This window comes from Thamnophis elegans, chromosome 2, assembly GCF_009769535.1.
Source record: "Thamnophis elegans isolate rThaEle1 chromosome 2, rThaEle1.pri, whole genome shotgun sequence".
NCBI lineage: Eukaryota > Metazoa > Chordata > Lepidosauria > Squamata > Colubridae > Thamnophis > Thamnophis elegans.
The window spans coordinates 80,352,112-80,460,465 of NC_045542.1; the positions used below are offsets into that span (position 1 = coordinate 80,352,112).

General features: G+C 39.0%; 2 protein-coding genes across 3 annotated transcripts; one reads left to right on the forward strand and one right to left on the reverse strand.

Annotated features, from left to right (window-relative positions):
* Positions 1–733: 733 nt before the first annotated feature.
* Positions 734–82,927, reverse strand: SH3RF2 (SH3 domain containing ring finger 2). 2 transcript variants are annotated; one of them, XM_032211898.1, is made up of 11 exons: positions 82,736–82,927; positions 81,943–82,033; positions 81,148–81,669; positions 47,472–47,741; positions 42,365–42,460; positions 40,085–40,411; positions 14,720–14,814; positions 13,578–13,748; positions 5,574–5,791; positions 2,895–3,247; positions 734–1,683 (listed from the first exon to the last, which is right to left on the reverse strand). In XM_032211898.1, the coding sequence occupies exons 3-11, from the start codon at positions 81,526–81,528 to the stop codon at positions 1,381–1,383; spliced, it is 2,214 nt and encodes a 737-aa protein (XP_032067789.1). In that variant the 5' UTR covers positions 81,529–81,669; positions 81,943–82,033; positions 82,736–82,927; the 3' UTR covers positions 734–1,380. The 2 variants fall into 2 exon arrangements, with proteins under 2 accessions (XP_032067789.1, XP_032067788.1); XM_032211897.1 differs by lacking the exon at positions 81,943–82,033.
* A 10,142-nt stretch (positions 82,928–93,069) lies between these two features.
* On the forward strand, positions 93,070–99,309 carry GRXCR2 (glutaredoxin and cysteine rich domain containing 2). Its single transcript, XM_032208987.1, has 3 exons — positions 93,070–93,408; positions 96,021–96,248; positions 99,098–99,309. The coding sequence occupies exons 1-3, from the start codon at positions 93,070–93,072 to the stop codon at positions 99,272–99,274; spliced, it is 744 nt and encodes a 247-aa protein (XP_032064878.1). The 3' UTR covers positions 99,275–99,309.
* Positions 99,310–108,354: the final 9,045 nt, after the last annotated feature.

Below are 108,354 nucleotides of genomic sequence, written 5' to 3' on the forward strand. Positions count from 1 at the left end.
GCTTGTCTCAAGCCACATTAGAGGTCATCAGGCAGCAAAATAACTCCTCGTCCCCAAATCATGCTGATAATATGCCCTCTTTTTTTTCTAACTGCGGTGCAGCTTTTGAGGGTTTTTAGCTCTTTTAGAATGCAAACTAAAGTGGCTTTTTCCAAAAATGAATTGGTCTGGAATCAAATATTTATCTGTTGATTTACCATTTACCATTTGTGGAGTACCGGGACATTTTCTTCCTTCCCATACATTTAGAGGCAGTTAGTGTATGGTTCTGAAAGAATACATTGTTTTGCTGTTGGCAAGACATCAAGATGAAAACATACTTGTTCTTGAAAACTTTCCTTATGCTGTTCGCTAGTTACAGACATTCGGCGTTGCATTAGTTTCGTTGGTTCAATGCATTCATGCAAGACAGTTAGTGCCAACATTTATTGAAACGACACTGCAGGAGCAATGACAAAACTTGCTGGTTTACTTCAGGCTAGAATGCACCACCTTTGAACTAATAAAAGGGAACAAAGTCAAACTGCGTATATGGCACTACTCTAAACATCAGTCACAGCTAGTTTATTTGATAAAATTGTGATTCTTTTTATTGCTGAGGCTAGGCAGCCAGGGAGAATCTGGGAGGCTGGTCTCCATCAATCATTTTGTAGGGGAGAGCTGGGTGCAGGGAAAAGGAAAAAACTCATAGCTCCTTCTATTAAGTGAGAATTGCTCAGTGAGTTTATTCCATTACCTCCCTTGGAGATAATGTTTCTGAAGCTGAGGATGATTTTTAATTTCTAAAAAAATAAGCATTCTGAATTCTGACATAAATGGAAAGTGCAAATGGAAACGTTAAGGTATAAGAAAGATGTGATAGCTCAGTTTCAAAAGTAGCAAGGAAAGGATGGTGGCTAAACCATGCTTAAAACTGGTTAGAATATGAAACAAAATGAAGCAAAGTGAAACAAAACTCTCTTTGTTCTTGTTTACAAATGAATTGTAGAGGTTTTGAACTTAGAGCAATATGGATTTTGAATCGGCTCCATGCTCCTAGTCCTTTATTATTATTATTATTTTTAGAACTAACAGTGATAATAGAATTGACACTACAGTTGGGATAGGTTTTTTCATCTGAAGAACATTGCAGGCTCATGCAGCATGAGGTTTACTTCTGAGCCACAGAAAACAAGAACTTCCCATATTGTTAGTGAAATCTTGTAATCATCGGTGAGATTCTAGATTTCTAAAGAGGCTGAGTCCGTTAGTAAAATTTAAACATTTTAAAAGGTAGCAGGTTGGACCTAGAACCAATCTCCCATCTGGTTGCTGATCCTTACAAACAATGAGTAAATAACGCAAGTCCAAAACAAAGCCAATTAAATAAGGTTAAATTTCTCAATTCTCAGAGATGCCACTATAATTCTTTTTTGTAGGAAAAGTTGGGTGACCAGTTGGGCTAGAAAGGTCCAATGGCGAGGTCTTGTGATGTGACATTCTCTTCTGATGAAGTGAACTAGAGATAATGCGATGGGAATACAAAGATGATATTTCAGGGCTCTTGATGTTTGATTCTGGTTGTATTGCTTCTGTAATCACTCCTTGTTCAGGCTTGCCATTGGAGAGGTTCAATGAAGATACAGAATTATGTCTCTTGGATGGTGGTGGGCTGTAGTTCTGAAATCGCACTGTTTTCACTTGCTGAAAATAGAATGAAGAAATCTGGAGTTAATTTATTCTCAGAAGGCTTCCAGAAACATTGCTATGCCACTGTATAAACATATTCACAAACAAGCAAAGTAAATTCCATTCTGCAATTTCCCTAGAAAAATGTGAAAAGACAAGTTACCTTACCTCTCTCATAAAATATTATCTGTAATACTTTAGCATATTGGACAGAAATTTGAAATGCAATTTAATGGTTGTATCTACAGAACTAGCTTTGTTTTGGCATGTTTTTGTAAAGAAGCAAACATTTCTTAGAGGTACATTATGTGAGTCTTCTACACAATTACTGAGCCATTTATAGCTGAATTATAATAAGAGAGATCAGTAGCTGAGAGAAACCCTTGTTTGCTTGGAATAGAAACTATGCTGTGGATTAGAAAGTACATATTACTAACTCTTAAGTAGATTTATGTAAGATCATTCTTTTGATGTAATATGGAAGTAAAACCAGTACAATGTTCTTCTGAAGAACATGAAATAGTTGTGAAATTAACAGTATTTTAAATAATACTATGCATATTATCAGCATTATAGTACTAGGTTAGTAATAAATAAATGTTTATGAACTAGAGTTAATTTCAGTCTTGAACATATTTAACTCCAAAGTATAATCTTCAGGAATAAGGACAATTTCATGTGTGTTAGGAAAACAGACTGTGTATTGTGTACTTGGTGCTATTACTGAAAAAATAAGGTAGTCTACCTGATTGAAAACTGCTTCCTGAGAAACCATGAATGATGATTAATTCTTAATGTGATTAGAAGAGGAGAAATCATTAGATATGAGGGAAACATGCCAACTATGTTTAATTTAAATTTAGACTTTTTTCAGTGAAGAGCTCTGGTGGTGCAGTAGTTAGAATGCAGTCTTGCAAGCTAATTCTGTCCACTGCAAGGAGTTTGATTCTGACCAGATCAAGGTTGACTCAGTCTTCTATCCTTCCGAGGTTGATAAAATCAGGAGCCAGCAATATGATCTGTAAACCACTTAGAGAGTGCTATAAAGCACTATGAAGCAGTATATAAGTCTAAGTGCTATTTGCTAATAGGCCAAATATGGCTCTTGGTCCCAAAATCATAACACATATCACTAAATTCTCACAAAAGGAATTGCCAATAGTTTGTATTCTCTTAATATTTGACAACTATAATTCTATGATTGCAGGGACAGACCCTATTATTACCTTCTCAGTGGTGTTTTTCAAAGTGTCTGGTTTCACCAGAATGGAAGGTGGAGCAGATGCAGGTGGTTTCCCAGCTAGTTCGTTCTTTGAGACTTCACTGGTATCCAAAATGACCGAGCTACACACAGAAGGAGCTCTGCTGCTTCCGCTTCGGGGCAATAGCACTAAGGAAGAATTATGACAGGCGCTCAGTTTGATTCCTGTGTCACCCAGGCCAACTCCTCGGGGCAAAGAGGAAATAGATTGATATATTGGAGTTTGCTGAGATCGTGCTGGAGTTGGAGGATGTCGCTGGAGAGAGTTGGTTAAAGGAATAAGGGCTCCTGGTTGCAAAGGTTTCTGTAAAGATCCACCTGAGAGGACAAATAATTAAAGAGAGGAGGGTTAAGAAAACAATAAGCTCTTCCAAACCACATGATTGAGAATTCATAATATGAGGATTCATATTTAAAATCGGTGGGAGAAATTCATTGAATTGCAGGATTTAACTGAATTCTAAAATTTGGGCTGATCCTCATTATGTGGCGTGCTACTGGAATGCGGAGAGCTGTTAGGAAGTTACAAGGGTGAACTAACACAGTAGTGGAGCACATGGTTTGCATGTAGCATGTTTGAAGCTCATTCTCTCCAAAACTAATGAACCCCAGGAGGCAGCTTAATCTGTGTTCCTCTTGTTCCATCAGATACTAGGAAAATGATATGCCACATTGGTTCATTTTACCTTTTGCCTTAGTGCTTAGTATTTTATCCTAGAAACACAAGTTCAGTAGTCTAGACCAGGGGTCTCCAACCCCTAGTTCATGGCTCGGTACCAATCCACAGCCTGTTGGGAACCGGAATGTGCAAGGGGCAGGTGAGCACAAATGCATGAAGCTACATTTGTGCAAGCAGTACGCACACACATGCAAAACTATCCCCTCTCCTCCCTCATTGATGCCACAGAACTGGAAAGGTTGGAGACAACTGGTCTAGACTTTACATGAAAAGTATTTACTGGGAACCCTAGTAAGCCAGAGGAGACAGCACTGGACTAAGATGAGCAACAGTCTGACAGAGAGGAAGACATACCTGTATATTACTCTAGTCTTTTTAAATACCTACTCAAACTCAAGTTTCAGCAGGAATTTTGTTTAAGGTTTGAACTGAAATAAATACTCAGCATGTGTCTTGCAACTTGCATATATTCATCCAATTAAAGTTGTATTTGTCTTTCTTCTCTCACTGTTTTTTTTTAAATGACTAAAGCACGGACATGTTTTTCTAACTATGTACTTTGTAAATGGGACCATGGAATTTGCTTCACTTGATTACTCATTTCTTTTATTTGTAGAAATCACATTGGGTTCATCACTTGTAGTTTTTATTTGCCTCCCCCCCTACTTTTTATTATCATTTGTCTTGCTTTGCACTGGCTGCAGCAGATTGATTAAATAAAATAGCTATTGGGAGCAACTAAGTGTCACCCATAGCATGCTCTCTGTGGCAGAATGTAGAAAAATTGTGACCTATTCAAAATCTCCAACTCTGATGTTTCCTTGTGACTCTCCCAATTTTTTCTTAGAATGCCCAAATGAATAACAAATGCCCAAAATATTAGGAATAAAGAAGGCAGAAGAGAGTATTTATTGTTCAGATGCGGATACAAAGGCCCCTGAATAACCCACCAATTCCCAAATAGAAACAAGCGTATAGAAAGGAGTTCTTAGTAACAGTCTCATTCATATCTTGTGCATTTAATTTGAAGACTGAATCAAATGGATTCTGCTAAGTATTTCATTTGTTCTAAAACAAATCCTATAATGGACTGTAAAATACCAAGTTCAATTATAATGCCTAATAATAGTTACTATTTTATTCCAAGCTCATTTTGTGTGCCTAGCAGATTATTTTCTGCCAATATAATTCTACAGTAATTCTACATAAATCCAGAGTGAACACTGGCCATATTCAGTTTCCAAGGACTGTATAGCATCATATTTTTTTAAAGTTGCTGCCAACACTTCTTATTTTATCCCTTCAGTCTCTAAACAAAGACCCAGAACATAGCAGGGACAGATAGAATTTTAACTTGATTTCTCCCCTCATAAAAATTTATCTGACACAGTGTGTCTAAACATTTGATCCTGCTACAATTTTCAGATCTTCCAGGCACTGAATAAACACATTCTTGTTTTTGGTAAGGCAGATTTCTGATCCAGCTTATTATGTTTACTACATTCATCCTGGAGTAGACTGGAGAAGACTCCCGTGAATCCCTTGGACTGCAAGGCGATCAAACCGGTCAGACCTAGAGGAGATCAACCCTGACTGTTTTTTAGAAGGCCAGATCTTGAAGATGAAACTCAAGTACTTTGGCCACCCAGTGAGAAGGAAGGACTCACTGGAGAAGAGCCTAATGGTGGGAAATATTGAGGGCAAAAGAAGAAGGGGATGACAGAGAATGAGGTGGCTGGATGGAGTCATAGCAGTAGTAGGCGTGAACTTTAATGGACTCCGGGGGATAATAGAGGACAGGCAGGCCTGGAGGAACATTGTCCATGGGGTCATGATGGGTCGGACACGACTTCACAATTAACAACAACATTAATCCTGTGTTTTAATGTCTAATTAAAGATTTCTAGTCATATCTCTGCCTTTGGGGATCAGGTCCACTTGTTTGTTTCTCATCTTAGGACTTACTCTTCTTATTGCTACTCCGTCCTCTTCTCATTGATGCTGTGTGCCCTGAAGCACTGGGCAAAGAGAGATTCCTCACAGGTGAAGTCAGAGATTTCAAAGGTCTGCTTTGCCCTGGACGGTTCCCTGAGATGCTTCCCTGGGATGAAAGTGAGGAAGTGGATAATGTCCAAGTTGCATAAAGGGAGGGCATCTTTGAATCAGAGAAGCCAGAGGATTTTCTGTTTGTTTGGGAGAGCAAAAGAAGAGGGAGGAAGGTGGTTCATTAGCAAGCAGATACCTTTCATGTCATTTACATAGAAAACATATGTTACAATTCAGATTCGGGAATTATATTTACTTTTTATTAGAAAATGCAGATCACTCCACAACAGCAAACATTTGTACATCTGAACCAAAATACCTTTGTAGATTATTTTAATCTTGCATTTATTTTTTTATTTAAATAAACACCAGATTTTCCCACTCATCACTCTGCGAGACATTGAGAATTGTATTGTTGCAGGTTTTGCATTTCCACAAAGCAAAATAAAACACAATGACTCATCTTTTAATGATATATAGCTCATGTCTATTATTACTTCTCCCACCCAGCCATGAATATTTGAAGGACTATGGCATGTGAAACATCTGATTCTCACAGAGAGTGAGCCATTTTGTTCTGACCTTATAATTAATGTTTTTATTATTTTCTGAAGAATCTAGTACGATAAAGTTGGATAGTGTAGAAGTTGAATCATGGCAACTATATGTCCTCCAGAGAGGTTTCATTTCTCACCTAATCTGGATAGGTTTAACGACCCACCTAAGGTAAAAGATTTAGGAGTTGGAGCATTTATATCCCAATATTTCTCTGCTTACTCACCTAACAAGCCCATCCAGATTAGATGACCTCCCTGAAGGACATCTATGGCAGTGGTGGGTTATGACCGGTACGCCCCAGTACGGTGCCTGCCAGGAGCACCAGGTACCATTTTGGTATGGTGTTCTGGAAGGCTCACCTACCCGCCCACACTCCTTACTGGTATTTAAGGTTTCCAGGGCTTCCGCACATGGAGTGTACGGCACCTGCGAGCTGCTCTATTGAGCAGCTGAACTGTTGTGGAGGCATCGTGGAGCGTCATAGGCGGTAAGTACACATGCACGTGCTCTGCACATTCATGTGGTAGACACCTGGCCCTGTTGCACCGTACCAGTTGCACCGGCATCCAGAACCCACCACTGATCTATGGGGTCCCTCTAATCACCTTGCTTAATCTGAAGAAGCTACTTGGACAAGCAGCAAAATATTTTGAACCAACAAGAAGTTCAGTCACCATGACTCAACTTCCAGACCACTCTTCCTCGATGACTGAGAATCTTCATCAACAAAGGTTGGATCACTTCGTAAGAGATCAAAACAGCCTGTTTCAAACTTAAGAAATTTTCCAATTCAAAACATTTTGCACAAATCAAATTCAGAAATATGCAGTTTCCATTCAGGTGTATCCCCATAGGCAGTTACTACTGTGATAAATATTAACAGCACAAATCCTTTGGCAGGTTAAACACGTTCATTGTATGGGAATGCTTGCATGCTTCTGTGACTGACGAGTCTGCTAATTTGAATTAATCATATTTTAAGGTGTTTTTATTTTTAGCTTTTGGCTTTAGTCTACTATTGCTGTACTCTGCCTCATATATATGTTTCTTCCTCTGTTTAGCCTGTAACCTAGCGGCAATTCTGCTCACTGAAGATTTGCAATTACTTGTAGAATTTATTTTTCTCACTATGCACTTATATAATTAAAAGAAAGTTGTCCACTGGACTGGTGGAAATTGGTAATGGGACTGTAGTTCTGCTTTATAAGGTTGCAGGTATTTACTTGAGAACAAGCAATGTAAAATGAAATGTGGGATGGGAGATGGATAATGACTGTGGACGGACAATTTATGTAATGATTCAGAACTACCAAAAGAATCCATTACCCAAGTAAATCACTCAAAAATAAAAAAAAATCAGTGGAGGGAAAAGGTTGCGAAGATAATAACTATGCGCAAACATATAGAGAGTTAATTTCATGTTTTCTAGTTTTTATGGAGGGATGTTTATGGGAACAGATGCGAAATTTATTCAGTCTCTTAGAAAATAATATAACAGGGAAAGTTTATAGATTGATTTTTTTCAGTAGGAAAAAATAGGTTTCAATTGTGCATGAGACGGACCCTTCAACTGCAGCAGTTCCCTATAAAAAAAAAGAAGGACCCATTTGGTGACTGGGAGTGGTAAGTCTAGGAAGGCTTAATAAATTGTCAGGGAGAATGAGCTTGTGAAATCACCATGCCTAGAACTGTTCTTCAGCCTAGCTCACAGTTTTCATGAGGACATTGTCCCTAAGGCAAAACTTGTAAGGACACGGATGTTTCAAACATGCCAGAAACAAGAGACAAAGAGGCGCAAACAGGATATTAGTCAGAATCTTGCCATTGTGGGAATGGACCATCACTGACCCAAACAGGCTGACTTTTCTAATAGTAGTAGGAACAATAAATGTTTCTAGAGGCCCACAAGCAGAACTGAAAAGGAGACCCCTCTGGAGGAAAACAATACTTATATTCAGGCAGTGGGTAGAACTGAAGAGCAGCTCAGCTACCTAATTTTAACAATTACAGGAAATACCTGCTTATATCACAACCTTTATCCAAGGCCTGAGGCACTTTAATTATGCTTGAACACAGCTTTGGAAGGGACAAACACATTACTTGAATATGGAAAGCTTCAGTTGATCTCCAGTTGTATAATATAAAGGCTGTGGCCAGTCTAATGCCATTTGGTATTTGATTCTTTACTGTAACCCCAAATGAGAGCTTTGACAAAGCAACTTTTAAGCTACATTAATTAAGCTTTGATTCCAAGGGGGGAAAGCATTAGGAATGAACAGTTTAGGATTGATTCTGAAAGGATCATTCTTATTAAAATTTTAAGGTGAAATTCCCCTGCCCCATCAATAGCCAGCACCACTGTACCTCGGATGCCCAATTGACAAAAAACAAGCAGTTGTATCTACTGCTTATACTTAAAAAAGCTTGTTGATGAAGCACCGAGGAAGCAATGCTCTTGAAAGACAAAAATCAATCAATTATTCTCTTTCCTACTTATAATTCTATTTTCCAACTGTGGGTCCACCCCTTCTTTCTTCCAAAATTGTTGCAGTCCAATCTGATTGTTTCTTTGTTTTTCCTTGAGGAGGCCAACAAGGTCACAGAGCTCTTAAATTTGTTAAATTGTTGAGACTGGCAGCAATTTCTGCATGATCAGAGTTGCTTTAATAACCTAAGTGGTCCTGATTTGCTGTGAACTTAAAACAGCAGCATTTGTGCTTCTTTCTAAGGGAGAAGAGAACAAACATCACCTTGTAGTCCATTCTGATAATATTCCCATGCCTAGCTTTTGCTTTGGAAAAAAAAAAGATTTAATCGTGGGACAATGATTCGTCACAATATTGAAGTTGTCAGTTTATTATGAACTTGTTTCAAAAGGATGATTCACAATATTTGTGTTCATAAGTAAGGTACTTTGTAAAACTGCTTCCAATCTCCTGGGATCTGTGTTGGATTGTTAATTTTATTGGCCCAGAGTGTGATTGGAGGCCACCTCATAATTAAATTTGCCCTGGAAAATGAAGAATAACTGACTCTCCTTATTGGGAAGAAATTTAGTGTATATCAGGAAGCATAGTTCTGCCCCCAAAGCCGCCTGGGTGTTTCCAGTTTAAACTGAGCAATTTAACATGATAAAACACAAGGGAAGAAATGCATAAAGTAATAACATGGTTAGTTAGGTAGCTGTTTGAGCATCCCACATCTCAAACCACAGTCTAAAACCTGTCATTTTTTCCCCACTCTTTACCTGCAGTTCATATGTTCAGGGATTACAATATTCAGTTATCCAAACATAACACAATCATCTCAAGAAACACCATTTTGAAGAATGACAAATTGTTCTCTCAAAATTAATATAGGAGCTTGCGAGATCCATTCAAACTCATTTGTTATCTAGCTAATATGGTTGAGATGCAGTGTGAGCAACTATGTCCTTTCTCTTCTACTATTATCCATTCTGATTAAGGAAACTAAGCACTAAAGGAAGACACATTTTATTTAAGGTTAGTTTTGTTTTCATTTTAGAAGGTGCTTTCAATCTGTACCTATTTCTATTTTAATTTATCTTTTTACAACTGGTTCATTTGCATTTGTTTTTATAAATCTCCTCTTGGAAATAGACAAGTGAAATCTTGTCTTTAAGGAAAAGTTTACAAAAGAAAAAGAGAAGGGAAAGTCTGGAAGTGGTTTTGGATAAAACCTAAAATAGTCAACTTTGAATCTATGAGTTGAAATTCAGACCTGCTTGAAATTAAGATTAAGAACCTCTAAATTGTGAGAACTTGACACTTCCCAAAAATGGCTTTTATCCATAAACTGAACACACAGTGTATCAAAATTGCTGGAAAGGCCACACATTATTTTACAAATTATTGCTTTGATTTATAAAAGAATGACAGAAAAAATATTCCCAAATTCATATCTGGAATAGTTCAACATTTTGCTCAGCTATTTTGCTTTTTCCACTAAATGTAGGGAAAAACATCAAAAACTTTGCTGAAGCATTTATGGAAGGATGACCTCAGTTTTACTCATTCTTAAATAGTATATTATATTTTACTTTTCAGTTAACAGTGATTACTGGCAGATTATCTCATTTTTCAGTTAATGATGATTAAGAGGACACTTTTCAAGAACAGGCTTAGACTGAAAAGCAAATCACCGAATGAGTAAACTGAAAATTCATATTAGTATAACTGGAGAATGCAAGGAATTTCCTTCCAACACTGTTTTACAACTATTTTCTCCATTAAAAAAAAAAACTCTCCAACCCTTGATGTTCCTATATTAAGGTATCTTCTACATATTTCTTTATTGCCTTGAATTATTTTATTTTTATTGATTGATTCAATTTATATGGTCACCTATCTCAACAAAGTGACTCCTGTTTGCTTCAGTAATTCACTTTTCACTAAATAGTCAGGCCTGCTATTAGCCATTTTTTATTTTCAGGAGAGAGAGGCTGCTTTGAGCTGATTTCATATTAAAACAGAACATATTTAAGGCATTAGGGAATTTATCTCCACATGCTTTCAACTGTAGCTTCAGCTTTATACAAGACCTCAGGCATATTGTGATCTAACTTTAATATATGGAACAAGAAACTAAAACAAGTCAACAGTTAATTTTTCAGAACTGCCAAAGATGAGAAAAATATCTAAATTATAAAACTATTGTAAGAATAGTTTTCTCTGGTGAAATAAAACTGTGTAGAAAATATGTTTTCATTGTCTCAATAGTCTGACTAAAGAGTGGGGAACATGCAGTTTGCAGATGTTTTATTATTACTACTTAGCCTCACCACTAGAGTCTGTTAACTCAGAGTAACCTAAAAGATAAGAGCCTCTGTGTTCATTAAATTTCCTTTGATTTTTGTTTCAGCTAATTCAGGGTGAATGGATTTGGTGCATTTGTTGTAAGTTGAGATATTGATTCCTACTCCCTGTAAAACTAGGGGGGAGGGTGTGAGTCAAAATTGGTGTGGTTCAGTTTATGCCCCAGCCTTGTGGAATAACTTGCTTCCAGAGCTCTTAATAGCCCTGTCCCTGATGAAACTCTGAAACACGAGATTTCCTGCAAAGCTTTTAATTATTGTTAAGTATTTATGATTTCTGGAACTAAGCATGACTGCATCATATGGACATTAGCACGCTTATGTAGTTACGTTTGAACTTAATTATTTAGCTATTTTATGTTCAATTTTGCAAGCAACTGGGAGTCCTTAGAGAGCAAGCAATATAGGATATAAAATACTGTAAGTAAATAACCGAGTAAGCAAAGAAATAAATAGTTTAGAGGCGGATTTCGTGCTGTGCTAGATGGGATTGAGACTCAATTTAACTGAGCAACCATTTTTACAGCCAGATACTATACCTCTCAGAAGGCTACAGCATGAAGGCAAAATAAGTCCCACATGTTTCGTCCATCTTGATCTGATATATTTTATTTATTTATTGTTGAATGTATACCTTGACGTTTTGCTTATTTCAACATTCAAGGTGGTTTACAATACAGAATACTGAAATAAGTTGTCTCTGAACATGAAGGCTCTTATGTAAGCAAAGTAGCTGACAGGACTTGATAGACCAGTTTTTGTAACTAACTCTTAATAATTTGGACATCATAAACAAGGCTTGGACATAAACAAGCGGCTTCTCCTCTCCCCCTTCCTGTTTTTTTTTAAAAATTCCTTTTCCATTTTTCTCACCTTTTTATCCCCTTATCCCCACTGCTTTCTACTGGGGATCCTAGGGGAAAAGATTTTGAAAAATCATAGAGCAGATAGTTAGAGATGATGGTCAAGGTCCAGTTTTCATGGGGGAAAGTGGTGTGTTCATTTCCATAAATATCATAGTTCTTTCTGAATGTTCTGGTTATTTAGCTTGGACGACCCTCCACGGATTAAGCAATAAATATGCTTCATTTTAAAAATATGTCTTTCAAAAGAGTAAATACTGGGGAGGTTAACCAAGCCTTTGTAGGAATTTTTAACAGGTCTTATGAAAACTTGTAACCTTATAGGCAATAGTAATTTACTATTTAATAGTAATTAATAGTAAATTTACTATTTAATAGTAAATTACTAAGGTAATGGTAATTTACTTTTTCATTTTTTGGACTGAAATAATTGTAATGCCCCTAGGATCGTCTTGAGATCTGTCCTGAGCATTGCTCACCTGTGGCAGCCCTTCATGCATTTAAAGAAATGCGTTATAATCTACTTGTTTGTGGTGTAGAAAGAAATGTCCTAATTTTAATGTGTCATAAAGGTTTTTGTTAAAAAGGTTTCCTAATAGTTATTTAATCACCCACAGAAACACACTGCATAGCAAATGCTGCAAAAAAGCTTCATCGACTGTGGATGCCTCCTCCTGGATCAGCTTCTCAATGGGGTACCCAGAGATCTCAATTTTTGTTTATTTGCTTGCACGTAAACAAAAACAAATTAGTCCTTCCGTGGCCTTGTACTGATCTACAGCAACATTTTGTAGCAAATGTATTGTTTCAATTAGTAAATGCATAGCTTTGATTTAATTATCCCTTTGAACAAGTAATTATATGTATAGTACCAATGATAAGCTATTCATTAAAAATAAAATAAAAGAGAATCCTGGATAGCAAGAAGACCAAGCTTTAGGGTGATATTTCAGTATCATACAAGCAACTGATCTGTGACTGTTCTATACAAATTCTTTACAGAAATTTATGCAACTGGCCTTCTTACACAAGCTCAGCATGCTAGCACTATCCAAATACTAGTCCTTACTGATTTCTTCACTCCCATGTAGCTACAAAATATTATTTTTAGATACCACTGTATACTTCTACTTTTATGCTACAGAAAGTAAGTAAAATCTTTATTACGGTCAAAGACCAGCAATACACATTAGTTTTTACACTATATTAAAAAATACTAACATTAAAATATAATTAAAAAGTATTGACATTAAAAGTGGATAATAACATAATGGCCCAAAGATTGTTAAAGGTATGTCCAGATAATTGGTACAAGATGGTACTATACTTTTATACTTTTATGCTACAGAAAAGGGGAAACACTTATAATGATTAGGAGCTGCAATATATAATTATTTTCCAGATCCAGAAAAGGAAAAAAAAAAACCCTTAGCAGTCAAAACTGATTTTTTTTGTTTCGTTTTGGCCAAAATAGTTCCAAAAAATGCATTGTTACATGTAATCGTGTAAAATGTATGTAGGCAGCACTACCACGCAATCTTATTCGCTCATCCTAAATTAATTCAAGCCCCATTTCCCTCCCCTCCCCGTGCTGTGGAAGAGTCCCTCTCCAGATATTTCTGCTATTTTAATATACACCTCTCAATCTATAAATAGTATAGGTCAAACCTGAAAAATGGAGCAACATAATTGCTGGGGAAGACTCCGACTTTTCCTGTGATCAGTGACATTCCTTTTAGCCAACCTTCACGGTATTTCCCCAAAACACGAATGCCTTCTCCTTTTTGCAGGTTGAGTTCATCCGGGCTGTGAGCTGTATAGGAGTGCAAAGCGACGGACCTATTGAAACGTAAGGAATGAGAAAGTAAAGCACCAGGCACTGGTTAAAAAAATAAATAGAAGAGTTTCATTTATGCAACATAAGGAGGCTATGACACAATACTCTGCTTTCAGGCCACACCAGGAGCTGCCCTTGTGCCATGTGCTAAACCAGAGCAGTGCATCTGATGCTTCTTTGTGTAACACTTTTGTTACGCAATCTGGTGAATATTGTATCGGCTTTAAGTACAGACAACTTGTCAAGAATGCCGAATGGATCTCTACCTAGCAATATGTAGGGCATTTCTAAATCGGTTAGTGTAATCGGCATGATGTATTCAGTCCAAGATTAAGCTCTGGGCTACGATCCCAGATTGGAGAAAGAAAAACGCAGTCTGGAACGAAAAGAGTTAAACACCCGTACACTTGCACACAAAAAGATCATCTTCCTTTGAATGCAGAATAATTGCATTGTTTATTAGCACCAGGAAATTACATATTAAGATTCATCATCAGCTCTTTTGGGTTTTAGATCTGTCATCCAAATCCAAGAATTTCTTTGACACCTGACATTGCAGTAATTAGCTGCTCCAGCAAACAGTGTTAGGGTTTTGTGGATCCTGTAGCTTAAAAGGCATAATATTCACATGCTATTCCTAATGATTCTTCATTTAAATTGAAAAGATCTGTCTCTTGTGACAGTGAGCTTTATATTTCATGTCATGTGCTTGGAAGCTAATTTAAGGCATAAAAATAGAGTCATTCTAGAATGATGTTTACCTCAGTTTTAACAAAATACAAGTATAGCATATTTATGGAAAGGGAGCTCATGGGTTTATTTTTTAAAAAATTCCTTATGATATTGTAACTTTGGGGCATTTTGGCCCAAAACCTTGATTCCAGACCATGTGCTGCAGTTGCTAGGCAATAGCATCTTCTGGCCCCACAAAAATGTCATCCTTAAGAAATTCATAAGGATTATATGTACGTACATATTCAAAGATAGATGTTGCTGTAAGTGGGGAAGACTGACAATGGCCGTAGAATGCCCCATGGATTCAGGTTCTAGGTAACAGAAAGGGCTGACCTGTAAAAAAAGAAAAGAAATAATATTCAAATGAAAGCCCTTCTAGTTTCCTTCCACAGGATGTCATGAAAGTAAAACGGAATGTCCTTCAAATAGCTAGCAGAATTGATTCACCCTGGTAGAAGTTAGTCAGATGTCTCCAGGGAACTTCAAACATTTTATCACCTCTGCAGATTGGAACTGGAGAAGAATGTGCAGGCCATACCAAAGATGTATTTCCCTGGCAGAACTTCAGATGTGGAATCCTTCCAGGTTCCTATCCTTCATCTACTTTGCTCAGTGTACAAAAAGTTATTAGAGATTATGTGGTTATTAAGCATAAGTTTCAGTGACTCCAATATATTGAATAAACCTCTGTGTATTGAATAAACTGTATTTGCTTACAGTTTAGAACTTATCTGAATCTCACCGGGCTCTGTGTTTTAGTCCTATTTTTATAGATATTAATTTAACATACATGGACAACTCTTGGATCATGATTCATGTGCAATGGTCCCCAAGGCTATACCTCAGAATCTCCAAGGAAGGGGTGAAATGCTACTGATTTGGACTAGTTTGCCCGAACCGGTAGTAAAAGTGCTACTGGTTTGCCCAAACTGGTAGTAAAAAAAATGCTTTCCAGATGATCAGCTGTGATGTGCGATTTACATTAGCTAGAAAGCACACTCACATTGCTACCGAACCAGTAGCAAAGTAAGTGGATTTCACCCCTGCTCCAAGGAGTTCTGGAACTTTCTGGGTCATAATTCTTAACCTCTTTCCCCCCGTTGTAAAGTTTATTTTTAAAAAGGGGCAAAAGCGACATCCTAAGATGTCTTAAGACAAAGGTGGAGAAACACTGGGCTAGTCATCTAATTTTACTTTGCTTACTTTGGCAGGCCTTTAAAAAAAACCTTTAGTTAATGGCACAGCAAAACTGCTTTGATTGTATTATATAAATTTATTAAGGTTTTTTTTTAAAAAAAATAAAAAACTCATAGAAAATCAGTAGTCAAGAGAGAGAATAGAAAGACAGAAAATGAATAGAACTGGCAGAAATAGATGTAATAGAATAAAAAATATAAAAACAAAAATACAAACATAAAAATGACTTCTGACTTCTTTTAAAACAGACATAAATAAAACTTGAGTTCAGCTCCTGCTCTACAATAACAACGTAACTTCCATTTTTAAAAAATAATCTATAAATATTACTAATACACCAATCCATATATCATGATTTTGTTTTTTCCGGCTTCATGCAAAAAGTCTTTCAGAGACATCAGTTTCACCATCCCTGACAGCTCCGTCAGTTTTACTCTATTGCTGTAAATTTCATCTGATATAGAAGTCTTGCTGCCATTATCATTTTTAAAAACAAAACACCATGCAATTTTTCAAATTTTTGCCCTAACAAAAATAAAAGCAAGTTGCATATAGATATGTATTGCTCATTTATCTCACCTCTCAGTTTCTGTGATTTTTACTTTAGAGAAGTACAACAACTGTGATTTGCAATCCCTCATTAAGAATTGAGCACGCTGTACAAATCCATTTGTGCTGTTCTGCTTGGTATTGGCTAAGCAAGTTATGTGGACTTAATCAGTTGTGGTATATTCAATAAACCATGGTTAGATAATTGTGATGAATAATTGATTCACTGCAGCTTCAAACCAGGTCAAAAACCTGTATTATAATTTGCAAGCTCATAACAGCAGCGAGTTCTGCTCTTACATGCTATAACAAGCAACCATATTGATTGAGAGTAAGCTTAGTTTGAGAGCCAGTTTTATGCTCAGTTGTAAGACACCACACTAGAAATCAGGATACCATGAAATCTAGTCCTGCCTTAGACATGAAGGCTGGCTGAGTAAAGCTGACCAATCATTCTCTTTTAAACCCAGGAAACAGACAATGGCAAACCACTTCTGAAAAACCTTGCCAAGAAAATTGCAAGGAATTGTCCAGGCAGCTTCCAAGAATTGGAGAGTTTAAAAAGAGTGAGTTTAATTTGCAGCAAAAATTTGCTCTCTGTTCTCTCAGCACCAGAACTTCCAGATAAAAAACTTTATTTAGTTATTGATCCAATTCAGTCTAGAAATTCAGGGAATTTAGGAGGAGAGCTTGGCTTGGCTTGGCTTGACTGTTATCTCTGTGGTGGTGGTTTATTTGTGTAAATCGCCACCACAAGTAGTGATTTATTTGTGTGTGTGTGTTTTTCAATAAATTCCATAAAAACAGGCAAACTGTTTTGGGCTTCAGTTGTTAGTGACACTATGAAAGTGGACTGCCCAGCATATTCATGTTATAAAATTGGCTAAAAAGAAGATTTCAAGACTCTGGGATGATTTTCAATATTGTAGTGATTTTCTAGAATTCTAGAAGGAAATTTGCATAGTTATTTTCAGTTAATCAGTTAATCAAATGTGACAGGTGTTATGGCTATGTATGAATCCTGGTAAATATGGGATTATTTATCAGTTGTAGACAGGGCAGAAAAGTTATAAAGAAATGAATTTGTTAAACAGGATTTCTACAGGGTAGAGCTTTTTGTGTGTTTCCGTCACTGGATCATTTGTCTGACTTTGAAGGTGAATGGGTCTTGCACTATATTCATTGTACTTTTGGGGTTGTCATAGACATTCTCTTTCTCTTGTATAGAGGAAAATTTGACCTTGTGTCACAGATGCCTAATTATCTGCCGGGCATTGCCTAAAGCAGGACGGTCAAACTCAAGGCTTGTGGGCTGGATATGGCCATGGAGTGCTTAGATCTGGCCTGTGAGGCTGCCCTGGAAACAGCAAAGGATTGGCCCACAGTGCTTCTGCCAGCAAAAACGGAGCTCAAGAGGGCCGTGGCCGGCCGGCCCAAGCTCCATTTTCACTGGCAGAGTGTTGCAGGACCCCTTTGCAGCCGAAAACAGAGGTTGAGAGCCCCTTTTCGCTGGCAGAGTACTCGGGCTGCCACAGGCACTCCTGACACAAGTGACATTGAGCTGGCCACACCCAATCTGCCCCCTTGAGGTAAAACATAATCCTGATGCGGCCCTCAATGAAATCGAGTTTGAGTCCCCTGGTCTAAAATAAACAAGGGAATTGAATAATCCCTGAATTCAAAGGCTGAAACAAACAGTTTTGCCTCCAATGTCAGAAAAACCCACCTGCACCTTTCCTGTTATTAGTCACTAAAAATACAAGTAAATCATTTTTATTTTGTTTTTCCTAAACAACCTAATCACCTACCTGAAAAAAAACACACCTCCCTTCCTGATACAGCTGTTTGGTTTCCCTTTCTGTAAACTGGAAGTTGCTTCTACTGGCAAACTACCATGTAGCCTTTGCTATTATCCTGGCTGCTTCCAGAAAGCACATTTTGCTGTTGGCCATCATACTGAATCCAGCATCTATATATGCACATGAACAGATGGGAAAATTCTGGCACATTGTATACTGGCACCATGAAATACTAGCCATGTGAACAAAGAGTGCAGTATGAGATGTGGAGGGTTTTGGAAGCCCTTCTGAAAACAGCTGCATAATCTCATAAAAATGTCTCCATGGGTCTAATAGCTAATGTTAAATGTAAGAACTCTGAATTGTTAGCTGTTGAGAGGCCTCTTCTCCATGAATTTAGTTAATCCCTTTAAATTTCAAGACAACTAAGTGGGCTTTCTGATGATGGGTTTTTGAATTTCGTTATTCTGGGTACTGCGCATAATAAACCTCTCACTAATTTCCCTATGCTTAGGTTCTATGGTTCATTTTGCACTCAACATGGTTTTGCTATATGCATAGGACTAATAACAGTTTAGGGCCATTCAAATGGAAAATCTATTTTTCTGTTTCCCAGAATATTTGTACTTCAACCTTCTCTTCCAATGTAATAGTATTATTCTGAATTAAATGCCCCAACTGTTGTTTGTAGTAGTTTAACATGAATGAAATTGCTCATTCATTCATTCATTCATTCATTCATTCATTCATTGGAAATGAAATGTGACGTCCCTTGCTATTAAAGGGTTCTTTGATAATAACCTCTAATTTCAAAATTGCTAAGATTTTTCTGAAAGCCTGCAAGCCAATCCTCCATGGCTTTAGCCCATACACCAAAAGAAATGTTCCTTTAAATATATATATACTGTATATACTCGAGTATAAGCCTAGTTTTTCAGCCCACTTTTTGGGCTGAAAAAAGCCGCCTCGGCTTATACTCGAGTCAGTGAAAAATTTGCCCGAAATGGAGGAGAAAAAGGGGCGGGGCCATGCCGCTGGGTGACACTCGTGAATGGCCCAGTGCCCCTGTGAGTTTCCCCTCCCTCTGTGTCAGTTTGCCGCGCAGCGCGCACCGCACCATCCCCCCTCCTCACGTTCTAATGTAATGCAGGGCTGTCTTACGATTCCCCTTCCTCCCCCTCCTGCCGCTCTGCAACGATGTCCCACCTCCTCCTTGTTATGGCAAGCAGCCACATAGCGATGTCCCACCTCCTCTGGTACAGTGATCCAATGATAGGAATCACTGTGCCGTGTGTCATAGGAGGCGGGACATCGCTCCCGCGGCTGCACGGGACATCATCATCACAGCGGGACATCAGCATCATGAGGTGAGTGAAGTATTTCATTGAATACACCGCTAGTTTACTGTTTTTCTTTGAAATAAATATTCAAAAACATTATTGGTATCTATTTTTATTTTTGAAATTTACCGGTAGCTGCTGCATTTCCCACCCTAGGCTTATACTCGAGTCAATAACTTTTCCAGTTTTTTGTGGTAAAATTAGGTGCCTCGGCTTATATTCGGGTCGGCCTATACTCGAGTATATACGATATATATATATATATATATATATATATATATATATATATATATATATATATATATATATATATATATATATATATATATGTAGTTCCCTATATTCTCAACTGCTATATCCTAATACAATTAAAAGAAGGACTAAATTTTGAATGCTGGGTATTTTAATACAAATATAGGCAAAGACTTTTCTGGATAGATGACATTTCAACAAATCTCTGCTGCTTCTACACTCCCTGAAATAAATTTTCATGTTTATATGGAGATATAGTTATTTATATCAGCACCATCCATTTCTACCAATACATTCACAAAGCAGAAAGACCAAGGAGTTTATAATCTAAATTCCATTAACTCCTGCCTTTTCTTCTGTGAAAATATTATAGAAAAGGGAAAGGAAAAGGTTTGGATTGTACAATTTGATTCTTTCGAATAACAACTGCAAAGTTACTCTTGGTTGGAAAAATAATTCAGTCAGAATTTAGAAACTGGCTACTACTTTTTAAATAGGAAAATATATTTGCAATGAGACACAATCCTTTTGTCTTGCTGAGGGTTTACTAGCTACCATGAACAAAGGTCCTGATATTATTTATCTGATATTGCGAAACCATTGATTGGGAACTAGCCAGAGTTGGATGAAAGATGGGCAGGCAGACAGCAAGACCAACAGATAGATAGATAAATAAATAGATAGCAAGTAAATTTTCATTATTTAGATCATTTATAAATAGTTCTATTTCTGGCTACAATATAGGACTATTCAATCATGTTTAAAAATCAATAATCCAATGTGAGGTTGGCCCAACCCTCCTATCTTTTTGTAAGGGCCTAAAGATGTGGCTGTGCCAAGCTGGCAGTGGGGGAACAGCACATTGGAGGTGGTTGATTGATAATAACAGATCCCACTTCCTCCTGCCCCTGCCCTCCCCATGTCTCCTTGGTTTTAATGACTGATGTTAACTTTTAACATTTTGACTGCATATGTAACTGTAAGCTGCCCAGAGTTACCCTATGGTAAGATGGGCGGCAAACAAACAAACAAATATAAAATAAATAAATAAATAAATAAATCCTAAATTGGAGTTATGAGGAAGAAGGAAATCTAAGCATTTAAATCAAGGGTGGTGGCTTTTAGATCAAGATTATACAATTTACATTGGTTCACTAGCTTCATCAGGCTTGGTGTAGCATGCCAAAAGCTGAAATCTAAAATGGATAGGGCCAGGATCAATTTTAGGAGAGAGATTTAGGAGTTTTAATCAGTAAAATCCAGATCAGTGTTTTTAGAAAGGAAGGAAGGAAGGAAGGAAGGAATATAGCTGGAATCTCCTAGAGGACTGTCTCTTGTTGAGGATATACATTCTTTGCCAACAGATCCTTTTCATCAAAAACTGAAGGCCCTGTTTTTCTTGTTTTGTCTCTCTCCTCTAAGCTTGAAATTAATGAGCACTTTCATAGGAGGTCCCAGACAGTGATAGTTACTGTGACCAAGATGATAGAAAAACAACTCCAGCTGTCCTCCCTTTCTCCATCTCTAACAGATTTTCACCTCCCTCACCACCCTTGTGTCAAGAACAGAATCCTAACGCCTTACGAAACACTGTGTGGTTTGGAAGCTAGCCCACACCGCTCTAGCGGTCCACACTTGTTTCCTTTGTAATGCCTTTTATAATTGACAGGGGTTAAGGCAAATAAATTCCCACACATCTATTATCTTAAATTCTTGACTGTCTACTGTGCTTTCAGCTGTACAGCTGCTAAAAGGAAGAGACAATCCTCCTTTGCCACATATTCCTTGACTGCTTCTTTGTAAAGAATTATCCGTTATGCAATAGAAATTTGGATAAACATGAACCAGAGAGAGCTTAGATATTGAGGGCAAAGAGGCAGGCATTTTTCCATGTTAAGATAATTATCAAAGGAACTTTTTCTTTGAACCCTGATAATACAAAAGTAATCTTTATGGAGAATTAAAGGTGTGAATCTTACAGGAGGCAATGTCCAGATGGCTGTCATTCATTTTGTATCTGTTTACTATACACAAAATGTCATATCTCTTGTTTCTTGCTGCTCTTCCAAGTGTGTAACTTGGAAGAGCAGCAGTGGAACTGATATCAATCCATACACAAAGTAGGCAAAACTGGTTAGATGGGACCAATACTGCATATAAAGTATATCCACGAATTTCTTTTATATGCACAAGAACAAAATTTGCTTTACTTTCTACTTGCAATGACTGCAGGGATCTGGACACAGCCTAGATCAATTTCCTCCAATCTGATTCCTTTCTGGTGTGACTGAAGTGTGCAACCCCTAAGCCAAATTATTTATTTTGATTGCAAGCCAAATTCTAAGAAGATCTTAGAGAAAGCCTTGTATTTATATGGATAGATTAGTTCTGAATTGACTCATTGAGTTACACAGAGAAAGTAAACAGCTGTTTACTGTTCTGGGAGGTGCCCTTCTTAAGGCGCACCTGATTAGTCACTATTTATATCATATTGCCTTTGCAATCTGTAAAACTCTTAAATGATTACAAAAGTTACTGTGAGAAAAGACTTTTTCAGATAAGCATTTTGCAGTAGTACAAAAATCTTACCAGTACAGAGAAAATGTATTTAGATTAGTTTTGTGATAGTTGCACCATTTTTCGTATCCTGACATGCATACCATCATTTCATACATCCTGCTCAAGGTAGGAAATAGATGTGATATACATGACAACAACATACATGTGTCAAAAACTGAGGAACCTATCCTCAATCAAATGATTGAACTCAAGATCCCCAAATTGATCTGTCAGTAATAATTCTGGCTGTCCAGCCCAAGCCCTCCCTCACTGCATTTTTGCACACATGTTTGTAACTGCAAACCCACCCCTTTAATCTTCTGTCCACAGTTCATACAAGGGAGAATTTACTAACAATATGTTGGTTTTCCCACTTTCTAGCAGTCCTTTTGTAAGGCATTCAAATTGTCATCTCAACAGAGAAGACTTTTTTTACTTGAGCATAACACAAGCTGTTTGAAGTTATCCAGGTGTTCTAAAGTCTGAGAAAGAAGGAATGTTTGACTACATAAACACATGAATCATAAAGTTCCTTGTCCTAGTTTTATGCAATGCAAAAACAATATAGTGACAGTATGGAAAGAGCTGAAGAAAATAACAAGGAAGTATTCCTAGTGGAAGAGTGGGAGAGGGGAGAAGTTACAGAAAAAGCCACTATGGTCTCCAAAGCAGATGTATCCAATCTGTGGCCCGCAGGTCACATGCAGCTCTGGACAGCTAATCATAAAGTCCTACAAGTTCATAAACTTTTATTATTGTTTTGTGATTTTTGTACATTAATTATATTATTAATTTAGCCCAAGACAATCTCTCTTCACTCAGTGTAGCCCAAACAAGCCAAAAGGTTGGACACCCATACTCTAAACCATTCTGTAATGTCCAAATACCTGAACATTTGAATGATGTTGGGAATGAGATGTATTTCTGAGGATAGCTATACCTTCTGAGTTAGGAAAAGACAATGAAGAAGCACGGACATTATCTGCCTACAAGGTTAGATTGTAGGCAGATAATGACTCTAGGCAGATCATTAGAAGAACCACCAGATTTTGTGGAAATGGGATATTCTCCTAAGAGACGAACCATTTGACCAGAAGAAATCTAGGTTTTAAGATCTGACCTTTCATTGCTTATGTGAATAAACCATTCCCATTACTATAAGTTATGTTTGGGCATAATCTGTGAATATGCTCTTTTCCAGCCACCAATTTTTCAAAGCTCAACTATTCCCCCCATAATGGAATCCACAATGAAACTCACATCAGAACTTTATGAAAGAGAAAAACAAAGAAGCAGCCCTTTGCTTTAAAGAGGTACCCAAAATAATACATGACTCATTGAACTCACCTGTTTCCATTCATTCTAGTGAGATTTTATTACTACCTATGCTTAATTGTAGCTAGCAGCAAACTAAGGGCTACAATATGAATGTTTTCAATGCTCAAATAACTCAGTGCCAGAATGGCAATTGCAATGCTGCAAGACAGAGTTATACATGAGGTTCTGTAGTTAATACTAGAGGTACTTGTAGATATATTAATTTAACACTTCCTATTGCTGGAATGAAGGAAAACATGGGACTGATGTGGCACTAGGAGAATTATTTTCAGAAATATGCGCATGTATATATAGAAGTTTACTTAGGAATTTCTGATTAGCAAAGAGGGTAAAATTGATGCTACCAGTGGCAATGGGAAATAATTATAATGAAATTTAATTTGGATGCCAAGGTTATTGTCCAACTTATATTCTTTCTCACTTCTTTCTGTTTTCAATGCTTTGACTCATTTCCTCAAATAAGAAATGCAAAGCACCTACATTCTTTTGTTTATGTATTTATTAATCAATCCCAAATTCCATACTACTCTAATACTGCTTGGATGGAGTAAAAAAAGGTATCACGAATCTCATTTTGTACTGAATTTGAATTCACAGCAGTACAAGATAAGGCAGCCTCTCTGCATTCAGCATTAAAGAACAGTAAAATGAAATTTTGGAACACTTTGCAAATAATACAATTCAGGTAGTCCTTGATGCCATTTACGCAAATTACCCAAAATTCCATTTAATGAGTCATTCATTAAGTGTTTTTTGCCCCATTTTAGGACTTTTCTTGCTGCAGTTGTTAAATTGAATCACTGCAGTTGTTAAATTAGTAACCCAGATGTTAAGTGGATCTGGCTTTCCCATTGAGTTTGCTGATCAGAAGGTCACATAAGGTGATCCCATAACCCTGGAACACTGCATCCATCAAAAATATGAATTAGTTACCAAGCATCTGAATTTTGATCATGTGACCATGGGGATGCTGCAACAGTTGTAAGTGTGAAAAATGGTCCTAAGTCAGTTTTTTCAGTGCCGTTATAACTTTGAACAATCACTGAATAAACTCTTGTAAGTCAAGGGCTACCATACTTCTAGGAATATTTAAATTGTGCAGAATGTTTTAGTCTTCCAGTCTATAGAATTCAGGTCTTCTTCCATATATTCAAAAGAATTTGGCATTAGCATAAGGGGAAACATCAAATTTCTACTTCTTTTTTATTTTTCAGGAGGCATTTCAGGGTTTAATTAATTATCCTTATATTATCTTGATAAGAATGAAATAAACTCATATTCACAGTGGGTAAAAATAACAGGAGCAGCAATGGAAAGATGTATATGTTTGGTTTGGCCTAGTGTACTATAGGCAATCTTCTGGTTTATGCAGTACACTTTTTTTCAGTAGCCAATAGCCATAGGACACAGGAGGCCTGGTAGCTAGAACTGCCACTGGAATTTTATCCACTGGGGCTAAAATTTCAGTGTAACTTTTCCAATTTTGGAGTCATTTAGGGGCATCTGTAAAATGTTAATGCTCATTAAATTGTCAGAGGTTTCATGCACCTTTTTAAAAATCTGCTTTCTCACTGAACATTGGCAGAAAGTCACTCAAGCTTAAGGGTCCCAGAAGAATCAATCTAGCACAGTCACTGTTTTATTTCATTGGATATGCTCCATCACTTTAGATGTTCTTTTTTTGCTAATGGCAGAATGCTGTTTAGAATTAAAAAATGATAAGAGAAATACCTGCTTGAATAAAGATGCCTAGTTATTCTTCAATAAATATAAATTTGTCTTTTAGCAATGCCATAGAGCAAAAATCAGAATAGATGTTCATGGTTCTTTTTTCATACCAAATAGACCAACATTTCAAAGTTGTGATATTGTGTCTGTTTGTAACAAATTGGATGAGACAAAATGTATGACAACTGCACTCTCTTCCTTTGTTTTACTTTTAATTAATTATGCCAAAGGCAAAGCCACATAAGAATAACCGATTCTCCAGTTCAATGTCTCTAGAAATGAAATGAAAATGACTTCATTTCCTGGAGGAATTCGAAGGAACAATTTTCACAACAGAGAAGAACAACGTGTCATCAATAGTAACTTCATAACTGCCTTGGTAGTGACTTAATTTTAAATAAAATGAAAGATAAAACACCCACTGACCGTCTCATTTCACAGTAGATACTTTCCACAACCGAACAAACTTTATTTTACATTCCATTTTTAAACTGAGAGGGCAAAAGTGATTTCACAATTTAATTAATTAATGTCCCAAAGGTGCTTTTTCAAAAGGCAACTGGGTTTTGTTTTTTACTTGAAGATGTTGTTTTTCATCCAGGAAGCTTCTTCCCTGCTTCTTCCCTGAAGAAGCTTTTTGGATGAGAAGTGAAACATCTTTAAGGAAAAAAACAAAATCCAATTGCCTTTTGAAAAAACACCTTTGGGACAACCATGACCTGTATGAGTGAGAATATCTATAGACAAAGTAATAAGAAAAATTTAAGGAAGAATAATTTGGGAGCAGGATCTGATTTTTTCTTTATGGTGCTGTTGATGTTGGATTTCAGTATTTTGCCAAAGTCAATGCCATTGGGCTCTTAATTCCATATCTCATTTCACTCACTCAGCTATAGATGAGAGAGAACCCCTCATTTCATTTTATATTTGACTACTGAATATTTTTGGTAAGTTTTATGTGAACCATTAATAGTATTCTCTGCTTGTCCATAAATAAAAGGTAAAGGTAAAGGTTCCCCTTGCACATATGTGCTAGTTGTTCCTGATTCTAGCGGGAGGTGCTGATCTCCGTTTCAAAGCTGAAGAGCCAAGTCTTTCTGAAGATGTCTCCATGGTCATGTGGCCAGCATGACAAAACACCAAAGGTGCACAGAACTCTGTTACCTTCCCACCAAAGGTGGTCCCTCTTTTTCTACTTGCATTTGTTATGTGCTTTCGAACTGCTAGGTTGGCAGAAGCTGGGACAAGTAATGGGAGCTCACTCCATTACCCGGTGCTAGGGATTCGAACCGCCGAACTGCCAAACTTTCTGATTGACAAGTTCAGCATCTTACCCACTGAGCCACCACATCCATAAATAATAGCAATAATAATTTCTTCTACTGATTCAATTTTAGTTTGAAGATTTCTTCTCCAGAACAATATCCAATTTTTTATCCCAATTATCTCAATCCAACTATTGTTTGGGCAAACTCCAGGGCACAGTTTAGGGCAGGGGAGCCTGGCTTGTTGTGGTCCATGGGGTTTTGAGGAGTCACACACAATTTTACAGATGAACAAGAACTTTTGTTTTCTTCTACAGCTCAAATGAAATTGCTTTCTGTTATTCATGCCGATTAATAAAAGTGCTTCTGCCTCAAAGAGGGGAAAGGAAAGAAAAACCACTGGAATGTTTTCCAGACCAGACTCTGCTTTCAGCAGAGGGATGAACAGCAAAAGGAGCAAAATAATTGTGGGCGTTGCTGGCTTAGGTAGTTAGGAAGTTTCTATCATTCATAGAAGCAATGCTTCATCTTTGAGGTGTGAGAAGTCCCAAGGCAGTGAGCACATGTCTTCCAGAGTTTTAAATGACACCCTTAATTATTTTGAATATAGATCCTTTTCCTCACTTCCTGTCCAGAGGGAATAGATTGTTTTGGGAATACCTCATACACAGGTTATTAATACATGTTCACAAAGTCTTTATTTCTTGCGCTTTCTTAACTTGTCTTTCTTAACCTAGCATTTTAGAAATTATCTAAAGAAGGAGACTCAGGAAATCAAAAACAACAGGACTTGGCAAGAAAATATAAGTTAGACAATTATACCACAGACAAGAAGATCACAGAATAGGGACCAACTCAAAGCAGAGGGAAGAGCAACTCTCAAAAACCTATAGAAAGGCCAAACCATTATCATCTTACTAGCAGACACAAGCTTAGCTACAGTAATTATGGACAAAGGACAAATCACAATATAAACAAAAGGCAAAGAATTAGTGGAAGACAAAAAAAATCTACATCCCAGTAAACACCAACCCAATTCAGATGTTTGACAACCTGAGCAAGAAAATCTCTTAATGACCTAACCTATCCAAGAAAGTTAAATCACAAAAGAAGAACGGTGGCAGATGACCAATGGACCCATCCTCCCAGGTTCTATGGTTGGCCCAAAATACACAAGTTCAACATATTGCTTCATCCCACTGTATTAGTACCAGGGCTCCCAAAATACAACATAGCTAAAGAACTTATAAAAAAGACTTTGGCATTTCATATTGGGAAGTAAACATTCTATTAACTTTCCACTAGAGCAGAGGTGTCAAACTCAAGGTCTGGGGGGGTGGATCCAGTCCGTGGGGTGCTGAGATCTGGCCCACAGGGCCAGCCTGGAAATAGCAAGGGACTGGTGCATGGTGCCTCTGCTAGCAAAATTGGGGTGCAGCCTGGACGGCCTCTTGTAGCACCCTGCTGGCCAAAATGGTTTTAGCCAGCAGGGTGCTGCAGGATGTATCTGTCCCGTCGCTCCCCTCCCTGGCCAACCTGGGAAGAACAACTACAATGCTGATCCAGCCCTCGAAGAAATCCTGTTTGACACCCCTGCACTAGAGTGCTCCAGAAAACTGAATACTTAAATAATAAAAGAAGAGATTATGGTTTCATTTGATGTCATAGCAGTATTTACAAACTCAGAACTAGCAAAGGAATCCATACCAGTTGTGTTACATAATACACCTGACCTAACTGCACAACACATTTGATCTAATCGAATATACTAAGATCAAAATAGATCAACCTCTGCCTTACTATCTATTTTCAGTTTGATGGACAAATATACCCACCAATCAGAGGATCACGCATGGCATCACTATTCTCAAGACTCATAGCAGAGACTGTAATGCAGTGTCTAGAAAAATATAACTCCCAAACATACCACCAAAAGTATGGACTGGCATGTAGACAACATCCTTGTTATAATAAAAAAGGAGCAACTAGAGAAGACACATGAAATAATCAACATCTTCAGAGGAATAACATTCCTAAGGAAAGAAGAAAACAACGGATTACCCTTTCTGGATATCCTCAACAGAAGAGCAAATAGAAACACAAACCACCCATATTAGCCAAATGCTTCATTACCAAAGTAACATCCCAACTTCCCATAAGCGTAGCTGTGTAAGAACAACATTCAAATGGTCACAAATCCACTGCAGCAACCCAGAATACTAGAAAATGAAAACAGACTGCCTATACAACATCTTCCAATAAAACAGATACCCAGGCAAAAAGTGCTCAACTACTCAACCCACTAGAGAACAACCAATACAACCTATGAAAAGGGAAACATTACCTTGTATCAAAAACCATCTCAGAAACAACCCACGACTGTTACATCAACATGGCATCACCACAGCACACAAACCAACAAAAGCCCTCCAAAATAAAAATAGTAATACCCAGTAGCCCAAGAAGTAAAAACATGAGCCTCTAAACATACAATGTAAGAACTGTAACACCCTTTATTGATTTATTTATTTTATTTATTAAATTTGTTTGCTGCCCATCTCACTGAGGAGACTCTGGCCAGTTTACAACATTAAAAGCAATAAAAAGGTGTGTAATGTGTGTGTGTGTGTGTATCGATAGATCGATAGATGTAGAGGTAGGTAGACATAGATAATATTAAAAGTTATGATTAAAAGATGGGAGGGGGAGCAGAATGCATGGCAGGGGTGACAGGGGAATCTTCTATTGGTCCATCAACCACCTCCAATGTAATGCTCCCCCATTGGAGCCTCATTATGCAGTACAAACCAAAAGGATAGTAGCAGAATACATCCATGAACACCAACTGGCAGCAAGAAGACACTACGAAAACTCCTTAATGCCACAACACATGGACAGACTTAAACATAGTTTCAACTGGGAACTGTGAGCATCCTAGACCAAGCTAAATGCAAAAAGTGCTAATTCCTGGAAGCCCAGCACTCAGACAAATCAGCCATTTAAGGCACATAGAGATGAATCACATTTGCACATTGTTCAAAAGAAACAATTAAAACAGCTCAAAAGGAATACAAAGATTTGAACATCGCCTAGCCTGCAATCAACACCCAGGTAAGCAGAGGTTAATATCAGGAGCAACACCAGACAAGCAATCAAGCAGAAAGCAAATACCCTAAAGGAACTACCAACTCAAACAATCAAGTATTAAAAACATCCTAATCAAGGAACTACCAAGGAGGAACAACCCCCCCCCCCCCGCAACCTCAGTGACAGGACAAGCTACTGTGTATAAACATAGAGGAAATACTACCCGTTTCTAACATTGAAGATGTTACCTAGCTGAGTAATGAAACATCGGCAAGAAAATAACCAAGTTCAAAGAGCAACAAGGCTTCCTCTGTCTGGGGAATAATCTAAAAATGCAAAGAGGGTAGCAAAGTAGCATTGGTTTTTTTTTTTGGGTTCTTGTAATAGCTTCCTTTCCACTCTGCCCTGATTATATTCCTCCGCAGCCTTCTCCAATTATATATCTACTGACTCACTTCCTAAAACAGGAATAGACATCTCTTACATTCATACAACCCCCAGGCTCCGTTTTGTGGCTTCAGAATACTTAGGATTGGATTCAGAAATTCAATGGTCAGTTTAGTTTAGTTTAGTTTTATTGATCTTGTATGCCGCCCACTCCTGAAGGACTCCGGGCGGCTTACAATAAAACAAGGGAAGGGGAGTAATACACAAAACAACATATTAAAAAACACAACAGTCACAATTTCCGAGGGGCTGGGTATTTCGAAAGCCACCCGGCCTGCTGGAGCAGCCAGGACTTAATGGCTTTGCGGAAGGCCGGGAAGGTAGTAAGGGTCCGGATCTCCACGGGGAGATTGTTCCAGAGGGCTGGAGCTGCGACAGAGAAGGCTCTCCCCTGGGGAGTCGCCAGCCGACATTGGCTGGCAGATGGAATCCGGAGAAGACCTAACCTGTGTGATCTAATCAGTCTGTGGGAGGTGATCGGCAGGAGGCGGTCTCTCAGGTACCCAGGTCCGATGCCATGAAGGGCTTTATAGGTAACGACCAGCACCTTGAAGCGGATCCGGAGACTAATGGGTAGCCAGTGCAGCTCGCGGAGGATAGGTGTGACGTGGGTGTACCTAGGTGCACCCACGATCGCTCACGCAGCTGCGTTCTGGACCAGCTGAAGTCTTCGAACACTCTTCAAGGGCAGCCCCATGTAGAGGTCAGTTTCTTTGTTACTGTTTGCCACTAAACTCCTCCTCAATTTAGAGCTTGAGATACCAAGGAAAAAAAGTGTGACTTTGAGAATGAAAATGGCTGCCCTCCCCAGAATGATGAGGTCCATGATTGGGGAGGGGGTTCTCTTTTAGAAGAGATATAATTTATACACCCCATCCCATCATAATGTGCATGTATGCATGTCATATTAGTTAGTCTCATAAGTAATCCTTAAACCACGGTAGTTAAGAAGAAACGCTACATTTCTAGGCTATACAAGCAATGGCAATTCCTCATCCACAGAATTTGGGAAGTTAAAAAGGTTTGAGACAATGTTGAGCTTCATTTCTAGCTCTCCTGTATTTAAACATCTCTTCTTCCGTTGTGTAATTAACCAGGAAAAGATGGAGCAAGACCTTGTGGTTGGATTCACCTGAGATTCTCTTTACACTAGGCTGACAGCATCTGAAATTCTATAGTGCAACATTAACACGTCATTTCTTAAGTCTATGTTCCATGAATTCATTAGTGCTTACTCCACAAGAATTGGGATTAAGACTGTACCACAATTTAATCCTACTCAGACTTTTTCAGATAGGAAACTGGTACACAGGATGAAGTTGTCTCTTGTCTTCACAGAAGGATTAATTTAGCTTTCTGCCTCTCCCATGTTATTTATACCAATGCATTGTCACTACAATAAAGCCGAGATGAAAAAGTATTTAAAGAATTAAATACAGCATTATGTTGCCCATTACCCTAGGATTAAACTATTTTGGTTAATATAATTTAGTTGGGAATATACATGCATAGACTTGAGTTCATTGCTTTTGAAAAAACATTCCATGAGGCTGAAGTTCTATGTAAGATTCTGGTTAATCCTATTAAAACGAGCATTTGTATTTTAGGCAACATTGCATACAATACCCTACTAGCTATGATAAACAGAAGTGTTACTGGGGCTTTCTAAAACAAAAGTGGCATGTGGTAAATTAAAGTAAATATAGTTTTCTTGGCTTTGAAATTAACTAGGTGTCTCATCTAAGTATTTACTCAACTTGGGCCTGCTTAGTTTTTTGAGATCAACCAAAGTTGGGCTGTTAGTTAAATAGTCATGGAGGATCAGACTGAGTAAATAGTTGGGATACCATTAGGAAAATTTAGGACTATAGGCTAATCTGGGAAATACAACCCCCTCCCCCCCAAAAAAGAAGACAGTTGCAAGTAATTTCTACCTCTTTGCCAAGAAAACTAAAGCTGTAATTGAACTTGATTCAAGGGAAAGGTCAATAACTGATGTAATTGCCAATGCAATGGCAGGAAATTTGGATGACTCTCTAAGACAGTCTGAGGTTTTCTACTGGCTGTCAGGTAACAATTTCACCTCATATTAATCTGTCTCCTTTGACTTACAACTGGGAGAAGAGATGTGACAGCTGATCAAAGTAGGAGAATGCTCTAATCGGAAAACAAATGGCCCTTTTTAAGAGGTTACTCTTGGGATTTCTGAGTCTAGAGGAGAGATAAGGGAGTCACTGCTGGTGTTAATTAAATGAAAGGACTGCCATGGCTAAGGATTAAGAATTGATGAGATAATAATTTTATCTTGAAAAAATGATCTTCAGATTACAGTAATGAGATTGATAGACTTCTAGGCATTGGTGTTTCATTTTCAAGCATCTCTCCACAGCCAAAATCTACAGGAAGTTAAAACATTTCCTTTTCAATAGAATCTAAAACAAAGCAATATATTGTACATTTTTAACACAATAACCATGTGAAATGAGTACTGGGATGATGACAATTCATCTATCCCTCTTTGCATATTTTATGCCAGGTTATTTTTAAAACACACTAGGGTGTAATTTGTATTTCTGAAAATAATGTTCAAACTTGAATGAAATTATCTTTTGGCCTTTGTTTATGATATACAATGTTGTTTTTCCATGAATTAGGGGGAGAAAATGGTGCATACTGGGAAAGTTGCTTGCAAAAATGCATGTGTCATGGAAACATGTTTACATTATTTTATAGCTATAACAATGCCTATGGATTTTTAAGTTGTTCAAAGTGCTGAGGAAATCAGATGGGACTTGAACTAATGCTAATAATACAGTGAGTAAATCAGACTGACTCTTCCATCCTTAGGCAGTTTGACTGGTAACTACATAAACAGGTTAGGATGCAAACAAGACGATGTGTAACATTGATACATTTCCTGGCTAGTAATTTGTTTTCTCTTTTTCACCTTTTCTGCATCCAATCCATTCTTTTTATGGAACGAATCCTTGAATCATCCCTGTGAGTAGAGTCTTCATAAAGATGGATATTCAGATGCATAACTTCATCTGTGTTAGGAACTCTGTACAGAAGTTCCTTGTATACAGTAGCTACTCCCTTCATCTCAAGAACAGAAGCTTTAGAGAATGTACCAACCAATGTACATTGATAAAAAAGTTAACCATACTACCAGTTTACTGCTGAACAGATGTCTTATGGGGGCCCCCACTTTGGCTGGGAAGATATGTAAACTATACAAGATACCGACATGCTGGAACATATACTAAAATCACATCCTGTCTTATATGAAATAAAGAATTAGCTTAGGTTAAGTTTTCTTCCCCTCGACATGAAAAAGTACTATTGATTCAAAATATAACATGTGAGAAGTGGCAGCTTAATATTAGAAAGGAGGTGAAAAGTGTGATTTGGAACTGAGTCCATTGTGCAGAACCAGCACCTGTTTTTCCAAAGTCCCACATTGCACAATCCAAGTTTGGGATTGCTCAGAATTAATCCCACTGAATTTACTCCACGCTAAGTGTTCATAAGATGCTATCTCTTCTAAATACGGTAGTTGCCAGGAACCCTTTTTTTTCTAGAACAAAATGAATGAACTCAGGGACAAGAATGAAGGTGGATCAGCCTTCCTTTTCAGAGGCAGAGCAAAGCAGTGCAAGCTCCTTCCAACTCAACTCAAAGCTCCCAAAAACATTTCCTCATTTCAACTGCACCTATCAAATTACTTTTACAAGTCCTTCTTTTTTTAAAAAAATCCCTGTTTAGAAGTGCTTAGTAGTGCTAACCAGACACCCAGAGCTGCTATAAAGGAAAGAAGCAAAATGTTTTTTTTTATAAACTATCAGTTATTAACGCAACCCTCCCTGACCCAAAGAAAAAACTAAAGTCAAAACCAACCTCTCAAGAGACTCAAAGAAGCCCATGCATTCTAGTTGGAATCGGTGCCTTCGGTCTCCAGCTGTGCAGTTGGGAAAACTGAAAGGCTCATTGCTCATTTGAGAAGAAAAAACAATGTGCACAGTCCACGCCCAAACCGGAGGAATGCATGAAAGGTCAAACATCACTTGAATGCCTCCAGGAGGTAAGCTTCCTTGTTAACCTCAAAGGGAGCTGGCATTTGGAACTGGCATTTGGAGCTACCTGGATGAGTTTCACAATCCCTTTCCCTAAAAATGCTGCTTTGTTTTGGCAGAAGGTCTGTGCTTAGAATCACAGCTTTGCAATAGGCTTCCCCCCCCCCTTCATCTGCTGAAGCTCTGTGTAGAGAGTTAAGTGGTTAAGAGTGAGGATGGCCTGTATTGTAGGTTATGCTTGGAATTCGGCAAAAAAAGTTTTTACTGTGTATACATATGCACACCAAGCACAAAGACACATTACGATCTTGTGCCCCTTTTTGTAAGTACAAGATATTTTGAAGGAATTAACCATAATAAACAATAGGTATTATGAATGTCTCCTCAATTTTCCTTCCCTATCCATAATTTTTGCTTACTGTCATATAAACAATAAATACAGTTTATTGAAAACTAGATTCTGGACTGTTGCCTTGTATCTCTTTGGAAGGCAATTGATTTTACCCATTCATTTACCCATACACATCAACCTCCCCAAATAATACTGAGGGAGGCGAGGAAGAGGTAATTTTCTCCATGATCTTCTACAAAGCTACTCCACCTATTCCCAGAGGATTCCCAGAGGATTCAAAAAGTCAGCAATCTCAGACTCCAGGGACATTTGCAACGTTTAACTGAAGAGTTAGTCAGTCTCAGGAATCTCTTAATTCCTTGATAGTTTTGGTCCTTGGAATGCTGCAGATACTGTTTACATTTTCTGCAGTTTATCTTCAGGAATCACTCTGTCTGAGGTCTGCAAATGTCTCATAAACTGACCTTCTGTAACATGAGCTTGTCTGTCCTTTTGGTTATCCCCACTCTCTTCTCAAATATGTAATTAGTTTATCTTCATTATCCTGTTGTGTTTGGCAAAGCTCAGATATCACTATCGCTTACTATCAACATCTTATCAATTTTTTAAAAAAAATATTATTATTGTCAGGCATCCCAAGGCTGGTGTAATCTCGCTTTCAAATGCCTTTTGGTCAGAGAGAATGACCATTGTATTATTTAGAGGACATTATCTCTTAAAGATGATAAATGGCAATAAAGAGCCGGAGTCTCCAATTTCAGTATACCAGGGGGAATTATTTATATTATAATGACAAGATACATTGGAAATAGGTTGAAATAGAAATAGCTATTGTAGTGGAATATGGTGTTGATTCCCAGAAGGGTGGGACTGCCTTCCAGAGGATCGATCTCTTTATTGGGAGAAAGAGAATGAAGAGTCTTTCTCCCCAGAGGTTCTCAGAGTATCTCTTTAATGATGCAAGCAATTGCTGTAGTTTTGCAAGATAGTTCAAAGCCAACAAAGAAAACTTCTCTGGAGTAACTCTACATGCCTTTCTTGGTTTTAGGATCCTCACATTATTTTCATATATATAAATAGATTTATTAGATATTTCATAACTCTGTCAAAATATACACAAACAAAAATATATGCCTTGAAACTAAAGTCTATATAATCAAGCTAAAAAGGAAACAAAATAACCAGCACATATCCTCTCCATCAGCCCACACCCAGACAAGCAGGGATTAACACCAGACAAACCATCAAGCAGAGAACATTACCCTAATTAAGGAACTACTAAGGAGAAAACCACACCCCCACCAACATTGGTAGGGCAAGCCACTGTACATAAACAAGGAGCAAACCCCACATTCACTCTTACCCAGTCGGGTAATGAAACATCTGCAAGCAAACAACAAACCTTTAAGAGGACCAAGACCTTCTCAGTTCAACTCTGATCTACACATATATTTTTCTATTAGGATCTTTGTATTGAATCATTTGGCATGATTAAGCTTGGAGATGATGTAAGTTAGTGTGCATTTAAGCAGTTTGCATCAAGATTAGCACAGCATAAAACTACAAGTTGCAATTGAAAAACAACAGGGAAATAATCGAAAATTATCAGAGAGATAACCGGTTAATATATGAAGGATATAAAAACAGGCAAACAATACGAGCATAAGCAAGGATATATACACTATATATGCAAGTGAACAGCCCTGGGTCCTACAGATGGCATGCATCCCTATCTTATTTTATGGCTTGGAATTTCTAGAATATGGGAGGAAGAATTATTTTAAAGGTTTGGGGGAAGTTAAGGTGCAATCTAATGTATAAAGTTTAGCCCTTAAACCTTACAATCTTCCCAATTGGGATAATTATATATTGCTGCTTAATCCCTCCATCTAAAAAAAAAAAAGTACTTGGAGTTTGCAAACTCCGATGATGTTCTGACATCATTTCTCATATTCTCAGCAGCTTCTGGTTGTAAGAAAATGATGCGCCTTTATGCCGACTCGACAAGGAGTCTTAGAATATTATTTGTTTTCAGTAATGAGCTAGCTTTCATTCTCTATTACTTGGTTTATTAATGTATCCTATATTAAGTATAAGTCTATTTGCTATTTACCCAAACAATACTCATTTATGGATTGGCAGCAATGGCTAATTAAAAGGATCCATTTCCACTTTAAAGTAGTAGGACAAATATTATTTTGAGGCAATTAAAATAACATTATGGTTGAGGGAACTGTTCCGAAACAACTGAGGGATGGAACATCTGGCTAACCTATTGCAGATGACTCAAATTCTACTACTATATACAGATCTGCCTTCTGTAGAAACATAAAGAAAGCAACATTTCTGTAGCAACATTAAACCAGCCAAGCACCATGCAATGTGGATTTCTACTCAGTGGTAACTACCGTATCTATCTTCCTTCCATCCTTAATGGGCAATGTACTTGCTACTTGTATCCTCTAATCATTCTTCCTCAACTCCTGAAAATAATCCCTTCAATCTCCACAGGTTCCACTTTTTAAGCAAAAGAATGCTCTGGAATTGTCCCAGAACTTATGTATTGGAAAATAGAAAGGATCAAATAGATCAATAAGGCAATGAAAGTGTGAGGTCAACTGAATTTGACCCTTGCTAACAGTTTGAAGTGGTTTGCTACTGTTCTCTTACAGGATTTTCCCCACCCCAGCTTCTCATTGTAATTGACTCTTTGGGGTTTCCTGCTAATTTCTGAACAAATCTGAACATAGGTCACATCAGTCAGGTCTGGCTAAATGCAGCTAAGGGCTCTGACAAACAAAAGCTTCAGGCCATACCAGATTGGCTTGTTTCAAAGATCTTTTTTTGTTTCTTTCCATTCTTCTCTTTCTTGCTGAGTAACAAATATGCAGGAATAAAGTCAATTAGTCCTTAATTTTTGTTCCTCCCTGACTCTGTGGTGGCTTTAAAGACTCATGAGACAGATCTTTCCATTGTAATAGGAGCAAAGAAACTGCCTTATTTTGGAAGAGACTTTGTGTCTCATAGACAGGCTTAATGCTAACGATTTACTTCTCTACATTTTACTGCTTGGTCTGATATACATCTCAACACTCTTTAATCTTCATTAACATTGCCTGCTGGTTTTAAGAATTAAATCTCGGTGCTGATGCAGAACAATGAGTAACCCTTGGGTTTGTTAATGTCGCTGTTCATAGTCAAGTAAACTTTATACGGAGCTCCAAAAAGGTGAACTGGTTCTGCAAGACTTAGAGAATTTGTACGTGTAAAATAGTATGTATAAAATACTATTTTGCGATTTTCAGTGGTATTTAGTGTCCCATTGAAGTTTTGTAGAGTTGGAAAGCAGTAAAAATGCAGAATTCAGAACAATCTTAGACCTTTGTAATATTGGCCTTTTAAAATGAAATTCCGAATTAGAAAACATAATAGTTGATCCAATTAACAAATGGCTCTTTCAATAGAACATATTAATGCTTTAGCTGATCATTGTCCCTGAAAATAGCTCACCAGGGTCTCTGGAGATTATAGGCATAAACTATAAACCCTCATGAAAAGATAATGACATCTATTCTGTGACATCACAATGCAAACTCCAGACATTCATTTATTGTATGCAAAACCCTACATCATTGGGTTTGCATTGTAACACTATATTGCATGTTTTGTTATTTGTCCCCTCCTTTTGTTACAGGTTGATGGCATTTGTGTAAGCCACACGTATATACCTTAAGATTTTTTGTATTAGCCTGGTCTGAGTTAAGGAATTGTTTATTCGGGAAACTGGATCTGGGATCCTCTTTCCAAATAGATGATTAACGCTTTCAAAACTAGCCATGCCTATCATTCTTTAGAGTTTAGACTATAATCCTTGAACCCAACCAAATGCATGGGAATGATCCATGTGGTCCCAGCTCATCACTGCAGCTTTTCAAGACAACCAATCCTATTCTTATGCAATTTCTAAAATGAATTAGGTAATTTTACTCTATAATGTGCTGATTCTGTGACCTAATGACTAAGCTGATGGGTAGTATAATGGTTTAGTGCATCTATCCAAAGAAATAAGCACATGATACGCTGATGGGTTACATTGACCAGTACTTTTTATTAGGACAAAAGAAATTAATTTTATAAACTCAGGAGATTGCCTTGTAAATTATCAGATTTTATATAGTTTGTACAAAATTTCTTGATTAATTTGGAAAATAGTGCACATAATTATGAAAAGTGTAGACCATATACAATAATTTCTTTTCAAGTTTTCAAATGAATAAAACCATTCCTTGCAATACAGGATTTACTTAGGTGAGCTAAAGAGAACACAAACCAAAACAGAAATATTATCTGTTTTCTAGAATAGAGAAAGTTAAACCTCTTGCAGCCAATGGCCATGACCACACAGCAATGATAGGACATCAGAGTAGATTTTTGCAATCACTACCCTATAGGGCATATCAGACATTAATAAACCTGTTCATTTGGTTGCAGATTTCTGACATTTACAGTACTTGGATTTTTTTTCCTGCAGAAAATCATAAAATTATGCCCTCATTATTTATCGGTTTGTAGATAAATTTTGGTGCTACTGCTGGGGTGTAAGGGCCCAAAGCTCCCTCCACCAAAAAAGAACAAGATATAGAGGGCCCTCTTCTGCTCTAGAAAATTTCTGGGTTTAGGATTACTGCCATGACTGTTCATTCCACCAATAGATGACGATCTGTGTTGGCATTTCACTTTCATTTTCAATTTTTCGTTCATTTTTAAAAAAAATCTTTGGTTTTGCTTTTTGGTTTTATTAAACTATGTGACTTTCAATCCATTTCATTGCCTTTTTGTTTACTATTTCAAGCGCTTTAAGTTGGAAAGAATGCCCACAAGTTTTACAGTTGAAGAATAAACTGATGCACAAATTTTGGTGAAGACTAAGTTAAACTACAACAATGAACTATGTCCGGGGCCTCATTTAAGATAATCCGATGATTTGTCCCCAGCTTCTTTCATTTGTCAGACAGTGGAGCATGAAAGAGAATTTTTTTTAGAAACCAGAATTAATCCTTCCTTCCATAGCAGATAAAGTTTGCTTTTCAATACGCTACCTGGTAAGCAAAACCACATCCTTAGAGTGCCTACTCTTAAGTTAAGCTTACTTTATTGTCATTGCACCTCATACAATGAAATTAAATGCCATCTTCAGTGTGCATTATAACTATAAAAATAAAACACAAATACATATCCTTCACATTCTGTACAATTGAACTGAAGACCCAATATTCCATTAGTATGGCCCTATACAGTAGAATTCAATATAGTTACTACCCTGGAATAGAAGCTATTTTTCAGCCTATTTGTCCTTGTTTTTATTATCCTGTACTGTCTGCCAAGTGGTAATAGTTAAAAAAAAGGGGTGCCCAGGATGAGATGGATCTTTAAGAATGTTTTGAACTTCCTTAAGGCAGCGGGACCTATAAAGTTCTTCCAAGAAGGGGAGAAGGCAACCAATTAAGTCTATTGTTTGTTCACTTACCTTTTCCTTATGAGCGGCATGCAACAGAGATAATGGGAAAGAAAGAAAGAACAAAATCTTGAAATAAAAGGAAAAAAATAATGCATTTACCTGGTCTGGTGTATTATATGGGGCTTCTAATTTCTCTTGGTGCTTTGCAGTCACGCAAGGGTTGCTAGAACTGATGAGCACAGGAGAACTGATATCCAAAGTCTGCCTTCCTGTAGGTGAATGGACCATCCTGTTGAGGGTGTTTAGGGCAGTTGTAATAGAGAACTGTCTCATGGTCTTCCTTCTAGATTCAGATCCTTTGCAGAAAGTGGGTGACTCTGCACCTTTGGATCTAGGTAAGAACCTTTGTAAAGGTGAAGCACATTTCTGGGGAGAAGACTGGTAACTTTTACTCCTCTGAAGAAGTTGCTGGGCTGTTGTATTTGGCTGGAAAAGAAACAGGAGGGAGAAAAGAGATGTTGTCAGGCCTGGAAGCCATTTTTTTTTTTGCATTGGGCTTTCCGGCCTGCCACATTTAATGCTGTGGGAAAATGGGAGGGTGGGGGATTATATGGAGTGTGGGAGATATATAGTCAAAATAACATTCCTTTCTCAGAGAATCAAGGACATCTTGCCCTGCACACCTGGAGGGGTATGACTGGGAGGTATCTCCAGTTGGGGCGGTGCTTTGATTGGACCATGTGATGGACATGTGGGTACTGGGCAGGGACTTGAACTTTCATTTGGGTGGAGAAAATCTGGAAGCTTTCAGATTTGGGTTATCCTAGATTTGCCCATATGACATCTCTAATAAAATGGAACTTTGAGGAACTTCAAGCCTTGGAGTTTTCTTTCATCAGGGGTATTATTTGTAACACTGACAGATGTGACTTTGTTGATAGCAATCCAAAGATTTTAAATTGCAGAACTGAAATTCCAGGAATGGCTTGAATAGATATATGTAGCAACATGCTAACTTGTGTGTGGAATGGCATTACTGACTGGGTCTACACACAGTGCTAAGTCATGACTTATTTAACAATCTTATTGATGTTTTACCCAATAGGCAAAGGCATTCAACTCTCTAGTGATGCTGAGTGGTGTACAATATTTCAAAAAACTGAATTAACAGTAATAGTAAAAGGAGGATAGTGAAACACTCAGAAAGAATAAAACTAATACCTTCTTAATGTATAGCATTCTCAGAAAGTGCCACCATACAATTTAACCCAGAGTTTTTGAGGGCTAGTTTGAATGAGGCCAAGGGGAGGGGACATACAAATGGGTGTGTGTCTGTTGCTGTTTCATAGAACATGACCTGTGACAGAGAAAGATCACATTCTAAGTTCCATTAGGTGGCAGACTATGGGACCTGAAACATAGCAATTCTGTTGAAATGAACAGGACAGGCAGAAATGTAGGAGACAGAGAGTGTCTTGATAATGAGCTCTTATGACCTGAAGCACCTTGAAATGTACCTGATGACCACTATAGTCATACAACAGAAATCGGTACATGGGTATACCATCACATGCTTATGGTGGACCAGCTGCAGCTTCTGAATGCCTTTTAAAGGTAGCCTGACACTGTATGGAGAGCTTCTGAGTCCAGAAACAGGCAATTGTGGGAAAGATAAATCAGTGCGAAGGCCTTCCTGCCTACTACTACCTATGGTTCAGCAGCAGCTGTAAGTTCAGGAAAACTCCCAAATGGTGCATTAACTTTGAATGGCGACATGGAAGCCCTTTGAGAATTGAAGATAGCAAAGTTCTGTGCAATCCTAAGATCTCATTAGTGGTGAGCTTCAGTCTGTCTACATATACACATTTAAAACACACACACACACACACACACACACACACACACACACACACTTCATCTCCCTCTCTCTCCATCTCTCTCCCTCCCTCCGTCCCTCTCTCTCTCTGATGAGTCCATTATTTCCAGTCTTAGCTCCTTTAGTAACCTTGGCTATACACAGCATATATTCAAAACCAGGGATGTCAAACTGGTGGCCTGCGGGCCGGATGCATCATCCGCAGGCCATGCCCACCCCAGCTTTGCAAAGGGGAAAAATGTTGCTATGTCATGTGACGGCAACGTGATGTCACAAGTTTGACACCCATGCGCTAAACCTTTAAAGGGAAGATTATTTTGTTCCACTTACAACTCCCAATTCCTGACTAGCGAGGCTTTCGATTGTTCTTAAATTCCTGGTGTCTTTCAATTGACAGCTATGTTAGCTTGCTTTAAACAACCATCTGATGGATTCCAAGGACAGCTTTTTCTCTTCTCAAGACTGAAAGTGCAAGCCATGATCAAATGTGCTGACAAGGAACATTCTGTAAGATTGTGTGGTGTGGGTGTACATTCATAGAATGTTCAATAAATGGTTCTTACCTCCACAAACAAGATAGGAAAAATTCCTGTTCTGTCACCCAACTTTCCTTCTGCCCAATTCTCATCCATTCGACTGATCATAGTGATTATATCACCCTGAAAGATAATAATCATAGATACTAACCAGGGTAGTTGCTTGATAGCATAATTCTAACATATATACATAAAGTGAAAGAATATTTGAGCATTTCAACACATCACATGCCTCAATATTTTATCATAAACAAGACAGATTTGGGGGTGGGGGAGGGAAAGGTTCATTCTCCAAGCTTGTGGGTTGGTTTCCGAACATTTTGTTACCTGGTTAGGTAACATCTTCAGCAGAGTTTTGGGGATGTCACTGTCAGAGTTCCTCTGTTTATAAGGGCTTCAGGTGTGAATGTGTCAAGTGAGGGTCTTGTGATGGGTTAGGTGTGAGTCATCAGTGGGAATCTTATTATGGGTCTGGTGCTGTCTCTGGTTGGCTGTGCAGTTGATTTGGATTTTGAGGGGTTTATAGATAGATTTAGCTGTCAGCTGAATGAATGGAAAATGAATTCAAGGAAAGATGGTGATCGAGAAGCTACTTGAATGTGAGTAAAAAGATTGTGGTATAGAGTGCTGTGGAAGTATGTGGAGTTATTCTGTGGGAAACAGGACAAAGGTTGCATGGTTATGTTGAAGTAAAAGAGAATGATTAATATGATTAATGAAAAATGAGAATAAAGGAAAGATATCACACACACACACAAAGATAGACAAACAGAGAGAATGTAATCAGAGGGAAAAAAGGAATAGTTAAGATTCAAAGATGCAGAGAAAATGTACAATGATTCTGATAAAAATTAAAACAAATATTTTTGAAACGTGAGAAGTCTAAACCAAGAGGTTTATCAGAAGGTAAGGAAAAAGTGATGAAATGGTTTGTGATGAAGCGGAAATCAGATGAATACTGGAAGGACTATTGTAGAAATTTGTATGGGGTCAATTTATATATTGAAAAGGTAGAACTGAAATAAATGAAATCCATATTAATATTTCAGACAAAAATGTTGAAAAGGATGCCATACAGATACCGTGTTTCCCTGAAAATAAGACAGGGTCTTATTTTCTTTTGACTCCCGAAATAAGCGCTTGGCCTTATTTTCAGGGAGGTCTTATTATTTTTGAGGTGCAGGAAGCGGCGAGCATGGTCACCTCATGGCTGCTGCTCTGTTGCAATATTTTCAGGGAGAGCTTATTTTTGGGAGAGGTCTTATTTTAATGCATGCACTCAAAAACCCGATTGGGCTTATTATCTGGGGAGGTCTTATTTTCAGGGGAAACAGGGTAGTCTTCCACATATGACCACAATTGAGCCCAAAATTTATGTAGCTAAGCAAGACATTTGTTAAATGAGTATTTCCTTATTTTACAAACCTCCTTGCCATAGTTGTTAAGCGGATCACTGCAATTGTTAAGTTAGTAACATGGGTTGTTAAATGAATCTGGCTTCCTCATTGACTTTGCTTGTCAGAAGGTTGCATAGGTGACCACAAGACCTGGTGACACTGCACAATGGTGCTAAATATGAGTCAGTTGCTGAGCGTCTGAATTTTGATGACGTGAGCATGGGGATGCTGCCACAGTCGTAAGTATGGAAAACGGACATAAATCATCATTTAGTGCCATTTTTTTCAGTGACATTGTAACTTTGTAACTAAATGAACTGTTGCAAGTCGAGGACTATCTGTATTGTGAGGAGTGAAAAAAATGTAAGGCTGCAGGTAGAAATAGCGTAACTGGAATATGCTAAAATACAAATACAGTTTGCTTTTGGCATAGATGTGTGATCTGTTTAATGTGCATGTGAAGACTGTATCTTCTGAAAATTGATAGTATGGCAATATTTTTTTGCTCATAAACCTTGGCAGTGGCAGGGCAAACCACTTTTCATTGCCTACTAGTCTGTCCTCAGCCTTAAGAGGCAGTAATACATTTCCTTCTTTGGCTCAAATGACAAGAGCGTTACATGAAACCCCCAAATCCCAGCATTCTAAGGGAGGTATAGAAAAGCAGATGCACTTTGTCTCCAGCAACGTTTTTGAAAAGGAAAAGACCCCAAACCAGATGGCATGCAATCCAGGCCATGTTTGCAGTGAGCAAAATAAATGGCCTCTCTCTGCGATTCCTCATTTGTGCCTGCAGTGATGTAGAAAGACTTTTTAAAGAAGTGCTTATATTGAGGAAATGAGCAGCAGCAGATGCGGCAGTGAAAACTGGCGCTCACAGCTGGCTCTTCCATGTCTCAGGCAATGATCGCAACTGGATGTTCAGAACCATTTTCCTGTATTTCTCTCATAAACCAGCTCCACTGTAATCTCAAGGCAGTAATTCAGGAACATGCTTAAATGTAGCCTGGTCTCATTATTCACTTTGCCCCCCCCCCTCTCTCATCCCCTATATCTGAAATTGCTCTGCCTTTCTTTTTGGGCACATTGTTATTCTACCTTGCAATGTGCATCTTTTGTCAGCTCTCTGATGAGAAAAAAGAGCCATGCTTAGGTGGCCATGTTATTTTATGCTTACTATGAGCAATGAAACAACAGAGATATTTACAGGATAAATATAGTTTGCTTTAGGAATTGAGGATTCTACCATGTCTAGGTATTCTGTTTTTTTCCACTGGCAATTGATAGCATCTTCTAGCATAACCCAACCATGACTTTGGCAATAAAAAGCCTGCCTTCATTACTGTTCTATCAGCACAGAGATGGTTGGATGGTACTACAAGATGCTAGAAATCAGTAGCATCTGTTTTCTGATGAATGCAGTAAACCATTTTCCTTCGAAGTTTCATTCGACACATTGCTTGCAAGTCTCTTAAATTCCCTGTGCTGAAACCTATACTATTATTGTATATTATCAACATGAAATCTACCCAGGCTATGATATTACAAAGTTGAATCTAATGTGGTAAATATAAATTGCTGGCAAGGAGCAGTTGGCTACAGTTATGGTTATATTTAATTGTTTAGATTGGAAGGGAATGGCATTTTGATATACAGAGAGGCAGTCATGTCATTCATTTGCATCACAAAGTTGGCCAGTGGGCTGCTGCAGGATGACAATCAGCATTTCTGCACCAGCAATTTATAGTGTCATCCAACCACTGCTGTGGCAATCTATCACAGATGCAGACAGGTTTCATCTCACCACAGCAATAGTTGGGTGGCACAATAAATCACCAGTGTGAATAGTTTATTGTTCCTGTCTCTGTAAACTGGTTTGCCAAATGTAGTAGAATCTGTTTACCAATCTCTGTAAGAAATATAGAAGGGAAAAAGTAGAGTGTTTAGAATTAACACTCGAATTAGAAACTAGAGTTAACAAACTACAGCTTAAGAAAACTATTACAAGAATGAAGAGATGAATATAACACATTGGGGACCTGATGATGGTGGTAGTTATATGAGAAGAAGAAATCATCTTAAGATTTGAGAGCTTTCAGGAAGGAAATTTGCTTGGGTCCCTTCTTAGTTAATGAGAGAAAACAATAGCAAAATATCAGGGGTGAGTGCCGGATTCTTTTACTGCTGGTTTGTTCAGGGATGCGCTTTGGCATGCGCATGCTTGATGCAGACTATGTGCGTGTCACGTTCTGAGCATGCGTTGAAATAAAGAATTCAAGCGGGAAGAACTCAATACCTGATTGGCTGGTCGTTTGACAGCTCCTGTATAAAAAGGGAGCTGTCCAAACGAGCAGCGCACATTTTCCTGGGTTAAAGCCGGTTCTGAATGTTAGCCTATATTTGTTAGGGAATAAAAGTTGTTAGCCTTTATTCCCGTCTCTGCCTCAGTTCTTCCGGCTACCCACGGTCCCTGGGGACATACCAGTGCGCATGCACAGAAACAAAAATACAAGATGGCAGCACCTATGGCGCCGCCGATAGAACCAGTTCGGGGCCGTGGGTGGCCGGGTTACTACCTACTTGGCCGAACCGGTTTGAACCGGTAGGAACCCACCTCTGCAAAATATACTATATTTCCCCACATACAGTATCCCAATAGATGCATGGAACTAGCACTCTGTTCCTACTGCCTACTGATGCCTGATCAAAGAAGAAAGATCCCAGATAGCAGGAGTGGATAGAGCTGTGACACATAAAGGTGGTAGGTCTATTGAAGAGATTTGTTTGGTGGTTCACCCCTGTGGAGGAAAATACTCAACTGACAAAATTGTTTTATTGTATTCTCTCCTACTTTGGGTTTACTTGAAATGAAAAGTGAACTTTGTTTCAAAATAAATAAATACTTAAATAGAGATACAGTTACCAAAAATGTAGCTCACCATTACTGTACACCAGGGGTGTCAAACAATCAGGGTTGTGTTTGACCTTGGGGGGCTGGGATAGGTGTGGCCAGCTCAATGTCACTTGTGTCGGGGGAGCCTGTGGTGACCCGAGTGCTCTGCCAGCAAAAATGGGCTCCCAATCTTCATTTTCTGCTGGGAAGGCCTCCTGCCATCCTCTGCCAGCGAAAACAGCACTCAGGAGGGCTGCCCTCCCAAACTCTGTTTTCATTGGCAGGGTAGCAATAGCAATAGCAATAGCAGTAGACTTATATACTGCTTCATAGGCCTTTCAGGCCTCTCTAAGCGGTTTACAGAGAGTCAGCATATTGCCCCCAACAATCTGGGTCCTCATTTTACCCACCTCAGAAGGATGGAAGGCTGAGTCAACCCTGAGCCGGTGAGATTTGAACCGCTGACCTGCTGATCTAGCAGTAGCCTGCAGTGCTGCATTTAACCACTGCGCCACCTTGGCTCTATAGTGTTGCAGGAGGCCCTCCCAGCAGAAAACAGAGATTGGGAGCCTGTTTTCACTAGCAGAGGCACTGCGGGCCAGTCCTTCGCTGTTTTCAGAGCGGCCTCACAGGCCAGATCTAAGCATACTGTAGGCCGGATCTGCCCTGCAGGTCATGAGTTTGACACTCCTGCTGTACACCTTAAGATTCTAGGAAAGGATTGAGGAAGTAGACATGCCCCCTATACTGATTCATTTCAATGTTTTTCCATATCATGAAATACATGTCGTAAGTGTAACTGGACATTAGTTTTTCAGCTTTGCTGGTTGGGTGCTGGACTTACCTTATGAAAAGACAGGCAATCTGGTTTTTCATTTTTATTCTTGGACTTCAGATTAAAATTATATAGTGCTCGACACAATGGTGGTGGCTGCGGCAACTGTTTGATAATTTGCACAGTGTTTGTTGGAAAAACTCCGCTGACCCTATTGATTTCTCCTAGATACCAGTTTTCATCCAGCTGACGGTACAGTGTAATGATGTCTCCTTTGTTGAATCTCAGTTCTCCAGGATTTTGTCCTCTGTAGCTGTATAAGGCTTTAGCCCGGGGAACCTTCATACAAAGGAAAATGAGAAAGAGTCAGCTTATGAGAAAGTCCTCTAATGGTAACAGGGTAACGTATATCCAAATAGGACTGAAGCTTTAATTTCACTCAGTAGAAAAGTTTAATGCCTGTTTCTCTTTCTCGCCACTGTGATCGTTGGAAGTTAAAATGTCAAAACTGAATTTTGCCATAACATTTTTCTGGGTTCAATATTTTATTTCCCTGTCTCCAAGAATTTAAATAATAACAAAGTAAAGAGGAACGGGAGGGAGAAAAAGCATAGAGGTCAGTATAATACTAAAACATTTTCTAATGGGCAGGAATTACTAGGAAGGACAGGAAATTTCAATCTTGGTGCTGCAAGCTCTGCACTTTTAGTTGCAGGCTATGACTGTTCTTGCTGATTCACAGCCTTTGCTTGCTACTTTGCACAGACCCAGGCCAAATACGAGCCACCAGCTTTCCTGTTTATCCTGAGTATTCTTTCTGATGCTTTCTAGTGCACCCAGAACTTCTTTCCACGGAAGTGCAGTTATTGTAAGAGGAGGGTATATCCTACTGAACTGAAGGTTTCTTGCTTGGAAAGGATGCTTAGGGTTGAGCACCCAAGCTAATTGGTTCAACTCAATTCAAGAATTCAATTTCTCATAGCAGCACTAAAAGGAAATTTGGCACTAACAAGTCTGCCAGGTAATACAGATCAAAACAAATCTGACTTTCTTTTTGGAAAAAATACAGTTAGGGACACAGTGGCTCAGGGCTAAAACGCTCAGCTTGTTGATCAGAAAGGTTGGCAGTTTGGTGGTTCGAATCCCTAGTGCCGTGTAATGAAGTGAGCTCCCGTTACTTGTCTCAGCTTCTGCCAACTTAGCAGAAGTTAAGCACGTAAAAATGCAAGTAGAAAAATAGGAACCATCTTTGGTGGGAAGGTTAACAGCATTCCGTGCATCTTCTGTGCTTAGTCATGACGGCCACATAACCATGGAGACTTCTTTGGACAGCGCTGGCTCTTTGGTTTTCAGTGACGTGCAGTCACTAGAGGCAGGGGAGGCGGGGCCTCACCAGTCTCCTGAGGGAAAGGAAACTATTTTCAAAATAATTAAAAAGGCCAAGGTAGCTGCTCCCAGACTCTAAGTCACAGTGACTCTGAGTGCAGTTAATAGGAGGAGGCTAGAGAACTATGGGCCTCCTTTGCATAAGGATTTTTTCGCCTTTTAAGTGTCAACCAAGGGTTAAAACATGAAAATTACGTATGCAAATGAGGCATGTGATACTCCCGCCTCCTGCTGCAGAGGGCACTTTGTTTAGAGCCTATTTTAAAATGTTTAAGCAGAGTCATCCACGTGGTGACTCTAGCAGCAACTAGCCTAGCCTGCCTGGCCCTGGCTAGACCAAATCTAGCATTTCGATGCAGCTGGAAGGTATGTGGGTCAGAGCGAGGGGGGGGGAAGGAATTCAATTTATTTGTAATGTAAATAAATGGAATTTGTTTTTATTATGTGTATGTGCGTGTGTGTGTGGTTTTTTTTTACCCGCCTCTGCTGGCGTGCGGGCTGGCACATCTATTTTTATTTTTCATTTTTCATTTATTATTTTTTATTTTCATTTTCATTTTATTTTTTATTTTTTAAAGCCATGCCGCCTCGGTGCGCCATAGAGCGAAACATGTCCTGGTTTGTGGCCGGGCGGCATGCACTTTAAAGTGCAAGCGTGCAGCCCAGCCACAAACCAGGACATGTTTCACTGAATGGCCGGCCGGCGCGAAGGGAAGCCGGCAGTTTAGACCTCGACCGCCATTCAGCGAAACATGTTTCGCTGAATGGTGACCGAGGGGCAAGCTAAAGTGCCGGCATGACTTTGAAGTGCCTGCTTGCCTTCTGCGCCGGCCCACGCGGAAGGCAAGCAGGCATTTAAAGGCATGCCGGCAGTTTAGACCTCGGCCGCCATTCAGCGAAACATGTTTCGCTGAATGCGGCCGAGGGGCAAGCTAAAGTGCCGGCATGCACTTTAAAGTGTCAGCACGCCTGTCCGCCATAGAGCGGGCTTGTTCTCTACTTTAAGGGGCTTTGCATGGGAAGGGGGGCTCTCCTTGGCTTTCCTCCCTCTCCTCAGCTGCAGCTGGGTGAGGGGGGTGGATGGCGCGTGCACATGCATATTCCGGTCGGGGGGGGGAGGCGAAATTCCACAAAGAAAATCCTGGCGCATGAGGGTGGGCGGAGGCAGGGGGCTCTGCCAACGCCAGCCGCTGCTGCCCCTCCTCAGTGCTTCTGGTGTGTGAGGCTGCTTGGGGAGATTATTCATTTCTTGCGTTCAGACGCTTGCCTTAAAGCCCCCGCCGCCCCCTCACCCAGCTATAGCGAGCGCGTGCTCGGAGAGACGGGCTCCGAGGCAAGCCCTCCGATCCTTATGCGGTGGGGAGATGAACCCTTCAGCTTGTCCTACCTCCCCTCCCCAAGCGGGTGCCCTCCTCCTCCTCTCCTTCAAAGGCAAGAGGCGGGCAGGTTTTTTTTCCCCAGAGCGGCTTGGTCCTGCCTAGATTGGAGGGGTTTGGGGAGGAGAATATAGAGGTCCTGCCCGCTTGCCTCACCGGCCGTGAACTTCACCGCACATCACTGTTGGTTTTGAAGCGGAGATGAGCACAGCCTCCTAGAGTCGGGAACGACTGGCACATATGTGCAAGGGGGAATCTTTACCTTTACCTTTATAGTTACAATACAACAGTTACAATACAACAACTTCTAAAAGTAAAACCTCCCTGAGAAGGAGGAGTGCTTGCAATCAGCTTGCAAGCTTGACTGTTTTTGCCCTCATGAAACTCATTTGTCTCAGTTGCAGGATGCTGTTTCCAGAAATGCTGTAAGAATATAGTCCTAAAATCTGCTGCCTGAATTCAGACAGGGGGTGAAGTGTGAGATGTAGTTTGCTAATGCCAATTCCCAGCTTTAAAAAGGGCTAAGGTTGTTCAGTTGGGTTTCTTCTTCCCAGGTTACTTTTAAAGCCCTACCATGGTTTAGGACCTGGCTACCTGAGAGACCGCCTCCTGCCGCTTATCTCCACGAAACGACCAACAAGATCGCACAGGTTGGGCCTCCTCCGGGTGCTGTCAACCGACAAAAAAGAGGGGCCTTCTCTGTTTGCTGTGCTGGCCCTTTGGAATGATCTACCCGCATAAGAGCCGAGGTGGTGCAGTGGTTAAATTCAGCACTACAGGCTACTTCAGCTGACTGCAGTTCTGCAGTTCGGCTGTTCAAATCTCACCCGGCTCAAGGTTGACTCAGCCTTCCATCCTTCCGAGGTGGGTAAAATGAGGACCCTGATTGTTGTTGGGGGCGATATGCTGACTCTGTAAACCGCTTAGAGAGGGCTGAAAGCCTATGAAGCGGTATATAAGTCTAACGTGCTATTGCTAGTGCTATTGCTATCCGGACCCTTACCACTCTCCCGGCCTTCCGTAAAGGCCGTCAAGACCTGGCTTTTCGGCAGGCCTGGGGCTGCTGAGTGATATCCAGCCCCGCTTAGTATGGAATGGATGATCTTGAATTTAATATTGTATTGTCTATTTTAAATTTAAATGTTTTTTGTCTTGTTGTGAGCTGCCCAGAGTCCCAATGGGAGTGGGGCGCATACAAATTTTATTAAACTTGGAAACTTGGAAACTAGGTGCATCTGCTGATACGAGGAGACCTTCCCAAGGTTGTTTAATTCTGAACTTCAGCTGAAGAAGCCATGAGGATTCTGGCTCACTTGTTTTCCAGAGGTTCTCTCTATGAGCATTTTCAGAAGAGAATGCTGACCACTAAGTATGCATAGGGACGCGCTTCGGTCTTGTCAGGTCTACTTCTTTTTAACTAGAAGCCGTCAAAAATAATGATATGGGCCAGAGAGGGGTTAATATCAGCTGGCACTTCATAAAACTTACAATGGGATGGCCTTGCAGAAGCAAGTTGAAAATATACAATTCAGAAAAAACCTTAAAGGAAAACAAAGTGGGAAAACAGCACAGTATCTTTTGATTGGTGGTTGTAAGAAGTGTCTACCTGGACACAACCAGAGGGAAAGGGCTAACACAGAAATAAACCAAGTCTCTAAAAGAAGTTGCACAGTCAGATTGACTGGAACTTCAATATACCCAAAGGTGAAATTCTGGGTTGAAAATTGGGTAGCTGTTGTTTATCATAGTGAAAGAACATTCAGTTGTTGAGAGCTGTGCCAGGCCAAACCCTGCCCCAACAGAATGCCCTCTGAGCACAAACCATAGTTTCTAAGATACACAGTCTTACAACAGTCTTTTGAAGGCAGGTTTAAAACAACTTTTTTTCTTTATGAGTCAAATAAGTTGCAGAACCAGCAGGACAATCACAATGCTAATTATCTTGTAGTACCAAATAGATTGCCACCTGTCTCCAACCCATAGATTTCATCTCCATTATTAATATTCTAGGCACATGCTCAACCTTTAAAAGGCATTTTGTGCCAAGGAGCAGCCTAGACTAAATATATAGTCAGATCCACTACACATGCCAAACTTCTCAACCTTCCCTGTTTTAGAGACCAGATTATTATTCATGCCAAAGACAGCAGATGTGGATGCTTTTTATAGCTTACCTTGTATTTAGAAGGTCCTCAGCTTAACCTGAACCTTTCTTAAAATTGGGAAATTGAAAAGAAGAAAACCTGTGTTCAGCCCATACTAGCTGATAGGCTTTTATAGATATATATATATATATATATATATATATATATATAATATATATATATATATATATATATATATGTTATATTTATGCTGATAAATAATAAAGGGAGACTAGTATAGATCTATTTCAAGCTATTTAGCTCTCATCAGCTAGCCATACCCAAGTTTGTGGGAATCGAACCTGTGCTCTATTGCCTCCCAGGCAGGGAGTTAACCATTTGAGCTACAGAGAACGACTCCTTTATCAGCCAGCCAGGGTGGGAGGTATATACTTTAAAAGTCCAACCCCTGGTATGCCCAAGTATGGGAGGAAGGTCACACTTCCCACTCTCTGTCATGAGCTCGTCACAAAGATATATATAATATAGCCCCAACATATTTGAAACCAGTTTTAAAATGTGGTTATTTTCTCCACTGCCAGTCATCAGCATGGTTAAAATCACACTTCTAACAACAAGCAAATGACATTTGGAAACAAAGAGACACATTTTAGAGAAAGGGGATGCCCATAAGAAGAACAAAACCACTGCGCCACCAGAGGGTCTTATCTTTATCTGAAAAAATCTTTATTTTCAAGAATGTATGCTAGTGATAATATGGAATTGATGGTTTGACACACTTTTCAAATGTCACTGCAGAAACATGTGACCTAGGACTGCCAACATAGATCGGAAAGGGCTGGACTGAAAGGCGATTGACAGAATCAGGGAGTAAATTAAATAACCAAAATCCAGTTTGACAAATCTGTCGCTGATGGACCAGGTAAAGAAAGAAGCAGACAGTTTATAAGATACACAATACACAGACTTTGAATGACTTCGAAACATCTAACATTTTTTAAAAAACCATGCACCTCAAAAGCCAAACAATAACTTAACTTAAGGCGGTGCCTGGTAGATGAAGGACATGAGATAAATACTGAAAGCGTAGCACCACCCCTCTCCTAGAAGAATGAAAAATTTAAGAAATATTAAAAGGGCAGAATATTATGTTTCTCTGGATGAGAAAAGGAGAAACATTGTTTTAAAGACAAAGCAGCCCCTCCAGCTCCCTTGCCCCCCACAGCTCCAGGTTTGATGGGATTAAGACACGGCCCTCAGGACATGGTAGGATTAGCCCTCTACCCCACCTCACCACATGGAACCTGAAGATTACATCATCCAGCAAGGCTCACCAAGCCTGGGACTCAGGCACCTACAGTTAGCTAAGACATCCTGCCCCATGGGAGTCTGACAACCATTAGAATACAAGCCAAATTTCAAAGCCCAACAAAGGGCATAAATCCTCTCCCTCTCCCCCCTCCCTTTCTCTCTCTCTCTCTCTCTCTCCTCCCTCCCCCCTCCCTCCCTCCCCCCCCTCCTCCCTCCCTCCCTCCCTCCCTCTCCCTCCTCCCCCCCCCTCCCTCCCTCTCCCCTCTCCCGTCTCTCCCCTCTCTCTCTCTCTCTCTCTCTCTCTCTCTCTCTCTCTCTCGCTTTTTCTTATCCAGGACCTCAAAACCAAGTGGTCCTGTCCACCATTAAAACCATCTTTCCAAACAGCCAACATTGTTTCCAGTGTCTTTCTCCCCATTTGAAACTCAACCCAGATGGGCATTTCTTCCAACAACCCAAAGACATCTCCTCCTGTGTTGAATGTCGAGTAATCCTACGTGTACATCCTGTCTCTGGAAAAGAAAGTCAGATACCTTCTCTGTTCCTTTGGCTGACTTCTTTTCAGAATTCTTCTGTTGAGAAGAACAGAAGAAACCATGTTTATCTTTCTTGAAGTTTTGCATGTTTGTAATCTAGGACTTCTCTCAAACCTGCCAATGCCTTCTTTTCTTCTTTTCTTCTTTTATTTGTAAGCCATCCAGGTTGCCAAGGAGTTGGGCAGCAATTTACATTTGGATAGAAATAAAATGAAAGGCATATGGGTGGAGCGGGCCATACTTCAGAAAAAAAAAAGAAAGAAAGAAGCTGAGGAACCTGTTATTTTAGCTTTGAGGCATACGACATCTGGAAGCTAAATAACTTATCATGTAAAATTGTGCACACAAAGCTCTGTATTATTAAAAACACTAAAATCATGAAAGAGTTTAATCTGCAGCAACCAAAGCATTTGGTGTGCAGAACTGAAGCAAAATTGGTTTTTGGACTTAGATTCATTGTGCTATGCAAATAAAGCTTTCACACCAGAGGTGGATTGCTCCCAGTTCAGCCCGGATCAGCGAACCGGTAGTGCCGGTGGCAGGAGGCTCCGCCCACCTGCCTGCTTCTGCACATGCACAGAAGTATCACGTGTGCATGAGCACGAGCAAAACTGTAGCCCCGGGATTTTCACATGCTACCTGACTGCAGAGCTAAGGTCATTTCCTAGCTTTCTTTTGCTTTGGAAGTTTTAATGTAAACATTATTTTATTTCTAATAATTCATTAAGGATTACTGAATAACAAGATGCAAAATCCATACCAGGAATGCTAATTCTGTCTTTAATTGGTTTAAGTCTGTTTTTTTCCTTTCCCACAGTTTTCTCCAATTTGAAATTTTTAAAAGTTTTAAATCAGGATTTCTTCTCAAATCTTACCCTGTAGTTTCCTTTAAATTAGTATTTTTTTTCCTGGGATATTTTTAGGTCCCTTCCAAAGATATCCTTGGTATTATTCAAAGATGGCTGCTGTACCCTTGAATTCTTCCAGTAATAACACTGGGCAGCTGACTCAGGTAACTTCTGATTCACATACAGCTCAACATAGCTTCTTGTCAAACTTCCATTCTGCAACTTCTTTGAATGCTGAGCTTGGAGGGGATCACTTTCCCACTGGCAAGAGTTCCCACCAATCTCGGCATCTCAATTCCTTGGCTTTCTCCACAATGTCCCTAAATCACAATGCCACAATATCTCATGCCAAGACTTCAGCAGAGCAAAGGGACAGATTGACACCTCATGAATGGTGTTTATCCCCACTGTGTTTTCCCCCACTGTGAAAGCAAATCATTGTGTGATGCGGATGGATGCTGATTTTTGATTTACATTTCTAAATTTCCTATAGTCAACTTGTCTGGAGTTTTCAGAAGTTGCAATGAGGACAGCCGCAGTCCCTTATAAATTTAATCTTGAGAATTCAAAGAGTGTTTTGGGAATGTCAACAGAAGGTTTATGGAAATGCCTGTAGCGGAACAGTGATTTTGTTTTGTCATGTTTTTTTCTGAGCATTACTGTAAATCTAGGCTGTCCAGATTTTCCATCCCATATTATGGGACTGGTTTACCTGGTGAGAGACTCACAAAAATGACTCAGAATAAATCCTTTATTAAAATAAAAAATGAAGCCAACTAAAACAAAAGCCTTGCCTACTGCATTATCCAGCAGTCAAATTCTTTGTATGTATCTTTCCTCAGGTTTAAATCCAGCATTTTCTCCCTGCCTTTCCAAATCAAGAAATATTTTTTCTTCATCACCTGGGCTTAACAACTTCTCAAGTCTGAAATGTGTTTGAATATTAATATTGAATATTAATTTACTATATTAGTTTTTCTCAAGTCTAGCTGATATTGCCAGCTTCCTTCCTAATCTGACCCAAAGACATCTGAGATAGAGGAGGCTGGGAAGCAATGGGATAGCCTGAAATGGTAACACTGGAGTGAAGGAATTCAGCCTTAGATAATAAACCATGCTCATAAGATAATAACCCACAGACTAGCTTGTGGTGCCATGGGTCCTTCTTTCATCACAGGCAATGGTAGATGATGGGGTGAGGGCAGATGGAGATTTTTGTTGTTGAAATAAAAATGTGACAAGAAATGTGGGCTTTTTTCTATTGAAAGGAAATGGCCCAGCAGGTTCTGGTTTAGAAAATTTGCTGAATGAACAGGAAGTTGTTTAGGCATGGAGAGAGAGCCATGATAGGAATTAAATGATGATCTTAACAGAGAGATTAGCTAACCCAGAATGGTGTCCAGGCCTGTTGACATGTTAAGTCAGTTAAAAATCTAAGGAAACTTGTCAGAAGGTCTCCAGGACAAGATGAGGGATTGAAAAAAACTGCTGAGGACTTGTGGGTTGTATGTGTGGTGGGGAGGATTGGCTCGATATGTACTGTAGCATGAGGCCATTAAGTTTCAGAAGAGAAGACTGATTATTCAAATACTTCAAAGTATGCAGCTGGTATTTTGTCCTCAGTGAAGGAGAAATGTAGCCCACATATGGGTCCTTCCTTGGTAGCCTACACTTTCAATCAGTTAATGAAGGGCTTTCCTTCTGCCTCCAGGAGGCTGCCAAGGATTGGCAAGACAGTTTTGGGCACAGAATGAGTATGAGGAGGATATAGAGTAACTCTGATTGGACAGCAGACCTCTTCAGAAAAAGTAAAGATTAGATGGGATAGAGTAAAAAGTAAAGTTAGGTGTAGACTAGAAATCCAGCAGCAAAATAAAAGGACATTCTTTTTTCCCCACTTTGCCACTTTTCTGTCAGAATGATTGGCAAAAAAGTTGCCCAATGAACTTCCATTGCTGAAGGTGAACTTGAACCTGATTCTCCTTGGCCCTAGCACAACACCATAACTTCTGGTTCTTATTTCCTAGATACTAAGTAGTACTTAATTGTAGCTTGGTATTTCCTGATGATTTCCTATCCAGCTAATAGTCAGGCATAGTGCTACTTATCCTTTAAAAGTGTTGCCATTAGGACACCACCACCTAATTCAGCAGCAGTGTTATAGAGAACCAGTGATTAGAATGCATAATGTAGGCTAACTCTGCTGACTGCCAGCAGTTTGATCCTGACTGGCTCAAGGTTGACTCAGCCTTCCATCCTTCTGAGGTCGGTAAAATCAAGACCTAGATTGTTGGGGGAAATATGCTGACTCTGTAAACCACTTAGAGAGGGCTGTAAAACACTAGGAAGCGTATATAAGTCTAAGAGCTATTGCTATTGCTAATTTCAGAAGCTCACTACAAGGGTCAGAGATATGGAGTTGCAAGGAAGGGCAAGATGAAACAAATAAGCATGATAATATAATCATAACATCCCACAATTTACTTTGGAATCAGATACTCTGATACATGACTGTAGTCTTTCCATGATTATGTCATCCTGACCATTTTGGTATCATCCTGGTTTGCTGCAACAGCCAGCAAGCAAAGCTTGGATCAGACCTCTGGGGAAAATGATCTATCTTTTTCTCATGCAGGGAATTATCAAGATGCACAGAGAGAGAGTGGGGGGAGGAGGGAAGGGATTGCTTTTAGTTATTAAGTCAACCGATTAGATGAAAAATACACGTAGACCTTGCCTTATAAGTCAGCCGAGAATTTATGTTGCTGAGTGAGAAATTTATTAAGTGAGTTTTCCCACATTTTCCAACTTTTCTTGCTACATTTGTCAAGTGAATCACTGTCACTGTTAAATCAGTAACACGGTTGTTAAGTGAATCTGGACTCCCCATTGAGTTTGCTTGTCAGAAGATTGAAAAAGGTGATCATATGACCTCAGGACACAGCGACCGTCATAAATATGAAGTATCTGAATGTAAATCAGATGACCATGGACGTGCTGTAACAGTTCTAAGTGTAAAAAATTGTCATGTCACTTTTTTCAGTGCCATTGTATCTTCAAATGGCTACTAAATGAAATGTTGTAAATTGGTGACTACCTGTAATACCATCTGGAGTGTGTCAAATAGTTAGCAATAGGTTCTTGAAGATGAAAATAAAGGGAGATATATGGTTTTCGTTTTTTTTGTTCTTTAGGGGGGTTGGCCTATTAAACATGTGATCAGGGAAACATAATATATATTATGTTATAGTTTCCTGTGAGAATTAAGACTATTTTTTAAAATTCTGTTGTACTTTGTTCCTCCCTGCTATTTCCATTTCACTTCTATTCAGTTTTAAACTATTAACATGCCCCTGGCTGACCTAATCTAAGTGCTACTTACTAAACATAATATGCTACAAGCTCGCTACCTTTCCTTGACCTTATCCCTGATGTTTCCTACCCGTGAAGCACTATAATTTAGGAAATCTTCCTCTTCAATGTAATATAGCAAAGTACCTATAGGCAGGTATTAATTACATTGATTGGCTTTGAGTGCTTGCTTATTTTATTTTTTAGGCATTGTATTCTTTATATAACATAATGAAACTCTTTTCTTTATTTGGTAGTCTTGTTGTAATTTAACCTTCATTTTTTGTAATTTTCCTCATGTGCTACTTCTCCTTCCCCCTCCACACTTCATCATGTAATACTTATTCATCAACTGTTTCATAGTTGAACATTCCTAAATATTGATGACTGGATTAGTCATTCACTGGTCACTTGTATATACTGTGGAAAAGAAACCTGGATTCTGATTTAGATCTTTTATTTTCCTTTTAGTATATTTTATTTTCATTTTCATACACTCACATGTATATCCCTACAGTATTAAACAGTAATTGCATCAATTCCTCTTGTCGACAATGCCCCAGAAAATAAAGCCCAATATACCTCTTCCATCCTCCATACATCTCTTTCTTCCACCACCCTCCAACTTTCTATCTTCCCTCCATCATCCCCCTCTACCCTACTTCCCCTTGCCCTCTACCACTCCTCTCTCCAGATCCGCTCCCCCCCTTCCATTTCGCCTTCCCCCCTGCCCTCTCTCCCATCCCTCTCTACCCATCTTCCTTCTTTCCTACTCCTCCTCCCCTTGGTGTATTTCCACTATATGTTAATGTACTTGACTTATCCTATTTTTAAAGAAAAATTAAAGAAAAACAGTATACATGTGAAGTCACATTGCATTGAGATCTAACACATCGTGTCTAGCCTAAAATGATTTAGATCTTTTAAATGCATGCTAAACAGGAAGAAGTGAAGTTTTTTGATCTGGCAATTCATGTGAACTCAAGATATAAAACCTACAATCCTTTGTATCTTATTTGTCAAACTCGTGGCTGGAGGCGTCATGTGCTGGCCACCCCACCCCCATTGTAGTAAAGCGGGGGAAAAGTTGAGATATGTCATGTGACAACAATCTGTCGTTGCAGGTTTGACACCCCTGCTCTAAGAATCTTGGAGGCAGAAACTTTTCTTGAAGAACACACCTGGGATAGTGCAGACTAGATTAAAAGGACTTGTTCAACAAGTATAAATTTTCATGTTGTAATGAAAACTAATGGTATGTAAATAATATCTGATTAGGCTGCAATCCTACATTTGCTTGGAGGTAAATGCCATTAGGAACAATGGCATCAAAAGCTGCTTGGCAAACATGGGTTGTATCAATAATACATTGTATTTCACACCTCTTTACACTCCATGCATATTCCATTCCAGTAAAAAGGTTTGCTTATTCAGGAAGGACAATAGAACACTCTCCCATACAGTATTTTTGCTTAAATCTTGCTTTTGTGATAGTAGCATTCAGAAAAACCTAAAAGGGTCTTGAGTGAACATGCCAAATGGAGGAACTTTATCGAGATAAACTATGAATAAAAACTACTAAACTAAGATAAATAAGAGGGTTACCTTTACAATTTCAGTATGCTACTAAAGTCACAATGAATGGATTCAGAATAAAATGTACTATTTTGTACATTGTGTCTATCTTGTGGAGAACCCGTTTGCTATGAGATTGTTCATGTTGTTCAAAATGTAAATTGATTTTAATTTGAATCTATTTATGCCAACTCTGCAATATGTGCTGCAAACAGCAACTTCAAAGTCTGGTTGGTGACTTAAATTGATTTCTCCCACTTTTTGAGAAGCCTGAGCGTAATTTATGTTTAACTATTTGTCCTCATTTTGTTCACTGAAAACAGGCATACATGTAGCCTCAAGAGCAACAAACTCCTGGAAAAATGAAAAGCGTAATCACGTAATAATTGATCAAGTTAACACAGATATATGATCTTGGATCCAGGCGAGATTGTCTTTTTGGCAAATCCCAATGGTACAAGCATTGACCTCTGGAACAAGCAACTGCTTTGGTGAATATTTCATTATTCACTGCCTGTGCACTTGAGTTTAAGTTCTGTTACCAAAAGTTTACAGAAGATAATAGATCATTAATAGTCCTTTTGATTGCTTTGCTTATGCATACACAGTGTATAGAAGCGACTACAAGTCAGTAGAGAACCCTCAAACATAGTTGATCTTTTCTCTAATTTCTCCAATGGTAGCCATAACCACTGACCCAATTCCAAATTGAGCCATGGAGAGTTCAGCAATCAGTGAGAAGAAGCAAACATTTTAATGCTTGTTTAGGTCGTGCTGAGGGTGTCTCCTAAATTAATTATATGGATCTCTTTTCAAACAAAAGCTGATAGAAAAGACTGACCCACTTTGGATTTAACTGGTAAACTCACCACTTTCCTAAAGAAAAGGGAAGGGCTACATCAATTATTTACAGAAGGTTTCATTTGTTTGCTTTTGTTGGAGAAATGACATTTTTTATTGTTCCAAGTATCAAACAACACCAACACCCTTCCACACAGAGAAAGTTTGTTCAACTGCCTACTTTTCAGCCTTAGATAGCATGAAGCAATCTGGGAAATTCAGCAATAACAGAATCCACAATGACTTCCTTGCATATCAAGAATCAGATTACACTAGATTTTTCTAACTTGGCATCCTCCAGATGTGCCTAGATTGCAACACCCACAATTCCAAGACATTGGCAATATTGACTAGAAATTCTGGAAATGGCAGTCACAACAGATAAGTACAGATTGTCAAGTTGTGGAAAGCTGGGGAATACAATATCAATAGAGGCTGTTTTACATAAGAGGTCTTCATTTAAACATATTGAAAAGCCTGCAGATTTTCATTGCTGGGGTAGTGGTAAAGATCTGGTGTATTACGCTGGATGGTGCATGTTTTGAAAATGATTTGAACTGAGTGTTTTAGAATGCAGGGGAAGGAAAGGACACCACTTCTTTGAGGACTTGACTTTTTCAGGTTTCCTTGCAAGGAAGCCTGAAAACAAACATGGCTGCTTTAAGGCGATGTTTAAATACCGCATTCATTTTCAAGCTCCTAAGGAAGGCTGAATTACATGGCTTTAAATAAGTGACATGGTTCTGCTTACATTCCAATGTGTTCTGTTCCAAATAATGTTTGAAGCATGCAGATCCTTATTAGTATATTTTTACACACAGGATTCTCTCCATATCCCATTATTGACAATAGCTTTTCACATCATATTTCCCGTGTTTGGAAGTCCCAAAAGTGCTTTTTTTCAAGAGGCAACTGGACTTTCTGGATGTTCTTTGAAGAGTTTTGCTTTTCATCCAAGAAGCTTTTTCAGCTCTTAATGGATGGTGGGAAATGGAAGGATTTCCTTGAATTCTTTTAGAGAGTTGTTGAGGCCACTTGGAAGTTTGCCTATGTCCACAGATAGTCCAGTTGCCTCTTGAAAAAAAGCACCCTTGGGACAACCATGACCTGGATGACTGACAATCTCCATAGACCATGTTTGGAAGCTTTTTAGTAATGATTGACATTTTCCCCCCAAAACATATTATATCAAGCAGTGTTCTGATTTGGCATTACAGCTGAATGAAATTTCATACACATTTAAAATTTGCCAAAAAATTCAAACTTAAGCTTTACTTAACCCATGGTGTTGTCCAAAGGTGCCTCTTGAAAAAACACCTTGGGATAACTATGATCTGGATGAATGGGAATCTTCATAGACATTAAGCCTTACTCACGTTACTTACATAGAGTCAGTTCAACTTGACTGACTAGAACCAAAATTCTAGCAAGAAACATATAAGATTACACTGTTAAATGATAGTAAACCAAGATTATGTTGAGGTGTGCATGTTACAGGTTGTCACCTGCCTGATGCATAACCAAAATATATGACATCCAAAATACTATCAGATATTCTGTTTCATGTTAACAATCTAATACTATCAGATGCAAACATCATTTGCACGAAACTGTTGAAAGACTCTTGAATATTAAAATAACAATTACATCATATTCTGAGAAAAAAACGTATGTATTAACTGCCTAATGTCAAAAATGATTTCACAATCAAATATTAAAGCTGCGTCTCATTGTATATAAAATATGAACTGATATTTAATAAATATTTTAATAAAATTAAAGAAAATGGGTTGAAAATTTGAATTATTATTAAAATTTCCAAAAGAATTGCAAACCCTCTGAGGCCAAATTCCATTCAACTATTTCATGGTGAATTTGAGCCCTTGGAAAAAGCCAATAAAATATTTCTGAGCTCAACTGAGTCTTAATTGAATGGTACAATATATTTGAATTTCTCATAATATAAAATACAGGGTAAAAAAAAAGTGTGGGGGGGAGACAAATTATATGAAAAAAGTTGGTCACGGCTTGATTTTATTGTTGGAAAAAGCATGCACTATAATTATGTGTAATGAACCAGACATAATTTCCTATTTTGTTGACATTAGATATAGTGTAAGAGTCTTGGCTCATATTATTAGATTATAGATAAAGGCTATAAAGGTGGTGTCATTGAATTAAACAAAAAATAACGGGACCTATGCCTGAGAAAATTAACTTTGTCTGATTGCTACTTTACCTCCCCACATTCCTGCTTGAGACTCCCTGATGTGGAAAGTCAGTACGTCAGACAGAGAAGCCCACTAGAATATGTAGTCATATAAAGAGAGAACTATCTTCATATCTTCATGTATCCATTTTATCATTTACACCAATTCCATCCACTGATACAGATTGTCAATTGAAATGAAAAAGTTCTGATCCTGGTTACAGGAGATTACACAAACAGTTCATTTCTTAAAGGTCATGCAATAGAATTCCCTGAAAGCAGAAACATATAGGCTGTGATTCTAGTAAAGAGGACCAGGTGAACACTTATTTGATATCATAGAAGAGTGTAGATGGTGGCATCCTGTGCAATGTGCTATCAGGAACATTACTATTTATGGATGATGTCATAAGATTGGTCAATCAATTGAAGCAAAGATGACATCATGACATTAATCATGCAAATGCTCTATTTATATCATTGCATGATGGTTGCAACTTTGCATAATGATTCTGTGATCAATATGATGTCACTTGTCCTTCTTTGGCATCTTCATATCCTTCACACAAACCATCTTCTCTGCCCTGCCATATTGTCAAGTACTGTGCTACAAAAGTTAAAATATAAAATATGCTCTTTTTTTTGGTTTTTCAATATAAATTATATACATTTATATGGAATACAGATTCCTTCCCTCTCTGCTAAGACAAGAAACAAGGTTCTGATAAAAACTTTTCTAGAAAAACAAAACAAAATTGAATCTCACCATTAGAGATCATTTCAGGCTTCCTGAAATAATTGCATGAGGTCTGAAATATGTATGGTTGAATGCTTTCAACCCTCTTTTAAAAGCCAACTTCGCTTCTCTGTGCTGTAAGAAGCTCTGCCTCAAGTGTTTTGGGAACTCATTTAGCAGAGTCCCGTAAAGAAGAAATTAGAGAGGACAGCTGTGATGTGGCTGTATGGCACACTGTGGAGAAAAATAATCTCAAAAAGTGCTTCAATATATCAAAATACAGAGAAGACACCTTATGCTAGGTTATAGGATTTCTTTATCATTTAGTCTGTCCATGAATGCTGTTTCTTCTCAGGCTATTTCTTGAACCTTCTCATGGACTACCCTTTCACAAAGACAGCAGAGTTTCCTATTTACATACTTTGTGTGATTAAATTCCCAAAACACCTCCATTCTTTAATGCGGAGGAATTGTTATCACTTGATGCAACTTCATTATAATTTGAATTGTTCCTTTGCTTTTTAACAGTTGAGTCAACTTCAGTCTTGTCACATAGAACAATACTGTCAAAAACGTTCCATTTTTTTCCTTGTCATTATATTCCGAGAATTCAAGTCAGTCATAGTTTCTTTAACACTGCTTTTTTTCCCCCCAAGGAAAACTTCAGACTCGTCCCCCAGGGAACAGCTGAAAAAAAATCTCCTTCCTGCATATGTATCTCCACATGGTGCCCCAGCTATTTTTTATATTTTTATCACCTTCAGTATGCATTGAAAATGGTAGACTGATCCATTCTACTAATAGACCGTTCTATCGATTCCTTTCAGAGAGACTTGATCATCTATTTTCATGTTTGGAGGTAGGGCAAGTATTCCAAGATGACAGCATTAGCAATAGCACTTAGACTTATACACTGCTCATGCAGTGGTGGGCTGCTGTGTAGTTGCGCAGATTCAGTGACCCTTAGCTTTGATCGTGGCTGGGCCCATCCACCTGCCCTTGTGCTAAGCTATCCATTTATAACAAACTTTCTTGCTCACTGCCCACCTGAGTTTGCACTGCCCCCTGCTTAATCACTGGAGCTGCCTGAACTGATTATCTGCTTCTCTGACAGCTCCATTTCACTCCCAAAGGAGCGCCTGTGAGCGAAGATAGTGCGCACTCAGTCTCTCATATCAGCAACCATTTGTGAATGTATGTGCAGCCCACCTCGGCTTCATATTGCTTTACAGCCCTCTCTAAGTGGTTTGCAGAGACAGCTCTGTCCTCAACAATCTGAGTCCTCATTTTTACCACCCTTGGAAGGATGGAAGAATGAGTCAAATTAAACTGTCTAGCAGCAGTATTAGCCTGCAATACTGCATTCTAACACTGCGTCACCACAGCTCTGATGCCTTCTGTGTTAAGCAGACTTACTACACACTAACCATCTCTTTTGGAATGTCATGTCCCCTTATTCCCAGGTAGAGGGGCCAACAGTGTTTAAATTCAGTCTGCCTTTGGATGCCATGCTGAATGTATTTGCCTAGAGGAAATATTGCACATGTTGTAGAACAAGGCTGGCAGGATTGTGTTAATGCAAATTCTGTAACATTAGGTTTAATCCACACAAAACAGTAACTCACAGAATCACTTACTCTGACTCAGTACAACATGTGAACCCAGCCATTGTGATTTCTAAATGTGAGTTTTGTTTTTACTGTCATGTTTGAGGATCACGATAGATTGCTGAACACGTATGTTTAAAGCAGTGTATAGTTTACAAACTTGGATGCCTTTGTAAAAATACTAGACTAGGCTAAAATGGATTAAATGTTTAAGGTTCAGTATGTATGGGAATCCAGGCACAAGTTTAGTATGTTGTGTGAATTTATTTATTTGCTTGTAAAATTTATTGGCTGCCCATTTTACCACTGGATACCTCTGTGGACCAATACATCAAATCATAATAGTTTAGAGTTGCCTAATCTTGACAATGAGCTGAATAATGGAGAATGAAATGAAATCCAGACAAATCAGGGTGCTATAGTATTGGGATGGAAAAATGCTGGATTTGAAGACTGGGGCAGGATTGAACTCTCCCACAAATATCAGCTCCATAGTTGGAAATGCACTGATTCACATGCTTGCTATGGACTTTTAAAGCCCTAAGTGGTGTAAGGCCTGACTATCTAGGGGATTTTCTTCCTGTGTTGAAATAGCAGAAGAGACTCTCATGAAGGGCCCTCCATTGCCAGAAACTCAGATGTACATTGGTACATTGGAGAGGGCCTTCTCCTATGTATCTCTTAAATTATCACGTCCTCCCCTCTCCAGGGGAGTTGCCCCATTGTCCCAGTATTTAAAGAAAGGGCAAGAATCTTCTTTGTTATCAAAATTTAACTGGTAGCAATTACATATTTTTAATGCTATCAATTATATTTGAGTTTGTTTTAAATGGCTCTGAGAAAGTTCTGTGGAATCAAAATGTGATTACCCACTAACTCCTTGGAATTGGGTTTTACTAGGGGCCTTTATTTGTTTAGTTTCTTTTCCCTGTATATTTAAATTGCTTTCCTGTCCATAAAGCTCTCATATATAAATCACTTATAATGATTAAAAAGTATCTAGAGAAGTAGGGGAGGGAGGCAAAGATGGTTCAATATAGTACATTCTTCTCAGGTCCCACATCTTAGCAATTTAATATTAAATGACTGATATCCTTCACAATATCATGGTTTGATGAGGTGATGGCTCTGAAGGATTCCTTTCTATCAACTTTCATGCTGATATGGCATGTATTTATGTTTTTTACACACAATATGTGCCTAGATGCATTGACATGAATTTGTTTGCAATCAGCTGACTTAGAATATAAGTATGTCCTGTTGTTGACATTTGAATAAATGTAGCTCTCAAAGGATGTGAAACTCCTTTGCCTCTGGGAAATTATATGCAACAGCATCGGGTAATTGCATTAAGGCTTTTGTGAGGAAAGAATAGAATAGAATAGAACAGAACAGAACCTTGGAGGTCTTCTAGTCCAGTCCCCTGCTCAAGCAGGAGAACCTGTACAATTTCAGATAAGTGACTGTCTAGTCTCTTCATAAAAACCTCCAGTAATGGAGCAACTGTGATTTCTGAGACAAGCTGTTCCACTGGTTAATTGTCCTTACTGTTAGGAAGTTTCTCCTTAATTCCAGGTTGCTTCTCTGATTAGTTTCCAACCATTGTTTCTTGTACTGCCCTCTGGTGCTTTGGAGAATATGGCCCCCTCTTCTTTGTGGCAGCCTCTCAAATACTGGAATACTACTATCATGTCACCCCTAATTCTTCTTTTCCAAACCCCAAAATCTGCAGCCGTTCTTCATATGGCTTAGTCTCCGGGCCTTTGATCATCTTAGTCACTCCTCTTTGAACGTTTTCCAACGTCTCAACATCTTTTTGTAGTGTGGTGATCAAAATTACTAGTGAACTTATATATGAATGAAGCAGAATTTAAAAAGGTAACATAAAAGCATGGATCCAACACCAGTGGTATTTTCTGAGTTCCCATGGGATGTATACTTAAAGTCACCTCTCCTTATGCCCCATAAAACCAAAACAAAGTTAATGATGGCCCCTTGCTGGAAAGAGACATTTGGGAAAGTAAATTGTAAAGCAAAGAGGCTGAACATAGGTAAGTTGTAACAGCCACAATGAGATCACACATGGTATGACATCACACTACTGATACAAATGTAGTTTTATCAGTTGTGTCATGGTAGGCCAGGTGTGACATCATTACCCCCTCCTCAATTTGGTACATTCCTGGAGAGTTAAACATGGAAGCATTGAACTGAGGTCTTTCTGTAGAAGCTCACTTTTCCTTGTATTCTCTAAAAGTCTGTGCTGATTATTTGCACACAATTGCCTCTGCCAGAGTAGCCACACAAAACTGTGTCAGTGGGTCAGGTAGTTAATTGTAGAAGGTCACTTAATTAAAGGTTTATGCTTAATCCCACTCCCATTATCAGCGCCACATCGGCTAACATTGATCTTTGTCTTAAATCTCATTGTCACTGTGTCCTTACAAATGCTTTTCCTTTCTACATGTATTCAATCGAAAAACCAGACAAATCGAAAAAAGTTATAAAGACGAGGTACAGGAACACAATGTTGTAACGTTTCCCATTTGTAATGAAGTTGCCTGATTGCATTCACATAGCTATATGATTCTGCTGCCTTGGTGCTAACAATGGGGGAAAGGACTATTGCTGGAGAAAGGGATGGCAGATTTTAAAATTAACATCACTAACCACATACCATCTTGGTCAATAGCCACCAACTGTCAAATAATTGCTTTAAAAGTACAGAAAAATGGTATGATGATGTAGTTATCAGATCTGGTAAATATAAACATTTGACTGCTGCATTTAACCAAAATGAATCACATGCTATGCCACTGTCATTGCTGAAGTAACTTTAGGTGGCCACTCAAGAAAAGTTAGTTCCCCTTCGCTGGATGTCTTAAAAACTGGAAATCTTTACCTGAATGCTTTAGTGCAGGGGTGAGCTATTAATTTCCCCAAGGAGCACACGAGAAACTGAGACTATTTGGGGGGGGGCAAAAAGAGCATTAAGGCATAGGCAGCATGCATGAGATATATACATTGAAAAAAAATAGCTGTCACCTTCAAAATAAAAGCATTGTATTGAGTGAACGGCACACACTTAATTACATTTGATTTCTAATTTCTGATTGACCTCATGTGGGCTAGACAGGGACAATCAAATGATTGGATATGACATAGAGGCTGTAAATGCCCAGGCCTGCTTTAGCAGTTTCTGCCCTAAGTAGTGAGAGGCTCTTACTAAATTGTAACATACTTTAACATTGGAGACCTGCTGTATCTACCGGTATATAGCATGAGTGTAGTTAAGACAGAATATCAATTTGCAAACAAGAAGTATCACGATGCGCTAGAAGGCAGATAAGGTCAACTACATAAGGGAGGAATCAAATTAACTACCAATGGAAATGAAAAACACATCTTTACTGTTCCCACCCCCTTCTTGATCCTACTTTAGCCCTCCCTACTTTCTTAACTTCTTGGATGCCAATTATTGAATCTGTCATTTGCACCTCTATAAACTGTCTGGTTTGGCACTGCAACCAAACAAGAAAGTCACAGGCTTCAACTAATAGTTGGAACTGCAGGAAAAATTTTTTTTTTTGCTACCGCCTGCCTTCCATTGAGGACCTGTATATTGCATAAGTCAGAAAGCGGGCTGTGGAAATATCCCTCACATCGTGGACATAAACTGTTTCAACTCCTACCCTCAGACGGTGCTATAAGACATTACACACCAAAAGTAGACACAAGGACAGTCCGCCCCCTGCTATCACTCTATTAAACAACTAATTCCCACAACCCTGTCAAACTACCTAGTAGGCTGTATTACTATTATCTTTCTCATCTTTTCTTTTACCTATTTCCTTATCCACTTTTGACTATAACTTTGTTGCTTCTATCTGGTATGAGCTGGTGGCACAGTGGTTAGAATGCAGTACTGCAGGCTACTTCTGCTGAATGCTAGCTGCCTGAAATTTGGCAGTTTGAATTTCGCTAGGCTCAAGATTGACTCAGCCTTCCATCTTTCCAAAGTAGATAAAATGAGGACCCGGATTGTTGAGGGCAATAGGCTGACTCTGCAAACAGCTAGAGAGGGCTGTAAATCACTATGAAGCAGTATATGTCTAAGTGCTATTGCTATCTTATGATTTATATTGTTTTATTTAGTATCCTTGTATGATTTATGTTGATTGCTTATTTAGTATCCTATGACTATCACTGAGTGTTGTGTCTTATGATTTATGATGAATGTATTTTATGATTATGATAATGATTTATCACTTGTTGCTTGTATGTAAAGTGACAACTTTACACCAATCACACTTGGCCAATAAAGAATTCTATTCTGTTCTATTTAAAATCCCCCCAAAAAACAATTCAAGTATTTGGTAGAAGATGATTACTTTCTTGACAGTCATTACTAAGCGGTGTGATTAACTCAATAAATTCATATGCTACTCCTCTTCCATTTATGATTATTATTTTGCCTGACTCATTACCTTGGTAACCAATGAAGCATTTTTATGCTTTTTCAAGTCAACACTTCATTTTGCCCATTAGGAAAAACTGCTTCTGAGAGAATTTTGTTCTGCACACCAACACACAACACACACAATTCTCAGGAATGGTCATGGTGCTTGGAGAATTCTACACATGTAAAGAATTTGCCACTTTGGGAAAGAGTCCATGTACCAAAAAAAGGGGGGGGTATAATGGTGGTCCCAAGCAGCAAGGGTTAGAATGAGCCAGGACGCATGAGGGGACTTAGAAATAACCCAGCTTTATCTTCATGATAGCATGATTGGAGTACATGTGCTGGTTCGTTAAGAATATGGTGCATATGTAGGATTTCCTCCAGAAAAGCACCATATTGGTTCCATAGCAACCAGCAGACTCTTAAGAGTTTGCCTTTTGAACAATATGAGTGTATAGCAATTAAATTTAAATCAGGTGACTCTTTTTTTAAAAAAAAGGAATTTCAAAGCAGGGGATATTCTTGTATAACAACACGAATCTGAGAATTCAGTCGCTTGCCAATTTAGAATAAGGCTGGCGCCTTGTGCTTGTGTTATTTAGAGTTGAATTATGGTTTCTACATTATCTTGGAATCACCCAACACCACTCCAGCTTCTGCCTTTGGTGTAAATAAATATGATAGCTAAATGATATATAGTGCAGTTTGCTATGTTATCTTAGTCAAGTGTTTTCACATTTGCCAAACTTCCCCACTGCACTAAATTCCTTCCTAATCACAGTGAGCAGTTATAACCCACTAAGGCAGATAGCCGCGAGAATAAACTTGCATAGCAACCTCTGTGCAAATCAGTCAAGCTAATACCAAACCCAAGGCAAATATTTGTTGATTCAATGGGCCTATCTGTCATGCACATACATTCTGCAATAGTAGAAATGGTCATTTGGTATGTCCTTTCATTCTTCTGCAACACAGAAGAATGAAAACAAAGAAGTTAATAAGGGTGAAAATAGTTTGGTCCAGAGGTTCTGCCTTAATAAAAATCAACATTAAGCCAAAGATAACTCTGGATTCCTTGTTATATCCTGTTCAGATAAAATGTCGATATCACTGAATGAAGTGGTTTTTAGAACAGGATCATATAGGTTTGTCCCTTCTACTGATTTCTAAGATTCATAAGCCAACATGAGTCTAAGTCCATGATGGTGAACCTTTGGCACATGTGCCACAGTGGCATACAGAGCCCTCTCTGTGGGCACATGCGCCATCGCTCTAGCTCTGCCAGCTGATCATTGGTTGTCTGACATTGCCCATGCGTGCTGACAAGCTGGTCATCAGGATTCTGACACGTGCATGTGCGTGGCCATCGGAGTTGTCAGGTTTCCGGTTTCTGGTGCATGCGTGTGCATGCACACACATGCACCTTCCGTTTTGGAACTGTGTGCCAAAAAGGTTTGGCCCATCACTGGTCTAGGCTGTATTTGGTAGCATTTTTTGTTATGATAAAAAACGACTTTCAAAAATAATCCTATGGAGTATCTGTCACTCAATGAAAATACATTTATTTACCTAAACAGAATCCCATGTCTCTTAAGATGACCTTGTCCCATACGAAATCCTAGTGAATTCTGCCAGGAGACGGACGCTAGATAATCCAATTGTAGACTTGGCACAAAGCAACTCCCTATTTTTCCTTGGAAGGTTTTATCAGATATTGTGCTTAACATGAAAGGGAGGGAAGGAGAACAGGTATAATATTGCTTCATAGCCTATTCTTATGCATCTATTACGTCAGACTGATTGCAGAAACAATTACTGGGTCCTATAATCAAACCAGAAAGAGCAAAAGAGAATAATTTAGAAGGAACATTATTCAGTGAATGCTTATACTAGAGAGAATATATTTCTTTTACTCTTTTTCCAGCTGCTTTCTTGCACCTTCTTATGATACGACGAAAGCAATAGATAATCACGCTAGTAGTTCCTCTCAGGCAATTCCATGTTATCCTTGGCTTACTGAGAATACTAAAAGATTTTGGTACAAAAATGTCCAACTGATGGCAGCTTTCAAGTGATTACAGTGAAGGATGAGAACATATAAGCAGTTGATATTCTCTGGAAAAAAACTGGCAGAGGTTCACAAAAGTAGAATTAGGATACGAGTGGTTGTCTATGGGTCCTTACTTCAATGACAGCTAGCCTGCTTACAGGAGTAGCATAGCTGGATTCTAAATGTCTCATGCCTATGCAATATTGCTTAGGAGGAAGTTAGGATTTATGGAATATTACCTTGATGAGAGATGGGGTGGATCTCTGAAACTTCCTGGAAAAGCACCTTCATGTGTATTTTTTCTACTGATGGAATACACTCTGATGCCCAAATTGTATTTTGTAATTCTGTGCTCAGGCATGTCTGGGCTTCCCACAAAATTCTGCAGAAGTCACCTTTTATTCTGACTGCGGAACTAGGACAAATTAATACGGATGGTCCTTGACATATGACCACAATTGAGCCCAAAATTTCTATAGTTAAGCAAGATTATTGTTAAGTGAATTTTGTCCCATGTTATGACCTTCCTTGCCGTAGTTGTTAAGTGAATCACTTTAGTTGTTAAATTAGTAATACGGTTTTTAAGCCAATCTGTCTTCCCCATTGACTTTGTCAGAAGGTCATAAGAGATGATCATATGAGGCCAGGACACTGCAACTGTCAGAAATATGAGTCAGTTGGAAAGTGTCTGAATTTTGACCAGCTGATCATGGGGATGCTGCAATGGTCGTAGTGTGAAAATGGTGCTAAATCACTTTTTTCAGCCCCGTTGTAACTTTGAATGGTCACTAAATGAACTGTTGTAAGTCGAGGGCCACCTGCACTGTACTGCTAACCTTAGCTTGGTTCCAAGCAGAATTGAAAGTCTCCAGCATTATGAGAAAAACTAGTTAGTGTTCAGGATGGTGATGCTTATTCATATGCCAACATGTCCCAACTTTTACAGCATCATTATTAAACTAATTTAAGCCCAGATTTTCTACTGTTGGAATTTTTCAGGGTTTAGCTTCCCCCTTAAAGTTTCCACCGCAGAATTAACAATCTTTGACACTTATACAAGAATGTAGGTTTGCAAAAAAGAAATGCTAATCTCCGTATACAGAAGAAAATTTAAAAATAATTACCCAATCATGGTTGGGAAGAGATGTTTCTCCATCTGTGACATCATGTGGGTGATTGAAAGCATAATTTTTAAAATTATGAACTGTTTTGTTCTTTCTAAGCCCTTTATTCATTTTGGCTAGGTAAATGGTGTTGTCTATGAGTTACTTGAATGATAAGGAAATTTTTAGGAAGCTTATCTTTCTACATGGGGGTGGACTGATGATGGCCCGGGTTTTTGTAGGTGCCTAAATACTTCTTGGTCTTACAAATGGGCACAACACTGCCCATTTATTAAAGAATCACTATTTAGAGGCGGTTGCAGACCTATGATGTGGGATAATGATGTGGGATAATGATCAGAGCATTAAATATCCCTGGAACCTTTCCAGAGGTGGGCTTCCAAAGTTTCAGCAATGGGTTCTCTGCCTGGTTGTTGGGTGAGCGTGGCCATGATGGGCATGGCCTAGTCAGCCTCATGCACCATGGCAGGGGTGTGTGCTTTGCCTTCCCCAGGCTCCAGAGGCTTTCCTCGAGCCTCTGGGAGGGTGAAACTGCCTCCCCTGGGCTCTTGAGGCCCTCTGGAGCTGGAAATGGGCCTGTTTCTGGCCTTCTGGGATTTCCGGGAGGCCCGTTTTCCCTCCTCATCGAGCCTCCGTGTGGGCCCTTCACTTATCTCGTATTCAAAATGGGTTGTGTGGAGACTACTGGGAAGGGCAGAGTGGGAGGGGTGGGGCAGGGCAGGGTGGGGCAGGCGGGGTGGGATTTGGAGGTTCTCCGAACCGGCTATAACGTTAGCTAGGGGTTGTCCTGAACCTGTAGCAGCTCACCCTGAACCTTTCTGAAAACATTTGAACGGATCTACGGGAGGAGAATCCCATCACTTTTTCTCTCTCATGTCTCATCACCATCAACTTTGCTTGTTCTGTCGCTTCAAGTTGCTTCAAGCGTATGATTAATAACACAGTAAATCATCTATGCATGAAGCGACAGAATACACCTCCCAACAGGTCACTGTCCAGCCTCTGTTGACTAATCTCTTGAAGGGGAGGCTCACCTACCATCTCTCTGAATTGCTCTGCTGAATTGCTCTGCTGAATTGCTCTGCTGAATTGCTTGCACTGTTAGTATGAGCCCTGTTATTTAAACCCTGTATCCTGTACCTGTACCCAGGAGTAGAAGACAACAGTTCTTGATTTTCTACTATCTGATATCTTGCATTAACTCTGATGAATTCATTCCAGTAACTTTGGCTGGCCTTACAGGGCAGTGGGCTGTAGGAACAAGAATATCTACACCTAAGAATCTGACCTGTTTACAGTGTTTGTGATTTCTCCAGACTTTGCATTTGTCCTGAGAGAGTCATTCAAGCAAGAGTGAGCTTTGCTCTTTCCAGATCGCTGCTTCTTGATGTAACATGAATGTTTGAACTGAATTCGATAGCAATCATGTGGTGCTCATGTTCACCCTATTGCCATACCTGGAAAGAGGTCAAATTCCTTGCTGTCTCTTTAAGCAAAACTGTTCTTGTAGATCTAGCTTGCAAGCAAGTGGTCTGCTAAATTCTGGGAAAGAACTATTGGATGCAAACAGGGAAAAACCATACTGTGTACATGAGGCCAAAAGACTGCTGTATAAAATGTAACTTGGAATTGGCAGGAGGGAAGCTGAGTTAGATGGGGTGGAGTTGTTTCTTTGCAGGTTTGAAGGCTGGCAAGGCAAGAAAATAAGAGGGCAGAGCTGAGCAAAGACATTTTTAAGAGCTCTTAAATACATGTTTAGTAAATAGCAAGAGAAGCCATCTACGTACATTTGCACAAGCCGGGATTATTTTTTTTAGTGAATACAGGAAAAGCAACAGGCTGCCATAGAATAGCAATTTTTTGTATGGTAATTTTTTTGGGGGGAGCGGGTGGTGGATTAGTTCATTGAAGCAGACAGAATGTTGACACTACAAAAGTCAATGTTTTAAATCATTGCCTTTCTCACTTGGGTAGGGTATTTTTATGTGGTTTGTTTTTAAGCTTTTGCAATCTTTAAATATTAATCCTTATTTTGTAATCGTATCACTTCAAGGCAAAGGCCTTGCCAGAACAATAAGAGAATACACAGCAGGGGAATTGCTGCAAAAGTCCCGATGAGTGCCAATTGTAAATCATTCAGTTTTGCAACAGTATTTTACCCTGGCCCAGGTAGGAATGCTTATGGCTCAAATGATGTTTGACGTGGTTTAATCGCCAAATGAAGAAGCCCAAAAGCTTTGAATGGGATTTTGAAATCTCTCGTGTTTGAGACGCTGTTATTATGATGCATAGTTATTATGAGATAATCCAAACACTTTGAAGTCACCCAGAGTCATCGCAGAGGAGGACAGTTGTGGATTAGTAACGAACATTTTTGCATTAGTGCAACCCTATGACAATGTGCCTGGTAGGTCTTGATCCTGAGATCATAGGGTGAGGCTGCATCTGAGTACAGTTGATTTCCAGGCAATGAAACCAGGTTTCCCCCCTAATTTTTCTGATGCTAGTTCTCCTTCCACCTATATCATCTAATGGCTTCTTTTCTTGATGTGTGTCTTCATCTATCCTTGTTATAACCACCCTGTTCAGATAAAATGTGGATATCACTGCATGAAGTGGTTTTTAGAGCAGGATCATATAGGTGTGGCCCTTCTACTGATTTCTGAAGATTCATAAGCCAACATGAGTCTAGGCCTGTGATGGTGAACTAATGTACTAATTGTTCTATAGTTCCTTGGTCTCATAGCAAGATGGCAATACACTAGTGGCAAGATAAACATATTGGAAAGTGGCTAGCTGTAAATTTTTACAAACACATCTGCTTGCAATGCAAACTCATGGATAGAGAACAGTTAAAGTTATCTTTAGAGATGAAAGGGTTGAACCTGTGGGAAAGAAGTGATGTCTCATGTGAGATTTTACCCTTCAGATGAAGTGGTCTGGTGGGCAGATTTTATGCTCAGGATATTATTTTTTCTTTTCCTAATCTGAGTTTGGTCACTTTGAGTGCAAAAATATACTTGAATTAAAGCAGCTGGACAAGCATGGCATTCATATGACAGTTGACTAGATTGCTAGAATGTCGGATATCAACAACAATAATAAAAAAGCATATAGTAATGAGCATCTTAGTAACTAGGTTGCACAGGCAGCCATGCTCTGCCTCAGTGAGGCATTTCATGTCACTTAGATGATGCAATTTGCTACAGTGAGTAGATTGCATTGTTTGATGACTTTTCTAGCTGTTCCAGTAGCTAGAAGTTCTCAGATGTCTTCATTGACTCCTAGTTACCTTCTGGCTTCTAGAATTACTAATCAAGGCCTTGGGAACCATGAATCAATGAGGCTACTTTTGTTTTAACTCATCCCTCCAAAGCTTTGCATAACCATCTTGGCTACAACAACAGACTACCACTGAAATAGGCAGTATATACTGTATTCTTCAACTGGGTGGTCTTTGATGTGTTGGATGACCATCTATATAATTTCTAGCATTTACTTTGTCCTTGATTGGCTGACTCTAGTGAAAGGCTGTTTTTCTACTGTAGGCTATATTGACGTGTGTTTTTCCCTAGGTGAGCTATCGTTGGAGGCAAGTAGCACACTGCTTAGATCCTGCTGTAATGTGACCCTTTTAATAGATTAAATTCAATTTAGGACACATGGCTACTTAATGCAGAATAGCAAATGGTTTACCTTTACCTAACAAAACTAAGTAAGGTATATTGACACCAGTGGAAGAGGGGGCATTCTCTCCATCTCACAAAATACATATATAAGTAGAGCAAATTAAAAAATTGAAATAACCAAGCATTCTTTGGACCTATATCCAGGTTTCAACTGGCTCAGCATTCCAACTACAGCAAGATGAGTAATGGAGACCAATCAATAATACATTACATTATTACTAGCAGTTCATGGCTCAAATTCATAATCTGTTTCAATTTGTATACCTCACTGCTGTCTTGCATTAAATTAAAGAGTTCATTCACCATTCTTCTATACCTCAAAACAATATTTTAAAAATCCTTTGGAAGATACCATCTGCATTTTATTTTTATTTCTTCTGGAGAAATTCAACTTAGTTCTTTCCCCTGTCTTTTCCCTCAAAAATAGTAGTCATGCTCACTAGGGAAGAAACAGACATTGGACTTTATAATCCTGCTTCCTAGTTTTCTCTTTCAATTTAAAAAGTCATTAGTTTTGGTTGCTGACAATGCATTATTTTATGTAGTTATAATTGCACACTATTAATAAATTCTGTACAGATATTAAAAATAGACTAAACAAACAAAATCATATAATAGGGCTTTAGTGCAATCTCTTCCCCCCAGGAGTATTTGCCACTGAACACAGTGGGATTTACTGCTGTGTAAGCATGCATAAATTTCTGTCTTAACACTATAGAGTAAGAAGATAGAATTTCAAATGAGCAGTCTTATGAGATCTCCCCCATTTAGATCATTGAGTCTACTTTGCTCTTTGGGGATTCAAAATTAATCCATGATTACTAATTTTAGTTAGGGGGAGCCACCTTCAGTCTGAACACAAAACCAAGAACAGGCCTTGTGGGCAAGATTGATATTTTCAGTCAATGGGAGGATAGGGTGAGTGGATTTTTTTTGAGTACAAGCTTGTACTCAATCCGGATCAGACCGAGTGGCTGGTGTGTTTCCCTCCTACTAATTGGCCAAGTTTTCCATCTCTCAGGCTGGGGGGTCAAACAGTACGTCCCTCAGACAGGGTTCGCAATTTGGGAGTCCTCCTGGACCCACAGCTGACTTTCAAACACCACTTGTCGGCTGTGACCAGGGGGGCATTTGCCCAGGTTCGCCTGGTGCACCAGTTGTGTCCCTACCTGAACCGGGAGGCCCTCACAACAGTCACTCGTGCCCTTGTGACCTCTAGACTGGACTACTGCTATGTGCTCTACATGGGGCAGCCCTTGAAGAGCATTCAGAGACTTCAGCTTGTCCAGAATGCAGCCGTGCGAGCGATCGTGGGTGCACCTCGGTTCACCCACGTAACACCTATCCTCCGCGAGCTGCACTGGCTGCCTATTGGTCTTCGGATACGCTTCAAGGCGCTAGTCGTCACTTATAAAGCCCTTCATGGTATTGGACCTGGGTACTTGAGAGACCGCCTGCTGCCAATTACCTCCAATAGACCGATTAGATCCCACAGATTAGGCCTCCTCCGAATTCCATCCGCTGGCCAATGCTGACTGGCGACTACCCGAAGGAGGGCCTTCTCTGTGGCTGCTCCGACCCTCTGGAATGAGCTCCCCGTGGAGATTCGAACCCTCACCACCCTCCAGGCTTCCGCAAAGCCCTTAAAACCTGGCTGTTCCAACAGGCCTGGGGCTAAAGAGCTTTGCCCCCCTTCTCGAATGGTATGGTTGTTGTGTGTTTTTTAAATTTTTTATTGTTATGTTCGTCTTTTTATCCCCCTGTCTGTACCCCCTTCCCTGACTGAATTGTGAGCCGCCCTGAGTCCCCTTCGGGGAAAAGGGCGGCATGTAAATGTAATAAATCCAATCCAATCCAATTCTTAATTTAAGGGTGAGGTGATCTGTTAAGCCTTGCAGACATATAAGGTGCTACCTCTATCCTTCAATCTCTATTTTTTATCTCCCAGATAAGAAGGCAAAAGTATGTAAAGCTTTAAGATATCTACTTCATTTACATCAAAAAAAGAAAAGGTAAAGTTTTTCCCTGTCCAGTTGTATCTGACTCTAGAGGTCAGTGTTCATCTCCATTTCCTAGCTGTAGGAGCCAAAGTATAAGAAGATGCTTCTGGGTTATGTAACTGGCCTGACTCTATGTTGAGGTGCACAGAACACTGTTACCTTCCCAATGAAGTGGTCCCTATTTACCTACTAGCATTTGCATGCTTCCGGACTGTTAGATGGGCAGGATCTTCCCCAAACACTGACTCCATTCAATCCAGTGATGCCATGATCAATGGTTGGATTCAATTTTTTTTTACTACCAGTTCTGTGGGCGTGGCTTGGTGGGCATGGTGTGGCTTGATGGTTGTGGCTTGGTGGGCATGATAGGGGAAGGATACTGCAAAATCCCCATGGGGATGGGTGGTATTTACCAGTTTTCCAAACTATTCAAAATTTCTGCTACCAGTTCTCCAGAAGTGGTCAGAACCTGCTGAATACCACCTCTGGTCATGATGCTATCATCCCTCTAGTCCGTGGAAATGTATTGTTGTTGTGGCTACAAAAGGTTGTCCACCTCTGTTTTAAGCTGATATATTCTTTTTCTTTCTAGGCTAGATGCTACTGCCAGGATAATATAATCTTAGAAATCCCAAGTCCTCTCAAATTGAAAAAAAGGATTAACCTCAAAACTGAGTTGAGGAAGAAAACTATATTTTCTGTCTGCAAGATACTGTCATTATTAGGCTACTAACAATATGAAAGAAAAGCAGGATGGACTACAGAACTGTGGAATCTCTGGCATCCAATCCATCTGGGCTGTGGGAAACATTTGTCACTCCAATGAAACTCTACCGCCCATCTTTTCACTGGGGAGTAGCAGTTTCCTTCAAGGTGACGCCTTGAAATAGCGCTTCCCCTGGATTTTGCCTGTTACTTAGCTGTAGCGATAGGCAGGAAAAGCCAGCTTTCAGCAATTGGCCTCTGAAGGCATCTCAAGCTGGGTACATTTTTAAGTACATTCATCAGGGAGGGATCATTTCAAAGCATTCCTATGTTCTTCAACCTGCTACTCTAAAAACTATGTGAAACTGGAGGTGGATATGGTTTTAGAGGAGGGAAAGCTTTCATAGAACTGTTACATCATCTGACCAACTTCAGGGCTTCTAGAGGGATCTCGTCTTTAAGCCAGATCCTATACCTTAGTTTAATGTAAATTAGCTTTGTTGATTTGCATTAAAAAGTCACTTAAATCATTTGTGTTTATTCAAGCACAGTTGTATGGGAGTATCAGGTTATCAAAGCTATTTCTTGGGAACAAGAATTACACAACAGATTATGCAGATTTATTTGCAATGTGAATGAGATAAGGAGAATGAAGCTGCACTGATGTATAATTAGGAAAGTATCTAGGTTACAGATAACTTCAAGCTGGGCAAGTCTGGGTGAAGGCATCCTGTTGACTTCACCCATTATCATTCGCTCTTGTTATTTACCTCCTAATCTTGCCTTCTCCTACATACCAACCTCCACATGCTATGGGAATCCCAGGCAATCCAGACAGAGGATGAATAAATACAAGTGGCGTAGCCTGCCTTCTTTCTTTAAGACATTTGTTTTGAGAATTCCTTAAAATGTGGTTCTTTTAAATACATTTGTATAGTTCTAAATGGCCATTGTCAGAGGGTGATCAACATCTTTCAGGTTTCAATACTAAATAGATAATCACTCACCTAACAAAGACTGAATTACAGGGGCCTGCCTGCAAATTCATACTCTTGAAAAATTGTTCTAAAAGCATACACAGTTATAATTAAGAAAAAAAGCTCTTAATTACATGATCCGAAAGTTGCCTCTGCCTGCCACCCAGATCCATACAATTGGTACCCTCACAAGTGTGTGTGTCAATCATTTTGCGTGAGTCTGTGGTATGAACTGTTCAGTGAGTTCTCTGTGCATGTGTTCACATATACATACCCTTCAATTTAAGGAAGACTGGAATAACCAGAAAAGTAATGAATCTAGGACACAACTGACCCATTTTTTAAACCATATTCTGGTCCTGTCACACTTTCAAAAGATCAAAAAACACTGTTTTGTATTTTTTTAAAAGCTACTTTTGTAACAGCAGAAGACAAAATATTTTTTTTAAAAAAAGGTTCTGTTAGACTTCTAACCTTTCTCAGTCCTTGACAGGTGTGAAAATAATTCTGCTTTTTCATATATATATAAATTCTCCATTTCCTGATTGAATCTAAAGCTGGAAAGAGCCATACTATAACATTACCCTGAAAAGTCTAAGCTCAATTTCGGGCTCAGCTGGAGATGGAAAACCTCTGAGAATTCAAGACTCAAACTCTTGGCTAGAAATAGTTCCAGATGGAATACATTCAAAATGAAAGTAAGAGTTGTTGTACAAATCCAGTTAAGACTGGTAGGGACCTCAGAGAGAAGTCAGACTGCTTTATAATTAGCTGAATTCATCTAACTCCTTAAAAATGAAAAGTGGCAAAATAAATCTTCCTAATACAGGTAGCGATGAAAGAAATAACCTTCCTTACCTCTTCCAAAGGAATCCTGGGACTGGAAGTCATCCGATATTGATCGAGCTCTAGGTTTTTTGGCCCTCCCCCCATTTTCCTGATAGAGGCAGGAGAGGAGAAGGCTGAGGATCGTTGGAGTGAGCCATACTTCATCATGCTTGTTCCAAACCGGATTCCATCCAATAAACGTATCAAAAATAGGTTGGAAGGCAGTTCTTCAATATTGCTGAGTACAAGGGTTCGACATTCAGGGCATCTCAGCTCCTTGTGTGATTTCAAAATTCTCTGGAGACAAGGCTTACAGAAGGTGTGCTGGCACGGAAGCACCTTAGCGGAGGCATCCAGCTTTTCCAGGCACACTGGACACTCTAGCATGTCGGATAAAGATAAATTGTCCATGATGATATTGATGTTCTACTCAGTGAAAAACTCCAGCCTCAGGATGATCTAGAAAAGTTCACATGGTTGGAAAGAGTTGGTTTGTTCAGGAATGTCCCATGCAGCATACTGGTAATTGTAAACTCTAAGAGTTACTGTATTCTATAAAGAAAATAACAGAAGAGAGAAATTATAAAGCATAAATATTTCAGTATTATAAAATGCATGCCGCCAACATTTCAAGAAACCCTTCATTAAGCATTTTGCGTGTGGTATGTTCTCTCCTTTGCTCCTCATGTAGGTGTGACATTATTCATGTCTGAATAAGTATTAGATAAACATAAATATACCCAATGGCCAACTGGCATAAAGAAAGACCCAAGACCCAAAGACCCAATTTGTTGTTGCAGGTAACCATTGAATAGTAAGAGAGACCTTGTTCCTTCCATCCCAATTGAGTTGATCACAGTAAGACAATACGCTTCTTGGAAGTATTGCAGGGTGATCCATCCATCTTCAAATAATGCTACATAAAAAAAGAATTATGTTGTGAATGTGGCCAATCACACCACATACAGTACAAACAGAAGGGATTCTGTTGAGGCAGAGCTGAACACATTCTCCTCTCCCTTCTTTGAAACTACCCACTTTATCATGTTTCTGCATTTCCCCAATTTTCACCTAGGAAAATCACATTAATAAAAGACTGTTTTGGCATACCTGGAAATAAAGCAACCCGTGCTTGATTTCAAGAGACTGGCAATGCAGTTTGCTTTGTCTTTAATAGTTGACAATCTAATACCACCACCCCAAAAAGGGGGGGGATATTATTCCACCCACAGCAGAAAAGTTACCCAACCTGTTCAGCACCTTTCCCAACAGTATACCAAGCCAAAGCAGTGCCGATATTTCATCCTCATTTCAAGTCCTGGCCTGCAGAAATGAGTCCCATGCCATCCCACATCAAAACACTGCCTGCTAATGAAGACTGAACCTCGTATATCGAGTCCGATCAAATGTTTCAAGTGTCGCAATTCCTGAGACACTTCCTTTCCTTTCCTAAACTTGAACAATCCAACCTTGCTCTCTTTGTGACTCAGACTGCCGAGGAAGAGTGATCAGCTTCAGGGGCTGAGCTATCTTGCTGAGTGCTGAAGGAAGAAGCTGTAGAGGGGAAAAGAAAGAGATAAATTAGAACAGGCTCCTAATTTTAGTGCGTGCTACTGACCTTGCATTCATGACCCTCTTTAAAATGAGTCCATCTCAAGAAATACCAGCTCCAGAGCTTGCTTTTTTCTCTTTCTCTCACTCTGAATTGCAGCTGCATTGAAAACTTTAACTAGGTGCATTACTCAGCTAAAGTTAACACGTGCTGCCTTGTTAACTCATATGTTGCCAGGCTGCTTACTCCTACACAGATTTTTAGATCAGGGAAAAGGGTGCAATCTGATTAGGCACCAGGAGGGAGCTGTTTGCTTGAAACCACAAATACGCATTTGAATTATTTTGGCCTTGATTACAGTACATTGGATCAATAATCTGGCATAGTTTGTTTGTTTTCTTCTTGAGAAGCTGATCTTGTTTTAGAAACAGAGGGGGAGTGTAAAATGGGGATTTTAAAAAAAAAAACCTCCACAAGCCTGTCAATAAAAGCAAAGAGGTGCCACAGAGAATGAAGAATACATTTTGGGATGCCAATAAAAATTAGACCCAAACACCCACTTCCCACTTACCTAGAAGTAGATTACTATGGAGTAGACCTACGTGGGATTGCATATTTAGAGAAATGAAACTTCAGTCTCAAGAGGCATCTGCTGGGGGAGTGAGTGCTTTTGTTTCAGATCCAGCAACTTTCTTCTAAATAGTTCATTCTTTGCCACTGACTTTGCCCAAAAGGAGAGAGACAAGATCTAAAGCAAAGTCTTCATTTGAGAGCAGAGTTTAGCTCTGCTGAAAGAAAACAGCTTGGTTGCAACTTTGATTAAAATCCACATTTCCTCTGCTGCTATTCACTTGAGCTGGAATTATGTTTAGAAGTGTTCTCTTAAATAAAAGAAACTGCATCAAAAGGAGCTTGAAGAAAGTCCTTGGAATGAGTCAATGAAGTAGCCTCTACCCCGTGAGACCCTGACCAAGACAACTCATAATGCCGTCACTTTCCAGAGAACAATAATCCTCCAAACTCCTTCAGTTTTTTTAAAAAAATTGCTTCTGTTGGCACCTTTTCAGCGCCACAGTATCCTTGTTGAAGTTTAGTAACCAGCACTGTATAGGTACTGTAGTCTTCAACTTATGCTAGGTCGCTTAGCAATTGTTTGAAATTATGAGGGACTCACCTTGGGGCTACTATTGACCTGGATTTGAAGTTCTGATGGTTCACCCCCATGTAGTCAAATGACTGCTCTTCAGGTGCTTAGCAACATGGCCACGTTTGTAGCTATTTGCAGAGTCCTGAAGTCATGTGATTGTATTTTAGGAAAGTTTTGCTGAAAATCTGCATTTCTATACTTTTCAGCAAAACTGGGCCCCTAGAGATTCATTGACCATGGAATTTACTTAACAGATGCCACAAAAGGATCATAAATTGGGTCAGCCCTGTGACCAACCTGTTTTACAACCACCATGACATTTGATGGACAGGCTCCACTATGGTTTAAATCAAAGACTACCTGTATATGTAATTATTGAGTCTGTCATCTGCACCTCTATAACCGTCTGGTTTGGCTCTGCAAACAAACAAGACAGACACAGATTTCAACAGATAATTAGAACTGCAGAAAAAAACAATTGCTACCAACACGCCTTCCACTGAGGACCTGTATACTGCATGAGTCAAAAAGAGGCTTTGATAATATCTACAGACCCCTCACATCCTGGATGTAAATTGTTTCAACTTCTAGCCTCAAAACAATGCTACAGGTCTTGCACACCAGAACAATTAGAGAAGACAGTTTTCCCCTGAATGCCACCACTCTGTTAAACAACTAATTCCCACAATACTATGAAATTATCTACTAAGACTGTATTGCTATTATTCTTCTCTTCCTTCCTATTACCTATCTCTTTCCTAGTACCTATCTCTTTTCACTTATGACTATAACCATGTTGCTTCTATCTTTAAAATTTATATTATTTTATTTGTTTCCTAGTATAATTTGATTGCTTATTAGTAATCTATGACTATCACTATGTGCTGTATCTTATGATTCTTGATGAATGTATTCTATTTTATTTTTCTTTATGTACACTGAGAGTATATTTATTTATTGTTTATTTATTTATTGGTACGATTCATAGGCCGCCCAATCCTGGAGGACTCTGGGCGGCTTACAACGAAGGAAGAAGGAATAATAAAAAATGAAAATAAGAAATAAAAAATAAAAAACAGGTTAAAATCAACACACATAAATTCGTTATGATCGGGGCTGGACCTCAACAATGAGGTCAACAGCCCCAGGCCTGCCGGAATAGCCTATCCTTGTGTGTTCAATAACACTTGGCCAATAAAAAAATCTATTATATTCTTTCTATATACATACACTCCAATATTGCATTCATGCTGTACACTGGTGGGTTTCACATTTTGTTACCACCAGTTCACCGCATGTACCCTCGCTCACTTCACGCATGTGCCTGGCCTTCCATGCATGCGCTTTGCTCACACGTATGCCTTCTGCACATGCACCCAGCCTCAAAAACATGCTTAAATAGGACAGCATAGAGCTGGGGTGGGTGGGTGGGTGTTTCTGCTACTGGTTTGGGCAAACTGATCTGAACCAGCTGAATATCACCTCTGATGCTATGCACAGAGTTGTATTAAAGCATTAGGATAATGATTGTTGCCTACTGTTCTTTATGATATCAAAGGTGGAAATTGAAATATACACATGGTATCAACATTTTCCTTAAGCATCACAATCTCAAATTCCTTTCCTGTTTGGTCAATTCCTGCTCATATCCATCAGGAGAACTGAGATTTTTCTGTAATATGTCTCATTTAATACTTGCTTATGTTGAAAAAAAATGAAAAGAACTATTTAGATGGATGGAACAGTGAAAAATGATGTGAATTACAAAAAACCAAAACAAAATACTTTGAAAGTGCCTTAAATCTACTCAGTGGCATCTGGGTATGGATGCGATAAATTAGGACCAACGTAAGTTAGCAGATGTTTTGTTTTTTGTTGATTGTTTTGTCTGTGTGACAAAAGACAGTCCATCCATAGTGGTTAATCAACTCTTAATCAAGATTTTAAGTAGTTTTCTTTAAATTACATACGCCATTAAAAAAAATTGTGTAACAATTAATCGAACTGTCAAATTGCAGGCGGCCAGCAGTCAGCTGAAGTATCCCGCGGTACTGCAGTCTAACCACTGCATCACCATAGCTTTCTATAATTACCATATTTTTCAGCGTATAAGATGCATCTTTTTCCCCTAAAAAAGGTGAGAATCTGGGTGCGTCTTATACACTGAATGCAGCATTTTTGGCCTGCTGAAACCCCACCCCCTTTGCAAAAATGGACGTGCAGAGGGTTTGGGAGGCTTGCTAAGTATTCCTGAGGGCTGGGGAGGGCAAATACGAGCATAAAATGGGCCGTTTTTGCTCATTTTTGCCCCCCCAGCCCCTAGGATCACTCTACAAGCCTCCCAAAGCCCCTGCATGCTCCCCCCCTTTTTTTGGCAAAAAATGGCCTGTTCACAAGCATTAATCTGAATGTAATAAGACTAATTTCTTCATTCCAAGGAAAAACTAATTACATTTTTTTTGATAAATCATATAGACTGATATCTAAATTTGAGTCTTTTGAACCTCTTTAGCATTGCCTGACATTGTTGGAAAAAAACTCACATTTTGAAAATGTTGAGTTTCTTGTTCTGAGTACATTTCTTCAAGAGAAACCTGTTAGAGAGCATATTTTGGTAATGGGCAGAACAAAATCCTAAATGTGTAAGATTATTCAGTCTCTTCCCTCCCCCACAGCGGTCCCCAACTTTTCCAGCTTTGTGTACCTGCATATGTGTGTGTGGGGGAGAGGAAATGGTTCTGTGGAGCTTCAAACGGAGCTTCATGCGCACGCGCAAGTGCCTGCTGTTTGCACAAATGGAGCTGTGCACGTGTGCTTGTCTGTCACTTGTGCAGCCCAGTTCTGAATGGGTTGTGGGGCAGTAGTGGGCCATGGCCCAGAGTTGGGGATCTTTATGGTGGAATACCACATGAAGTGTAGATCTGAAGTGACTGCAGATAAAGAGTGTTGATGTCCATACATAGTTTAAGAAGCATGATTGGCTTCGATAAAGTCAAAATATTCATTACGTTGTATTCTGTCAGGCCTAAAGAACCCAGAATGACACTCGGATTTACTTTTGAGTAGTTTCTTTATTGTTGTTTCCTATAGACAGAAATCTTGCCAGACTAAAGAACTATCACCATAACTGTGAATTGCTAGGGAGGGTCCACCTTCACCCTCTTCCTGCATACCAAACATTCCATGCTTCGCAGTCTCTTTGCTCTCTGGGAAAGAGCCCCTCCCTTCTGCGACTGCAGATTACATTCTACCTCATGCCCTGTGATGGCTTCTGTTTTCTTTCTTTTATAGAATTACATTTGAATGTTTTGGAGGCCCAGATCATCACATTTCAGGTATTTAAGAAGTATTGTCTTTAGTAGTAGTATTCTATTGTGGCCTATAATGGGCACATCATAGCTTTCCACCACAGTTATCAGCAAATTTTTGTCTTTTATCAAAGAACTATAAATCTGAGAATTTTTTAATTCGTGGTTTTGAAAAGGGCTGTTTTTTTAAACCTTTTTAAAGAAAAGTCCAATATCAAATTGCACATTAAAAAAAGTTTCCCTCAAGAAAGACTAATTCGTTTAGCCACATGCAATTCAAATGGAAGAAACTCCTCTATTTATTTATTGTTAGCCCCTCTAAATTTGCCAAATAAAAATAAAGCTTGAATAAAGCTTTATTTGAAACTTTAGCAACTGCTTGATCAGTTATACAACTGCTTGCATATTGATGAATCTGTATGTGCATGAACAGACATTCAAGTCTGAATTATGGTGTAGTTGTATGGCCCCTGGTTATTCAGAAAAATATAGACTGGAGTGGCTCCTAATTAAAATATTTTAGAATTTATATAACTTAGTATGCATTGGATTATATTAGTATTTCCTGTTGATAAGCAGGATGCCAATGTGATGGGTGGAAGGATGGAGGGCTACTTATCAGGATGTCAAAACTGGTTGAGCTTCTGTCTTGGTATTTGTTCAACATAAGGCTTATATTTATCTCTGCATAATATGCAAAACAGGATTGGCAGTTACAAAACTCTTAGAATGCCAAATTGGCACCTCAGATTTTTTTTAAAAAAAGGTGGAAAAGAAGAAATACTTCCTACTTTATATGAACTTGTCACACCTGCACCAGGAAAAAATATGTTTTTATTATCAACATATGAGGACAAACTTTTAATTAAACGTGTTAAAAGGATGTTCTCCCAATGTCACAGTAATGCTTATTTTGTTCTTTTCAGATGTGTTCTGAGACTTTGAACAACATGTCCCTATGATAAATCATCAAAAAAGGATAAAAGTACAGAGAGGACATTTTCAAAATACACTACAGTAGGCAGTAATTGTGGGCAAGTCAGCAGCCCAGTTTTCTTCAAGTGAATCACAACTCTTAAGGTTTGAATATGTTGAGAGACGTGCAAGGAAACCCAATGTATCTGGATGCAGTGCCAGGAACACTTTGCTTCTGTCGGAAATCGCTATAGTGCTGAATTATCTTGCAATTCTGGTGTGCTGTGGGAAGAGAATATTTCACTCCCATTTAAAGAGACCTTTGGGAATCACAGGACAACACAACTGATTGCAACATCCAGATAAAAATATAGCTCAGTTTGTGCATTCAAAAAGTGCCTCTTTAGATAAAATGTGCGGATTTCTGTCTCTCCCCATCTTTCTTTTCTAGAGTGCCCTTCCAACAAACATGCTTCATTGACTGGATATGTGAAAACTAGCACCAGGTGGTGGAAAGGTACTTATAAAATTAAATGCATAGTTTAGGTTGCTAATAAATTCCGTTGTGGAATGTTTTTCACATCCATGATCTGAGTAATCCAGGTTTTCTAGGGCACTAGACACTTGTGAATTTTTAAAAGCACTAATCCATAGTTCTGCTAAGGTAGCATAGATAAGTGAAGGCTATGTGCTTGCCAGTTTTGGTTGCAGTACTGAAACTGAGTGGTTTCCCATCAAAATGACTACAGTGATTTCTGACGTAAAAAGGAGAATAAAATAACTGTTTCATCCTTATAATACAATCAGAACATTTAAGAAAGAGAGAAAGTGCAGATCTGACCTACGAAAAGCTTCGCTGCTCCTGTGCAAAATCAAATTCAGGGTTCATGGGCAGGAGTTTTAGAAAACACTATTTTTGGTTGGGGGAATAGTAGTTCTTTAAGCTCAGATAGCATTAAGTCAAACAATTTGTGGACAGATTTGACTTACAAAATGAATAAGGTAGGAAATTTATTTTAATATGTGTATGGCCAGAGACATCTCAAAAGCTATAGTACATAAAGTTTTCTCATGGAAATCCTGGAAAAACACAAAATATTCTACATGCATTTTTATGCACTCAGCAACTTAATTGTTGAAACATATTTTAAAAATATTCTTAATGCCTTCCATTAAAAGGAAAATCATTTTGGTTTTTTTGTGTGTTAAATTGTGTTTTTTTTGTGTTAATATGTCTAATATCACTTAATCTGTAATCTGGGAAGCAAGGGATTCTTCACCTATAAAATCTACATAAAACATAATTGAAAGTATTGGGTTCATGCAGAGATGAATTTGTGAATATGCTGATTAGAAATGTGGAAGATGCTAATAAGCTCAAGTAATTCTCAATTTACAAGCATTCATTTAGTGACGGTTCAAAGTTACAACGGCTCTGAAAAAGTGCAGGCTATCTCTGCCCACACACCAGGAGTTCAATCCTGACTGGCTCAAGGTTGACTCAGCCCGCCATTCTTTTGAGGTCAATAAAATGAAGAACCGGATTGCTGGGAGAAATATGCTGACATTGTACACCATTCAGAGAGTGCTGTAAAGCACTATCAAATGGTAAATAAGTCTTAAGTGCATTTGCTATTGCTACACCCATCACAGCATCCCCACGGTTATATGATCAAAATTTGGGTGCTTGGCAACCAGCAAGTACTGATGACATTTACAGCATCCCAGGCCTTGTGACTTTCATCTGTGACCTTCCCAGCCAGGTTTATAATGTCATTTGTAAAAAAAAAAAGTGTACTAATAAATTGTGTGGATACATTTAGATGGCAGCATTGACATGTTCCTGAAATCCTGGAGGTCAAAGAAATACAGACATTTTCACATGACTTTAGATGCGGCACAGGGAAGAAGTATTTGGATTCAGTGTAAAGTAATGTGACTATCATGTAATAGGAGTCCAAAAGAAGAAAGCATATATAGCATTTCTACTGGGAAGAACAGTTATATAATAAATTGGCAAAATCTTATCTTTTAGGAAATCTGATCAATCTTTTTTAAATCAGATCTCCAATAACAGTTTATGGAGGATGCTAGTTACAATGCATTACAAATTACAGATCTAAAAATAATTGCTTATTATCCTACCAGTAAATAAGTATTCCATGTGTGTATTCAGTTTTTGTTCTCATGGAAAGTTGGTAGGAAACAAAGGATGTCACTTACTTGTATCTTCCAAATTTGCAATTCATTTTAAAAAGAAAAGGATTCAATCACACTGATCCTTATGAACAATTTCCAAAATGTTGGAAATTAGTTTAGGTGTTCTTGACTGAAAGTCTAGGCAGAAATAATATATTTTAGGAGGAGTCTTTACCTACTTATTATTTCCAACACCACCTGGGGTATTTCTAAGAAGATAAGGGTGGGGAATGTTATTCTCTTCAAGATTATGGCTTGAAATGGAAACATGGGTTTCTTATTCATCTATGTGTAGGTGTTGCATTAAAATGACAGGAAACTAGAGCATTTGCCAGTGAGTGAAAGAAGTTATATAAAAATATCCCAAAATAGATACGTAAGATTTGAGGGTGGGTTGTTATACTTATGGAACTGTTGTTTGTTCAGTGTAAATAATTAAAAACGGCAGAACTTGTTTTGTACATGTGAAAATCCAATCTTTTACAGACAACAAGGGAAAAATTCGGCTATCTAAAGATGAGTGAAATAGGCCTACAGAACTATGTCCGTCTGAGCAATGCCTCTACTGGTAGGCACAAGGTGGAAGGTGCCTCAGCTGAAAAGTATTGGTGGTACATCATCTCAAAGCTAGGCTATTTGCCTTAGAATGTTGCTCAATCACCAGCATTTGCCTTCTAGGCCAGTGATGGCTAAGCTTTTTGGCACCGAGTGCTGAAAGAGCACAAGCGCGTGCATGCACACACCCATAACACAATGCATGGGTGACTTCCCCATGAGCCCATTACATGTGGGTGTGACCCCACCCCACAAATGACCCCTGCATATGTGTGTGCAATCCCTGTGTGCTCCCCATCCCCTGCATGTGCATGTCTCTTGCATACGCCCCGCTCCCCCGCATGCGTGGCAGAGGCCCAAAGACCAGCTTGCTGGTTGGAGGTGTGCATGCATGCACGACGGATCTGAGCTGGGGCAACGGCTTGCATGCCTGCAGAGAGGGCTCTACGTGCTACCTGTGGCATGTGTGCCATAGGTTCACTGTTACGGTTATAGGCCATCCACTTTTTGTACATGGAAGAGAAGGATATGCCAACTTGCCCTTCAGAGAGAAAAATAATCTTAGGTCAGCCGTACTCTGGAGGGAGCTGAGTTGATGAATTCAGCTCAAAGAGCTGCTGCCTTCACATATGGCTCTGGTTTACAACTGCTTGCTGATAAGATCCCACAGATTGGGCCTCCTTCGGATGCCATCAGCCAGTCAGTGTCAGCTGGCGGGCCCCCGGAGGAGAGCCTTCTTTTACATCGTGAGGGAAGACGCAGGAGCCATGGTTGTAAACAAGCTCTTTATTAAGTACAAGATGACAGCGATTCAAAACGTCCCTGCAACTGTCAGGGTATTTATACTCGAGCCCAAAGCAACTGTCAAATGACCAGCCAATCAGAGAGCTGGTAACAGGGAACATTTGCATATATAACACCTTCTCTGTGGCTGCTCCGACCCTCTGGAATCAGCTACCCCCAGAGGCCCGGGCCTTGCCCACTCTCACGGCCTTCAGGAAAGCTGTTAAAACCTGGCTGTTCCGGCAGGCCTGGGGCTGTTGACCTTATTGTTAAGGTCCAGCCCCGATTAGAACGAATGTGTGTTGTGAATTTTAAACCATTCTTTTTTATTTTCTTTTTCTTTTTTTCCTCCTTCTTTGTAAGCCACCTGGAGTCCTTCGGGATTGGGCGGCTTATAAATTCAATAAATAATAATAATAATAATAATAATAATAATAATAATAATAATAATAATACCAAGCAGGCATTCAAAGTTCTCCCTGTGGAAGAACCTCCGGATGTTACCTTCATGAAGCTCCACCTACTCTGTGCTTTTCTCTATTGAGAAAGAGGAGGAAAGCCAGGTCAGAGAACCAGTTTTGGTGGTATTCCCATCTTTAAATCCTGGCTCTCAGTTTTGGTAGCACTCTCATCTTCAAATCTTGACTCCCCCCTCCCCCCATAATAACACCTGCCACTTGGAAATTGATGGGGGAAAAATGAGGTAAATTATAAATCAAATTACTATTGTTCCCTTTATACCAGAGGTGGCTTGCTCCTGGTTCGGGCTGGATCGGTCGAACCGGTAGTAACGGCGGCAGGAGGCTCTGCCTACCTGCCTGGACACTTCTGCACATGTGCAGAAGAGTCGCGTGCGCCCAAACTGGTAATAAAAATATTGGCAACCCACCACTGCCTTATAAACAGCTATATTGCAGTTCATAGTCACTTAGGATTTGATCCTGTTGCATCTAAGGGCACTTAATTATTCATTGATAAAGCTGAAGAGGATTATATGTAGCAATGAATTGTTTAGTGTTGATTCTTATTCTTTTAACACATTGCTATCTGCTATTTTAATTTATTTTAGAAGTAGTGCACAACTTAGCCACTAAATAAAAGCTAAAGTATGGTAGAATAAAATGTGTGCCCACCTGCATGCATATTTCCTTTTCCTTTAGCTATAAATCCCCTTTATATGTTATCCTTTGCAATACAATACAAAATTACAGCATATATATATATATAAGCCTAGGCCCCGGTCCCCTGAGTAAAGTCCTCCTTCTGTGTCTTTGCAGCAATGATTTCTTTGTGTGGCACTCTATCAATGTTTAATCTCAAGGTGTCCTTTTAAGCCGTAATGTGAGAAGGCCCATAGAGCTTTTGAATTATATATTGCTAAGCTCTTTTTATTTATTTATTTATCTTTCTCTCTCTGTTTGTTCATTTAGATGCCTTGGAAACTATCGTTGCTGGACAAATTCCTGGGAATTTCTGTGAAAAACCAACCCCTTATGGATGAGTTCCAGAAGAAATCCAGCCAAAAGCATGATACAAGATCCCGAAAAGTAAGATTCAAAATTTCCTCAGCTTACAGTGGTCGAGTCTTGAAACAAATGTATGAAGATGGGCAAGAGCTTGAAATCCCAGCAGAAGACTGCCCCCATAATTGTCAGTCCTGGAATTTTGAACCCCGAGACAATTTATTGGGGATTAGAGAAAACCCAGATCACAGCTTTTATCCATCAGCTGGACTGAATGCCCAGAGGATCAGTGTTTTCAGAGAAGGGAACAAATACACTCTCACAAGTAACTCTTCCCTTCTGAATGATGACAAGGCTGATGGTCATATGGTAAGTAATGTAATAAAATTCAGTAAAATGTAATAAAACATTCATTTGGCAAAGATTGTAAATAATGTTTAGTCATGTTTAGCAAGGCATTATTTAATGAAATATTAATCATTTGCTTCAGTTATATATTCTTTTTATAGTCAAAGAAGTGCGGTGGCTCATGAGGTTAGGAATGCTGGGCTGATGATTGTCAGGCCCACATCTGAGATTCGGTTGCTGCTGTGGGATAGAGTGAGCTCCTGTCACACGCCCCGGCTCCTGCTGACCCCACAGTTTGAAAGTGGGCAACCGCGAGTAGAGAGATGGGTACCACTTCAGCAGGCAACTTAATGGAGACATGAATGGAGCCCCCATCTGGGCATCCCTTGGGCAACAGTGTTGTCGCCATTCAATCCTTTCAACCTGGAAGCACTTTGGTGCTCCTGACACAAATGGATTAGTAGTTATATATATTCTACTTAACTTTATAGAATATTTCAGACCAGCACAAATTCAGAAATCTAAGCAGAAAGTAGCAGATTATGTAATGAGGAAGTTCCATATCCAAGTGAGGGAATTTATGCTTTACATGTCAAAGATCACATACTTCATTTTTACGTTGCTAGCTTAAAGGATTAAAGTACAAGCAATGTGAATTGAAGACTTTTGCTTGGGTTCTGGAGAGCTGTTGACTATCAAAGTACTGTATGGTCTTATTTCAAACTTGTAGAATCTGTTCCACTATCCTGCTCTACATTTTTTATAAGACCTACCAGAGCTTGGTGGAAATATAGATATAAATATAAAAATAATTAGCTTTTGAATGCTAGTGCTGTATAGTGTTCAAAGTCCTACATCACATAAATCAACTTCTGGTTTCTCTTCACCCCTCCTTTTTTCATTTCAGTAGTTTAGATGAAAGAGGTAGACTGGCAAGGATTTTATTGCTTCTATAGGTAAATGATAAGCTGAAAGAAATCTTTGTCACTCCATTGTAACCCTCCAGAGAACCTACCAGTAAAGCCAGATCTATTTTTTCCGCATCTCTTGAGGAGATAATAAGGTTACAAAAGGATAAATAGCTTAACCTCCTGTAAAGTAGCTTCTCATATTCTTACTGCTGAACTGGCAATTCTTTGAAGATGTGTGAATGATTTACAATTGTAAGGTTTGGACTTTAGTAAGGTAATTAGCACCCAAACAGGTTCCTAGAGTTTGATTATGATCATTCTGTCGAATCAAATGTTTGTATATTTCAGTATAGTATTTCAGTGTCTATTCAGTTTTGAAATCTGTAATGCTTCTGATAAAATGCATCTACTGGCTATATACCGGCAGTCCAAAACTGTCTGTTTTAATTCTGAGATTGCAAAAATGAAATGAACATAAGCTCTTAAGAGATTGGATTTCACCGCTGTTGAATGGGATTCTTCATTCTAGTTCTGAAATTATGGAAGCTTGGTAACGGCTCAGTAGTGGTGGTAGCAATTCCTTTAAAATTAGAAATAGGACAATTAGAACCAGTATATAGTGCCTTAAAAATTAGATCAAGTTCTGGATGCCATTTGCAAGCATTTTCTATTGCAAGAAATAGAAACTGCAACATTAAAATTCACCTGCTAAGGATACCTGCTGAAATAATAAAACCACAGAAGCCCACAATGAGCTCTGAAGGAATAGTAATGAGAATGCAATGATTTACAAGCATTTTATTGAATCATATTACTTATTAGGAAAACTGACATCCATGCAGGACATAGACAGGAGTGGAGAATGATTTTTTTTTACTTTGAAGTTGACATTTCCTCATTGTGAACTTGTTGAGATTGCATATCAGTAACCAGTGAGAGTTAGGAGTTGGCTAGATGGTAGAATACAAAGTAGGTGTGGGTGAACCACAGTGTGAAAATCATCAGCTCTGCTTTTTGGATGAGAAGCAAAACATCTTCAAAGAAAAACCAGAAAGTCCAGTTGCCTCTTGAAAAAAAGCACCTTTGGGACAACCATGACCCTGGATGACTGAGAATCTCCATAGACACAGTGTGAAAAGTCACTGCTTGCCCTATATTGGGTCACCTTTCCTTCTACGCATCTATCTCATTTCCTTCCTTCCTTCCCTCCCTCCTTCTATAATATATATCAGTTTATTAAGCAGTAAGCAATGAGAAGACCTGCCATTATTCAGCTGATTTGGAAATGTAATCTGTCAATGACCCAGGTATCTTTCTTTGTGTAATGAGAAAGAATGAACTTAATGCATTCCATTATCAAGGCCTTCCTGCACCTTGGCATAGGAACTTCTGACTAATCCAGTTTCCATCTGTCATTTGAAGAGGTCAGGCTTTTTATTCAACTTGGGGAGAAGTCTGGTAGGCTGGCCATATTGGAGCTTTCTTTGCACTTGCTAATTTAGTTCTTGTTTCATAAAGATAGGCACTAAATAGAAAAGGACTCCCATTCATTGCAAATATATAAGATTTGCAATCAGTGGGAGGAATTTTCTCTTGACGTTAGTGGGCAATGAAAGAAAAAAAACCTTCTCATTACTAAGTATGGATTGGAGCTCCTTAAAAAGGCCATCAATCTTTTTTTTTTTTTAAAGTTAAACATCTACCTATGCCATTCTATTTCAGCATCCCCGCATTTTAGACTTTGGGAGGATTATAATCTATACCAGTAATCTAAAAATAATCCGGACACCACTGAGCAAGAAAGAGCTAATGCAAAGAATCATGCAAAATGAAGGTGCTGATGATAGCTCCTTCATGAACTCTGAAGGAAGAGGAGAAAGTAGCAGTGTTCAAAGCAATGGAAACATAAACAGTGATGAAACTGAATCAGGCTACAACCAACATGTTTGGGTAAGACAAATGATTTCTTTTTCTTTGGTTCAGGATTCTCCTGGATATGGCCAGAATCTCAGGTGTGATTCCATCAACATTACATGTTTAAAAGTTTTGATATCTAGATATTTGGAAGCAAAAGAGAACTTGAAAGGGAGGGAAGGGGATGGGGTCCCGCATACACATAAATTGCAGTAAAAGAAAATCTATATCATTAAAGAAGAGCTGGGAGCTTTCTGGGCATATGGAATGTTGATGACAGTTTTGCTAGCAGAGATAAGAAATTCTAGTGGAAGGAACTCACCCCATTATCACTCCATAATTATCTCCAAGTTAATTCACCAGAATTAATAAACATGAAGATGACACCTCATAGATGTATAAACTAGTTTGTCATGTTTATCATTGATGTCACCTGTTTTGTAACTACAACCAAAACATTTTGAAATATCTGAACTTAGTCAATGCTGAGAACAGAGAATCCAGAGTATAACTTTTCCAAGTTGGTATAGCTGAAGCTCTTGTCAGTAGGTCATTTCTACTCATCCAGATGGCAAGGCATGTCCTTGTCAAATCATTCAGTGTAAAACACACACACAGACACACACACACACTCACACACAGACAGTCTGCCTTTTAACGTGCACAAACCACACAAATAGCAGTAACTTTTGGGACACGTATATAAGAAGCCCAATTTATTGCATATATTTTGTGCCCTCCTGTTTGTCTCTTTTTCAGTCTTTCTTCTCCAATTGTCAGGAAGAAAGGAATAGTTCTCTTGCATGAAATGATTTCTTGTTTTCTTCTGACTCTATTCACTGGAGTGAGGTCAGGTTATTCATCCCAGGGGGTTGACAACAAGGCATTGCTGATTCCTTTAGATGGAACATGAGGAACCCCAATAGTGATAATTAATTAAAAATTAAACATGGTCCAAATATTGTTAATCTTCCAGTCTTATATTACAAGTATATGGCATATTTCTCCTGTGAGATTTTGTCAAATGGTGAAGGCACCAGGCTAGAAACCAGGAGACTATGAGTTCTAGACTATGAAAGCCAGATGGATAATTTTGGGGCAGTCACTCTCTCTCAGACCAACTCACCTCACAGGATTGTCGTGGGGAAAGTAGAAGGCGGAAAGAGTATTAGGTAAACTTGAGTTAATTAAAAATAATAGTAAAGCCTGTATAAAAGTAAATAAATAAGAGTCCTGTGAGAATTTGAAAATTGGACTGCTGGACGTCCACAAGATATAACTATTTGTCAGTATTTTAATCACTGAAATCATTGCCCAGGAAGGGGCGGGGGGGAGTGCCATTCCATTTATTCCTGATTGTTGGCAATCTTTTTTTAGGTAAAGAATGGAGACACTGACAAAATCAACATGTTTGTAGGTTTGAGTAAACTATCAATAAGCAAGCAAACAAAAAGCATTAGAAAACATTTTGGATAGACAATAGGGGAAGGTGGGCTTGTAATAAATAAGCCCTTCTATCATTGTTAGAATGATAAGCCTTAAATATAAGGTTTCTGCCATGTGCAGAAAGGCTACAAAAAACAAAATCAAGACAGACTCATGCTTGTAGCAAAGAGATAAAGAAAACTAATTCTTGACTACCATCTAATAAAATCTGACTTTTGCAACCCAGATATAATAGCCCTAATTTTCAGCCATAAATCAAAATACAATTATCTTCTTTTTCCTTGCTCTTTAACACAGCATGATGTGTTATTCTAGTTTCATTTATTTCATAAAGCTGAACATACTGTACATATTGCTTAGTATACCTACTGGTCAGAGGTTGTATTCAGCAGGTGCTGACCAGTTCTGGAGAACTGGTAGCAGAAATTTTGAGTAGTTCGGAGAACTGGTAAATACCACCTCTGACTGGCCCCACCTCTATCTATTCTCTGGCTCCCAAGTCCCAGCTGATTGGGAGGGAATGGGGATTTTGTAGTAGCCTTCCCCTGCCAAGGTATGCCCACCAAGCCACACCCGCCAAGCTATACCCACCACTGCTACTGGTGAAATGATTGGTATCAGACACAGACACTTAATGTCTCTAAACCATGAAAGTCCATGAGGATTGAGATAGAAGGTAAACAATATAAACAAACAAACATATAATGGCTTTGGAAAGTACCCTAGAGGATGTCTAGATCTGTTGATCTAGCCTTCATTTGGAGACTTCTCAGGGAAGGAAAACTAATAAGACCATTATGTTTCACAAACATCAAGCAAGTTCTGCCTGATGTACAGTGTGAACCTCTTTTTTTGCACTTTTAATCCATTGGTTCTGGACTGTCCCTCTAGGGCAATAGAGAATAAATCCACTCCATCTTCTGTGTGACAATCCTTCTGTCATCCTTCAAGGTAGAAACAGACACAGCAGGGATTCCAGGACTGAACTTAGAACATAGAATAATAGAATTGGAAGGGACCTTGAAAGTCTTCTAGTCCAACCTTCTGCTTAAGTAGGAGACCCTATACCATTTCAGATGAATGAGTGTCCAGTCTCTTTTTGAAAGCCTCCAGTGATGGAGCACCCACAACTTCTGAAGACAAGTTGTTCCATTGATTGATAGCTCTTTATTCGTCAGTTGTTTTATTTTTTAAGAATTGAAGCAACTGGGCGCAACAAAAGGCTGCAAGATGTCTCCCTTCCCTACCCCCAGCAGCAAAATCCAAACTATGTTTGAATAATATTTAGAATTCTGGATGAAAACAATGCCTATCTTATAATTTTGCCGAGGAAAAAATTGCCTTGGAGAACTTTTCATGTCCCTTGTTTTTCTTCTGGGTAAGGGTTTTTTGTGAACTGATACGAAGGGAAATGATTTAATCAAGTTCTTGTATTTCAGGAAGGCGACGAGGAGAACAGCTGCTCACAGTGTAAAGGATCAGGCTCTGCCCCCTGTGCTGTGTGTCATGGAAGCAAGTTTTCAATGTTGGCTAATCGGTTTAAAGAGTCATACAGAGCTCTGCGATGCCCTGCCTGTAATGAAAATGGGCAGCAGCCCTGCCAGATTTGTGTTTAGTGACTCTATCTGTTCTTTAATTTTTCTTATTTTCTTTCGAATAGAACAGACCCCATCAAATAGTCTATGCCCATCCATCTTCTTTGGCTAGAAAGCTACCTTTTTATGTCTGGTTGTTAAAGAGTCTATCAATTGCCAGCCTTTCCACTGAATTAAAAGAGCTGCCACACGTTTCAAGACAGCTTTTTTTTTCTGATTTCAGTTGAAAGTAAAGCTGCACTCGCAGAGTAATATAAATGCCATATAAAAAGGAGGTAACTTTGGCTAGCTCGTGTTCTCGGTTCCTATGGTCTTATTTTTTTTAAAAAGAGAACAGACCCAGCTCAGACGTCAGCATAATAGAAGAAACAAAATTTGTACAACCAGGAGTATCAAAACATAAGAAGAAAACAAATGTCAGATATAACGGGACTGTTTTAATAACCTTTTGATTAAAAAGTATTTTTGGAGTCAGGCAACCTTACCAAAACTAAAAACAAACAAACAAACAAACAAACAAACAAACACACACACACACACACACACACATAGCTGCATGCCTACCTTTCAGAAAATTAGCCATCTGGAAACTCTTGAGGTTATCCAAACTATTTGCAAGTTAAAGTTTCCAGGGCTCCTTAAGTATTTATAAGCTCTTGTATCTCTTGGCAGAACAAAAGTTATTGTTTTGGGGCTTGCTAAAATAGAAATGAGACTCAATTTGGTGTACTGATTAAGACATCAAGATAGAAATCAGGACACTGTAAATTTTAGTCCTGCCTTTGGCACAAACCAGCCGGATGATCTTGGGCCAGTCACTTCTTCTAAGCCTTAGTAAGGAGGCAATGGCAAACCACTTTTGGGAAGAAAAAAAACTTTGCCAGAAAACTGCAGGAACTTGTCCAGCTAGTCTCTAAGAACTGGATGTAATTAGATGGAAGAAAAAAAAGATGCATCAATTGTTAAAATTATCTGGAAAAATATGAGACTAGCACTATAAGGTAACAAAGGGATTTAAAAAATTCTACTTCTTGACTGACTTCCAGTGATTGTACAAAACTTTGCATTGCAGATGTAGAAGCTCTATTTAAAACCATGTTTAGGTATGGCTTCTATCAGAAGATTCTTAGCACATAAAATAAGTTGTCAGATACCATTTATTTACACTTTTAGCTGGCTGACTAAATATCATGCTATATTTCACTTTTATGAACAATTTCATTTCGCAACATGTTTTGCAATTAGTTGTACATTTATTCCTCCATTGGTTCATCTCTTTTCTTTCAAGCTGGATCATTTCAAATAGTATACTTTTTAATGTGCTCTATGTAGAGAACCATTTTACTTCTGTTACCTGATTTAGCCAGCCTATATTTCTATACATTACTAGCCGGAAAAAAGGAAGACAACAACAATCAACGTACTAGAACATTTGGAAAAAAATATATTTGTCCCTTTCTTCAGAGGAAAATTATAATTGATGTTAATGGGACGCTTTGCCTCTTCCAGGATTTGCGGTTAACAAATGGTGCTTCTGTTCTTTAAAAAGAATTCCCCCTTGTAATTTCTAAAACATGAGTTCTGATTAGTTCAGATGAAGAAGCAGTGTTAAATATTTAACGTGTACTGTGGGGAACACCAGAACTATTGCTAATAAGCAGGACTGCACAGTGATGTCGATTTGAAAGGGAAAGGGTAATTTCGAGCAGAGATGTACATGTAGCATCTCTTGGTATCTCCTTGAATCCCACTGCTGTACCATAAACTTCTTTACAAAGTTGGAGACAAGGGGTATGAATGTTCACTTGTTCTCCAAATTACCCTCTCCTCTTCAAATCCAAATTGCTGTACAGGTTAGCACATAAGAAAACAAATTTGGGTTTGGGGGATTTTTTGGGGGGGGAGGGATGCCCTAAGTTTCATTTTATTTTCTATGCTGGCTTTGCTTGAATACAAGATCTAAGAACTTGATGGACTAAAAGATTCCTTATATATTTCATCTCCTGAAGTTGGAAAAGTAGGTAATTTAGAATTGAGATATATACATAACATGGCTTTTAAAAAAAGCTGAATTATTCGCTTTAAAGCTATTGTTAAATGTAAGTAGTGATCTATCAGCTTGGATATGCCAGTATGCATCTCATTCAGATAAACTCAACTGATCTTTAAATATATAACCACTATAAGCAACTGCTTTGAATTTTAATGAACACAGAGAAAAAGTTAGGCATATTTTGCTTTTGAATTGTTTAAGTATATCAGTTTCCTCTTACTACTAAAGATATAAAAACAATCCTCCAAGAATTTAAAATATTTTAAATGGACTTCTTTGTAAAAAAGAAAAGAAAAGTACATTTGAAGCACTTGTGTGGAATCTGCTAACATATCCTTTTCTCTAGTCAAAAACTGGACATCTTTATCTATGATTCTTTATTTATTAAAGTTGCCTAGATAAAAGGGGTAATTTGGGGGTGGGGAGTGTAAAGGCTATCTTTAAAAAATTTACACAAAACAACTATATTGTACTGAACATTTGTGTTAAAAAGAATGAAAAGTAGATGATTGAGATATTGTGCTAAAGGTTGAATAGACTAGGGAGGTAAAAAACCAATATTTGGGCTTTTTTCCTGTAACTGGGAACTCACAAAAGACCCAGCCAGCATAATAAGAAAGTTACTTCAGGGAAGGGAGCTTTATATTTTCTGCTGATTTATTTCATTTTGGATGATTAACCCCGCATCTATCTATCTATCATCTATCTATCTATCTATCTATCTAACTATCTATCTATCTATCTATCTATCTATCTATCTATCTATCTATCTATCTATCATCTATCTATCTATCTATCTATCTATCTATCTATCTATCTATCATCTATCTATCTATTTACCTACCTACCTACCTATATTTTATATCACCTCTTAAACCTAGTTTCAAAGCAGGCAAGCCACTATTTACATTTAACATATGAGTTACATACAATTTATTATATCTATGAACCATTAGCCGATAGGGATCTCTTCTGTAAATGCTAATAAAGGCTCTTACTGTGTCTGGTTGGTCTGTTTTCTCCAATGGAACTCTAGGCATCTTGTGTCACTTCATTTCCCCAAATTCATTGGTATATCTGGAAAGCCGATGGGATCCACAAATGCAGAGTGTTTGCATAGGTACTCTAACTGATCTAGAGTACTTGTATTCTTATTTCAAGCCATGACTGAAAGGGGGAGGGGGAGTGAAATCTCAAGTTCTTCCTGAAAGCTTACTAGTTGGTTGGAGTAAGCTGATCAAATGGGATCATGGGATTTATCTCACTGCAGTCTGTGTGATGGTGTTGATGCGGTGCAGAGAACACCAGTTATCTGTCCATTGGGAAATAATTGATATTAACATCCTCCAATTCAAGGTCCTGACACCACTGTCCTGAGACAAAAAAACGTGATCTCTGCTGTGAACTGAACCCTTTATAAATTGGATCAGGTCAGCGTTATCATGGTGGCCATGAACTCCGAAGCAGCCTGATTCTGAAGGCAGATTTTGCTTTTGAAGACAGAGATTTATTACCGTTATTACTGTTACATCTATTCTGAGTCTCAGAAAAAAAAGTAGATTTGTATCGATCATACTGTATTCTAACCATTCAAATGGGATTATGAAGCGTATATTAATCAATAATGGTATAATAGAATTATTTAGATGTAACAGCAATTTCAACATTACCAGAATTGTTATCAGGTTGTTTGGCTGTGATTCTAAAAGCTGACTGAAGCACAAAGGCATTCACCTGGCCTCCATATTTTTACATGGGATTGTTCATCATACATATTCAGAACAACACAATTTTTCTTCCTGAAAGGTATATGTTCATTCATGGATTCCCATGGATTCCCATTTATACACTACATCTGGGTGTTCCTAACTTACTTCCCATTCAGACATATTAGTTGCTATCAATTCTTTTCTATAATTGTATTCTTCTATATATTACTCGTGTATTAGTTCAAAATTTCTTTGTTGAATGTATTCATCAGAAATTCATGCCAGATAAGTGGTGTGGTAATTTGACACTCAATGTCATTTATTACATAAAAATAATTAAATTACGAACTGTGTGAATATGACTAAAATTCTTTGGATTTTCTGTATTTATTGTTTGTCTACCTTATTTATTCGACATAGTTAGTTTTCAGCATTTTCTTTGATCTTATAAACTAATAATTTGTTGAAGTGTAAAGCAAAAAAAGACAGTTTCAATAATAAATACCTTATACCTTATATGTTATATATGATTTATAACTTCCCTTTTATTATCTTCGCATTTCATTGTCTCTTTTATTTTAAATAGTTGCAGAATTACAAAAGAAATTATGTTAATCAAAATGTACATCAAGACAGGGAAGTGCACATGTTCCTTTATTATTTGTATATATAAAACATGTATAAATTGTTTCAAGCTATTCTTGTACACTGTAATTACACCAGCAATTCAACATAAAGGGAAATGCTTGATTGGAATGATAAGTACCCATTAAAGTGCTATTCCTACCTTTCAGTTCCAGTTATTCCAGCAATGTAAACAAAAGGGAGAGAAATACTGAATGGCTGTATAGAAAAATGTAGTTTCCCCAAGGGATCTTATTTGCCAAAAATGTCAGAATAATATAAGGAAATAAGGACCCCGTTTTAGGGGCTTCTACAGGGTTGTGATGACACCTATAGTTATTCAAAGGAACCATCCCTTTTGTATACGTGCAATGTGATATACAGTACAGTATGCAAAGAGTGGGATTCCAATCACATTTTAGCTGTTCTCAGTGGCTACCTCTGCCTTTCTCTATCCCTTTTCTCTTGGGTAGTATCAGTTGCCTCCAGGATTGACTAGAGCATGGATGTCAAACTCGTCACGTCACATTGCTGTCATGTGACCTTTCACAATGTTTTTTCCCTTCGCGGAGCTGGGGTGGGCCTGGCCTGAGCGTGAAGCATCTGCCCCAAGGGCTGCCAGTTTGACATCCCTGGACTAGAGCATCAATGGGATATGCAGCCTATCACTTGTAGCATCTTGATGATAATTTGGACCAGTACTCTATTTAGTTTTACAATTCTTCAGTCAAGACTGCAATCATCTTTTAAAAATTTAAACATGCCTACATTGAAGGCCTCTATATCACATATGGGTGTGTGTATAGGTGATGGCTCAAATGTTAAAGATGACAAGCTTGTCAACTGGAAACCTAGCAGATCAGGGTTTGAGACCCAAGCATTGTGTGATGGGGTGAACACTTGTTCCTCCAATCTAGCAATTTGAAAGCATGCAAGTAAGAGTAGATAAATAGGCACCACTTTAGTGGTAAGCTGTGTTCTGGGCACCTTGACATATAGTCATACTGACCACAGAAATGTCTTTGGACAATGTTGGCTCTCTTGGCTAAGAAATAGAGATAAGCACCACCCCTTGGAGTTGGTCACAACTGGAAAGGGGAAACCTTTACCTTTTTATATCAGATATAGTGTCAGCCCAAGTGCTATAATTACACTGAAAATACATAACCTCTATTAACCAAAGTGTTAGAAATGAACAGTGAAGGCAGAACAAGGATAACACTGCTTCAGTGGAGACTGAGCTAAATTCTCAAAGACTTCAAGTAGCCTGTAACAAGTGGTGGGTTTCAAAAAAATTTAGAAACTCTTCTGTAGGTGTGGCCTGCTTTGTGGGAGTGGCTCAGAAACTCTGGCATTTGAAGCATGCAAGTCTTAAAGCTGTCAAGTTACAAGACCCTTGCACCCCTAACCCTTTAGAAAAAACCCCCCAGGGGTGTTCAAACTTGACAGCTTTTAAGACTTGTGGACTTCAACTCCAAGAATTCCTCCTCCAGTCATGTTGGCTCAGGAACTCTGGCATGTGAAGCATGCAAGTCTTAAAGCTGTCAAGTTACAAGACCTTTGCACCCCTAACCCTTTAAAAAAATCCCAGGGGCGTTCAAACTTGACATCTTTAAGACTTGTGGACTTCAACTCCCAAAATTCCTCCTCTCGCTCTTCATTTTGATGATGTGCAGACGGGCAGGGGGAGAGACCTGGAACCAGTTCTAAACGGCACTGTAGATTTGTGGAACCTCTTCTATAGAAGAGGTTAGAACTGGCAGGAGCCCCCCCTGCCTGTAACCGAGTACAAGTTTGAATACGGTATGCAACTTTTGAGGGTAATAACCTGGTATCTCCCTTTGGAAGGGAACATCATTCCCATTCTGTCAGTTCCTGAGTTTTCTCCCTCCACACATGTAGTAGACATTCATCATTCTAAGGCCACTGAACATGATGAATCTTCACCAGGTTGGTTTCCTGGTGAGAGAGGAATTGCCTCCTTAAATCGTTGTTTTCTCTGTAATTTCCCTGAAGATCTTATGACTCCCCTGAGCCTGCTAAGATCTTCCCCTTGTGTGCAATTGGACTACAAAAGCAACAATATTTATCTCTGAACATTGTTAATGGAAGCTTTTGATAGCTGTCTAGTCTCTAAAATCAGCTCTACTTACATGCCCTCCAATAAGATCAATGATGTTGATGAGCGCAAGTGACACAAGATTTTCTTGAGATGATTTGTTCCCTGAGCAATGATTTGCCATGCGATGAAAGCATGACTCTCTCTCTTTGACTCTTTTTTAATGTGTGTAACTGACTGTGTTCTCCAATTTTCTAACTAAATTAATTTTCACTGTTATTAATATTTCCTATTACAGTGTTTTTTTTAAGTTTTGAGCAACAAGACTTTAGCTTACAAATTGCCAAGGGATAGCTTTTGCTAAATAAAAAGGCCACTACAAAAGTATTATAAATAAAAGAGGAGTGATTAGTAATGGCTATGGTGCTTTGAAGTCAATACATGTTTATCCATGCAGTTAGATATGGATTGCTAGAACTGCCAGAAAGGTTTGGGGCACTGCAAAATTATTTTTTTTCTCTACTAGCTTTATTAATTCCACAGCTGAGTTCAGTGCCTCATAATACAGACGCCACTCTGAGTTAGCAACAGACACACAGCACTTATGTTGACTTTTTAGTGCCTAGCTTTCTAATCCCCTTGTTTAGGACTTCCATATGTAGGATGGAAAACCATTAGGTGCCAGCAAACATACAGGAGAAAATAACACTTTTGTGCCACCTAGTGGTTGTTCAGACTTTTGCAGTCTGAACAATCTTGTAGCTCTATACTTGTTTTTCTAAAAAGCTGTTTACATACTCATTGCTCTAATTTTCCCAGAATAAACTGTCAAATGGGTTAATGTCTGAAAGTGCCACCTCACTTCACCTATAACAATCTACTGTAGTTATAACAGAGGTGGGTTCCTACCGGTTCGGCCTGGTTCGACTGAAACGGTAATGGTATGCTGGGCTGGGTTGCAGAACCGGCAGCATCCCAGGCTGGACACGGCATCTTTTTTTGAGTTCTGCGCATGTGCAAAACAATTTTTATTAAACTATGCATGCATGTGCAGCATGCATCCATGCACGCATGAGCGAACCCACAGTTAACACTGGCTGGAACCCACCCGAGTTACAAGTCAATAGCTGACTTGGTATTGGACCTGGGTACTTGAGAGACCGCCTGCTGCCAATTACCTCCAACAGACCGATTAGATCCCACAGATTAGGCCTCCTCCGAATTCCATCCACTGGCCAATGCCGATTGGCTACCACCCGGAGGAGGGCCTTCTCTGTGGCTGCTCCGGCCCTCTGGAACGAGCTCCCCGTGGAGATTCGGACCCTCACCACCCTCCAGGCTTTCTGCAAAGCCCTTAAAACCTGGCTGTTCCGACGGGCCTGGGGCTGATAAGTTCCTGTCCCCGCTCGAATTGTATGGCTGTTGATTGTTTTTAAATTGTGGTGTTGTTTGTCCATTGTTTCTTTTTTTTTTCCTGCTTGTATTCCCCCCCCCCCCTTACTTGGTTTGTGAGCCGCCCTGAGTCCCTCTGGGAATAGGGCGGCATAGAAATACAATAAAATCAAATCAAATCAATCAAATGATGACTCCCCATTTACAAGATGGGCAGAGATGTGGAAAGGGACCTTCTAGGCAGTTGTACTGAGGTTATGGATCCTTGTGGTAATTGTCCTAATATTACTGCTGGGATCTCTCATTGTAAGCAACTGTTCTTCACTGCACTCTCCCCCACTCCCCACAATGTCAATTTTCTGTCTACTTCTGACAGTAAAACTTTGCACCCTCAATCATATTTACTTCAGAATAGCAGTATTAAGTATTTCAGTGATGGATTTATGTGATGTTGCTTCTGATCTATTAAGATTTGTAGATCTTTTTTCTATTATTTTAGAGTAGTCAAGGGTTGAGGAGGAAGGGCAGTGCCCGTACCAAAATGAGTTAGACTAGTATTAATGGGATTTGGATCCGTTTATGCACAATTCCCATCATAAAAGAGAAATTGCACTTTTTTTCCTTGGTGATTTGCTTCCAATATTCAGTAGCACAACTACCAGAAGACTGCAAGCTGTGCCACTTGTTTTATAATCTATAAGTAAGCATTTTTATATCATATATATTTCATTTCAAACAAGGGCTTCCCCGCTGGTACAGGCAACCTGAACTTTGACTGGAAGCAAGTAACCACTCTGGGAGTGGCAGGCTGTAGGGGAAAGTGGAAGATGGTCTAACATCAATTATTGAGCTAATTTGACAACAGGTTTTTTTTAAAAACCAGACACTCCGATCTGCCAGGCTCTCCTTTTGCCTAAGATCATTCTTTAAAAATAAAATAAAATACAGCGCGGTAATTTTCTACCACAAAATACTTATTCGCAGCTAAAAATAAATCTCCCCGTAAGGTTGAGCCCATCATCTGAAATGACTTCATCCGGATTCGACGCAGAAAATATTATTCGGAGACGGTGCCGTCGCCGCCCACATAACATCTGCCGGCACCTCCATAAAAATCCCCGCTTTGGGAACGGAGCAGCAGGACCCAGACGAGCCGACGAAATGTTTCTTTATGGAGTTGCCGGCAGGCGTTAGCTCAAGCGCCGCCTTAAGCTCCGAACCGCCTGCGAACGCGGGTCGATCCCGAGTTGCTCCGAATTCATGG

Coding starts and splice junctions, on each gene's coding strand:
- SH3RF2 (XM_032211897.1), bottom strand. CDS start 81,528: ATGGACAATTTATCTTTATCCGACATGCTAGAGTGTCCAGTGTGCCTG. Junction 42,461..47,471: donor ATTGCCTGTCTTTTCATAAG/GTAAGTCCAGCA, acceptor ATTATCTTTCAG/GGTGATATAATCACTATGAT. Junction 40,412..42,364: donor TTCCTATCTTGTTTGTGGAG/GTAAGAACCATT, acceptor TTTCTTTTCCAG/CCAAATACAACAGCCCAGCA.
- GRXCR2 (XM_032208987.1), top strand. CDS start 93,070: ATGGATGAGTTCCAGAAGAAATCCAGCCAAAAGCATGATACAAGATCC. Junction 93,409..96,020: donor ACAAGGCTGATGGTCATATG/GTAAGTAATGTA, acceptor ATTCTATTTCAG/CATCCCCGCATTTTAGACTT. Junction 96,249..99,097: donor GCTACAACCAACATGTTTGG/GTAAGACAAATG, acceptor CTTGTATTTCAG/GAAGGCGACGAGGAGAACAG.